General features: G+C 43.1%; 1 protein-coding gene across 5 annotated transcripts; it reads right to left on the bottom strand.

The window, feature by feature from the left end:
- Positions 1-25631: 25631 nt before the first annotated feature.
- LMAN1L (lectin, mannose binding 1 like) lies at positions 25632-120356 on the bottom strand. 5 transcript variants are annotated; one of them, XM_056569295.1, is made up of 14 exons: positions 120279-120356; positions 111524-111678; positions 108350-108457; positions 107242-107303; positions 93325-93424; positions 90011-90134; positions 88872-88927; positions 71609-71726; positions 61279-61466; positions 56904-56971; positions 51892-52024; positions 44327-44448; positions 28612-28678; positions 25632-26378 (listed from the first exon to the last, which is right to left on the bottom strand). In XM_056569295.1, the coding sequence occupies exons 2-13, from the start codon at positions 111614-111616 to the stop codon at positions 28621-28623; spliced, it is 1230 nt and encodes a 409-aa protein (XP_056425270.1). In that variant the 5' UTR covers positions 111617-111678; positions 120279-120356; the 3' UTR covers positions 25632-26378; positions 28612-28620. The 5 variants fall into 5 exon arrangements, with proteins under 5 accessions (XP_056425270.1, XP_056425271.1, XP_056425268.1 ...); XM_056569296.1 differs by lacking the exon at positions 120279-120356 and adding an exon at positions 114023-114086; XM_056569293.1 differs by lacking the exon at positions 120279-120356 and adding an exon at positions 113472-113997.
- Between the last annotated feature and the right edge of the window lie 8583 nt (positions 120357-128939).

Raw genomic sequence — 128939 nt, 5'->3', positions numbered from 1 at the left:
GGAAGCCTCATCCATGGAGGACGAGGAGGACATCATGAAGCAAGACCATTGAAGTAAGCCAAGCCAAGCTAAGAGGAAGGAGGCGGAGCCAGACCAGTCTGATGAAGGAGGAAGCCATCTTAGATGAACTTTCCATGATGGATCCAGCCCACACAACCCTCAGTTGGTGAGATTGTTCTGAGAACATGTCTATACTTCCTACTGTTATTATTGTAATACTTAAGCAAGAACTGTTATTTACATAAGATTTACTAGTTTGTTCTGTTTGCCATATTTGTCTATGAGCCTAAAATAAATGTATGATTGTTTACTTAATTTGACATAACCTGAGTAATTTATTCCTCTCCAATGGTGACTGTGTCAAATGAAATTTGACCAGTATAAGAATGTAACACAAACCAGGCACCTGACGAAACAGGGCCTGATGAAGTGCCAAGTGTGTGATATGGACCGTCCCCAAGACACTCCCCCTCCTCACCCCCTGCATGTTTGTACTTTTGATGCAATAAATAAATTTTTTGGAAGCTACAGACCGGGTGAGTGCTCCATTCTTCTCACTGTATTTGAAGTTAGGCATTATGTCTTTAATGTGAGCACCGTGAAGGCCGTATTGGAATTCATAGCCTCAGGAGCTGCAGAGGCTGTCCATGTGCTAGCGGTGCCAAGGTGCCCTCTTATATGTGGAAGTTTACATTATGTCTGCAACAATATACCATCTACAATGTATGTGAAAAGGAAAACAAATAGTTCACAAGGGCACAGTAAGGGGGTATTCTGCTCAAAGCAGCATCATATAAAGCTGAGGAGAACCACTTCTGAATGCTGTTCTCCTCACCGGTTATGTCCTAGGGCCGGTGTGTGTCAGGTTCTCTTTAAATTTGTAAAAGATGGGTTGTAGGAGAATTAGAATGTTGAAAACTTAGACTTGACTTGTGACCAAAAGGGAAAGATTGTCGGACAGGACCAAAATAGATAATGGGGGTGTCAGGCCCAAGGCCTGATTATGGAAACATACATGTGTTTTATAATTGCATCTATGTATAAACTAAGACCTGGGGGGTGAGGGGTCATTCAGATGGTGTATCCCTTGTTTTTGTGTATTGCAGTCAATTGGGGCCTGTCTGCTGTTTTGCTCTTTTTGAAGTCAGGAGTTTTCTTTGAAGTAGCAGGATGTAAGGGATCTCTATATGAGATAAGAGATGCCCCCCCCCCCCCCCCCCCTGGTGGGACCAGAGGGGAGGGGGGAATGGAGTCCCTCCAAAAAGGAGATATATAATATGTAACAATGCTAGAGTCAGGGTTAAGATCTGTGCCCCAAGCTGACAAGACCATCCTAAGAACAGCTGGAGACCCACTCTCATAGACTGCTATAATATTACGCTGTAAGAACTTAATTTTTGCTTTCTGAACTTGCTAAACTCTTTTATATATTTTTGTAACTGTATGTCATTTGTTTCTGTAATTTTATATAGTCAGCACTGTGATACCTTTTATCAGATTAATTAAACATTTAATCAGCTCTGGTCTTTGATCTCTAAATATATGAGCTCACCTTTCTGAAGGCAGCTCGGGTGAAACACGTTTATCTATGGGTTAATTTGGTGAATTGCTGGGACTAGTAGTGGATACCCAGAGGTCTGGCGGCTTTAACCCTTGCACCATCACACTCTCTCTAGCATCGTGGCTGGACCGATAGGGTGTGATCGTGACAGGGGGTCATTTACTAAAGTGACAGTTTTTTCTCAGTTTTTGCACCCAAATTGTGTTGCACTCTTCATGGGGCAGAATGTGACCAAAAAATCCAAGAAAACTGACTAAGGGTGCATTCACACCACGTTTTGTACATACGGGTGCCAGATCCGGTGGGGGGAGGGGCAAACCGGGCACTCCTGTACCCCGGCCGGATCAGCCGTACCCCGTACCCCGTCCAAAACCGCATACGAGTCAAAACTGAGCCGACCGCAGTCACCCTTTGACTCCGGTCGGATCATTAAAGTAAATGGAGTCACAGGCTGATCCGGCCGGGGTACGGGAGCGCCCAGTTTGCCCCTCCCCCTGCCGGATCCGGCACCCATATGTACAAAACGTGGTGTGAATGCACCCTTACTCTCTCTCTTTTTTACTTGGAGAACCCGAAAAGGAGGCGAGGCTGCTGTAAAAATGGGCATGTCCCTGACAATTTCAGAAAATCCATAAAACATATTTACTAAAGTTCCCACATAAAATGTGGTAGATTTAAGCTCTGGAAAACCCCACAGTTCTGAGCAGATGTAAAAAAAAAAAAAAAGTGGGTGAAAAAACGTAAGGAAACATTAGTAAATACTGTGTAAAAATAGCAGCAGTTGGCATTGTCTAGATTGACTCTATGAAGAAAAGTCAGGGGTGGTACCAAAACATATACCAATTTTCTTCCTGTAAGTGGAGTAAATGGAAGTTTATTTTTAAATTAATAAACCACATGAGAGGGTGAACATAGAAACTAATAAGAACCTATACCTTTAGCGCATGTTTCCCTGTTTTATGACTAACCTACAACTGTAACATGTCTATTAGGTATTGATATCTATTAGTTTTATTTCTATGGCAGATCATATTTTTGGACCCAAGTAAGGCAGTATGGCACACACCCTTTTCTGTATACTAGTGCATTTCTCAAATTAGCGAGAGAATATACACCATTTCAGCCTCATTTGATGACCTAATTTCCATTTTGCAACAAAATTGTCCCATGTTTTCAAAAATACTTTTCTGTGCCTTTTAAAGGGGTACTCCGCTGCTCAGTGTTTGGAACAAACTGTTCCGAACGCTGGAGTCGGCAGCTGGTGACATCATGCCCCCCCTCATGATGTCACACTCCGCCCCCTCAATGCAAGTCTTTGGAAGGGGGCGTGGCAACCGTTGTCACGCCCCTACTATAGACTTGCATTGAGGGGCGTGGTGTGACGTCATGAGGGGGCAGGGCTATGACGTCACCAGCTCCCGGCACCGGCTCCAGTGTTCGCTGCTCAGCGTTTGGAACAAACTGTTCTGGAGTACCCCTTTAACCAGCCCTTGTACAGTTGTCTCTCAACTATATGGCCCTATATATGTCTCCTGGTATAGAGAAACCACAAAGAGGCTTAGTTTAGTAAAAGTAATGTTTTAGTGAAATAATCAGAAAAAATAAATTGATATAAAAATGGTCATATTCCATGTTCAAAAGAAGGAACTATTACATATATAGGAGAGATAAAGAGATCATAAATATACTAATATAATTGTAATATATTGCCTCATTTGTTTGGTAATTAACCCTTTCCTCATGATCACACACACACACACACACACACACAAAATAAAAAGGGCTCTAAGTGAATAATTCATTGCTGGGCTTGTGTGTGAAGGCAGCTGTTGACATGTTTCATGATTTTCTTCACACCAGAAACTTGGCTGTAAGTATATGTTATGGTGAATATGCCATGTTACAGCATCAACTTATATCACACTATATCTCTCTAGGAAGAAAGTAAAGAGGTGTTGTTTACTGCGGCATAGATGAGTAACAGACAAGGAATGCCACATAAGATAAATGGCTTCTAATCTTATGGCCATTTTAATAATATTTGATTTACATAGACACACTTAATCCCATTTATCATATGGTAATTTAACCAAAACATTGTTACAAATTCAAATCTTAAAGTCTGTTATATTGTGAATACTTTCATGCCTTTGAATATATTACCTATATATTGAATCTATAGCATGCAAGGAGCATAAGGGAATACATATCCACATTAAATGGTGTGTACAGTATTTGCATCACACAAGGATGTGGGTATATGGAAGTGCAGTTCCCGGAGGGTTTCTCTAATTTGGCGTAGTGTCTGTCAGGACCAAGCTGCTATTTTCAGATTGTGTGCCGGGAGATCCCCATCTGCGTGAACTTGCCCACTGGAGCGTGACATTCAGTGTTCTGTCCTAAGCAGCCACACACACTGCAGAAAAACCGTGCAAAATGAACGTCACTAGATCGTCAGCTGTGTGTCCCAGAATGAGATGTAGATCTGCTTATTGTTAAATCCAATAGGCATTCAGTAATGCAGTAATCTCCACATAGAAGCATGCAAAAATGTTATGCAAGCATGGCACATACAGTAAGCATAGGTACTAATAACACTGATATTCTTCATGTACATCATTTTGTATTTGTTACTAACTTGCCAAACCCTTGTGCTGTGTAGCACATTACAAAAAATGGACTTGGTTGTTACTTTATGATAGAATTATGGAGCCTTAAAGAGGTATTCCAGAGAAAAACTATCTATATATATATATATATATATATATATATATATATATATATATATACACAGCACAGGAGAATTAGAGCAGCACGTCCCACAATGATGTGATAGCGGTGCAAGCAGCGAGTGGAGCCCCGGTCAAGGCAATTCAGACATCTAGGAAGGATGCCGCAGCACACGGAAGATTCAAAAGTGTAAACAGTGGTTTATTCCATGATAATACAAGTTAGCAACGTTTCTGCTGCCAGTGCAGCCTTTGTCAAGGCTTGACAAAGGCTGCACTGGCAGCAGAAACGTTGCTAACTTGTATTATCATGGAATAAACCACTGTTTACACTTTTGAATCTTCCGTGTGCTGCGGCAGCCTTCCTAGATATATATATAATATATATATATCTCTCTCTCTCTCAACTGGCTCCAGAAAGTTAAACAGATTTGTAGATTACTTCTATTAAAAAATCTTAATCCTTCCAATAATTATCAGCTGCTGAAGTTGACTTGCTCTTTTCTGTCTGGCAACAGTTCTCTCTGCTGACATCTCTGCTTATCTTGGGAACTGCACAATGTAGAAGAGGTTTGCTATGGGGATTTGCTTCTGGACAGTTCCCGAGACAGGTGTCATCAGAGAGCACTTAGACAGAAAAGAACAACTCAACTTCAGCAGCTCATAAGTACTGAAAGAATTAAGATTTCTTTAATAGAAGTAATTTACAAATCTGTTTAACTTTCTGGAGCCAGTTGCTATATAAAAATTTTTTTTTCCTGGATAACCCCTTTAACTTGTTGAGGACGGAGGGCGTATGGATTCGCCATCGCATTTAATCACTTAAGGACGGAGGTCGTACCTGTACGCCCTCCACATTTCCGATCACCGCAGCGTGCCGGGCGGTAATCGGAACGGGATGCCTGCTGATATCATTCAGCAGGCATCATGTGCAAATGCCTGGGGGGGTCCTGAGAACACCCCCCCCCCCCCCATGTCGGTGATCGCCGCAAATCGCCGGTGAATTCACACCACCGATTTGTGGCTTTTCCGAGACATACGGGTCTCCGGTGACCCGGAAAATAAGGGGGATCGGGGGTGTCCAAGACACCCACGGTCCCTCTGAAGGGATAGGAGTTAGGTAGCAGGGGTGCTACCCCTCCTATCCCTGCTATTGGTGGGTCAGATGTGACCAACCAATAGCAGATCGGGGGCAGGGGGGTTAACGTTCGATTCCCCCGTTCTGCCCACCCATGGTAATCCGGGCAGAGCAGGGGAACCGTAGGTGACCGGCGCCGGAGGTCACTTACCATCGGCAGCGGGCGGCGATGACATGCGGCTCCCTGGTGCAGACTACGGAAGCCGGTAAGTTGCCTAGAAACATCTGGAGGGCTACGGTTTGAGACCACTATACAGTGGTCTGTAAACTGTAGCCCTCCAGATGTTGAAAAACTAAAACTCCCAGCATAAGTTGTAGTTGCGTACCTCCAGCTGTTGCATAACTACATCTCACAACATGCCCTTCGGCGATCAGTACATGCTGGTAGTTGCAGTTTTGTAACAGCTGGAGGCACACTGGTTGGAAAATACTGAGTTAGATAACAGAACCTAACTGAAGGTTTTCCAACCAGTGTGCCTCCAGCTGTTGATGATCTGTCAGTGCATGATGGGAGTTGTAGTTTTGCAACAGCTGGAGGTATGCCCCCCTCCCCCATATGACTGTACAGGGTACATTCACACGGGCAGGTTTACAATGAGTCTCCTGCTTCAAGTTTGAGCTGCAGCGCAAACTCCTAGCGGGAAACTCACTGTAAACCGCCGCCAGTGCAAATGTACCCTAAAAACACTACACTACACTAACATGAAATAAAGGGTAAAACACTACATATACACCCCCTTACACTGCCCCCCAATAAAACTGAAAAATGTATCGTACGGCAGTGTTTCCAGAATGGAGCCAACAACAACTCCCAGCATTTCCGGACAGCCACTGACTGTCCAGGCTTGCTGGGATTTTAGCAACAACTGTAGGCACCCTGTTTGGGAATCACTGGCGTAGAATACCCCTATGTCCACCCCTATGCAATCCCTAATTTAGTTCTCAAATGCGCATGGCGCTCTCTCACTTCAGAGCCCTGTCGTATTTCAAGAAAACAGTTTAGGGCCACATATGGGGTATTTCCGTACTCGGGAGAAATTGCACTACAAATTTTAAGGGGCTTTTTCTCCTTTTACCCCTTATGAAAAGGAAAAGTTGGTGTCTACACCAGCCTGTTAGTGTAAAAAAATAAACATTTTTACATTAACATGCTGGTGTTGCCCCATACTTCTTATTTTCACAAGAGGTAAAAGGAAAAAAGACCCCCAAAATTTGTAATGCATTTTCTCCTAACCACGGAAATACCCCATATGTGTGCGTAAAATGCTCTGCGGGCGCACAACAAGGCTCAGGATTGAGAGCGCACCATGTACATTTAAGGCCTAAATTGGTGATTTGCAGCGGTTCTGACATAAACGCAAAAAAATAAATACCCATGTGTGACCCCATTTTGGAAACTACACGCCTCACGCAACATAACAAGGGGTATAGTGAGCCTTAACACCCCACAGGTGTTTGATGAATTTTCCTTTAAAGTTGGATGGGAAAATGAAGAAAAAAAATTTTTTTTTCACTAAAATGCTGGTGTTACCCAAAACTTTTCATTTTCACAAGGGAAAATAGGAAGAAAGAGCCCCCCAAAATTTGTAAGCCCATTACTTCTAAGTAATAACATACCCCATATGTGGATGTAAAGTGCTCTGCTGGCACACTACAATGCTCAGAAGAGAAGGAGCACCATTGGGATTTTGGAGAGAAAATTTTTCCGGAATTGAAGGCCACGTGTGTTTACAAAGCCCCCATAGTGCCAGAACAATGGACCCCCCACATGTGACTCCATTTTGGAAACTACACCCCTCACAGAATATAATAAGGGGTACAGTGAGCATTTATGCCCCACAGGTGTCTGACAGATTTGTGGAACAGTGGTCCGTGAAAATGAAACATTTAATTCTTCATTTGCACAGCCCACTGTTACAAACATCTGTCAAACGCCAGTGAGGTGTAAGTACTCACTGCACCCCTTATTAAATTCTGTGAGGGGTTTAGTTTCCAAAATGGGGTCACATGTGGGGGGGTCCACTGTTCTGGTACCACGACGGGCTTTGTAAACGCATATGGACCCTGACTTCCATTCCAAACAAATTCTGTCTCCAAAAGCTCAATGGCGCTCCTCCCCTTCTGAGCATTGTAGTGCGCCAGCAGAGCACTTGACGTCCACACATGGGGTATTTCCATACACAGAAAATGTCCCCCAAAATTTGTAACCCCATTTCTTCTCCTATTACCCCTTGTAAAAATTTAAAATTTGGGGAAAAACTAACATTTTAGTGAAATTTATTTTTTTCATTTACACATCCGACTTTAACAAAATGTCGTCAAACACCTGTGGGGTTTTAAGGCTCACTGTACCCCTTGTTATGTTCCTTGAGGGGTGTAGTTTCCAAAATAGTAGGCCATGTGTTTTTTTTTTTTTTTTTTTGCTGTTCTGGCACCATAGGGGCTTCATAAATGCAACATGCCCCCCAAAAACCATTTCAGCAAAATTTGCTTTCCAAAAGCCAAATGTGACTCCTTCTCTTCTGAGCATTGTAGGTCGTCTGCAGAGCATTTTACATCCTAACATGGGGTATTTCCATACTCAGAAGAGATGTGGTTACAAATTTTGGGGGGGCATTTTCTCCCATTACCCTTTGTAAAAATGGTACATTTGTGGAAAAAACTGCACTTTAGTGAAAAAAATATGTTTTTTCATTTACACATCAGACTTTAGCGAAAAGTCGTCAAACACCTGTGGGGTGTTAAGGCTCACTGGACCCCTTCTTACGTGCCTTGAGAGGTGTAGTGTCCAAAATAGTATGCCATGTGGGGAGTTTTTTTGCTGTTCTGGCACCATAGGGGCTTCCTAAATGTGACATGCCCTCTCCAGTGAGTAAGGTATTTCTTTACTCGAGAGAAATTGGGTTACAAATTTTAGGGGTCTTTTTCTCCTTCTACCCCTTGTAAAAATTAAAAAAACTGGGTTTACAAGAACATGAGAGTGTAAAAAATGAAGATTTTGAATTTTCTCCTTCACTTTGCTGCTATTCCTGTGGAACACCTAAAGGGTTAACAATCTTTCTGAATGTCATTTTGAATACTTTGAGGGGTGCAGTTTATATAATGGGGTAATTTATGGGGTATTTCTAATATGAAGGCCCTTCAAGTCCACTTCAAAACTGAACTGGTCCCTGAAAAATTGCTGCTGAACTTTGAAGCCCTCTTATGTCTTCCAAAAGCAAAAACTTGTCAATTTTATGATGCAAACATAAAGTAGACATATTGTATATGTAAATCAATATATCATTTATTTGGTATGTCTATTTTCCTTACAAGCAGAGAGCTTCAAAGTTAGAAAAATGCTAAATTTTCAATTTTTTTAATGACATTTTTGCATTTTTCACCAAGAAATGATGCAAGTATCGACGAAAATTTTCCACTAACAAAGTAGAATATGTCACGAAAAAACTATCTCTGAATCAAATGTATAAATAAAAGCATCCCAGAGTTATTAATGCATAAAGTGATAGTCAGATTTAAAAAAAAAAAATGTTCCGGTCCTTAGGGTCATAATGGGCTCCGTCCCCAAGGGGTTAATACAGTGAGGAGATAGAAATATAGCAAGAAAGCAACTTAGAGATACAGACTTTATTGTGAATGATACAGCAATGTATCTGCAATGGAAAATCACATTCAGGGGTAGGTTTACTACACAATGCAATAACAATACTTAGCCCTTCAACTTCTTTGTTCAACCAATATGAGGCCATGCCTGAGCATCTGTTTTTGCTGTAGGTAAAAGCTGGTCTTTCCCTGATGAGCCAAATAGAAAATCTCATCTACACCTTATCAAACCCATTATTCACAGTATTAAATAAAACATGTGGTCTTAGTAGACAGAGAAGAAGCTGAGGAGAGTCAAGCCCCTTATCAGGCTTTTCACATAACCATGGTGCTTATAATGCGCTAATACATAAATTGCACCAAAACAGCCTTTTTGTGCCAATCTTAGCCACAAATCAACAAAAAGAGCAAGAACTTTGGTGATATTATGGTCACATGACAGAGGTCCTGCATCAATATATTGTCGAGGAGGATGTAAATAGTGTGTTAATGTAGTGCGTTATCTAATGCTGTGTGTATGTGCAGTGTCATGTCTCTGTATTGTGTATATGTCTAGTACAGTGGTCCTCCAGTAGTCCCTATAGTAATGTTGTCTGGGGTCGAGTCAAATTTACAGATCTGGTCTGGAGCCGGAGTTAATTTATGGGTCTGGACTGATTAATGTTAGGGGCTTGTCCGGGTCTAATTTTAGCTGTCTGGTGTTTTACGGTATATGTAAAGACTGCAAGAAAAATTGTTTCTCACAATTGCTTAAGTGACAATGAATAGTTTATTTGGTATGCAAAGTAATATCAAAAATAAAAATGTGTAAGAAAACACAAAAGCGAGTGAATATTTTATTATTTATCATCCAAATCCTAGGGGAGCCCTGTTGTGTGCTCGAACTACAGGACATGCTGTGGCTAATATTGGTAGCCTGCTGCTATATACACCAGAATCCAGTGGAACTGGAACTGAGTAGGCTTGCAGAGTAACAGTTTGTCAATCTGGAATTAAAGGGGTGCTCCGGTGGAAAACGATATATATATATTTTTTTTATCAACTGGTGCCAGCAAGTTAAACAGATTTGTACATTACTTCTATTTAAAAATCTTAATCCTTATCAGCTGCTGCATAATACACAGGAAGTTTTTTTCTTTTTGAATTTCTTTTCTGCATGACCACAGTGCTCTCTGCTGACACCTCTGTCCATGTCAGGAACTGTCCAGAGCAGGAGCAAATCCCCATAGCAAACCTCTCCTGCTCTGGACAGTTCCTGACATGGACAGACCACTGTGGTCAGACAGAAAGGAAATTCAAAAAGGAAAGCACTTCCTATGTAGAAGTCATTTACAAATCTGTTTTAACTTTCTGGCACCAGTTGTTTAAAAAAAAAAAAAAATTATTAGCTTTAAAGCGGATTACCCCTTTAACAACTAGATGTTTGGACCTGTTTGCTGAGAGGGTGTGGTTATCTCCCTGCTCTGCTCCCTGCTGTATCTCAGTGCAGTGTATAATCCAGCTTTCACCAGTGTGAGCTGAACCTCTGTGAGATCCAAACAGTTCGCATCCTTTTCAAAAGAGGAACATCATTTTTTTTTTTAAACTGTAATTTTTATTAAAGAATTTTCATAGTTACAAAGTCAAACATAAAAACATGCCATTGACATCATATGGGCCGAAGCCCGGTAACAAGCGTATCAGGAAATGAAGAAAAGCAAATCAAATAAAAAGGTCAGGGTCTGCTAATACAGCTATGGAAAGTGTACCACCAGCCCCCGACCCCAAAATACAAGTCCACAGCTAAAGAAACAGTTGATAAGGAGATCAAAAGAAGTAGAAATCTACAAACCAAGAAATACACGTGAAAAGGCCATAAGGGCCAAAAAACAAGGTAGGGAAAGGGAATACAAATGGCGGGGAACACAAGGACAATCACAGCTCAACATAACCATACAGTGAGAAATAGAAAAGAAGGAGAAGAGGGGAAAAAGGTGGTTGCCTATCACAGAGACAATCCCTAGGGTTCCCAAACCGAGAGAAAGGAAGGGATAGTTATTCAAGGAGGCCGTTAAATATTCCAGTGAGCGTATCTCACGTATGCGGGACAACAGGTCAGATTCAGAGGGAGGAAGAGTCCTCCTCCAACATTTGGCAATAAGAGTTTTGGCAGCTAAGACAATGTGCATGAAAAGTTTAAATAGCTTCTTAGTTAGAGCAGGGTGAGAAAGTTGCATAAGGTAAACAAGAGGGTCTAGAGGGACCAACACGCCCAAAACATCAGACAGCAATCTCTTCACGGTCTCCCAGTATCCTGTTATAAGAGGGCAGGTCCAGAATATATGAAACAATGTACCCAAACCAACCCCACAACGCCAGCATTGGGGAGGGATGTCAGGATTCAATCTATTCAATAGCTCCAGAGTATGATACCACCCCATATTCAGTTTGTATTGGGTCTCCTCATAGGCAGTACAAATAGACACCTTAGAAGCCCTCTCCCAAATAACCTTCCACTGAGGAAGGGTAATGGTAATGTTAAGAGCATCATATACCGGTGTGATATTGGGACACCCTCAGGAGGCTGAAGAAGCAGGGAATAAATGTCAGAGAGAACGCCCCTCGCCTGAAGCCCACCACGGCATAATCTCTCAAATCCGGTAGGTAAGAGACCACCAAGGAGCCTATCGTAGAGGACGTAAAATGCTGCAGCTGCAAATAGTGAAAACGCTCAGACGAGGGGAGATCCCAACGAGACTGCAATTGATCGAAGGGTAGAAGGGTGCGCGAGAGAGGATCTACTACATCCGCCCAAAAAAAAGACCCCTGGCCCCCCCATTCCCGCACCATAGCAGAAGACAAACCTGAGGGAAAGTCGGGATGATAAAGGAAAGACTGGAGAGGGGAAGAAGGAGAAAACAGTTAAAATTTCACAGAACAGTATCCCCAAACATATTTAGAAAACTTCATGGGGCCAAGGAGAGGGGATAGAGAAGGGGAGGACGCCAGAGGGGACCAGAGAAGCGTATTAGGGTGGAAAGGGGCGAGCCAAAGTTTCTCCAACTCCATCCAGTGGCTGAAGGCATGATAGGAAGACCATGCCGCAAGATGGCATAGATGTGCAGCCCAATAATACGTCACTACATACGGGACTGCCAGACCCCCAAACGCCCTGCTGGCCATCATTACAGACATTGGGAGCCGAAGCCTCTTTCCATCCCAGATAAACCGAAAAATAGCTGTTTGAAAAGAGCGAAGGGCCGATACCGGTACACGGACCGGTAACGTTTAAAAAAAAGAGAGTAGTTTCGGAAGTATAGTCATTTTTACCGCCGCGATATGTCCAAAAAAAGAAATATACTGCGAACACCATTTCTCCAAAAGGGCAGGATGTTCCCGAAAGAGGGGGAGTTAGTTAGTAGAATAAAGTGAAGAGTAGTGGGAGGTAATCCAGACCCCTAGATATTTGATAACAGACGGAGACCCCCTAAAAGAGTAGTTGGAGCGTAGAAGAGTGGAGAGAGGCAAGGGAAGATTTAGAGGAAGCACCTCCGACTTGGAGAGGTTGACCTTATAGCCAGAAACCTCACCATAGGCATGAAGAGCTAGGGAGAGAAAGCAAAGGGCGAGAGAATATGAGAAGGTGCCACCGGAGGAGACAATGCGCCAGCACAGCAGGGATCCGCAAACCCTGAGGGGGAGCCCTCCGTCTCATTCACCGGCAGGTCCTGCGGCGCAGAAGCCAGGGGAGAATTCGCAGCAGTGGCTGCAGCAGACGGGAAGGAGTCAAAGCTCAGCGCAGCACTGCGCACAGACAGACGAGCCGGGGACCCAGGCACACACGGAGGAGCGGAGGTAAGTGACAGCGGGACTGAGGGCGGCCCTGAGGTCTCCAGTTGCAGCAGGCGGCAGGCAGGCAGGGGAGTTCTCAGTCTGTGAGGAGACACGGCTACCAGAGCGGGAGCGCAGTCCTAAAGCGGGCCCCGTAATTGCAGACTCCAAGGACAGGGAAGGAGCGGGAGAGATCTGGCAGTAATGTTGCAAGCCTCCGGAGGCAGGGAGAGTCAGCCTGGCAGATGCGGAGGGGTTCCTGGAGCGGAGGGAGAGCAGGGTCACCAAGGCTGTTGTAAAGCTGATAAACAGCCAGTGGAGCAGGAGTGTCCTCAACACGTGGCCATCTTAGTTGGCGCCAAGCCACGCCCCCCAAAAGAGGAACATTTCTATGCACACTGGCAAGCAATACAAAGTGCTAAAATTATTATTTATATGCAATATTATTGCTCTTCGGTCATTTTATGAACTTGTGTATTTGCAATAAATAAATTTCATATGGCTGCATTTGAGCTATATAAAAGCATGCAAAGCACAAAGCTTTGCAAATGTGAACATGTTTATTTGGCACAAAATGGAGGTTTATTTTTGTATTTGCATTACATAGATTTCACATGGCTGCATTAGGCTAGGTTTCCACACGTGGTGTTTTTTTTTTTGTTCTGCTTTTTTTTGAAAACTGGAAAAAAAATGGCATAGGAAATATAAATAAGAAAAGACCTATACTTCTCCTTCCTGCTGGATCCACTTATACAGGGTGGGCCATTTATATGGATACACCTTAATAAAATGGGAATGGTTGGTGATATTAACTTCCTGTTTGTGGCACATTAGTATATGTGAGGGGGGGAAACTTTTCTTTTTTTGGGTGGTGACCATGGCGGCCATTTTGAAGTCGGCCAATTTTAATCCAACTTTTGTTTTTTCAATAGGAAGAGGGTCATGTGACACATCAAACTTATTGGGAATTTCACAAGAAAAACAATGATGTGCTTGGTTTTAACGTAACTTTATTCTTTCATGAGTTACTTACAAGTTTCTGACCACTTATAAAATGTGTTCAACGTGCTGCCCATTGTGTTGGATTGTCAATGCAACCCTCTTCGCCAACTCTTCACACACTGATAGCAACACTGCAGGAGAAATGCTAGCACAGGCTTCCAGTATCCGTAGTTTCAGGTGCTGCAGAATGGGCAAAACAAAAATTGGAACAGGACCCTTAGTTTACGCAGAAGATTTTGTTCAGTGATGAGGCAAACTTTTATGTGAATGGTGAAGTTAACAAACAAAACCACCGCTATTGGTCTGACACTAACCCACATTGGATAGATCCCTCCAAGACTGTTGGAACACAAAAATTGATGGTATGGTGTGGTATATGGGGTACAAAGATAGGGGGGCCATTCTTCATCAATGGAAACCTCAAGGCCACTGTATATGCGAAATTGCTACATGATGATGTGTTTCCTTCTTTATGCACTGAATCTGGCATGTTCCCTGTGTTTTTCCAGCAAGATGGTGCACCACCACATTATGGGTGTCAGGTCCGAGCATTCCTAGATTAACAGTTTCCTGGAAAGTGGATTGGTCATCGTGGGCCGGTTGAATGCCCCCAAGGTCTCCTGATCTGACCCCCTTAGACTTTTATCTTTGGGGTCATCAGAAGGCAATTGTCTATGCTGTGAAGATACGAGATGTGCAGCACCTGAAACTACGGATACTGGAAGCCTGTGCTAGCATTTCTCCTGCGGTGTTGCTATCAGTGTGTGAAGAGTGGGAGAAGAGGGTTGCATTGACAATCCAACACAATGGGCAGCACATTGAACACATTTTATGAGTGGTCAGAAACTTGTAAATAACTCATGAAAGAATAAAGTTACGTTAAAACCAAGCACGTCATTGTTTTTCTTGTGAAATTCCCAATAAGTTTGATGTCACATGACCTCTTCCTATTGAAAAAACAAAAGTTGGATTCAAAATGGCCACCATGGTCATGACCCATCTTGAAAAGTTTCCCCCCTCACATATACTAATGTGCCACAAACAGGAAGATAATATCACCAACCATTCCCATTTTATTAAGGTGTATCCACCTTGTACTTCTCTTTGCAGTGGCAGTTTTCCAAAAAAGCCAGTTGAGTGTTATAAAACATGTACTTTGGGCACAAAGCTTTGGAAATGTAAAAATGTTTGTGCAGACCTCATGACAAGGGAGAGGAAATGAAACTTTGTCATGGTCCTAAAGAAATGCTTCCAGCCTCCAGATCATCTGCCAGAACAATAAGCACAGTAATACATAGATCAAACGGTATTTTACAAATAAAAACATGCATATTATTTATGCATACTGGTCTTAGGGCACATTACTACACTGACAAACATTTTGTTTTAATTATCTTACTAATGACAGTAACGCTTCAAGTTAAAATAAATGTATACTGACCTTTATTTTTCCATAATGCATTGGAGAACCACTTTTAATCATTACACCTGGACAGCAGTAGATGGGATTTCACCTAAATTAAATAAATGAATCAAAAAGCTCTGTTCTGGAGTGCATTGAGGGAATGATCAAGAATCTGAAATGCAAAATCCAAATGGATTTAAAAAAGAAACCAAGTCCTCACTTAAACAACAACAAAGACATGGTCTCAAATGGCAGGAGGTGCTCATCTCCAAATGCGGTTGTGCATATATACTGGGGGAGCAGATCCTACCCTTGTGGTCTGTTGCTAGGGGCGATCCCCAGCATAAAAATGCATACAATGGAGGATGCCTGCAACAGACTACAAGTGCCACAATGGCATCCTACACCAGATAAACGGTGTGGATGTGTAACAATTAGAATAATACAGGAATTTAGGTGCACTACTGTGGTAGATGTAAACAATGACATTGGCTATCCCTCAACACTGATGTTAAAATTGAGACATTTGCCAGTATATCCTTAGATGAACGACATACCAGAGCCCGCACACCAACGCCAAGGTTTCTCAAGTGGCAAGGGACCTAACACTAACCTACCTGTGCGTGATAAGCAAAAACCAGGGGCCAGTGGGCAATTACAGCAGCATTAGGTCCGACTAACAGCCTGCTCCCAGTTACCTCCAGTGTGACTGAGCACACATACAATGGGAGGAGGGAGGCAGACTATAAGCCCCACCTAAGTTGGCTGATATGTGTGCCGGCCTCACAGGTGAACCTTAATGCTGCCTCACTTACCCAGAATACCCAGAAGTCCTCACTTACCCAGAAATACTTTACAGAATATATCCATAACCTTCAGGAATATCACGAAATTTTAGGCCTCGCTAACATGCACTGTAGGCTGAACTTAACATACAGTATGTTATAAAAGATGGATGCCAAAATGTTAAAGCTGGTAAATAGAGAAAGAAAGCCAAACTGAGATACAAAATAAGAATTGCAAAGAACTATCAGGAAGAACCAGGATCAATATTACAACAATATTTGGACAGCTAAACATTATAAAGATTCAGATCACTGATGTAAAAGTGATTGATAGATACAGACTGCATCTGCTCCAACCACCTGCCTGTGCATAGAAAAAAACAGTGAAGGTGATTCAGTGCTGCACCAGCGTTGCATCCTCTTCTTCCTAAAAAGTAGTGGGGGCAGGCCCGGACATGGCTAGCGGGATACCGGGAATTTTCTGGTGGGCCGCTGGCCCTGGGGCCGCTTTGCAGGGATTAACGTACGGGCACCAGGCCCCTACATGAAAATAGGCCCAGCGGCCTGCACAGACGGCCCGCATAGGCCGCCCGGCACCCACAATTAGTGTTGAGCGGCATAGGCCATATTCGAATTCGCGAATATTCGCAAATATATGGACGAATATTCGTCATATATTCGCTAAATTCGCATATTCGTAATATTCTCGTTTTATTTTCGCATTTGCGAAAATTCGTATATGCGAAAATTTACATATTCAAAATTAACATAAGCGAAAATTCTCATATGCAAATTTTCGCATATGCGAAAATTCGCACGCCAGTCTCACACAGTAGTATTAGAGCCTTCTTTACACCACACAAGCTGGAAGCAGAGAGGGGTGATCACTGTGATGTGTACTGTGAAAATTACAAAAAAAAAAAAAACGAATATTCATAATTACGAATATATAGTGCTATATTCGCGAATATGCGATATTCGTGAATAAAATTTGCATTGCGAATATTTGTGAGCAACACTACCCACAATACATAGGTTAACAGAAGAAGAGGGCCGGCCCTGCTTCTTACTTACGGCCCTGGGTTGTCAGTGTGGCTGCCTGGGAGAGGCGCTTTGAACTCCGGCGTGGCGCGCTGCTGCGCTCAAACGTGAGGTCACGTCACCGTGGGGGTGACGTGACCTCACGTCTAAGCGCAGCAGCCCACCATGTCCGAGTTCACTGTGCCACCCCGCTTGTCCTCAGGTACAGAACCCTGCTTGTCGTCAGTGTACGGAGCCCTGCTTGTCGTCAGTGTATGGAGCCCTGCTTGTCCTCAGTGTACAGAGCCCTGCTTGTACTCCATGTAAAAAGCCCTGCTTGTCCTCCATGTAAAGAGCCCTGCTTGTCCTCTGTACACTGAGGACAAGCAGGGTTCTGTACACTGAGGACAAGCAGGGCTCTGTACACTGAGGACAGGCAGGGCTCTGTACACTGACAACAAGCAGGGCTCTTTACGTGGAGGACAAGCTGGGCTCTTTACATGGAGGACAAGCAGGGCTCTGTACACTGACAACAAGCAGGGCTCTTTAAATGGAGGACAAGCAGGGCTCTGTACCTGAGGACAAGCAGGGCTCTTTACATGGAGGACAAGCAGGGCTCTGTACCTGGGGACAAGCAGGGCTCTGTACACTGAGGACAAGCAGGGCTCCGTACACTGACAACAAGAAGGGTTCTGTACCTGAGGACAAACAGGGCTCTGTACACTGAGGACAAGCAGGGCTCTTTACATTGAGGACAAGCAGGGCTCCGTACACTGACAACAAGCAGGGCTCTGTACACTGAGGACAAGCAGGGTTCTGTACACTGAGCCCTGCTTGTCCTCAGGTACAGAACCCTGCTTGTTGTCAGTGTACGGAGCCCTGCTTGTTGTCAGTGTACAGAGCCCTGCTTGTCCTCAGTGTACAGAGCCCTGCTTGTCCTCAGTGTACAGAGCCCTGCTTGTCCTCAGTGTACGGAGCCGTGCTTGTCGTCAGTGTACAGAGCCCTGCTTGTCGTCAGTGTACAGAGTCCTGCTTGTTGTCAGTGTACGGAGCCGTGCTTGTTGTCAGTGTACGGAGCCGTGCTTGTTGTCAGTGTACGGAGCCCTGCTTGTCCTCAGTGTACAGAGCCCTGCCCTAATGTGGGGGAACTATACTACACCTAATGTGGGGAACTATACTGCACCTAGTGTGGGGGAACTATGCTGCACCTAGTGTGGGGCAACTATGCTGCACCTAATGTGGGGGAACTATACTACACTTAATGTGGGGGAACTATACTGCACCTAATGTGGGGGAACTATACTGCACCTAATGTGGGGAACTATACTGCACCTAGTGTGGGGGAACTATACTGCACCTAGTGTGGGGGAACTATGCTGCACCTAATGTGGGGGAACTGTGCTGCATCTAATGTGGGGGAACTGTGCTGCACCTAGTGTGGGGGAACTGTGCTGCACCTAGTGTGGGGGAACTATGCTGCACTTAGTGTGGGGGAACTATACTGCACCTAATGTGGGGGAACTATACTGTACCTAATGTGGGGAAACTATACTGCACCTAATGTGGGGAAACTATACTATTTTTGCTCTTTATATATGTCTTATCTATAAATAAGGCACTCTTCATATATGCTTTAAAATGCATGAGTTTACCTTTTATGAACAAGAAAATGGCGGCGCGCTGGTATAATGACGCAACACTATGGGGCTGGTATGTAATTTTTTCCAGGGCTGGTTTTCACGTCCAGTCCGGCCCTGAGTGGGGGTCTTAGTTTAGACCACAAATGAACTTAGGGAGATGCCACATCCTAGCAATATGCCATCCCTTGACTTCTGGATTACAACCATTTTTAAATGAGATTACAAGATGCCGAGCTGTTTTGGAACAAACATTTAGTTAAACTGCATAGTATTATATAATTATTATTATAGTTATAATAGTAGTATCAGGGTTTACTTCCATTTAAAATCAGTATTTATTTTATACAATTTTAATATGTAGATTATGTGTTTCCATTTACAAGGCTGTTTTATGTTTGTATCTTGGAAGGTCAGGGCATCATTATTATTCATGCTGGACAAACTTACTCTGTGGGGTAGGTCTTGCTCCTGGCATGTTTTGGTGGGCATGCCCTCAGCTGTAAATGTTTCATGATTTGTGGAATGCTAAATAGAAAAGAAGTGCCAAATTCATGTTAGTATCACCCCAAGTCAATATCAACAAATATGAATTCTGATATTACATTAGGCACATGAATTTGCATAAAGCTAGTGTCGTGTGCTCTATTTATGTGCTGAAATCTGTAGCTCACACAAAACACGTCCCATAGTAAGAAGGATATGCATGTGAAAGGGGCTTGTGATGCACCAAGAAATCGCAGCTGTTTTCTCGTAAGATCTAGGTGTTAGACATTTTCTATATCTTTCCTGCTAGTTAATGTAGATGTAGTCCAGAAGACATGCCGCTGAAAGATGATAATCTGCACTGAAATGAGTGGAATCTGATAAAGGCCAAAATAATCTTTTTTTTCCCCCTATAAAAATTATAATTTCCCTATAACAACTTTGAGATGTGAAGCATACATATGTCATTGGCAAACACCCAAGATCTTGCATAATAGCTATAGCTTTTCTAAGGAACAGTACAATGCAATTCACCACATAAATTGTGAAGTAACACAATTAAACTTTAATATATAGATATACATTTTACGTTTCGTCACCATGAATGGACTGAAAGTGAAGGGTCATCTTTTGAACACCATTTTACTCTTTATAAAAAGATGTATTCAGACGAGAGCTATACTCACAAACGCAACTAGAAACAGTCAACAAGTTATGTTGTCAGAAACTTTCCTGACCGCTTAACTGAGCGCTTATGATGCAGGTAAAGAAACAGGGTTTCCTACATCATCTGTAAATGGTATAGGATGTATATGTCTGTATTGAAGTACTGTATTGGGTCCAGTATCCATGATTAAGGCAGAATATTACCCAACTCCAGATAACATGGATAACTTGTAATTTTTTTTATATCTGGGTAGATTTTTTGGCTCTGTGCTGTAGAAAATACATGTAGACTAAACTGATATGCAGCTACAGAGAACTTTGATAATGCCCCTTTTAACATGAGATGGACATCCCTTTCGACCAGTTTTTAAGAGCCCTACCATTAGGTACAGCCGAGTTCATTAATAAAATTCAGCTAGCATTATTTTCTGCAGCTCCTTCGCACTTTAAGCAGAACTTTAAGAACTTATTGGAAGGGCCCAACATGTTAACCCATGGGCCGTCACATACTTTGATCCAGTCTTAGTCATTTTATAAAGAAGCTGACAGCCATTTAAAACCAATACATGAAAATGCTGCTGGAGCCCGTAAGATATAGGGACTGTTTAAAACTAAGCATGTTAATGTAGACCATATAAAAAAGGAACATTGCACACAGCCATAAAATTAGTTGTTGACATAACTGGAACTCTAAGTTTAGTTCTTTAAAATTAAGCTCCGCCTTCACTTTTTTAGGGCACATTCACTTTCCAGATCCACTGTCTATTTGAATTTGTACATTCTCAGTTGTAAAACCTTCAGTTGTGGATTTTACAAGGCAATCCCTTTGACACCTCAATCAAAAATAGAATTCCCTTCAAATCGGCAGCAGTGCATCCTAAAGGGGTATTCTCATCTATCCTAATGGCCCGTGATTTGTATGGGTGTGGTTTCCTACTTTTCACTGTGATTTAGATGAAAACTGCATTCATCTGATGTGCTGGATGGCCGCATGTTCTTGCTTTAATACACACTGGTCCGGGTGTGAATCCGTGAACAGGACCAAATGGAGGTGGGTTGGCTTTTCTCTGTTGTACTGAGCAGCACATTGTGCACCTTGTAGTCCATGATATAGTCGGCGGGAGGTCTGTGGTACATGATGATGCAGCCATTCACCTTTAAAATGGGATGTCCCTTTGAAATGTGCACAGTGGGTCTTTTAAAGCTGATGCAAAGAGTGGAAAGTCCCAGAACAATGCAATATAGCATAGATGGGTCACTATGGATTGTTTCAAACTTGAGCAGGGAATGAGTAACCTGTAAAAAGTGGGAGGTCAAACACCATATGGCTTGTAAAGGGTCCTATGTTTCTCAGTCTTAAAAGAACCTAATTGTTGACCAAAGGTAGGAAGATAAACCAAAAATTAGTGAGCAAACCTCCGTATATATAAAGCAAAGAAAGCAAGTTTTGCATTCTACATTTCAAGTTGCAGTTAGTTGAGTTAAGTTAAACTGTACCTAAACTATTTTTTGACATAAAGACATATCAGAAGTTGTGATCGGTGGAAGTCCGTCCGGATTTCAGGCTTGGAGCAATCAAACGCAGATTTAACAACCGGAAAGAAGGTAAGGCACCTCCCTCTGTCCTCTCAGCTGTTCGGGATGCCGCGACTTCACCATGGCAGTCCCGAACAGTTCCGCTGAGCAAGTCGGTATGTATTTCTCCCATTTTAGATGCCCTAATCAACTTTGATTCCGGCATCTAAAGGGTTAATACCGGGCATCAGCCTGATCGGCGATGTCCGGTATTAGCCGTGGGTCCTGGTTGCTGATAGCAACCGGGACCCTGCAGATACAAAGTGCGCTCAGAAGCTTCACAGATCGGGAGCCGCCCACGGACATAAATATAAGTCCGTGGTCGTTAAGGGGTTAAAGTTCTTTAAGACTGTCTCTCTCTTACATGGCAAAAGTTCTTTAAAAGAGGTACACTTTAAGGTGGTCGTTGTTAAGTTGACTTTGACCTGTGTGAAGAGAACACTGACAAATTTGAGCATTGTACTGTATTGCTGCTCTTACAAGTTGTGAAGAGAATTAAGTCAACTATTCTTAAAGTGTACCTGTCATTAGTAAAAACATTTTATATAATGTAGATAGTAACATTATATGTATATTTGTAATACATAGTTAAATATAGTTTTGTAACTGCAGCTATTAACTGTGTGTGTCTCTGTGAGGAGTCCAAATACAGGAAGTGAGGGTGGACAAGCAGGGCTCTGTGCACCAGGGACAAGCAGGGCTCTGTGCAGTGAGGCTCTATGACATGTTACGGGCTCACACAGCAGGATGATTGACAAGCCAGAAATCTGCACAGAGCCCTGCCTGCCCTACCCTCACTTCTTGTATTTTGTCTCCATTCATAGATACACAGGCAATAGCTGCAGGGACAGAATTTTTTCGCTCCTAAATTTATACACATTTTAACCAATGTATATCACAAATAAACATAAAATGGTATTATCTATTATATAATTATTATTATTTTTTACTAACGACAGGTAAATTTTAACATTAAATCCAGTAACCACTCCATATACATGTATAAATATCATGTGGGTGGAAATGCTCCTTAAAGTTATTTTAACAGTAGGAAGATCTATAGAATGATTAAATATGGTAAGAGCATTAATTTATACGGATGGATTATGAGAAGCAATAAAAAAAGAGATTTAAACCAGAGATTACTGCAAATGAAGCTGTAAGAGGATTTTAAAGATGGAGGTTATATAGATAGAAGATATATCCTACAAACTGAAAATATAACCCAGCTAAGAGAAATAACACCAGACATCATAGGTGAAGGGACAGGGGGCCGGCAAATATTGTCGCTGTGCAAAAGGGCTACTGGATTTGATGCAGCATAGCTCTCTCTTCTAGAGGCAGGGCAGTATGTAATGTGATTTAATACAGTTTAAATACATAATAGAAATTGTCATATATTGTTAGGGGTCTAATTCCAGATCTACAACCCTGCAAGAAATGCCATGATGCAGGGGCAGCAAGAGGAGTCATCTCATAATGTCTGGCAATACAGACTAATATCTCACTTAAGATATATACAATTTTCTTTACACTGATCAACCATAGCAGCATACCATTTACAGGTTAGGAATCACAATGATTATTGATTTACTGGGAAGTCACTTTTTTTGTCTCAACTCCCCCCCCCCCCCCCCCCCCTTTGCTTCCTTGGGTCCTTGTATCTCATATGGGACTCTCTTTCATGGTATCTTCTCCCAATCACCTTCTGTCATCAATGTAAAAATGTGTATATAAATTCTCTGCACAATAGCAGTATGGTCCCAGACAACTGGGAGTGGTGGTATCTCAGTCAAAGTCCTTGTGAGCACAAGGGTCCTGTCTCTATAAAAAGCAATTTAACTTTACAGCAGCAATAAAATACAACACAGTGCTAACCTTAAGTTCTTTGCAGGAATCAAAGTTATCTACGTACAGGTCATTGTTAACAAAGACCACCTTTATTGACTCAATTAAATGTATGGACCTATTTACACAGGCGACTGAACTGCAGATGATGAGCACCTCTCTCTGTGACCGGTGCTTGTTTGCTCATCAATCATGTGGTCCACTAAATTCAACACTGTTGGCTCCACATCACCTGTCGATATGGGGTCAATAGTGATAATTTAGCTTTGACCCCACTGACAATACAAGCATTTGTTCCATTCATCCACTGATCGCTGGCCCTTTCACACAGACCGGTTATTAGGAACAAACATGTTAATAGGCTTTAACTTGCAATGTAGCATGCAACACTTGCGTTCTTCGCATTTTACAGCAGGAGGGTTGTTTTATACATCTAGGCTTATCTTCTTCCTTTAAAGGGGTATTCCAGGCCAAAACTTTTTTCTATATATCAACTGGCTCCAGAAAGTTAAACAGATTTGTAAATGACTTCTATTAAAAAATCTTAATCCTTCCAATAGTTATTAGCTTCTGAAGTTGAGTTGTTGTTTTCTGTCTAACTGCTCTCTGATGACTCACGTCCCGGGAGCTGTGCAGTTCCTATGGGGATATTCTCCCATCATGCACAGCTCCTGGGACGTGACACCATCATTGAGCAGTTAGACAGAAAACTTCAGAAGCTAATAACTATTGGAAGGATTAAGATTTTTTAATAGAAGTAATTTACAAATCTGTTTAACTTTCCGGAGCCAGTTGATATATATATATATATATAAAAAAAAAAAAAAGTTTTTGCCTGGAATACCCCTTTAAGTCCAACAATCTCCTGCACTGTCTCTTCAGTCCACTGGTTGTATCGCTGGTTGAAAATGTATCCCTTTCATTTTTTTCTGAATAGAGACAGATACTGAATGTTCTTTTTTTATTTATGTTTTCTGATTGTAATCTTTTTACTTTTGTGCACTATTATGGGGGCAGTCATCTTGCCTAAGCTGCTTTTAATGGCTTTTAGACATATGCTTTTCAACAAGCCCCTTTGAGATAGGAACAAGAGAAATGAGGGGACCCTATTGACTTTTATAGGAGAGTTTTTTTTGGCATGCTCTGTGACTTGTGTGGAGGAGGATGAACTCTATCACCTATTGTGATAGGCGAATTTTGTGTTTAACCCATACATAGGTGTCACCTTATCATTGTAGTCCTACTTTTAGGGTGCGTTCCCACACGTCGTATACGCAGCCTATTTCACGCGCAAAATTTAGAGGCGGGGCCGTGTGACGGCATGACTGTGATGCGCGGCTCCTCCTCCAAAACTCACTGCACACATAGGGCTGCCGCCGGAAAGCCCTGTGTATATGGTGAGCAAGGAATACGCAGCATATTTTCCGCTGCTGCCATAAATTTTGCGCAGTGTGAAATACGCTGCGTATACGCCTTGTGGGAACGCACCCTTAAAGATAAGGAGACTAATAAAAAGTTTTCCATACTGAACAGGAATCATCAGAGTATTATTAGGCTTAATGGCCAGAAAGATGCCTGCAATATTAACGGAACATTAGAAAATCATCACTATAAATTCTTAAAATATGTTAAACATAAAAATGAGATTTAAACAATAGGTCATTTTCTGATCACATATTCCCATTTTAAAGGGGTCCTCCGCTGGAAATTATTATTTTTTTTTTATTAACTGGTGCCAGAAAGTTATAGATTTGTAAATTACTTCTATTAAAAATCTTAATCCTTCTAGTACTTATCAGCTGCTGTTTGCTCCAGAGGAAGTTCTTTTTTATTTTTGAATTTCCTTTCAGTCTGACCACAGTGCTGTCTGCTGAAATCACCATAGCAAACCTATCCTGCTCTGGACAGTTCCTAAAATGGACAGAGGTGTCAGCAGAGAGCACTGTGGTCAGACAGAAAGGAAATTAAAAAGAAAATAACTTCCTCTGGAGCATATAGCAGCTGATAAGTACTGGAAGGATTAAGATTTTTAAATAGAAGTAATTTACAAATCTGTTTAACTTTCTGGCACCAGTTGATTTAAAAAAAAAAGTTTTCCAGTTGAGTACCCCTTTAAGGCTGGGACAAGCAGACCCCTTTACAAGCCACAGAGCATCTGACCTCTCCCTTTTTACTGGTCAATCTGTGTTTACTTGGAAGCACCTTAAGAAACCAGTTATCTAAATGTCTCTGCTCCATAACCCACGAAGAGTAACTATTTGTGTACAACACTGTGGAATATGTTAATCCTATGGTGAGAAATAAGGAATAAAAAAGAACTTAAAATAGTTAAACTACATTCCAGATTTTATCCTCAGTAGGTGAAAGATGACCAGATCAGCAAATAATCTGTAACATTAACAACATATAAAGACTTGTGGAGACTACAATGAGCATGTGTAGCTATCTATTCTCCCAAAAGATAGATTAATTTAGCATATTATTAAGCACCCTGAATAGAAAACATTCACAATTTTAATATTGTTGGTTTTATACAAGGTTTCTGGATAAATGTATAATGGATATGAAGACCCATATTTATTGTACAGTCACTGGGCAATAGCCAATGTACAGTTCCCTTTTCAAAGAGCATTATATTTTACCAGTTCAAGAATGCAGTAAAGTCTAAGAAACAACAAGGTCCTCAATAGAGATGAGCGAAGTTACAGTGATTCGATTCGTCACGAACTTCTCGGCTTGGCGGTTGCTGACTTTAGTCTGCATAAATGAGTTCAGCTTTCAGGTGCTCCGGTGGGCTGGAGACTCTCTCCTAGGACTGTATCCACCGGAGCATCTGAAAGCTGAACTAATTTATGCCGGCTAAAGTCCGCAACCGCCAAGCCGAGAAGTCACTGAATCGAATGACTGTAACTTCGTTCATCTCTAGTCCTCAATATGGCAGGAGGACTTTCTCTACTGCTTGTAGCTCTATAATTCTTTTCCCATGTAGAAGTTTTGACAATGGTTGCATCGGTTGTGGTTGTTTCTTCCAGGAGGGACTGTCTCTCCTTTTCTCACTCTCTTTGCCTTCCATTCTTCAGTAAAATTTCTTAGGAGCTGATTTTGTTTGACTTCTAATGAAGACAAAAACATATTATTAAATTCTAAACTCTATCTCACAAAACAGATAGCTATAAACCTTAAAGCAAACATTTTGTCTATCTTATGTATTCTTTCATTTTTCCCTACTTACCTGTTGGATTTGTCGTGAAGAAGTTCACCCAGTTGGTGCATTTAGCTCCAACTCTTAAAGTTTATTTGTGAACAAACTTTATCAGGAATTACATTACAGTTCTGTACAGGATTAAAATCCCAGACCACAAGCCCAAGCCCATTGTAGAAAGGGCTACCAGCTCTCAAGTACTGCTCAACATTAACTTCTAGTAACAGTAACTTCACACAGTCTCTCTCCTACTCGCTGTCAGTACTGCTCAACATTAACTTCTAGTAACACTAGTAACAATAACTTCACACAGTCTCTCTCCTACTCGCTGTCAGTACTGCTCAACATTAACTTCTAGTAACACTAGTAACAGTAACTTCACACAGTCTCTCTCCTACTCGCTGTCAGTACTGCTCAACATTAACTTCTAGTAACACTAGTAACAATAACTTCACACAGTCTCTCTCCTACTCGCTGTCAGTACTGCTCAACATTAACTTCTAGTAACACTAGTAACAGTAACTTCACACAGTCTCTCTCCTACTCGCTGTCAGTACTGCTCAACATTAACTTCTAGTAACACTAGTAACAATAACTTCACACAGTCTCTCTCCTACTCGCTGTCAGTACTGCTCAACATTAACTTCTAGTAACACTAGTAACAGTAACTTCACACAGTCTCTCTCCTACTCACTGTCAGTACTGCTCAACATTAACTTCTAGTAACACTAGTAACAGTAACTTCACACAGTCTCTCTCCTACTCGCTGTCAGTACTGCTCAACATTAACTTCTAGTAACACTAGTAACAGTAACTTCACACAGTCTCTCTCCTACTCACTGTCAGTACTGCTCAACATTAACTTCTAGTAACACTAGTAACAATAACTTCACACAGTCTCTCTCCTACTCGCTGTCAGTACTGCTCAACATTAACTTCTAGTAACACTAGTAACAATAACTTCACACAGTCTCTCTCCTACTCGCTGTCAGTACTGCTCAACATTAACTTCTAGTAACACTAGTAACAGTAACTTCACACAGTCTCTCTCCTACTCACTGTCAGTACTGCTCAACATTAACTTCTAGTAACACTAGTAACAGTAACTTCACACAGTCTCTCTCCTACTCGCTGTCAGTACTGCTCAACATTAACTTCTAGTAACACTAGTAACAGTAACTTCACACAGTCTCTCTCCTACTCACTGTCAGTACTGCTCAACATTAACTTCTAGTAACACTAGTAACAGTAACTTCACACAGTCTCTCTCCTACTCGCTGTCAGTACTGCTCAACATTAACTTCTAGTAACACTAGTAACAGTAACTTCACACAGTCTCTCTCCTACTCACTGTCAGTACTGCTCAACATTAACTTCTAGTAACACTAGTAATAGTAATTTCACACAGTCTCTCTCCTACTCGCTGTCAGTACTGCTCAACATTAACTTCTAGTAACACTAGTAATAGTAACTTCACACAGTCTCTCTCCTACTCGCTGTCAGTACTGCTCAACATTAACTTCTAGTAACACTAGTAACAGTAACTTCACACAGTCTCTCTCCTACTCGCTGTCAGTTCACCGGTTTATCCTTAGAGACACTATTCAGATCTTGCGGTGCAGCACATCTCTTGTAGTATAGAGACACTGCTGCTTTCTTAATAAAAACTTGTCACCTGATTTTACCTTATATAACTAGTGGCAGCACATCAAATAGGGTAAAATAAGGTTTCTCACTATGTCCAGATATCCTCCTTCACATCTGCTGTAGTGTCCCTCATCGTAGGCTAATGAGCCTCAAATAGTCATCGGGGCATGCAGCATTGCAAAGTAGTCACGCGCCCTTGGCTGTAATCATGCCTAATCAGGCTTGAATGGCAGCCTGGACACAGCCAACATCACCCTCTGCTTTCTCTGCTCCCCAAAGTCTTGCGCTAGCCTAGAAGTCTCTTGATGTCCAGGGAAGAACATCCATTAAACCACTGACATCCAGAGGCGTAGCTTGTAGTTTTTGGGCCCCGATGCAAAATCTGCAACAGGGCCCCATATGCCACATATAATACTGGTCCCTTATGGGGCAGTTGTGATTTGGGGCCCCCTTAAGCACCAGGGACCCGATGCACTGCTACCTCTATGGCTATGCACCTGTTGACATCAGGGGTGCCCAAGTCTCATTGATGTGTTTGGGGGATGAAAGCTTTCCCATCTGGTCCTATTACAAAGAAAAGCTACTATAGTACAAATTGTAGTAAAAAAGTTAAAGGAGTACTCCGGTGCACATTTTTTTCATTTTATCCCGTCCGGGCTGCAAAATAAAAGAAAACACACTTTATCTTACCTGCCAACGAGCCCCCGGAGCTCCGGTACAGGTGTTCGGTCCCCGGGCTGTATTCTTCTTACTTCCTGTTAGCCCGGCACGTCACACGGAGCTTCAGCCTATCACCAGCCGAGGCGGGACATCGCTGCGGCCAGTGATATGCTGAAGCTCCGTGTGAAGTACCGGGCTAACAGGAAGTAAGAAGAATACAGCCCGGGGACCGAACACCTGTAACGGAGCTCCGGGGGCTCGTTGGCAGGTAAGAGAAAGTGTGTTTTCTTTTATTTTGCAGCCCGGACGGGATCAAATGAAAAAAGTGTGCACCGGAGTACTCCTTTAATGTTGGCTATGACAGAAAGAAAGGTGTCACAACACATAGGACATTGCATGACTCAGACTTCTATAAAAGAGTGTTTTGAGCTAGTTCTGTGACCTTTGCAGGGGGTCACTGGCACTGAGGAGTAAGTGATGGGCCTCCAGCTTTATATTAGAAGTGTTACCGTCAACTGCTTGCGATAATAAGATGACTGCTGAGAGGTGATCTCTACAGAATAGGAAGTGTTAGACTATTTTGTGGCTCAATGACCGGTGTTCCTGATGACAAGGAACATACAAACGATAAATTCTATTTAAAGCCTAACTTCACTTAAAAATCCTCTTTTCCCTATTGTCATAATAATAAAATACATTGCAACAAATGTATCAGCTATGTATATTGTAAATATATCATGAAAGCATCCCAGCTGTAAACAATGACATAGAAGCTACCGTATTTTTCGTCCTATAGGACGCACCGGCGTATAAGACGCACCCAATTTTTAGGGGCAAAATCTAAAAAAATAAAGATTTTGAACCCAATAGTGGTCTTCAACCTGCGGACCTCCAGATGTTGCAAAACTACAACTCCCAGCATGCCCGGACAGCCGTTGGCTGTCTGGGCATGCTGGGAGTTGTAGTTTTGCAACATCTGGAGGTCCGCAGATTGAAGACCACTGCAGGAGGAGGTAATACTCACGTGTCCCCGCCGCTCCGGACCCGTCACCGCTGCCCTGGATGTCGCTCCATCGCTCTCGCCGTGTCCCCGTCGCTCCGGAACAAATCTGCTGCCGGCTGGGTATCCTCGCTCTCCGTCGCCGTCGTTACGCACGCCGACGCACATACGCGACGACGTGATGACAAGGAAGGAGAGCGCCGGCATACAGGGGATCCCTGAACGGAGAAGACACCCAGGAGGCAGGTAAGGTCCCCCCCCGGTGTCCTGTAAGCACTAACCTGGCTATTCAGTCGGGCTGTTCAGGACCGCCGCGGTGAAATCGCGGCGGTCCCGAACAGCCCGACTGAACAGCCGGGTTAGTGTCACTTTCCCTTCAGACGCGGCGGTCAGCTTTGATCGCCGCATCTGAAGGGTTAATACAGGGCATTACCGCGATCGGTGATGTCCTGTATTAGCCGCGGGTCCCGGCCGTTGATGGCCGCAGGGACCGCCGCAATAGGGGTGTATTCACCGTATAAGACGCACCGACTTTTTCCCCCAGTTTTGGGGAAGAAAAAGTGCGTCTTATACGGTGAAAAATACGGTATACACGTGACAGATACAAATGCTGTTGTCACCAGAGGTTTAGGAGATCACTTCTAAGAAGACTACTCACGGAAATTGCAAAAGTAGCAAGGTGGCATTAAAAACACTTTTTTTTTTCTTTCTTTTTCTTTCTTCTACAATTTTTATAGATTTAGAGCTGGCATAGAGCATATAAACATTTGTTCATTTTTTGGCACTATAGGTACAGTCTCGGTGTAACTAATGTGGGTGCCTGAGGACTAGTTTACTCTTTCTTTCATTCCCACTACACTTCCTACTTCTTTTCTCCTAAGGTAAAGCGTTTGGTGCTCATAATGGCACAACATTGCGAGTTAGGGTTTACATAAGAAAATATTTTCTGTCCCTATGTATTATCAATTTATTCAGACATGCATAAAAGGAATTTCATCCCAGTCTCTGATCCTGTCCAGTACCCTTTAAAAACAAGACTGAATAAGCTTCACATTTATAATTGTAGTGGCTGGTATTACTCTATATACATTTTTTGTTTTTTTAAGTCTGCATATGCATAAGTCCTGCTCTTTATTCCATGAAATATGTGATATGGCTGAATCAATTCATGACTATCTTTGCTCCTAAATATCAAGTCACATCTGTGATTACATTTTTCCAACACTCAAGATGTCTTGATGTCTACTTAAATTGTTATTCCAAGACCAAGACCATCTGTCACATTGTGTCATATGCAGTCCCATGAATACAATTAGTTGTGTCAAGGAGTTTGTTTCCTCTAGTTATTAGTCTTTGAACAATCAGTAATGCTGAACATTTTAACAAATAAGGGGTTGTCTGGCGATATAAATATGGTTTAAAAAGGGTCATAATGGCTTTAAATAAAAAAGAAAACTGGTACTCATCGAACCCCCACCACAAGATCTACTTCCTTGGTCTGTCATGACACAATTGAAATACCTTATCACCAATAAATGGCCGCAAAGGTGACCTGCCCCAACCAGTGCTTGGCTAAGCAGGTATTTCTTTGTTTAAGATTTGACCAAAAATGTAAGACCAGTGAGGACTTGTTAAGTATTGGAATAGATTCTGTCAGATAGCTGCTAAGGACATAAAACAAATGGTACCTGTCTCTTAGCTGATGACTGTGTGCAAAGCTATAAAATCATGTTTCCTTTTAAGCTCAAGTGGCATAGAGGCAATGCTGAGCTGCAACATACTGAACTCCTCCATGATTTTATAACTTTACAAACAGCCATCAGCTAAGAGACATGTATCATTTGTTTTATCGTCCCATGTTTTATCAGCTATATGCCCATGTTTACAGCTCTGACCATGATACTGAGTTATCAGATCCCCTTTTAAGTCCCGTACAATTCAAATAACATGTTAAGGGAACCACACAGGGTAGTAGCTTCAGCTCTGTATTTTGGATTTCCCATTTCCAGCATGTGAAAGTTCCTTTTTTTTTATTTTGCACTTAGGCTATTACATGTTTTTTTCACACATAGAATTCTTAGCTCCTGCTAAGCTGAGATTTCTCACTAATCTATTTCATCCTGTATTTATCCCAACCTTAATCACCACCTTCAGTGATTAAATATAATGCTGCCAATATAAGCTACGCAACCCACAGGGGTGTGGATCCAGTTAACATACTGGCTGTGCCTTTTTTGTCTCAATAGTTGCACAATATTATAGCACAACCTTAAAATATCAGAAAATAACATCACAATAATGTTTTTTTTTTTCGAAAGGGATGCCTGTTGCTGGGGCTGTTCACAGCAGGCGTAGGCTGTATGCCAACCTTCTACGTCTAGATACTGCTAAAAAGGTATTTCCACATGTACTCTAGCTTGTTTATAGCAAAGTCATAGGGTTGAATGGATAAACTGTAGTCTTCTTTTGTCTTTTTAACTCTGGTGTATTTTGATTTGCAGGACACAAAAGCGCAGTCAGATGAAGGTTGCATAATATATACATTTACAGGTTTTATATCTGACACCTTTATAAATGTTTTATAGGTGGGTGGGCAGGGTGTCCTCATTTAGATGAATAGGATTATTTTTTTATACCCATTCCACTAGGTTAGGGCACAAGCAGCAGCCTAGTGTCAATTTTATATATTTTTGTTCATCTATCTGAGAATCTATTTGTGCTGTTTTGGAAGGTGTGCTCCACAAACATGAGTACGTGGCTAAGTTCATACTAGTATTTTATCTCTGAACAGACATATTAGAGATGGTTTCTCCTGCACAAAGGATCATACCAAGACACTAGTAAATAGAAGGGCTCCACTACAAGCCCAGCTGGCTCACCATTACGCCAAGGCCGATGCTGCATCGATGCAATGTATGGACATTATGGGACTTCTACTACTCCTCTGAGCAGTCTTTACATCGGACGGGTGAGGGATGCAGATCACCAGTGAAAAATTGCATATAGGCAGAAAAATTAATAACTGATATATTCTGTAAATTATTTAGGATTAATCCTCTTTTTAAAAAGTATGACTGCGGTAATAGGAACTCCATTATGTGTTTAAAGGACTGTGAGATTTTTGGATTCTAGGTTGTGAAAAATCACAATATAATTATTGCTTAAAGAGTAGCTCCCACCATCCTTTTTTTTTTTCTTCTGTCCCTGCCTATTGCCCATCTATCCCTAACCCCTTTACTGCCTTCCCCAGCAGGCGCGACGTCACTTATTCCTGCAGGGGGCCGACTTCCGCCCTTAGTTCACCTATACAATTTACCTCCAGCTGTTTCACCACTACAACTCCCAGCTTGCCCTGACATCTATTGGCTGTTAGGGCATGCTGGGAGTTGTAGTCGGGAAACAACTGGAGGCACACTGGTGAAAACAGTATCTGTGTTATGGCGATGGCCGCAGGGCAGTCCTAGCTGCTTAGCAGCAGCGGCGCATGAAATTCCACCTCACACCAGGACCCGGGGCCAGTGTGCGAGGCCAGGGAGCCTGCACGCACCCTATTTGTTCAAAGCGCTCGCTCCCGCCTGTCTGACAGGCAGGGAGCGAGCGCAGCCTGGCCGGGATCGGTCCGAATTCATCTGTGACATCACAGCAGGCTGCAGCCGTCCACAAGGAGGGAAGTGGCCTAGTGGCCGGATTTCAAAATTGTTTTAATTACAAAAAAACATAAAGTATATTAGAAATATGATGTAGTACATCAGTACTACAACATATAAAAAAAATAAAAAAAAGTTAATGACAGTGCCCATTTAATTTATTGCTACTTTTTTTACAACTGTGTTGCCACCTTAACTACTAAGACATCGTAACACTATAGGGGGAGATTTATCAAAACTTGTCCAGAAGCAACTTTCCCACTGGACAGGTTGTGATAAATCTCCCCCTTTATCTATTACTGGATGTACTGTTTTTTGCAACATTATATCAGAGCTTCTTTTAAGGTTCTTTTACTTGGTAAATTATTGGACTGACCTTGAAGAATTGTAATGTAACAGCACATCTTTTAAAATAATTACTTCCTATATTATTAGCTATAAAGGTGTTTTATTAGTCATTTGTTATTTGTTAATTTGTTCAAAATATTAGTGAAATATTTGTGTACTGACCACAAGAGCCCTGTGGGCTAATAGTCACGTTACATTTTTGCAAAATCATGCAATAAATACCAACTCCTTTTTTACCGTATAACTTCCAGGACTGTGGTTATGTAGTTATTGTAGATCTAGTGAGCTACACCCTACTGCTGTAATTTATATTAGCCTAGTATCCATCTGCAGGCTAAACAGGATGTGTGTCAGTGCTCTACGTTCCACGAGAGTTATGCACCCTGTTCCAAATTATTATGCAAATTCCATTTAAGTGTCAAAGATTAAATATTTTGTTTTTCAGTTTAACTCATGGGTGGCATTGTGTCTCAGGGCTCCTTTGATCACTGAAAACAATCTCAGACACCTGTGATAATTAGATTGCCAGGTGAGCCCAATTTAAGGAAAAACTACTAAAGGTGGGTGTTCCACATTATTAAAGGGGAACTCCGCTCCCCAGCACCTGCAAAATTCCACCTCACACCAGAACATTGAGTTCCTGAACACTGTGTGCGGGCTTCCATGTTCAGGCCCGCCCCCTTGTGACGTCACGGCCAGTCCCATCAATGAAAGTCTATGGGAAGGGGGCGCGACGGCTGTCCCACCCCCTCCAATAGACTTGCATTGAGGGGGCGGGACGTGACATCACATGAAGTAACGAGGGGACGGGCGTGAACACGGAAGCCCGCACACAGCGTTCAGGAATTCAATGTTCCAGATGCTGGGGAGCGGAGTAACGTGCTGGGGAGTGGAGTACCCCTTTAAGCAGAGTACCATTTTCAAGCAATATGAGGAAGAAAAAGGATTTCTCTGCTGCCGAAAAGAGTGAAATAGTTCAATGCCTTGGACGAGATATGAAAACATTAGATATTTCATGAAAACTTAAGCGTGATCATCGCACTATTAAGAGATTTGTGGCTGATTCAGAGCACAGATGGGTTCAAGCATGCCAGATCCATGCATCAGATCAAGAGAGCAGCTGCTAAAATTCCATTAAATAGCAGCAAATAGATATTTGAAGCTGCTGGTGCCTCTGGAGTCCCACAGACATCGAGGTGTACAGTCCTCCAGAGTCTATCAACTGTGCATAACCCTTCTATTCGGCCACCACTAACCAATGCTCACAAGCAGAAACAGGCTGCATTGGGCAGAAAAATACATAAAGACTAATTTTCAAACGTCCTGTTCACTGATGAGTGCCGTGCAACCCTGGATGGTTCACATGGATGGAGTAGTGGAGTAGTTGGACGCACATCCTATTCCAACAAGGCTGCAACGTCAGCAAGGCGGTGGTGGAGTCATGTTTGGGGCCGGAATCATGGGAAGAGAGCTGGTCGACCCCTTTAGGGTCCCCGAAGGTGTAAAGATGACCTCTGCAAAGTATGTGGAGTTTCTGACTGACCACTTTCTTCCCTGGTACAGAAGGAAGAACTATGCTTTCCGTAATAAAATCAACTTCATGCATGACAATGCACCATCTCATGCTGCAAAGATTACCTCTGCATCAATGGCTGCTATGGGGATAAAAGGAGAGAAATTCATGGTGTGGCCTCCATCCTCCCCTGACCGCAATCCTATTGAGAACCTTTGGAGCATCCTCAAGCAAAAGATCTATGAGGGTGGGAGGCAGTTTACGTTCAAACAGCAGCTCTGGGAGGCTATTCTAACTTCTTGCAAACAAATTCAAGCAGAAACTCTCCAAAAACTCACAAGTTCAAAGGATGCAAGACTTGTGAAGCTGCTATCAAATAAGGGTCCTATTTTAAAGTGTAATGTGACCTGTTAAAATGTTTAAAAAGTTAAAATGTTGTTAAAAGTTTGATTGAAATAGCTTTTGATTTCAGTAAATATGCTGCAAACAAAACAAATGACAACTTTCAGTTCTTTACAACCTATAGTGTTTTGAAACTTAATGGGGGAGGATTTATCAAAACCTGTGCCCATAGCTATCAATCAGATCGCTTCTTTCATTTTGCAGTGGCCTTGTTAAAAATGAAAGAAGTGATCTGATTGTTTGCTATGGACAACTTTTCCTCTGGAAAAGGTTTTGATAAGTCTCTCCCACTGTGCTTAATAATTTGGAACAATACATTGTAAGTTTGTTTAAAAAAAATACTGTTATCATTAGGAGGTTTGTTCAATAAAACTTGAATTGTTCTCTTAATAGTTGATATCATGAAAATTATACTGATTGTTATTTACATTAAAGCGTACCCGTCAGATCCAACAAATCCTGACCATGTGCATGTAGCACCTTTATTTTTTTTATTACACTTTTAATGTAGCTCACTAGTCTGAATTCCTCCCAAAGGGAGAGGGCGTGGCCTCACTGTGCAGGTCTCCACCCCCTCCCTCAGTATGCTGTCTGCTCACATCTCCCCTAGCATTAGAAAAACTACAACTCCCAGCTTGTCCTCCCTGACAGTAGCGGGACACAAGCTGACAGTGGGAGGATTTTTCCTCTAGCTGTGAGCCCTGCACTCACAGCTGTCGATCAAGGAAGTGTGTCCATGACATAGGTGATCACGCATGGACACAGCAGGACTAGTATGTGTCCAAGCAGGCAGGGGGGGCAGTTGTTTGACTGGCTTTTTCAGTATGAAATACTGAAAATTTTCTAATGAAAGCAATTGCAAAATCTATTGGTCTTGCATGCTTTACAACATATCAAAAGTTTTTCTATCAGACAGTGCCCATTTAAGTATTTATGTAAATGAGAAAAATATAATTTGCATTATAATTTGGAACAGGGTGTAGAAAGAGCCTATCAAGTTTCTTTGACTATAGGAGGGAGATTTATCAAGGGATTTATAGGGTTTTTTTGCTTACAAAAGTCACAAAAAAGTCGCACGTACACCTAAGCAAATTTTGTTGCGACTTTTGTGGGTAAGCAAAAAATACCAATCAACCCTACCTAAGCAATTTTTTAGCTTTAACTTTGCAGTGGTTGGGAATTTATCAAATGTGAAAGTCGCACGTAAGCAAAAAATAAATAAAAAATAAATCGCAAATCCCCTTCAAAAAGTCGCAAGTGTAAGCTAGGACTTGGATTACAAACTTGCCTTTGACAACAATTTTTAAAAGTTGCACAAAAAGTCGCAACTGTGACTTTTGTGCAACTTTTTGCACAGCTCCGCTGCCCAGCCACTCGCCCGCATCTATCACCCGCTCGCTGGGTATTGCAGAACTACAATTTCTTGCATGCCCTTACAGTGAGGACATGCTGGAAGTTATAGTTACAACAGCTAGCGGGCGAGTGGTAGATACAGGTGGGTGGCCGGGAAGTGGAGCCGGTCAACAGGAATATGAAATTACAGCACTGTAATTTCATATTTTCTGGACAGACCTGTGATTGGTCCAGACCTCCTGGCCAATCACAGCTGCCAGTAGGAAATATGAAGTTACAGTGCTGTAACTTCATTTTCCCCGCTGGGAAGCCTGGGAGAAGAGCACAATTCCACCCACTACCCTGCCTTCCTTGTCACCGCCCCCGCTGCACAACTACAACGCCCGTGCCACAGTAAGGATATGCTGGGAGTTCTAGTCATGTGGCATAGGTGGGCAAAAGATGTGCGGGCGGGTAACAAGCTTTTCACCTGCCCGTGAAGCACGACTACAACTCCCAGCATGCCTTTACAGTAAGGGCATGCTGGGAGTTGTGGTCGTGCGTCGGGGGCGGGTGACAAGCTTATCACCCACTCGCGCATCTCCCGCCTGCACCGCACGGCTACAACTCCCAGCATGCCTATGCTGTGACCCGGCTACCCGTTACCGGACATCCAGACGCAACAGTCTCAGCTCTGTGGTGAGTGCACTTCTTTGCTTGGTTTTTCTTTGGTTGTTGTAATTTACAAATCTGTTTAACTTTCTGGCACCAGTTGATTAAAAAAAAATTTAAAAAATAAAGTTTTCGACCGGAGTACCCCGTTAAACATGTTCAATGTTCAGTACTCTAGACTTGTGCTTTGGCTGGGATGTGCATCTGGAATATGGAGCGTGTGAATGTGTCCTTAAAGGGGAACACGCCCCTTGACATCTTATCCCCCATCCAAAGGATAAGGGATAAAATGTCTGATTGTGAGGTTCTGGCCACTGGGACCCTCCGCGATCACTGTGCACACACCTGGCGTTCTAAACATTATGTTCAGTGCAGCGCCATTTTATGCTAGGGATGTTAGGGCCCACTAGGTACAGGTGGCCTTGCAGCCTTGCACTTCATGATCATAGTTTAATAGATTTGGCTGAGAAGCCTTAAATCACTGTGCATGTTGTAGATGTGTGACCATGTCTGTTTTTTTTCTCTATTTGAATTCCCATTATTTAGTATATTTTCAAGGTGGAGCTTCGTTTTACTTATTGTTGTGTAAAAGGGAAGTAGTTAACACAGACTCTCACATTAAATTAGGATGGATGAAAGGGAGGGAGCAGGAAATTTCTCTCTCCAGATGGAACCCCTAAATAAAACACCATCTGTGACCAGAATATATTAATGACAGCTCTGGCAGGTGTCTATGCTAAACAGTCGCTTACTTCTCACTTTGTACAGATTGTTTCAGGGATACAACAAGATGGGTGTTATTGACAGGACTATACCAAAATCTTTCTGGCCGACCGACAGTGTAACATTTCCTGTGCCGCACCCCAGAATAGTATAAAATGGAACAGTCTGTCATGAGGAGAAAAACACGAGCATGTGGTATAATAAAGAAACATAGCTTTGATCTTCATGGCTTATGCTGCATGGTGACCTATAGCAGATGGGTGCAGAACCGACTAGAGGCTTGATCTCTAGAGTTTCTCCTAAAACTTGTCTTGAAATAGAAAACCATAGTACAGCGGATAAGTCATGTCACATAGTATAATACATATAACTCACTAGAAATTGCCTACATGGCAGAGTATCTGTCACACAGCGGTAGCATATTGACCACCTACACTAGCATCTTGTAATGCACTGTTTCAGTACAGCAGTACCACTTAACAACTTTTCCACATACAGTGGTAGCCATCTGTCATTTCAGCTTTATATATTTATCACAAGAGTAAGGAACCATGTTTTCTGCCAAGGGTCATTTAGATCATTCTTGGGCCAGACACTGCCTACTGTTTCAGTTATGGTGCGTGGAGCAACAAGTCAATATAGAAGCATTTCCTAAAAAATTAAAGTATATTCTCGGAAATGGGCCAAACATAGTCAGTAGTAGACTACATTTGGCTTATTAAAATGAATGGCCATGGCACAGGTAGAATGCAGTATGGCCTGTAACCTACCCCAAATTTTAAGGGGCAACAAAACCACCATTTGTAAAGCCCAACATAATCAGTTTACAGTGTACCTGTCAGCTGCCACAAAATAAATATATTACTTAGTACCTAATCCTGACCATGTACATCTAATTTTTACGCCTTCATCAACTATATTTATTATAAAAATCCCTCTTTTCATTAGCAATCCTCTCGGGGGAAGGGGGCGTGTCCTTCCCTTGTGGTGGTGGAAGATAATTGGTGTGTCTGCTCATGCAGCCTTGTCCATGAGACATCTCCTGTCCATGACTCATGGACAAGTCTGATGCTGCTGCAGGACTGGTTAGTCTTCCAGTAGGTATGGGGACCTCTAGTGGTGGGATTTTCAGGGATCGTTTTCTTTTATTAAATATATAAAAAACCAACCGTATTACAAAAGGTCTTTAATTTTCATCAGTAACAGCATATTAAAAGTTTTTGGATCTGACAGTGCTCATTTAAGGCTTAATGCATGGAGCTTATATGGTGGAAAAAGAAAAGACTTAGGCTAGGTTCAGACTACGGAATCTCCGGTCAGAAAATTTCTGCCCGGAGATTCCAAGTGCGGCCAGCTCGGCGCTAGGACCGCGCGGACACTGCAGTCTCCAATAGACTGCAATGTGTTCCGTGGATATTTCCGCCTGAAGAAAGAGCAACCCAATTCTTCAGGCGGAAATTTCCAAGTGGATTTTCCGTTCACAAATTCCGCTTCACAAATTCCGAAGTGTGAATTTGTGAACGGAAACCCATTCACTACACTATGAAATTGCAGGCGGAAATTCCGCTTGCTAAAATGTAAAGCGGAATTGCAGGCGGAAATTCCATGGTCTGAACCTAGCCTTATAGTTCCATCATACCAAATGCTCTCCCCTAAAAGTCACTGCTAATAGGGAAGAACATTTCTGCTTGAATATGCCATGACTTGTGAGATGAATTATGGAACTCATGCCAAAAAACTTTAATTTGGAGGCACAGAAATAACCTATAGATTTCTATGGCTTTCATCTACAGCAGTGATTCCCAACCGCGGTGCCGCAGCACATGTGTGCCCGTGGCCCAGCGGGATTTTGCTGTGATTTTTTTTTTTTTTTTTTTTAAATGTCCCGCCCCGGCCTTATGACTGACGGTGCATGGGGGAAGGGAAGCCTGCGCACACAGCATCCCCTGCGTCCCCCTCTCCCTTGCGGCGCAGTGAGACGAAAATGGTGCCCTGGAGCAGAATTAGCTACATCTGCACCGGACTCCCGTGCCTGCGGTGGAACTGCAAGCTTTATGGGCCGGCTTGCTTAAGGTACCGTAGCCTTTCCACCCCTCTGTTACCCCTTCTCAACCCTGTCCAACCCCCCCCCCACCACCACCGTCACTCAGGTCCACCCTCTACCCCCCTGTCATCCATGTCCGCCTTGTCCACCCCCCCCGTCACCCATGTTGTCACCCCTGTCCACCCCCGTCACCCATGTTGCCACCCCCCGTCACCCCTGTCCACCCCCCCGTCACCCCTGTCCACCCCCCCGTCACCCCTGTCCACCCCCCCGTCACCCCTGTCCACCCCCCCATCACCCCTGTCCACCCCCCCTTCACCCATGTTCAGCCACCTGTCACCCATGTTCACCCTCCTGTCACCCATGTCCACCCCCAGTCACTCATGTCCACCCCCTCTCACACATGTCCACCCTCCTATCATCCCCGTCACCCATGTCCATCCCCCCTCTCACCCATGTCTACCCTCCTGTCATCCATGTCCACCTTGTCCACTCCCCTGTCCATCCCTGTCACTTATGTTAACCCTCCTGTTCACCCATCTGTCCCTTTGTCACCCCAGCCCACCCCTCTCGGTCACTCCTGTCCCTCTTTTACCCCCTTGTCACCCTTGTCCACCCCTCTTGTCCACCTCTGCATGTCTACCCCCCCATCCAACCCTCTGTCACCCATGTTCACCCTCCATTGTCCACCCTTCTGACTACATCCTTGTCACCCATGTCTACCCCCATTCACTCCACTGTCACCCCTTATGCCCCTGTCACCCATGTTCACTCTTCTACACCCATCTGTCACCCTTGTAGACCTCCCTACACCCCTCTACACCCCTCTGTCACCCATGTACACTCTTCTACACTCCTCTACACCCCTCTGTCACCCATGTACACTCTTCTACACCCCTCTGTCACCCATGTAAAAAAAAGTGCGGAGCCTAATCGGTTTGTTTTGCAGGTTTAACGGTAAAGAATTGTGTGTGGAAGAAATCTTGATGATGGCTGGGCCAGATGGTGAAGAGAAGGCAACGATGCAAATTAGAGAAGACATCATTGGTGAGTTTCTGTATAAAGCAGCACTTTAAACTACATACCCACTGATAAATAGATATAGTGCATTGTGTTTTTTTACAGTTTTTTCTTTTTCTTTTTGCTCATCAACCTCAGTAGGTGTGCCCCATGGGAAAAAAAATTCCGAGGTGTACCCCGACCGGAAAAAGGTTGGGAAACATTGATCTACAGCATATAACATAAATCTCAAATATGGCTTATCAAATACAATGGTCATACAGGTTTATGTCTAAAATGTTTTGCTACTAAACTGATAAATATATAGTTCCTCTATAACTACAACTTATTTAATGAAATGTGTGGTTCTTGTCACAGCCTGATATGACATGGAGTGATGCTGCCAATTTGCTTTTACTCTCATCTGCTCTCAGACGGATATGCTGATTGGAATTGTACGGTTTTCTAGGAATGCCTTGCTTAACAACATTCAATAACGCTGCCTGAAATAATGCATTTAAATGCTTACAAAAGCGGGAGAAATATTTTGGTGTTATTAGAATGTAAGCAATAGTTTTGGATGAACTTGTTCTGTAGAAGAGTCTCAATAAATCACCGTGTCCACATTACAGACATATGGTCTAAGCTGGTAATGCTGTTATTTTAGGGTGTGATAAAAATTATAGTAAATACAGGTTATCGTATGTAATTCTTATAGGATGTTAAGAGAACATACAGATGTTTCCATTGGTTGGAATCCTACAGTGCTACAAGGCAACACTAACACCGAGTCAATGTGGTTTCAATGAAAGGTAAAATCTCCTTTTGACATTCTAGAAGTCTTTTAGAAACAAAAATATTTTTGATTCTGGTTCACGTTGTAAATGTTGACTGTGGTGAATCCATAGCAATTTGAAGATTTTGGAGAAAAACAAGAAAAAATATATATTATTTTTTGCATCAGCATTCAGATTTCTGCAACAGATTTTCTGAAATATCCACACTGGATTTGACTATGGCAAATTTGTGGAAACACAGCCCTGGGCATCTACAAAGCTATTAATAGCTCTGTATTGCAAAGAGTAAAACCAAATAATATTAACTATTTATCTAATTTTACTGCATACACTCATTCACGACTCACTCACGACTAGGCAAAGGTTTCCAGCCTCTGGATGTAAATAATAACAGATCTTGAAATGACGAGGAACTAAAGCACAAATGGAAAACTGCATAACTTTTTATTTTGTACTATTTAACTTTTCCCTCTTATTTCCAAAAAATGTTGACAAGTCACAAAAACATGTGAAACGTTTTGACTGCTTGATCAGTAGAATGAAAGGGGAGAAGCTTCACTCCATGCCTCTCAGTGATCTACATCCCGCTTCACTGGACGGCTGATAGACTTATAATGTACATGCAGGATAGGGATCGCTGAGTGTCTCTGCTGAGACCTGGGCTCAAATCCTGCAGGAATGCATGGGAACAGAGTTCCTGCACTTTTCCCACAGAAGGAACACTGTTTCCATTAGCAGTAATCCTGCAGGACCAGCCCTAAAGTGGAACTCTTGGGTGAGTTCCCAGGCTTCGTTTCTCAGGACTTGACCCCTGAGTGAGACCTATACCAAACAAAACTTTTAAATTAAGTTAAGGGACACTTTAAGCTTTGTTTGCATTAAACCAGAAAACCCTTTTAAACCATATTATTTAGGTTATTTGTTTCCAATTTATGAAAAACAGATACAAGTACTTACGTATGTATGTCTGAATGCACACCAGATGATGCCACCATAACATAGTAGAATGTTGTCAGTTGTCGTCCTTGATAGAGCCACATAGCAGCGAAACATGTCGGGTGTGACAGTATCACCTTTTAACCTGCAACCCCATAGTGTCCTTCATGTAATTCATGGACAAAAGGAAGTGTGACTGCGGTGCACAGCATGCGAATGGCATGACAATCTATAGCCCATATGAGAGTACTATGGCGAATGAATGACAATTAATGTCACATGTATCTAAAATAACAATGGTGTATACATAAACACCTCAATATAATAGGTACTCTCAGACTATACCGAGGCCACCAGTGGTTGTTCTAAAACCTTTGGAATTTAGAAAGACACATAGGGGGTTGTGTTTTTAAATGTGTGTTTTTCACCATTTATATTATTTACATACAATCATTAAAAGTAACGTTTTATTTTAGACACATTCTAAAAAGAGGTCTTGTTAACCCCGCAGGGGTTAAATTGTTGTGTTGTTCCGATACCTCTATATGTGTTCTAAGGCCATAACATAGTAGATTGCAGTTGCAACTGGGCACCAAAGACGATGGGACCCGCAGGCCTCCCTCTACCACTACACTAAATGCTGCCTCCTCCTTGCTGCAGTTGCCAGAGGCTATATTCATGGGCATAGGAACTGGGGGGGGGGGGGGGGGGGCGCAACAGAAATGCTCTCTACCCTTCCCTCACCCTGAAGATCTATGGAAAGAAGATGTAACCAGATCCTTCTGGAGCCAATAATCTGTCTTTCTCTGTCTCTCTAAAATTAATTTTACCACTGAATTGAGAGTGACTGATCAGTGTAGAAGGCATAGAAGAGAACAGCAGAAGTCAGCATTTTTTCTGGAAGAAGAATTATTACAAATTTTGTTGACATTCTTTGTACAATGTAAAGTATAGGAAAAACACAAACTGAGATTACATAAAATATGCAGGTGATATGATGGTCTAAGGCCATATGGATCTTCTTAGGGATCTCTCTGTACTTATATCCTGACTGAGATGGTCCAGATAAAATAACTAGGAACTAGAGAAGTAAAATGTCTATATAAAAAAAATGAAGTATTTAAAAGTTAGTAACTTACCTGCAGAACATGAAAGCCACTGTGCACACACTCTGAAGCAAGAGAAATGTAAGGAAAACTCCACTAGACAAACAGGAAGAGTGAGTATTGCTTGAGGAACATGGCGATGTAGGTGAGCTCGCCTAGAAGAAAGAAAGTTGTTGGTCTCCACAAAATCAGACTACTATACATTGCTCATTGTTTGTAGTTACGTAAACAGAGTAACCTGCAGGATTACCCAAATTGTGTTACTTTCCCACTTTGCTTTCAGCTTCTCCGACCAAAAACTCAATGGACGAGACAGGACAACCCTTGTCATCAAGATCATGTTGCCCCCACAATGGATTAAAGGACAGCTAAACCAATTCTACTGAACTATGCGGCACTTTAAAGAGAATGACCCTGATTTACTAAGAGTGGAGTGTAGGTTTTGTTGTGTTTTTTGCTGTTCAGACCTTTTTTTTTCCATGGTATTAACTAATTTACTCCGCTTTCGAAAACTTTATACATAGTTTAAAGTGGAGTGGTTTTCAGAAAAGACAAAGGATTTTGGATGAAATGTAGGGAACACTCCTCTTTTCACGAAATCACGCCCATTTTGTAGTTTTTTTTCCCACTCTGAGTGTTTCTGATCCTGTCGGGTTTTCTCTATCGCACATTCAGAATTTACACAGAATTTAGGCGCACAACCCGGCCAAAAGACGGAATGCTGTTAGTAAATGAGGGCCAATGTGTCATAAATAAATAACCTATTGTTTAAGTCATGCTTTTACTTTAAGGCATATTTTTTTATTTTTTTTAAGCATTTTTGGTGATTTTTTTCCCATTTTGCTATAACCCCCACCCATAATAATGTACAAAATAAAGTCAGAAAATAGATTAGTACAATAAGAATCAGTATCTGGATGTAATCCGTAAAAGAAACATCTAGGTGATCCATAGCTGTGGTTGGTATGAGACCTGTCAATCGTGCTCAACTGGTGGGAGAAGCCAGTAGGGAGCCATGCAGTGTGTACCCTCCTCCTTACAGCATATAGGACTGACTGCAAGTTAGTATTAAAGCTATGTTTTCTCTACAGTGCTTTCCGATAAAACAGTCATAGTTCAATAGAATCAGGACACCTGTCAGCAAGATCCCATAGCCCTTACTGTGGCAGCATAATTTAATGACTGTCTCTTTAATCACAAGAAAGGAGATTTTTTTGTTCTTGCCGTAAAATCCTTTTCTCAGAGGATCCATTGGGGTGACACAGACCTTGGGTATATGCTGTTGTTGCTAGGAGACTTGACACTATGGAAGCCAAAAAGGTCGGCTCATCCCAGCAGGATATACCCGCCTACAGAGCCTGAGGTAATCAGTTTAGTTCCAGAGCAATAGGAGAGGACCAAAAGGCAGAAAACCAAGACCAGTCCGAGGTAACCACAGAACAAAAAATAACTGAACACACCCTCGGACAGGTAACCAAACCAGGAACACCAAAAGAAAGGGCAAGAGCTGTGTCCCCCAATGGATCCTGAAAAGGATTTTACAGTAAGAACAAAAAAAAATCGGCTCCATTGGGGGACACAGATCTTGGGACGTACCAAAGCCGTCCCTAGGGTGGGCAAAGAAACCAGTCAGGGGGCAGGCTGGACAACCGCCTCCTGCAAAACCTTACGGCCCAGACTAGCATCAGCGGATGCAAAGATATGAACCTGGTGGAATTTTGTAAAAGTGTGCAAGGACGACCAGGTAGCAGCCTTACAGACTTGTGAGGCCGAAGCCCTGCTACGGAGAGGCCAGGAAGCTCCGACAGAGCGCGTGGAATGAGCTGAAACCTTAAAGGGAGGAGTCTTCCCTTTACAACGGTAAGCTTCCGAAATGGCAGACCGGATCCACCGTGAAATGGTGTCCTTTGAAGCAGGTTGTCCCTTACGGCGACCATCTGTAAGAACAAAAAAGGAGTCACACTGGCGAAAGGAAGAAGTGATAGAGAGGTAGGCTCGTACAGCCTGCACCACATCCAGTTTATGGAGCAAATTCTTCTTGGCATGAGATGGAGCGGGGCAAAAGGACGGAAGGACGATGTCCTCATTGAGGTGGAAAGCACCATAGGTAAAAAAAAGATGCAACTGGACGAAAAACAACCTTGTCCTGGTGGATGATCAGGAAGGGAGAGCGGCAGGATAGAGCCGTCTAATAGAGGTAAATGCAATAAGGACCACCACCTTCCAGGAAAGGAGTCGAAGGGAAACCTCCCTGATAAGTTCAAAGGGAGCACCCTGCAGGGCACCAAGGACCATGTTCAGATCCCAAGGAGGTGTAGGGGACCTGTAGGGGGGGGGGGCGCATGGGCCACTCCCTGAAGAAAAGAGCAAACATGAGAATCGGACGCTAGAGGGCATTGGAAGAGAATGGAAAGGGCCGAAACCTTACCCTTAAGGGAGCTGAGAGCCAACCGTTGTTCCAGCCCCGACTGCAAAAAGGAATGGAGTCGGGGAGGGAGAACACAACTGGAGAAAAAGACTGCGATTCACACCAATGAAAAGAAGACCGCCATGTACGGTGGTAAATCTTTGCAGGGAGGGCTTGTGCGCCCTGAGCATGGTGCGAATCACCTGGGGAGAGAAACCTCAGGCCCTTTGAACCGCGGTCTCAACCGCCACGCCATCAAATGCAGCAACAGTAAATTGGGGTGGCACAGGGGACCCTGAGAGAGAAGGTCTGGATGAAGCAGAAGGCGCAGCGGCACGTTGTCCAGAAGCCAGATCACATCGGCGTACCACGCCCTCCGGGGCCAGTCCGGAGCCACGAGAATGGTGGGAACGCCTTCTGCTTTGAGCTTCCTCAGGACCCTAGGAAGGAGAGGAAGAGGAGGGAACAGATAGGGTAGAGCCAACACCAAAACTGAACACCTTACTACTGCTAGTAAGTGGGTGTGCACTTCTAGAATTATACCACCGAAAATTTGTATAAACTGGTGCACAAGGATCAAAACAAGAAAATGATAATAAAACATGATTGTACTTTATTGAATATCAAATTAAAAACATGTACATAGAACATAATGACTTAAATGATTACACAGACATCACTAAAAGACACTGGAATACTATAGATAGATACAATACAGAAATTCAGGTGCACTACTGTGATAGATGTATACAATGACATTGGCTATCCCTCAACACTGATGTTAACATTGAGACATTTGCCAGTGTATCCTTATATGAAGGACACACCGGAGCCCGCACACCAACGCCAAGGTTTCTCAAATGGCATGGGACCTAACGCTAACCTACCTGTGCGTAATAAGCAAAAACCAGGGACCAGTGGGCAATTACAGTAGCACTAGGCCGACATGCAGCCTGCTCCCAGTTCCCTCCGGTGTGACTGAGCACACATACAATGGGAGGAGGGAGAGACAGGCTACAAGCCCCACCCAAGTTGGCTGATATAGGTGCATGGCCTCAGAGGTGCAACCTTAATGCTGCCTGGAAATTGCTCAAGGTGCATTAACATATGGAGTTTACACACCTCCAAGTATACATTTTTAAAAATGTATACTTGGAGGTGTGTAAACTCCATATGTTAATGCACCTTGAACAATAATGATCTTGTGTGCAACAATTTATTTCTATGTAGTGCAGAAAGTTATATTCAATGCTTACTGTGCATATCAACATAAATATGTAAAAAATTCATTATATAAAGAACAATAGAAAAATAAAAAAGTCTGGCATCACTTAATATGGCAATACTAGGTAATAAAATACATACGCATAGGTACATACCAAACTAAAAAACAGTACGTAATCATAAAGTGCAAAGGCATAGATTAATGGTAAGTAGTAACCTACATATAGGTACATGAATGAGTCTAGACTCAAAAAGATGGAAGGAACAGGAACAAGATCACACATGTTGGGTGGCTGATTATGATAACAAATGACAGGAAATGTGGCGATAGGGTAGAGCGAAGCCCGACCAAGGGAGCCCGACCAAGGAATCACCAGAGCATCCACGGCTAGAGCCCGGGGGTCCCGGGACTTCGTCACAAAGAGGGGAACCTTCTGGTTGTGGCGGGACGCAAAGAGGTCCACGTCTGGAGTGCCCCAGAGGGTGCAGATTCCCACAAATACCTTCGGATGAAGGAACCACTCGCCGGGGTTGGCTGAGAAAGTCCGCTTCCCAGTTGTTTACTCCCGGGATGTGAATCGCCGAGATTGCTGGAACTCTGAGTTCCGGCCAAGAGGAGAATTTTGGATACTTCTGCCATCACCGAGGAGCTGCGAGTGCCGCCCTGGCGATTGATGTACACTACAGCAGTGTAGTTGTCCGACTGGACACGAACCGGGCGGCCCTGAAGAAGGATCTCCCAATGTAACAGGCAGAGATAGATTGCCCTCAGCTCCAATACGTTGATTGGGAGAAGGGCTTCTCAGGGGGACCAAAGGCCCTGGACTGTCCGGTCCCGGAACCCCCCCCCCCAACCCGAAAGGCTGGCATCCATCATAATGACCTGCCAGTGGAGGGGCAGAAAGGAGCGCCCCTGAAGAAGCAGGGGGGAGCTAAGCCACCACAGAAGGGACCGGCAGGACCTCCGAGGAAGGACAATCCTGCGATCAAGAGACAAGGGAGACCTGTCCCACCGGGATAGAATCGCCAGTTGAAGGGGTTGGAAATGAAACTGAGCGAATGGACCGGCCTCCATGGCTGCCACCATCCGACCCAGGACTTCCATGCAAAAGCGGATGGAAACCGGGGCGGGGTTTCGAAGTGTCTGAACCCCCGACAGCAGAGTCAGCCGCTTGTCCAGCAGAAGCCGAATCCGGGCAGATGTCATGTCGAACGGGAGTCCCAAAAATATCAGGGACTTGGTGGGAGAGAGGTTGGACTTGTCCTGATTGACCATCCAGCCGAAGCGAGACAAGGCCTGAAGGTAAGGGAGAGACTCTCTAGATTGTGGGCTCTGGTCGGTGCCTTGATCAGGAGATCGTCCAAGTAAGGAATCACTGAGACACCTCTGGTCCGTGGGGGTCAGGGGGTGCAGTCGGAACAAGTGGGTTCAGCAGAACCAGACATTTTAGTGTTGCAGCCCTTGCAGGTATAATAGGTGACCAGGGTCCCAGTTAACTGCTTAGAGGGAGGAACAGTTCTGGGCTCGGACATAGTAAAAAATGAAACAGTCTCACCAGCATCTGTGTCCCTAACAGGGCAGCTGCTGTCAGGAGAACTTTAATCAGCTGCTGAGAGAGAGGCAGGGGCAAGCAGGACCAATGAGAAGAGAGGGGCCGGATTAGATTAGGGTGCCTCTGATTGGTCCTAGAGCCCCTCTGCGCGCGCACTGCGCTAATTGGCAGAAGTAATTAGTGCGCCTGTACCTCATAGGGCGCGATCCTTGCCGGACGCGTGTGGATGGAGCTAAAGTCCGCAAACGCCCGCACAACAAAATAACATGGCCGGTGATAATGGCGCCCGCTCTCAACCCCCATTGCATATGCGAGCGAAAGGGGAAGGGAGCGGGTAAACATGCAGCCGGCAGCTTACAGCTGCCGACGGGAGGAGAAACTGTGCTCCGGACGCATTTACACATGATGTGGCTGGAGCCGAAGCCGGCGCATATGTGAGAGCAGGGAAGGGAGATGTCGGCAGCTGCGGCTGCTGAGGAAAAAGAACTGCAAGTGTTTAAGTGCCGGCACCTGAACAGACAGGTGCCGAGACAGTCCTACACCACTGACAGATACCCCTTAGCCCCAGACTAGTTCCTGTGGTAGAGAGACCGCAGGACAGTAAGAAAAAAGAAAGGTGGGCTAACAGACCCACCTCATTGAAAAAGGTCCCCACATCCTTAGGCAATAATAAAGAGTAGTGGGCCCATAACAGGGGGTCTCCAGGGGTTGAAAGTCCCTAAAACTTGTAAGAAAAGGGGGGAAAATACTCACCTCATTCAGAAGAGCTTACCTAATGAAGTCTTCAGTCAGCTTTTAGTCACCTGCATCATGCCGGGCTGTAACAGCGAGACGAGCAGGGAGGTGGGGGGACCCAGACCCATGAGGTACAACCCCAGGCGCTGACAGTTGACGAGGGGGTGTATAGTACATCCACGATGCCTGTGCCCCCTCAATCGCAAATGGGGAAACAGTGAATGCTATGTTCCTGAGTCCCCACCTAAAAACAGGAAAAGAAAAGGGAATAAGAAACTAAACATCCCTAATCTGGAAAATAAAAAATGTTTGACCAGGTCTGGGAAACAGAGTGTCTCCTGGAGACACTAAGCTAAAACTGATTACCTCAGGCTCTGTAAGCAGGTATATCCTGCTGGGAGGAGTCGACCTTTTTGGTTTTCATAGTGTCAAGTCTCCTAGCAACAACAGCATATACCCAAGGTCTGTGTCCCCCAATGGAGCCGATAGAGAAATAATATTTTCTCCTTTTCCAAAAAAAAAAATTACTCTGAATTATATTCAAGAACTACAAGTCTAAGCTTTCAAAAGCTGTTTAAAGCTAAGTAAATAAGTCATTTAATTGTTGGCCATCTGCTACATTTTATATGACAACAAAGACCATAAAATTAAGATAAGAAGCTACTAGAACCAAGAAGAGTTAAGTAGGATCTCACTGCAAATTTAGTGCAGATACTGCTGCTATATAACATTCAGTGCTGTCATTTTCAAGGGTCTTTCGTGAGGGCCCTGTTTATCAGCCAAAAAAGGCTGATATATCCTTTTGTCGGGCAGCTGACTAATGAGCAAATGCTTGTTCATCAGCCGAACACATTGTTTTGCTCTGCTAAAAAACTCATTGTTAATTGGTCACACATCTCTCCCGTAATCAGCGATGTGCGGCTGACAATTGATGGCAGCAGAGGGCCGTTAAGTGATCCAGCAATCGTTTGCATAGCACTCCTGGCCTTGTAATAGGCTTAGCAAACGGACGCTAATTTGAAACAGTGGTGCTCCTTTACAGCGTGTGCTGGGCCATCTAATATGGCCCTAATAGTAAGTATAACAATGTAGATAATGGTGGTTATGGGAAGAGAGAGCAGAGACAGAGCAGAAGAATTCTGAAAACAGCCAAACTACAACCCTCCCATCTTGCATTTTGTTATGTTGCAGTTAATTAAAGTTTGTATTACAACATTCCATCCTACTTTTTGGTTGTGCAAATGGTAACAGTAGGCAATCCATAGCTGGTACATGTCCAGATGTGGGGAATGGTATGGCTGGTTTTAACCTTGGTAGCTGGTTATACTGGCCCATAGATGAAAATGACAACCAAGGGATTAGCAATGTGTAGGCAGTGCCTAACTGGTTTATGTAGATGGTCAGACATGTCCCAATAGTTGGGAGAAAGTGTCATGATAGGGTAAGCTCCCTGTTATGGGTTGCATTTGATTTTTAAAATGTTGGCTTCTACTTCTAAGTGCCAAAAAGAAGGACTTCATATATTATTGGTGGCTATATTTAGGTTGGTGTGTGTTGCACAATTTACATATGTTAGGATAAAAGAACAAGGTGTATAACCTGGAACAGCTCTTCATGTTTACTCATGTAAAGTACCAGCATTACCTGCAATGAAATAAATAAAGAAAAATACTTCTTACTGGACTTTTTACAAGGCTCTGTAGGCTTTTCCTTATCTTGTCGAAGTTATCCTTCAATTCACTTGGACTTTTAGTAGTGCTGACTTGCTGCTTCGATGAAGACAGGTCTTTGGCCATTTGTTTAATATCTTTTCTGTCAACAGATGGTATTAGTTGTAGTATCTATATAGCTTTGAAATTATATACACTGCTCAAAAAAATAAAGGGTACACTATGAGAACACATCCTAGATCTCAATGAACTAATTGTATGAAATACTTTCCTCTTTACATAGTTAAATGTCATAGTCAAATTTATCAACTGATGGAGGTCTGGATATGGGGTCACACTCAAAATCAAAGTGGAACACACTATACAGGCTGACCCAACTTTGATGTAATGTCCTTAAAACAAGTCATAATGAGGCTCAGTAGTGTGTGTGGCCTCCACGTGTCCGTTTGACCTCCTACAACACCTGGGCATGCTCCTGATGAGGTGGCGGATGGTCTCCTGAGGGATGTCCTCCCAGAACTGGACTAAAGCATCCGCCAACTCCTGGACAGTCTGTGGTGCAATGTGGCGTTGGTGGATGGAGTGAGACAGATGTTCCAGATGTGCTCAATCGGATTCAGGTCTGGGGAACAGGCGGGCCAGTCCATAGCATCAATGCCTTCCTCTTGCAGGAACTGCTGACTCACTCCAGCCACATAAGGCCTAGCATTAGGAGGAACCCAGGGCCAACCGCACCAGCATATGGTCTCACAAGGGGTCTGAGGATCTCATCTCGCTACCTATAGGCAGTCAGGCTACCTCTGGCAAGCACATGGAGGGCTGTGCAGCCCCCCCCCCCAAAGAAATGCCACCCCACACCATTACTGACTCACCGCCATGCTGGAGGATGTTGCAGGCAGCAGAACGTTCTCCACTGCATCTCCAGACTCTGTGATGTCTTTCACATGTGCTCAGTGTGAACCTGCTTTAATCTGTGAAGAGCACAGAGCTCCAGTGGCGAATTTGCCAATCTTGGCGTTCTCTGGCGAATGCCAAACGTCCTGCATGGTGTTGGGCTGGCAGCACAACCCCCACCTGTGGACGTTGGGCCCTCATACCACCCTCAAGGAGTCTGTTTATGACCGTTTGAGTGGACACATGCACATTTGTGGCCTGCTGGAGGTCATTTTGCAGGGCTCTGGCAGTGCTCCTCCTTGCACAAAGTGGAGGTAGCGGTCCTGCTGCTGGCTTGTTGCCCTCCTACGGCCTCCTCCACGTCTCCTGATGTACTGGCCTCTCTCCTGGTAGCGCCTCCATGCTCTGAACACTAGGCTTACAGATACAGGAAACCTTCTTGCCACAGCCTGCATTAATGTGCCATCCTGGGAGAGCTGCACTACCTGAGACACTTGTGTGGGTTGTACACTCCGTCTCATGCTACCACTAGAGTGAAAGCACCGCCAGCATTCAAAAGTCACCAAATCATCAGCCAGGAACCATAGGAACGGAGACGTGGTCTGTGGTCACCACCTGCAGAACCACTCCTTTATTGGGGGTGTCTTGCTAATTGCCTATAATTTCCACCTGTTGTCTGTTCCATTTGCACAACAGCTGTGAAATTGATTATCAATCAGTGTTGCTTCCTGAGTGGACAGTGTGATTTCACAGAAGTGTGATTGACTTGGAGTTACATTGTATTGTTTAAGTGTTCCCTTTATTTTTTTTGAGCAGTATAGAATAGAGAAAATGCTTCTTGTCTGCAGCCTAGAATGAAACTACTGATAACAGGAAAACTGCTAGTGAGCCTGTGGCTTACTGAAACTCTCTCTCGCATATTACAGGATTTGGTTTAATCTGCCACAGTAACAATAACAGATGAAGAATTTCCTACACAAGACCATATTAAAAGTATGTAAGGTGAAACAGCTCCAAGACCACCTCTTTGAGTTGAGAAGACCACACTCTTATACACACCAGATTTTCAGTTCACCATACAGAATACATAATGGATATTTTCTTTGAGAAAAGAGGTCTTCTCAAATAGGTTTCACTGTACAGTATATGGCTATGAGATGGATAGAAGACCAGTAGAGATGAGCGAACTTACAGTAAATTTGATTCGTCACAAACTTCTCGGCTCGGCAGTTGATTACTTATCCTGCATAAATTAGTTCAGCTTTCAGGTGCTCCGGTGGGCTGGAAAAGGTGGATACAGTCCTAGGAAAGAGTCTCCAGACCGGAGCACCTGAAAGCTGAACTAATTTATGCAGGATAAGTCATCAACTGCCGAGCCGAGAAGTTCGTGACGAATCAAATTTAATGTAAGTTCGCTCATCTCTTAAGACCAGCCATATCATTCTCTAGGGAGGTAAGAAATGCAAAAGTGTTAGAAACGAACTTTAAAATAATCATTTACTATATATGAGGATGATAGGAAATCATGTCTTGTGGATAAACTGAACTATATTTCCTGCCAGTTACAGCTTAGGGTAGGTCAGCTGCAATTTCCTGTTATTAAGAGAGATATTATTGTATATAAGTCTATAGTGACTAAGATTACAAGGAAGCATTAAATGCAAAAATGTCATAACTCCGCAAGGTCAGCACTGAAAGTCATGAATCCAATAAACTGTGATTCTCCCTCAAGCCCCGATGTGTAGATTCATTAGTAAGAATTGCATCTACAAAACGTCATAGATCTGATTGCACACATCAAGGAGTCACAGAGGCCTGTGGGTCAACTAATGCCCAGATACTTGGAAAGGGCAATAGAATGTATGCCAAGACGATGCTGGGGGAAAAGTCAGTGACCCAAACACTACTATGTCAAAACACATTACACAGATTTTGCCACCAAAGCAGTAACAATGTTTTTCTTAGGGCTTACTGAACCTATTCAGATTACATTTTCATAAATAATTGGGCCTCTACATTTATACATATTGTGCTGTTCTCTAAATGAACCATAGAATACTGCGCTGCCAGCAAATCCCAGCCAGAAGACAAACATATAATAATTCTGCACTCTAAATAACTACAGTAAATACTAATACATGCAGCACATAGGCCCAGCATACAGAACAACCTATATGATGATAATATGTATTTACTAACAGAAACATTTCACTAATGGCCCTAGAGTCAAAGGTTATAATAGTTTTACCACAAAAATGTGGTATTACAATACAAAAGAATGCTATATGTTTCCTCCTGTGTATGAAGCGGCGTCATTTGTTATCTTGACGATACCCCTGCAGCTGTGATTCTCCTAGACCTATAAGAAGGTGGTACAATAGTGTTCGGTCCTGGCATCCATGCCTCTCTAGGCTGGCCATTTATACCCCAGTGTTCCTTGCCTGGAATATGGGATCCTTTCTCCTTACTGCCTTTGTAATTGTATCTCCTGGTTTACCTTAATTTATTTTTGGCTTGTTCTGACAACTTCTTTTGCTTACTGTTTCTGTACTGCACCTCTATCTCTGTTACCTACATTGCTCATACATTTAGATAGTGGTTCTTGTATTTGTCCTGTTTCCTGCTCAGTTTGTCATTAACCCATTGTGTCCTGACCTGATCCCTGACTTTTGTACTCTGTTTGTATTTCATTATTTTTACATTACTATGCCTTGCACTCATTCAGGATAGGGACAATCATCCATTTAGGAGTCTGTTGTTTAGGCAGATCGTCAAGTAGGCAGCTGCACAAATCCCTGCTCAACATGACTACTAGTGTACTACTAATCGTTAACATTTTTAACTCCAAGATGGTCCTATTATAGCCACTCCATAGGGGCATAAAATGTTTTTCCTATTTAAAAGATATAGATAGTTCATCACCAGGTGATGATATATGCCTGCTAACCTAATAGCCCTTCATTGCATTAATATGAATAGGCCTATTGTTTACCCCAAGGTGTATACCATAAATTGCATACATGCATAAACACAGATTCTATGATTATTAGAAATCTTTGCCAATTTATTGGAAAAAAAATTACATCGACATAAGTATTCAGACCATTTACTCAGTACTTGTATTTCATTGTATATTTTAGAGAGAGGGTTTTGTCTGTCCACTTTGCCATAAAGCCCAAATTGTGGAGTGCTACAGTTATGGTTATCCCATCTGCACAGAGGATATGTGCTGTCAGGATCTTTCACCAGCATTATTTTTTCCCTTTTCCCAGATTTGGCGTTTGCTCTGACATGCATGGTTAGCTTTGAGACCTTATAGAGAGAGAGTTTTTTCTTTCAAAATCCTGTCCAATCAATTGAATTTACCACAGGCTATATCAAGTTTCATAGCAAAGGCTCTGAATATTTATGTCCATTCAAAATTTCAATACATTTGCAAAAAAAAAACAATGTTAAAAGTGTAACTGTCATTAGCAAAAGCTTTTTATATAATTTAGAGAAAAAAATTTAAAAAAAAAGGAAAAAATCACCACATCAATTAAGTCGACCTTCCTCAGTCTGAAAGCATACTTTAAGGAAGTGTTTCTAAAGCGCAGTCCTCAAGTACCCCCAACAGGTCATGTTTTCTGGATTCCCTTAGTCTTTCACAGGTGATATTATTATGGTCAGTGAATCCGGCATCACCATAGTTCACCAATTATATCACCTGTGAAAGACTAAGGAAATCAAGAAAACATGACCTGTTGGGGGTAGTTGAGGACCATGCTTAAGAAACACTGGTCTAAGGGTATGTTCACACTACGGAATCTCTGCTCGGAAATATTACAGGTCGGAGATTCCATTTGACTGGCTGCCCCTGAAATACTTGAGCATTAGGACCGTTGGACCTGTGCCATCTTCCGTTGATGGCAATGCAGTTTGTCCATCATTTTACACCACTGAAGTTCCATAGTGTAAATGGGTCAACAGAAGACCTATTCACGCCAATGCCAGATTTGTGCAGCAAAAACTCCAAGTGGAATTTCGTGCAAACATTGTACTGAGAACATACCCTTACACAGAGACAGGTTCCAAAAATGGGCTAATCTGCATGTGCATCCACAGTCAGTCAGTGTGAAATGACTCACTTGAGGTCCTTTATCATGGTCAGAAGATCTGGCATTCCATTCATGACAGTATCAAGACTACTGTGTGCCTGTAAAACATGAGGAGAAATCTTGCATTATAAGACACAGGATGCACATTTATTTCTTTATATAAATGGATTCCTGTTTATAGAATATATTTTACATGCTACCTCAGTGTCTTTTGTCACTATAAATCTGCCAAGAGATGGCCTGGGCACTGAAAAGCATGAATAGTTGTTCTGCAACCAATGGCAATTCTAAATCATACAGTGGGAGTGGACTGGTGGGGAATAAGAGGACAACTTCAAAAGTAAACATCTAAGAATTGAAGTCAAATGCTCTACAGTTAACCTTTTTATTCTACAAATTTCAGGCATCCTGAGTTAAATGTTATTGTGGTGGACCAGTACGGGATGGTGTTTCCACGTACCTTTCCTGCCCTGTCAGGTAGAGTCCCTCAGTGTCCCCAGGGCCTCCTGCAGTTGTTTCCCCCATGTAAATATGTTGTGTATTATATTATGTGTTATACGAACAGAAGATGTCCAGCGCGGATGTCAAGCAATGCAAAATTCTTTATTCAGCCATAACGCTAAGTGATGACAGGTGACGCGTTTCGGCCGCAATCAACGGCCTTAGTCTTACAAACATAAAGTGCAAATGGATATCTTTTATGGAGGGGAATAATGGGGATCCGCCCATGGGAAACCATCCCAGGGTTTAACCCACTGTTCTCCTGCACACAACATACATTATAAAAACGCATGAAAATGTGAATAGTGACAAAAATGTTGTTACATTTTAACGCGTCACCTGTCATCACTTAGCGTTATGGCTGAATAAAGAATTTTTTGCATTGCTTGACATCGGCGCTGGACATCTTCTGTTCGTATAATTCTTATTTGAACCAAGGTCCGGTTCTGTCCGAGACGTGGGAGGGCCGACCGAGTGAGCTGTGCCGCACCTGCTATATGTGTTATATTATGTGTTGTATCTTTAATAAATGTACCATGTGATTGCTACCCTGGAGGTACTAGTGACCAGCTGACCCCAAAGGTGACCTATGGGCTCCCTGCTAGTCTCCCATATATAAACCCTGGGTGGAGCTAGTTTCTCTCTCTTGTTCCTGAGGTCCAGTGCAGTCAAGTCGTCTTAGTGTGTGTGTCCAGAACATTGGAAGCCTCAAGTCAAGTCCTGCAGCCACAAGTCAAGTGCAAAGTAAGCTAAAGTCACTGTCCTGTCAGTCAAGTCTCCTGTCTATCCAGCATGGCCTGCACTACCTTCTCCTGTCTACCTTAGTTGAGACAGATGTATGGAAGGTGGAGAATTAATCCAATTGACTATAAGGTTACCCTTAAAAAAAACTTTTCTTTCCCATACACCCTAGTTAAAAGTGCAATCTTTATTGATATTTTCACACAAAATACTAAGTTAAAAGATTCATTCGTTCCATCCTGATCTGATTACAATGATTTGACCATCCGGTCTCGTATGGTGAATTCATAGGATCATGCAAGGTGCCTGCAGTAACACCTGCACTGAATGAGAAGCTCAGGACAGGGCGTATGTGTTAAAACTTAAATAGCCCCCCTCAACATGTTTCGCTACCTCAGTAACGTTGTCAAGAGGCAGACGGGCACTGAGTAAAAATTGCCTTGGCGGGGGTTCCTATCACCTCCCTTTCTGAGGTCACAGGAAGCTGTATTGGGGAATAAGCCAATGAAACAAGACTCAACCTGATTGATGCATTTATTCATCAATAGAAACATACGAACAAACAGCCTATCAAAGCCAGGGTTGCATTCTCCCAATCTGAGGTATTGTTCTATGATTGGCAACCATATAAGACCAATCACATCAAAGGTCCTGATTGATGGAACTCCGTGACTTCTGCTGGGTGTCACATCCGGTCGTGACGTGCTGCGCTAATAGTTTGTAGAAATTTGCCGAACCCGTAGATCTTCACAGTGCGCCTGTGCGATCCATACCGAGCTCTCTCATACTTCCGGCTGCGCACGGAGCTGTGCGCCGGGACTAAGTTGAAAACATAGATACGCCGGGACTTAGGTGAAAACATAGATGCACAGTATAGATGCGCAAGAACTTAGTCATGGCAGGTAAGTATTGTAGCTCGGTCACACATTAATAAAATATTTACTGGGAACTTTTTGGTATCAGTTTTGTTTTTGTGAAGATGTTTATTCATAAGGTGAGTCCTGTGTCTTGAATAGTAATTGCTTGTAATACAGTTATTCCTGGAAGCTCTTTAGTTATGATTTCATTCTTCTAAGAATGATGAGTTCATGAGCCTAATGAATAGGATGGCAAATCAGCCCCATTTATGCTACATCTACTTTATCCCTAATTCTAAGGGCCTGGATCTTATCATTATTGTTGACATATTGGTAGGAATGGTTAGTGCAATGGACCAGATAGATATTGATTAACGATATTATGTATTATATATTAAACGCTCCAAGGAATTATTTTAGGCTGGGCTAATTTTTTCTCTCAAATGTCCACTATGTAAAAGTGTTGTGTGATATGCGTACTTATACTCATCAAGTTAAGGTATTAGAGCGGAGAGCTTTCAGTTCTCCACATTCTAGTACTTGATGCCCTAATTGGCCTGCAATGTGGCAATATGGATTGAAGAGATTCAATCCTTATTAGGGAGCTACAGTTGAGTCAGGCAGATTCCCCTTGTATTTACTCTGGCCTCAGAAGGCAAAGGTGCGAAATAATCTGAAATTAATTGATTTGAAAAAATGCATCTTGTTATGACAAGTGAAAAAATTCATTGCATAAAAGGGGATGAGTGTGAACCCCTCATTTAGATAAAAGGGGTAAATGTGAGCCCCTCATTTAGACCCAGGGGAGACATGGCTCTGAGTCTATAGATCCACTTGGCCTCTTCACAGAGAAATTTCTTATCTAGATTGCCCTGTCTTGGGCCTAACTGTTCTTTCGTCAATCCAAAAAATTGGAGGGTCGACCAATGCCATTTTCTACTCCAGCACAGAGGGTATTGGTGGTGGAAGAGAGTAGCTTTAAAGAGGCCCATAGCAGCATGATAGGATGGGCTAAGAGTTGTCACTGTGGCACAATCTGACTTCAGCAGACTGTCGAAGTCCCCGACTATGGTTTATGGATCGCTCAGAGAGGTCATACCACTGTTAAAAAAAAACATCTTGTTGAATGGCAAGGTGGCCCATGGCAATTCAGCTATTCTGCCCCCCAGGACTGGGCGTCGAGGGCGACTTCATTTAAGTGTGGCAGTTTGTGATGTCCCAGTACGGGATGTGGCTCCATACTGTCCTTCTGCCCTGTCAGGCAGAGTCCCTGCATGTCCTCAGGGTACTCCTGCAGAGGTGTCCCCCCATATATATATAAGTTGTAAGTTATATGTGTAGTATTGCTTTAAGTGTTTGTACCACATGATTGTTGCCAAGAGGGCTCCAGTGACCAGGTGACCCCCCCCCCCCCCCCCCAAGTGACCTATGGGCTCCTTGCACAGCCCCCCCTACATAACAATTCTGCTGTATGATGAGGTCCAGTGCAGTCATCTCAGTGTCTGTGTCCAGAGCATTGGAGGCCTCAAGCCTAAAGTCCTGCAGCCATCAATAAGTCAAGTCATCTTATTGTCAGTCACCATCTCTGTCAAGTCCATCTGTAGTCACCGTGGCTTACACTAAAGTCAATCTAACTAGTGCAAGTCCCAGCAAGCCTGCCAGGTCGCCCCTGTGTCACTGGTCACCTCCCTGGGATATTTGGCTGTACTGCAAAGACTATATCACCTGTCTATAATCAGTAAAGCTGCCGTTATCCTTAATCTGGCGTTGGTGTCTTCATTGCCCCTGCCTAACCCAGCATCAGCGGTATTACCTTCGAGTGGTTAAGGCTAAACCACGCCCTGGCGTCACAACAAGAAGGGGTTAATACCATCTGCCCCATGGGCCATAACATCTACCCTGCATCTACCCTGCACCTCACACCCTGACACCACACATGTTTTAGGATTAATTACATGTCTCACAACACAAGCAGCACATACATGACAGTGGTTACACTTATCTTGCTGGAAAAAAAAAATGGAAACAAATACAGAAAACCCTTTCTCTAAGCCCTTAATCCATGAAGTCATAAGCGGTTTAAGACCACAGCATCTAAGTAATGAATGAATGAGTAAGTGAATGGGAGGGGGCACCTCATAATCCCAACACAGTTGCAAAGAGTTTCCCTTTACAGGCAGTCTGTTGTTCTGTGTTTACCTGACAAGCTCTATACAGGTTATATATACATATATAAAACTACAGTAGGAACCAGATGTAGAAATTATTATAGGAATACATAATACTGTAAATTCTGTCATACTCACATGCTCCAGGCTTACAGTGGTGGTCTCATTGGCTTTAGAGTGACTTAAAATATCTCTGTGTCTAATCTGTTCCTCTACAGTCATGTTCATTCTGGTTTTCAGTACTCGCACCTCCTCCAGCAACCGAGACTGTCCAAGAAGTATCATCTCTAGTTCCCGTTGACTGTCAGATTCAAAGCGATCCTCATCTGACCATGAAGAACAACAAAAGGTAGAAGTAAGGTTATGGAGAAGGAAGGTCAGACAGTATTCTAGTGCCTCACATGCAAGGATACAGTTAGGTTGTATAGAATACTGCAGGCCACACAGCGCTCCTTATGGAGGAGTACCAAACCGCGATCTTGATTCGTTTCGTGCGCATGAGTGCACTTTGTCAAGCACAAAACACGTCAAGATCAAGGTTATCTTGGCACAGTAATGTGGTGGTTGCCATTTTTTTTCTTTTCTTTTTTTTTTACAAATATGACTAAAGTAACTACTTTTAATGAAAAGTGCTGGATTGAATACTTCTCCACTCCAGTTAACATGTCTCTCCGGTTAACATGTCTAAAGGCACAAATTATCATTCCCATGTGGTGATGGACATATGCACCGTGCCATAAGTGTCATATAGTCACAGAATGGCTCCAGGAGTTCTTCTTGATTTCCTGACCTTCACGGCCCTCAGATCTTAGTCTTATAGATCATCCTTGGCACGGGGTAAAGAAGGCTGTACAGAACAAGTCAGCATGATCCATTTAATATGTGGCAACTGCAAGAAGCTATCCTGTCCACGTGGACCAAAAGGCCACAATAAAACAATACAGTTTTGAAGGGCAAAGGGAATCCAACATGCTACTAGATGTGTGTCTATAATAAAGAGGCCTTTCAGTGTATCTATATATCTTAATATGTGCCGCTCAAAAGTTCTAAAACATAATCCCACTGCAACCATTTACAGCTCTGCTTTCATGTTTTAAGGAGCACTGAGAAAATGACAGCTGAGTTGTGATTGGTTGCTATAGGCAAATCACTGCAGTTTTTGTTCCAGATTGGCAATTCTGTGATTTCTATGGTACTTGGTAGCGTCATGCCTTTGCAAGCTGCATGCACACTCCATTCTGGTGGTTACCTGCCGGTATATGGATAGGTAACCCTGACTGCAGGGACCAAAGGGTTAAGGAGCCCAATGTTAGTTTCCCCCTCTTCCCCTTTCCCTCTTGGGGGGTAGGCGGGGATATGTGGGATACGCCCTGGGGTATATCTGGTTCATCCCTCCCCCTGGTGCTTCCTTTTGGGACTCACCAGCGCTGGGAGAAGGTAATTGTCCCGCCCGCCCTCCCCTTGTTTGTTTTTTGTTATTTATTTTTGGCCTCGCTCCTGGTTGTAGGGCGCGTTGGTCTTTGTTACCCCTTTAAAAAAAAAAAAATAATAATAATAATAATTTTTAAAAGTGTTACAAAAACAAAATAAAAAAAAACATTAATTTTATAGTGGACGGAGTGGTTTTGCAAAAAAAAAAAATTGTTGTCTTTGTTAACGCTCTCTGGTGTTGATTGGCTTGCATGCTGTCGATTTAGCTTTTTCTCTTTGTACTTGTCTGTTTCTTGAAGGAGTTATCCAGTAAAAAAAAATTTTTTTAATATCAACTGGCTCCAGAAAGTTAAACAGATTTGTAAATGACTTCTATTAAAAAATCTTAATCCTTTCAGTACTTATGAGTTTCTGAAGTTAAGGTTGTTCTTTTCTGTCTATGTGCTCTCTGATGACACGTGTCTCGGGAACCGCCCAGTTTAGAAGAGGTTTGCTATGGGGATTTGCTTCTAAACTGGGCGTTTCCTGAGACACGTGTCATCAGAGAGCACTTAGACAGAAAAGAACAATCTTAATCCTTTCAGTACTTATGAGCTTCTGAAGTTAAGATTTTTTTAATAGAAGCAATTTACAAATCTGTTTAACTTTCTGGAGCCAGTTGATATATAAAAAAAAGTTTTTTCCTGGATAACCCCTTTAAGTCACAGCTGGCCTGGTGAGAGAGGGGTTGGAGGAAAAGGGGCCGATGGCGCACATGCCCGCCGGGAGTCCGGCGGCCGGCATACCGATTCGGTAAAAGCTATACGAATACTTAGGTTAAACTGATGTTAAAGTTAACTGCAATGCAGTTTTATATGGTTAATATATTGTTATTATTACAATAAAATTTGAGCTGTGACCACCACCCAGCCCAGTTAAAATGGAAAATGGGGTCTGTCTTTACTGGGGAAAAGGGGGGAGAGGGCTCTAGGTTATAGAAGGGGAAGTGTGTTCTATGCAGTTATGTAATCTCAGAGCAGGGTTCTGAAGAGTAAGGCTTCACAAAGGTACTTACAGTACATGAGGATCTAAAAGCACATCATTTTTCCAAGAAGGCCAGAACATACAAGCCCAGATTTACCAATCAAGATGTCTCAGACGGATTTATGAATCTGGTAACTCTGAAGTATGTCAAAGGTAATTTTACACCTACAATTTTTTGCTTAACCCCTTTAAAGGCATACTCCGGTGGAAAACTTTTTTTTTTTTTTTTTTTTTTTTTTTATCAACTGGTGCCAGAAAGTTAAACAGATTTGTAAATTACTTTTATAAAAAAAAAATCTTAATCCTTCCAGTACTTATTAGCTGCTGAATACTACAGAAGAAATTATTTTCTTTTTGGAACACAGTTCTCTCTGATGACATCTGTCCATTTTAGGAACTGTCCAGAGCAGCATATGTTTGCTATGGGGATTTTCTCCTACTCTGGACAGTTCTTAAAATGGACAGAGATGTCAGCAGAGAGCACTGTGGTCATGATGTCAGCAGAGAGCTCTGTGTTCCAAAAAGAAAATTATTTCCTCTGTAGTATTCAGCAGCTAATAAGTACTGGAAGGATTAAGATTTTTTTAATATAAGTAAGTTACAAATCTGTTTAGCTTTCTGGCACCAGTTGATAAAAAAAAAAAAGTTTTCCATCAGAGTACCCCTTTAACCCCTTAAGGACCCAGCCCATTTTCACCTTAAAGGGGTACTCCGGCGGTAAATTTTTTTGACTATATGGCATCTTCTTTGTAAGTTTTGTTTTTTTGCAATATACATGTGTTATATGTTTTGGCAGCATGTGTGTGTTTTTCTTACCTGTTTGTTGGGCAGGAAGTTCTGTAGTTCAGAGGGTTTTCTTTTACTGTTGTCCACAGTTCTTAGTCTGTTGTGGACAAGATGTTGCAGCTTTTTTTTTTTTGTCTGCATGAGAGAAATAAGCCACGCCCCCTCATCTCATCCAGCTGAGTACACAGCTCCTCACCTCCCCTCCCCCCTGCTCTGTATTCTAAGGACGTAGGTCTGCACAGGAGAAGGACCTCACAGAGAAGATAAGTGTTATCTGAAGGGGAGGATGAGAAGGTGCACAGGCTGGGGATGTTTGGACTGCAGGGGAATTAACCTCATACTGGGAATGATCTCTATGTGTGAAGGGGGAGGGGGGACTCCTGAATGACACATGCTGGCAGTTGTAGTCCCTGTCGTGTGTGTGTATGCTAGTGTTTACAAACCAGTGTGCCTCCAGCTGTTGAAAACTACAACTACCAGCATGCCCTGACAGACTTTGGGCATGCTGGGAGTTATAGATTTGCAACAGCTGGAGGCACACTGGTTGGGAAACACTGTTCTAGCCTATTCAGCATACACATCACGTTACACCAGTGTTTCCCAACCAGTGTGCCTCCAGCTGTTGCAAAACTACAACTCCTAGCATGCCCAAAGGCTGTCAGGGCATGCTGGGAGTTGTAGTTTTGCAACACCAGGAGGCACCCTGGTTGGGTAACACTGGTGTATGCCCTATAGATGTGTGGTGAATTACAACCCCCCAGGAGACTACAGAGGCAGCATGCTGGTGTTATGCCACAGACTGAAGACTCCTGAATGACACATGCTGGGAATTGTAGTCCCTTTTGTGTGTGTATGCCAGTGTATCCCAACCAAGGCTGATTTATATTAGTGTGCTGTATATAAGGGGGCCGACCCAGGAAAATAGTAGGATGGGTAAAGGGCGGAACAAAAAAAAAAAAAAAAAGGAGCTGCCCCAAACCAGCAAGGCATGTGGCATGCCGGGATTTGTAGTTTTCAGCACAGCAAGAAACAGGAAATAGAAGGAAAGATAGGAAAACAAAGTGGGGATAAAAAGACAACTAAGAATGGAAATAGAGTAGGCTAAACAACAAGAATAGAAATGAAACAAAACATAGGGTAAGTCACAAACGGAAAAACACGTTGACCACCGGAGTACCCCTTTTAAGGACACGGCCATTTTTTGAACATCTGACCACTGTCACTTTAAACATTAATAACTCTGGCATGCTTTTACTTTTCATTCTGATTCAGAGAATGTTTTTTATTGATATATTCTACTTTATGTTAGTCGTAACATTTTGTCGATACTTGCATCATTTCTTGGTGAAAAATTCCAAAATTTGATGAAAAAATTTTACATTTTGCATTTTTTTTTACGTTAAAGCTATCTGCTTATAAGGAAAATGGATATTCCAAATAAATTATATATTGATTCACATATACAATATGTCTACTTTACGTTTGCATCATAAAGTTGACATGTTTTTACTTTTGGAAGACATCAGAGAGCTTCAAAGTTCAGCAGCAATTTTACAATAAAATTTCAAAATCAGAATTTTTCAGGGACCAGTTCAGTTTTGAAGTGGATTTGAAGGGCCTTCATATTAGAAATACCCCACAAATGACCCCATTATAAAAACTGCACCCCTCAAAGTATCCAAAATTACATTCAGTATGTGTGTTAACCCTTTAGGTGTTTCACAGGAATAGCAGCAAAGTGAAGGAGAAAATTCAAAATCTTAATTTTTTACACTCGCATGTTCTTGTAGACCCAGTTTTTGAATTTTTACAAGTGGAAATAGGAAAAAAAGCCCCCCAAAATTTGTAACCCAATTTCTCTCGAGTAAGGAGATACCTCATATGTGTATGTCAAGTGTTCGGAGGGCGCAGTAGAGGGCTCAGATGGGAAGGAGCAACAATGGGATTTTGGAGAGGGAATTTAGCTGAAATAGTTTTTGGGGGGCATGTCACATTTAGGAAGCCCCTATGGTGCCAGAACAGCAGAAAACTCCACATGGCATACCATTTTGGAAACTAAACCACTCAAGGCACGTAAAAAGGGGTCCAGTTAGTCTTAACACCGCACAGGTATTTGATGACTTTTCATTAAAATCGGATGTGTAAATGAAAAAAAACATTTTCACTAAAGTGCAGTTTTTTCCCCAAATTCACAATTTTTACAAAAGGTAATGGGAGAAAATGCCCCCCAAAATTTGTAACCCCATCTCTTCTGAGTATGGAAATACCCCATGTGTGGATGTCAAGTGCTCTACTGGCGCACTACAATGCTCAGAAGAGGAGGAGCGCCATTGAGCTTTTGGAAAGAGAATTTGTTTGGAATGGAAGTCAGGGGCCATGGGCATTTACAAAGCCCCCGTGGAGCGAGAACAGTGGACCCCCACACGTGACCCCATTTTGGAAACTACACCCCTCACAGAATTTAATAAGGGGTGCAGTGAGTATTTACACCCCACTGGCGTTTGACAGATCTTTGGAACAGTGGGCTGTGGAAATGAAAAATTACATTTTTCATTTTCATGGACCACTGTTCCAAAAATCTGTCAGACACCTGTGGGGCATAAATGCTCACTGTACCCCTTATTACATTACATGTAGTTTCCAAAATGGGGTGTAGTTTCCAAAATGGGGTCACATGTGGGAGGTCCATTGTTCTGGCACTATGGGGGATTTGTAAACAAACGTGGCCTTCAATTCTTGACAAATTTTCTCTTCCAAATCCCAATGGCGCTCCTTCTCTTCTGAGCATTGTAGTTTGCCCGCAGAGCACTTTACATCCACATATGGGGTATTTTCTTAATTAGAAGAAATGGGGTTACAAATTTTGGGGGCATTTTTCCTATTTTCCCTTGTCATTTTCCCATCCAACTTTAATGAAAATTCGGCAAACACCTGAGGGGTGTTAAGGGTATTCCAGGCAGAAACTTTTTTATATATATCAACTGGCTCCAGAAAGTTTTGTAAATTACTTCTATTAAAATCTTAATCCTTTCAGTACTTATGAGCTTCTGAAGTTAAAGTTGTTCTTTTCTGTCTAAGTCCTCTCTGATGACACCTGTCTCGGGAAACGCCCAGTTTAGAAGCAAATCCCCATAGCAAACCTCTTCTAAACTGGGCGTTTCCCGAGACAGATGTCATCAGAGAGCACTTAGACAGAAAAGAACAACCTTAACTTCAAAAGCTTATAAGTACTGAAAGGATTAAGATTTTTTTTATAGAAGTAATTTACAAATCGGTTTAACTTTCTGGAGCCAGTTGATATATATAAAAAAGTTTCTGCCTGGAATACCCCTTTAAGGCTCACTATACCCCTTGTTACATTCCGTGAGGGGTGTAGTTTCCAAAATGGGGTCACATGTGGGTATTTATTTGCGTTTATGTCAGAACCGCTGTCAAATCAGCCACCCATGTGCAAATCACCAATTTAAGCCTCAAATGTACATGGTTCGCTCTCACTCCTGAGCCTTGTTGCGCGCCCACAGAGCATTTTGCGCCCACATATGGGGTATTACCGTACTCAGGATAAATTGTGTTACAAATTTTGGGGGTCTTTTTTTCCTTTTACCGCTTGTGAAAATAAAAAGTATGGGGCAACACCAGCATGTTAGTGTAACATTTTTTATTTTTCTTACACTAACAGGCTGGTGTAGCCCCAACTTTTCCTTTTCATCAGGGGTAAAAGGAGAAAAAGCCCCACAAAATTTGTAGCGCACTTTCTCCCGAGTACGGAAATACCCCATATGTAGCCCTAAACTGTTTCCTTGAAATACGACAGGGCTCCGAAGTGAGAGAGCGCCATGCGCATTTGAGGACTACATTAGGGATTGCATAGGGGTGGACATAGGGGTATTCTACACCAGTGATTCCCAAACAGGGTGCCTCCAGCTGTTGCTAAACTCCCAGCATGCCTGGACAGTCAGTGGGTATCCAGAAATACTGGGAGTTGTTGTTTTGCAACAGCTGGAGGCTCCGTTTTGGAAACACTGCCGTACAATAAGTTTTTTATTTTTATTGGGGGGGACAGTGTAAGGGGGTGTATATGTAGTGTTTTACCCTTTATTAAGTGTTAGTGTAGTGTATTGTATTGTTTTTAGGGTACATTCGCACTGTCGTGTTACGGTGAGTTTCTCGCTAGGAGTTTGCGCTGCCCAAACTTGAAGCAGGAAACTCACTGTAAACCTGCCTGTGTGAATGTACCCTGTCCGTTCACATGGGGGGGGGGCGCACATTCAGCTGTTTCAAAACTACAACTCCCAGCATTACTGACAGGCCGTGCATGCTAGGAGTTGTACTTTTGCAACAGCTGAAGGCACACTGGTTGGAAAACCTTCAGTTTGGAAAATACTGAGTTAGGTAACAAAACCTAACTGAAGGTTTTCCAACCAGTATGCATCCATCGCTGAAGGGCATGCTGGGAGATGTAGTTATGCAACAGCTGGAGGTACGCAACTACAACTCCCAGCATGCCGAGACAGCTGTTTGGGCATGCTGGGATTTGCAGTTTTGTAACATCTGGAGGGCTTTTTTGTAAAAAGAGGGAATTTTCATTTTTGTTTGAGGGAGGGGCTTAGTCACATAAAAAAAATATTTTTTTATTTTATTTTACTAACTTATGATTTTTTTAAATATACCCATAGGGGACTAATTATAGCAATCACTAGATTGCTATTACTGTTCAGTGCAATGTATAGGCATAGCACTCATGAGTAATATCCACAATCTACTTCTCTGGTCTGCTGGAAGGCAAATCAGAGAAGATCATGAAGCTCATCTCTGGAGTCGTCCAAGAGCTGGTAAGCAGAGCTCCAGCAGCCATGTTGACTCATCGGACCCCAGCAGTTAGGCAGATGAGTCCCCCAGAGCCCCGATAATGCTGCAGATGCTGTGATAAATATTGACAGGTTTGTTTTTTTGTTTTCAAATATACTTTTCAAATATAAAAATACTATTTTTTCACCCCACAGAAGTCTATTAGTAACGTATTGTGTGGTATATGTTTTTTGTTCTTTTTGCTAGTTTTTACATACAGGGAGTACACCGGGTGACACCCTGACTCGCCTGCCTGGCACTAAATAGCTGCACTCCAACTGTCCCGCAACAACCCACCCACCTTCCTCAGAAATAATAAAATATTAAAAATATACCATGAATATCCACACCATGAATATCCGTACTCCTGGAGGCTTTTTTGTTTCATTTTGAGCCTGCATTTTGTGACATTGGTGGGCGGAGTCTTGCGTCGCTGCGCTGAGGTTTACGTCAGGATGGAAGACAGCGCAGTACCAACAGGCACAAACAATAGTGAAGCCAAAAAAACTTCTCGGTACGTTACCCACCCCAAAATGTGCATGATGCTGTATTACTATGAATGTTTTGAACCCCTTAAGGACTGAGGGTTTTACCGTTTTTGCACTTTGGTTTTCTCCTTCTTACCTTTAAAAAAATAAAAATAATTCTTTCAATTTTGCACCTAAAAATCCACATGATAGCTTATTTTTTGTGCCACCAATTCTACTTTGTAATGACATCATTCATTTTACCCAAAAATCTACGGTAAAACAGGAAAAAAAAATCGGTGCAACAAAATTGAAGAAAAAAACACCATTTTGTAATTTTTGGGGGCTTCCGTTTCTATGAAGTAAATTTTGGGGTAAAAATGACACCTTTTCTTTATTCTGTAGATTCATACGATTAAAATGATACCCTATTTATATAGGTTTGATTTTGTCATACTTCTGCAAAATGGGCTAATTTTTTGCGATGTGATCTGAAGTTTTTAGCAGTACCATTTTTGTACTGATTGGACAATTTGATAGCTTATTATTCATTCTTTCATGATATAAAAAGTGACTAAAAATACACTATTTTGAACTTTGGAATTTTTCTGTGCATACGCCAATGGCCGTGAGGTTTAATTAACAATATATTTTTATAATTATAATTTTAAACATTTCCGCATGCGGCGATACCCCATATGTTTATTTTTTACAGTTTTTTTGTTTTGTTTTTTATGGGAAAAGGGAGGGGGGGGGCGGGTGATTCAAACTTTTATTAGGGAAGTGGTTAAATGATCTTTATTAAAAAATAAAATTTCACTTTTTTTTTGCAGTGTTATAGCCCCCTCTTGTGGCTATAATACTGCACTAACTGATCTTTTACATCGATCTTTGTTATCTCTTGGGATAACATTGATCAATGATTCTGCCACGTGACTGCTTACGCCTGGTTCTCAGGCACTGAGCAGTTATTCGTCGATCTGCGATGCAGGAGAAAGGTAGGGACCCTCCTTGTGTCTGCCAGCTGTTCAGGATGCCGCGATTTTGCTGCGGGAGCAGTTTACTTTCACTCTAGATGTGGCGATCAACTTTGAATTCTGCGTCTAAAGGGTTAATGGCGCACGGCACCGCAGTCAGTGTCGCACGCTATTAGCCACGGGTCCCGGCCATTGTTAGAGGCCCTGCGTTATAGAATGGGAGCGGACTCAGGGCGTACAGGTAAGCCCTGCGTCCTTAAGGAGAAATTTTTGTGCCATATCTGGGTTATTTATGTCGTCAGTAAAAATTCTTACACAATTATTTTGTGCATTATTCTATTTTAACACAACATTAATTTTAAAATTTAGTGGGTACACCAGCATGTTCGTGTCCAAAAATTAACAAGGTGTGCAGCTGTGTCAGCCTTAAAATTAAGAGTTAATAGTTATATATTATTTTTTTCTATAATGAACATTAACATTAATGTAGCTTTGTTTCATGATGCAGAACAAGAACAGTTGTTAAAGTGGGCGTTCATGTCCTTTTCGGCAACTTATGCACTTTCTGTAAGCCAGGTTGGACCTGGAATACATATGCAACTTTTTTTTCTTCATAAATAGCAACTATCACATTTGATAAATACATAACCACTACAAAGTAAAAAAAAAAAAAATTACTACGTGAGCAGATTTCAGAAATGTGCTTTGGAATAAGCAAAAATAAAAAAAATTTAAACGCAAAAAAAAATTATCTACAACGGAGCTTGATAAATCTCCTCCACAGTCTTCACTCTCTAGTCTAAGTCAGATCATACAGTATATGAAATGTCTGGCAACTTGTTAGAGACTTACTGTAAATTTCACATTTGATACATGATCCTTACTTTATATATCAGCTAAGAAAATATGGCATAGCAAGAAATATCAAGATTAAACCTTGTACAGGATTTTTCTTCTGGAAGTCTTCCATGTTCTTTTCCAGTTCCTTTTGAAATTCCTCATATTCTTTCTCAAACCTTTTCCTCTCCTCCTCTGGGATCTGACTTCCTGGAGACTTGGGTGAAACACAATTAAATTTATATTGACTAAGAACATAAAACAGTAGGTCACCCAAAAATTCAAACCACATTGCCAGTTCAAAGTAAATGGATATTAGCATTATATTCAGTGACATGTTGAATGTTTACATAGTTTTTACTACAGCCATATCAAGTGATTAAGAGGCCCAGATATTAAGAAGGGCCCATTCAGGTAATGTAACAAATTACCTCTATGTAACAACCACAGAGTTAAACGTACAAGCATAGATCACAGCACACATGGAGGCCCGAAGTAGTGTTCAATCTGTGTTTTATTTATTGCATTTACCATAATAGGCAATGTTTCGGCAGCAACGTTTCTTTTTCCAACCATGGAGTCATGTTATAAAACACATTTAGCTGTATAAATTTGTATGCAGTAAGCTCATCCCCTTATCCTAGTGGTGCCTGCAGAATCTGGGGTGTACCTACTTGTTTGGCAAACCCAGCCCCCTTTGCGGGAGCACAACTGGCCAAGCCACTATATCTATCCAGCCCGCACAGTTGGGAAAGTGGAAGATTTCGGTTAGAGGGTGGACAGTCCTAGATCGTTGGAGTTAATGGCCTGCACCAGCACCGATCTAGGACTGTTCTTCTCCTATGAGACACAAGAGAGGGAACTCACATTTCTGGATATAAAGATCTTTACTGATGTTGATAATAGACTTCAGAATACCATCTTCTTAAAAAAAAAAAAAAACACTTCTACTAACAGTCTCCTGAGGTGCGAGAGCCACCACCCAGGTCCCTCAAAAGGGGGATCCCGAAAAGGCAGTTCCTCCGCCCAGGAGAAACTGTTCCCGCCTGGGGAGGCTCATGTCATGACACAGAGATTCCAGGAGAGGGGTTATCCCCAATTCATTCTCACTCAGGCGTTTAGAGAGACATCCAGTAGATCACGGAATGAACTTCTTGTCCCTAAATCTGATATGAACAATCTAGGGAATCTACAACCTGCCAGATTTATAGGTACATTTGATAAACTTTCCATACCTATACGCAATATCATCTCACAATGTTGGGATATACTAAGGATGGATCCCGACTTGCAGGATATCACAGGCAGCTGCCCGCTAATCACGTACAGGCGTGGTAAGAGTCTTGGAGACATGTTGGTTAACAGTTATCTACCCGTGACAGACTCCGGCCCTCGGACCTGGCTTGGTCGGCTGGCACCAGTCAAGGGATGCCACAAATGCGACCACTGTCGTGCCTGGTAGTAGCGGTCCTGCAGCTGAGTTGTTGCTCTCCTACGGCCTCCTCCACGGCTCCTGATGTCCATGCTCTGGACAGTACGCTGACAGACACAGCAAATCTTCTTGCCACAGCTTGCATTGATGTGCCATCCTGAATGAGCTGCACTTCCTGAGTCACTTGTGTGGGTTGTAGACTCCGTCTCATGCTACCACTAGAGTGAAAGCACCAGCCTTCAGATATCCACTGTATAGTTTACCTTGGATTTCTTACCTGTCATACATAACCTTGTATTTACACACCTGTTGCTGCGTATCAAAGTACTACCAAAGTACTTCACTAGTATTCTGCTCACTCCCTCCGGCAGCGTCACGCAAGGAGCTCGGCCTTTCACTTTAAAACTCCACTTGTCTGAACTGAAGTGACGTCAGACTCTCACTGCACACAGCGAGTGAGCCGGACAACTCCGGCTCCCTGCATATTGCAGGTTCTTCTTCCTGGCTTAGAAAACCAGTTTAACCGTGAGCAGCATAGAACTGTCATTGTACAGCTCTATGGATTTTTCTCCACAGACCCAAGTATTCAATGGGTTTCCTCTGTTTTTTCTTTTACAGGTGGATCTATGTGACCTGATCCAATTTGGCTAAGAAACCTATATGCAGTGACCTTTAGGGACAGTCTCTCTCCTTATGCTGTTTAAGCTCAAAACTGAGCTATATTTCTTTTGCAGGTGGTTGAGGGATAGACTTTTTTTATTTTTATTTTTATTTTTTTTACAGGTCCCACTGGTCACTATTTGCTATATGTAATTTTCTTTATAACAATATTGATGTAATCGGTCTTACTGCTACATTGCTATACCTCCCTGATGACGCCACTATAAACCTGGTGGTAGAAACGCATTGGCTGTATTTAATTGTATATTTGTTCTTACACCCGGAGTGGTTGTTGTTATACATACCCCCAGAGTGTGGCACCCCTGGGCTGGCTGGGCCCTGCAGAAGCCAGTGAGTGCCTTGTTTGTCAGTGATGTGAGACCGTAATTTGACTCTTCTAGTCTAACTTGGACACCCTTTCATCATTTATTTTTATTTGCAAATAGTAAAAGTTATGTTTTGGCACATCCCGAGCACTGTATTCTCTAAATATTGTCTATAGCTTATGCTGGATGCTAACTGATCTAATTGTGGGTTTACGTAGGACCTTTACTCATTCACTACGGTATTTGTTATGTGGCACAGTGGGCAAGTGGTACACTACTGTTCAGATATCTGCAGTGTCTCCCCTCATGGTTGGCATCGCTGCTGCATGATGCGCTTCCAGGGTCCCTGCACGGATATGAGTCCGGACCCAGCTTGGCATGGCTCCCTGTGGGATCACTGTGTGCCCCATGCTGCATTTCATGTACACCCCACTGCAGCCATACAGCACACAGGCCCGAATAGAGAAAAAAGGGGCAAACATGAGGGGTATACAGAGGAAAGGACCATACATGAGCAGCATACAGAGGAGAGGATCAAACAAAAGCAGTTGGTAATGGGTTGTTGAGGAAAAGTTCCCCATATCCACCAATCAGATCACTTCTTTCATTTTGCAGAGACCTTGTTAAAATGAAAGAAGCACACTGATTGGTTGCTATGGGCAACTTTTCCTCTTGCAAGGAAAGGCAAGAACCAGCACTGTAGAATCTTCAGATTTATTGGAGGTTAAAACACATAGCAGGATAAGAACACATACCGGCACGCAGAAAAAGCAGTGACGCGTTTCCCTTCGTCAGACTGCCTTTTCTGCGTGCCAGTATGTGTTCTTATCCTGCTCTGTGTTTTAACCTCCAGTAAATCTGAAGATTCTACAGCGCTGGTTCCTGCCTTTCCTTGCTTGTCATTTGTGGAGATTGCCGTGCGTGCGCTTGGATTAGGAGAAGCTGACCTTTCCTTCTGTTGTCAACTATTCCTCTTGACAGGTTTTGATGAATCTCCCTTTCTTTACAGACAACAGCAAGGTGTCAGCGTCTAAATCAAAAGTATTTCTCATTTTTATAGTTACTTAAAGAGTACCTGCCATGAACTTGTTAAATTTTATAGTCCTCCCAGTTCACTGCCCCCATCATGATAAACCACCCCTACCATAATTTTTATAAAAAATTTTTCGTTTTCTACCTTGATATTGCTCTGTATTTCCTGCTCAGTCTCAGTCAAATTCACAGGCAGGGAAGGGGCATTCCCCAGCAGGCGTGACATCGTCTGAAGCCATACAGGGGAGAACTTCCTCCCTCCCTCTGCTACACACAGCCCAGACCAGTTCAGTGTGCAGCGTTGGATGAGTCAACCAGCCAGAGAATTCCAGTGGAAGGAAGGCGAGGAGGAAAAGCATTGAGATGTGGGCAGAAAGAGGGCCCAAGGAATCCAGCGCTACCTTCTGTTCCCGCATGACGGCACGCATATGAGTGGTGTGGTAAGGAGCTAAGGTTTGCCAGAGAAGACCTGCGCGGGACTCAGAGTCTGGCAAACTCTGCGTCCAAGAGGAATAAGCCAGAGCTGAGGATAAAAATCACAGCCCTGAAGGCTGATATAGTAAAGCTGGAGGAGAGGAGAGCCGAGATCCTGGAGGGGAGCAGTCTTTTCCGGGAAAAGCTGGTGAATAAAGACCGGTTTGCCGCCATGAAATCCCCAGGTAAGGTGGAGGTGGATGATGGGGAGAGTAGTGGCGGTGAAGAAAGTGAGGATGGTGGTGATGAAAAGGAGGAGGAGAGGGTGGAGGAACATGCTGTGCCTGTGGCTGCTCCCTGTGACATCCAGACCACCCAGGACAGCTACATTGAACCAGCCCAGGTGGCACTTCCTTCCAGTGAGAGCGAGGTTGATGATGTGGAGAGTGAGGCTGGGGCTTATTGAGGACTATAGTCATGCAGGAGTCCCCAGCCCACCTCCAGAATTTTACATTTGGTGATGATTTATGTGATGATGTGGCAGTGAAGAGGAAAGCTAAGAAGCAAAAGACCCAAGAATCTGTACAGTATATATTTGTTCCTTTCCAGCAGTCTGGGTCAGCTGCAAAGCTGGTTCAGGCTGCTGGGCCCCCCAGACTGCCAGACCCCGTTTCCGTGGTGGAACTGAGCCAGCATGGGGGGTACAGCATGGCATCAGAAATGGCTGGGGACGCAATAAATGTAAAGCCACCCATCCTGCCGGTAGGGATTGGCAGGATGGGCTCATGGTGGGCAGCCCTGGCACTACAGGACTGCCCCAGGGTGGCGGGGAGCATGTCCAAGTGACAGAGGTGAGTTTTGCCACCATGTGCTCGGGGGGGGGGTTCCCCAAGTACCGTGGGCATTACAGACGCTGCGGGGCACTCCCCTGTGAGGAGGGGGGGGGGGGGGGGGGGAGTGTCTGGTGGCAGAGAGTGGTAGGTCTGTGTGCTCGGGGGGGGGGGCGATCCTTCGAGTGCTGTGTATTCTGTGAGCGCTGCGGGGCACTACTCTGTGAGGGAGGGGAGTGTCCGGGCATTGGCATCATCCACAGAGCCCGTGCGGTCTGGCAGAGCAGGTGCTGGCACTGTGGAAGGAGCTGGTGTGCGCCCGGTGGGGCAGCCCCAGACTCAAGGAGTAACATCAGCCATGGAGAAGAAGCCATCAGCATCGACCCCAGAAGCAGCTAAGCCAGCAAAAAAGTCTTTACTTAACCCCTTAAGGACCGAGGGATTTTCGGTTTTTGCATTTTCGTTTTTTGCTCCTTGCCTTTAAAAAATCATAACTCTTTCAATTTTGCACCTAAAAATCCATATGATTGCTTATTTTTTGCGCCACCAATTCTACTTTGTAATGACATCAGTCATTTTGCCCAAAAATCTACGGTGAAACGGAAAAAAAATCATTGTGCGACAAAATTGAAAAAAAAAATGCCATTTTGTTACTTTTGGGGGCTTCCGTTTCTACGTAGTACATTTTTCAGTAAAAATGACACATTATCTTTATTCTGTAGGTCCATACGATTAAAATGATACCCTACTTATATAGGTTTGATTTGACTTTTTTATTTTTCCGTGTATGGGACGGTATGAGGGCTCATTTTTTGCGCCGTGATCTGAAGTTTTTAACGGTACCCTTTTTGCATTGATAGGACTTATTGATCTTTTTATAAATTTTTAAATGTTATAAAAAGTGAACAAAAATGCACTATTTTGGACTTTGGAATTTGTTTGCACGCACGCCATTGACCGAGCGGTTTAGTTAAAGATATATTTTTATAATTCAGACATTTCCGCACGTGGTGATACCATATATGTTTATTTTTATTTTTATTTACACTGTGATTCAAACTTTTAATAGGGGAGGGGTTAAATGATATTCATTCACTTTTTTTTTTGCAGTGTTATAGCCCCCATAGGGACCTATAACATTGCACACACTGATCTTTATCATTGATCACTGGTTTCTCATAGGAAACCAGTGATCGATGATTCTGCCGCATGACTGCTCATGCCTGGATCTCAGGCACTGAGCAGTCATTCGGCGATCGGACAGCGAGGAGGCAGGTAGGGGCCCTCCCGCTGTCCTGTAAGCTGTTCGGGATGCCGCGATTTCGCCGCGGCTATCCCGAACAGCCCACTGAGTTAACCGGCAGCTTTTACTTTCGCTTTTAGCCCCGCGGCTCAGCTCTGAGCGCGCGGCTAAAGGGTTAATAGTGATCGGCGCTGTGCGCTATTAGCGGCGGGTCCCGGCTTCACTATGATGCCGGGCCCGCCGTGATATGATGCGGGGTTACCGTGTAACCCCGCGTTATATCACGGGAGCAGGACCAAGGACGTACCAGTACGTCCTTGGTTCTTAAGGGGTTAAAGGGGTATTCCAGGCCAAAACTTTTTTTGATATATCAACTGGCTCCGGAAAGTTAAACAGATTTGTAAATTACTTCTATTAAAAAATCTTAATCCTTCTAATAGTTATTAGCTTCTGAAGTTGAGTTGTTGTTTTCTGTCTAACTGCTCTCTGATGACTCACGTCCCGGGAGCTGTGCAGTTCCTATGGGGATATTCTCCCATCCTGCACAGCTCCTGGGACGTGACATCATCATTGAGCAGTTAGACAGAAAACTTCAGAAGCTAATAACTATTGGAAGGATTAAAAAATTTTTATGGAAGTAATTTACAAATCTGTTTAACTTTCTGGAGCCAGTTGATATATATAAAAAAAGGTTTTGCCTGGAATACCCCTTTAAGCCAGCTGTACTACAAGCCCCAGCCAGCCGGGAATCTATTAGTGAGAAAAAGAATGCAGGATGTGAGATTGATGGGTGTAGTAGTGTTGTGGATGAGAGCAGTGTATGTGGGAGTGTCCCTGGAGTGAATGTTGGTGGGAGTGGTAGTGGTGTGAATGGGAAGTCTAGTATGGATGGAAATAAAGCAGATGAGAGTAGTGGTGTGAATGGTGGTATAGGTGGTTCTGGGTCTGGTCTGGTCTGGCTGCTGCCCCCCCCCCGGTAGTAACTGCTCCTAGGAGCTATGCCAATGTTGCTGCCGGGGGTTCAGGTGGGTCCCCATCTCCGTCCGGCTCTGGAGGCCATTTGCAACAGCGCCTCCTGGAGGCTCTGAGTAGGGGCGACAGGTCGATCCAGGTAGAGGGGAGGGGTGAGGTCTACCTGTCTTTCTGGATAGAGAGGCATGGTATGGGGGCTTTCCGAGAGTGGAAAGGGGTGGTGGTCTGGTCCCTCCCGACCACCGGGCAGGACAATAACCGTAGGAATGTGGTCCGTCTGATTAGGAGGGGAGAGGAGGCGTGCCCACCTCGCGCAAAAGTGGTTGAGCTCCTCCTTCAGATGGAATTCAGGGCGAGTGACATCTTTTCCCTGATTCACCCCTACGGTTCGTCCAAGTTTGATGTAAGTTTCGTTCGACCGGAGAGGCTCGAACTCTTCTGGTCGAACTACGAAGTGGCGAAGAATGAGCCCGGCTGGCAGGATTTCCCATCAGAACTCTGTCAAGAAGGTGACCGTTTTGACCCGTAACAAGTCACTTTCTTGTTATGACATCATGACCTGGCTCGGACGGTATGGGGATGTGATGGACATGCCCAAGAAAAACTTGGATGAGCATGGGATCTGGTCCGGGGCCTGGACGTTTTCTGTCAAACTCAAGCGTTCAGGGAGTACGGTTGCCCACATTCCGTCAGCTGCCTTCCTTGGACGTGATAGGATCCAGGTCTTCTACCAGGGGCAGCCTAAGGTCTGTCACAGGTGTGGCAGCCCCACCCACTTCAGCGCAGCTTGTACTGTACAGGTCTGCGCTTTGTGTGGTGGGGTGGGTCATCTGGCCGCATCCTGTAGGCAGATCTGGTGCCACCTGTGTGGTGTCCTCGGGCACCCTTTTAGCCGTTCTCCTAGTGCCTTTGCAGCAGCCGCTCTGGCTGAGGAGAGCTGTGAAGTTAGCTCAGCTGGGGAAGGTATGGGCAGGGATGGGGGCGCAACAGGGCTAGTGAGGATGGAAAAGGGCCCTGCCAAACTAAGGTGGGAGGAAAATCGGAGGAGAAGTAGGGAGCTGGAGATTGCCCAGGTGACGGGGGTAGCTCCGGCCCCTTCTCCTGAAGCTGGCCCTGTAGCCGCTGAAGCCCTTGAGGAGAACGTGCTGGATGAGGAGATCAGGAGGCTTCACAGAGAGGAAGGCAATATGGCCGACCCTTCCGATTCCTCCCACTGTGAAAGTGTGGATGAGGAGAGTGGGGTGAGCCCCAAAAAGAAAGATAAGGGCAAATGGAAAGGTAGAAAGAAGAGGTCAGAGCCCTCTGAAGCTCCTGGTCCTATGGGCCAGGTCCAAAACGGAAGCCTGACTGATTGACCTGTCAAACCGGTACCTCGTCCTCGATACCATCTCCTTCCCCTCCTTGGAGGGGGAAGGTGAGGGCGAGGTGCCTAGGGAGAAGGAGCCTCTGGGGGGAACTGGGCCCTGTCCTGTTGAGGCACCTTCCTCAGAGGGCAGGGCTAGACCGGGGCCAGACGGAGACAGGGATAACATGGAGTGGTCCTGCCCTCTCGTCTTCTTCGGGGGATGAGGGGGCAAAAAAGAAGGGAAAACAAAAGTAAAGGGTATGGCCGTCTAATTTAATCACCCTGTATGGCGGCACTCACCCCATTGACGCTGGCATCAATTAATTGTGCCAGCATAAAGTCTGATAAGGCCAGATTTACAGCCTTTGATTTTTTCGGCCGCTTTGAAGCCAACATTTTCTTTTTACAGGAGACAAGGTTGTCAGATCTAGCCTCTCTGGTTAAAGCCAGAAGAGAGTGGAGGCGTCGGCCCTCCCACTGGTCTCTTGCGGCTGAGCCGTATAATGGGGTGGCGGTCCTTTTTACCGCTCCTTCTGAATGCCGACGGGTAATTGAATTCGAAATGGGGAGGTGCCTGATCTTAGATGTCTTCATGAATGGACAAGAGCTCCGGCTCATTAACATCTATGCCCCACAAACCAGGTGGGGCCGTAAAGATCTCTTTATGAAGATTAAGTCCTTTCTTTTTACGAGTCGGCAAGTGATTTTTGGAGGGGACTTCAATAATGTCACGAGGACCCAGGATAGGAGAGGTTCCAATAATACGCTGACTTATGACTGTGTTGCCCTTAATAATATAGTTAGGGAAGCTCTCCTAGAGGATGCCCACATCTGGAGCCCCTCAGGCCACGCAGGCTTCACCTTTCATCGAGTGAGCTGCAGGTCTAGGTTAGACAGGTTTTATTTAAAGGAGGAAGCTGTCTCTTCTGCAGTGTCCGTGGTTGAGGTGGAGTTCTCCTATCACTGTATGATTTTGTTTTCCTTGAATGTTTCAGAGATCCCCCCAGATGCCAGATGGGTAAAGGTTATTGGAAGCTGAATTTGTCCCTCCTGGAGGAAGCGGAGGTAAGGTAGTCCTTTGAGGATTTTCTTCAGAGTCAGGTACCTTTACTGGACCTATGTAGTAGTAAGTCAGAGTGGTGGGAGATATTAAAGAAGCAGGTTGCGGGGTTCTTCAGCCAGCTCTCGAGCCTCAGGTCCCTGAACAGGTATCGCCTGTATCAGGGTCTGAGGAGGAAACTCAAACTTCTCATCTCGACTGGAGGTAGCCGAGAGGATATCTCCAGAGTGAAGTCCTTGCTGATGAGGTGTCAGTACAATAGGCAAGCATCTTTGGTTTTTGAGAGGGATTACGGGAGGTAGCGCTCGCCCAACCCTTACAGAAACTGCAAGATGTCAGTGAATAGTAAAGTCATTTCAGGACTGATTGATAGTACGGGATCTCTGAATCGGTCCAGATCAGGGATCTTGGAGGTCGTCAGATCCTTCTACTCGCACCTCTTGGGAAGGAAGGATCTGGATCGGGATGTGATGTCGGGTTTCCTGGCTGAAGCCATTCCTGAGCCAGGGGTAGACACCTCTTGTGGAGTTTTGGCAGAAGAGATCAGGGAAGTGGAAGTGAGACTGGCGATCGAGGGGATTGCCCCTTAGAAGTCGCCAGGTCCGGATGGCTTAACATCAGAGTGGTACAGGACCTTTAAGGAGTCTTTAGCTCCCCTCTTGACTGAGGTATTCAATGAGTGTCTCTCCTCGGGCACTCTGCCGAAGTCAATGAGGAGGTCAGCACTGATAATTCTCTCAAAGGGTAAAGATCCCAGCCGTATTGAGAATTGGAGGCCCATAGCTCTTCTCAATACAGACAGGAAGCTTCTGGCTAAGATACTGTTTAATTGGTTGGTGAAGTTTGCAACCCCAGCTCCTTTCGGAGGCCCAGCACTGCACTGTTCCAGGCTGAAGCACCTTAAGTGCTGTCCTTAGTGTCAGGGAGGCAGTGGAGCGGAGTAGTGCGGGTCTCTGGAAGGGGTACTTGCTGTCCTTGGATCAGGCCAAAGCATTTGATTGGGTGAACCACGAGTACCTCTGGTCCGTCCTCCTGAGATATGGATTACCAAGTACTTTTGTTAATTGGCTTAAGATCTTGTATGCAGGGGCAGAGAGTTTCCCTCTTGTGAACGGTTGGTCTGGCCTCTCTTTTGAGGTGGGGTCCCGAGTCTGTCAGGCTTGTCCTTTGAGCCCACTCTTATATGTGTTTGCGATCGATCCTTTCCTTAGGAGGGTGAGTAGTGGACCATTGGCGGGAGTCGGGATGAGTCTGGCGGAGCCGGGTGTCGCCCAGAGTGTGGTGGCGTACGCTGACGATGTCCCTATTTTCGAGAGAGAGGAGGTCGATGTGGTAATGTCGGAGGTGGACAGCTACTTGAAGGCATCTGGGTCTAAGAACAACAGGGATAAGTGTGAGAGTCTCTGGCTGGGTGGGGGAGACCCATGTTTGATCTCCTAGACACCCTTCCAGGGCCCCAAGAATCAGCAAAAGTTTTAGGCATCACATTCGGCCAGGATGATTATCCCACCAAAAACTGGGATGGTAAGCTCCAGGATGCCATTAGGCCAGGATGATTATCCCACCAAAAACTGGGATGGTAAGCTCCAGGATGATCCAGTGGAAGGGTTGGAAAGGGTACACCTGATCAAATTGTACCTGCTCCCCTTGTTTATCTATCTGGGCAGTGTATGTATCTTGCCAGAGGCTTACTACAGGGTGGGCCATTTATATGGATACACCTTAATAAAATGGGAATGGTTGGTGATATTAACTTCCTGTTTGTGGCACATTAGTATATGTGAGGGGGGAAACTTTTTAAGATGGGTGGTGTCCATGGTGGCAATTTTGAAGTCGGCCATTTTGAATCCAACTTTAGTTTTTTCAATAGGAAGAGGGTCATGTAACATCAAACTTATTGGGAATTTCACAAGAAAAACAATGATGTGCTTGGTTTTAACGTAACTTTATTCTTTCATGAGTTATTTACAAGTTTCTGACCACTTATAAAATGTGTTCAATGTGCTGCCCATTGTGTTGGATTGTCAATGCAACCCTCTTCTCCAACTCTTCACAAACTGATAGCAACACCGCAGGAGAAATGCTAGCACAGGCTTCCAGTATCCGTAGTTTCAGGTGCTGCACATCTCTTATCTTCACAGCATAGACAATTGCCTTCAGATGACCCCAAAGATAAAAGTCTAAGGGGGTCATATCGGGAGACCTTGGGGGCCATTCAACTGGCCCACGACAACCAATCCTCTTTCCAGGAAACTGTTCATCTAGGAATGCTCGGACCTGACACCCATAATGTGGTGGTGCACCATCTTGCTGGAAAAACTCAGGGAACATGCCAGCTTCAGTCCATAAAGAGGGAAATTTTGCATATCCAGTGGCCTTGAGGTTTCCATTGATGAAGAATGGCCCCACTATCTTTGTACCCCATATACCACACCATACCATCAATTTTTGTGTTCCAACAGTCTTGGAGGGATTTATCCAATGAGGGTTAGTGTCAGACCAATAGCGGTGGTTTTGTTTGTTAACTTCACCATTCACATAAAAGTTTACCTCATCACTGAACAAAATCTTCTGCATAAACTGAGAGTCCTGTTGCAATTTTTGTTTTGCCCATTCTGCAAATTCAATGCGCCGATCAGTGCGCCAATCTGGTTCATCCTCATTGAGATGCTGCAGTAGCTGGAGTTTGTAAGGGTGCCATTTGTGAGTAGCTAATATCTGCCGAAGGGATGTTCGACTAATGCCACTCTCCAGTGACATGCGACGAGTGCTACGCTGTGGGCTCTTGCTGAATGAAGCTAGGACAGCCACTGATGTTTCTTCATTAGTGACAGATTTCATGCGTCCACATTTTGGCAAATCCAACACTGAACCAGTTTCACGAAACTTAGCAAGCAGTTTGCTAACTGTAGCATGGGAGATGGGTGGTCTCTTAGGGTGTCTTGCATTGAAATCTGCTGCAATGACCCTGTTACTGAGTTCACCAGACATCAACACAATTTCTATCTGCTTCTCACGTGTTAACCTCGACGACATATCAATGGCTGTAAGCAAAGAGAAACTTGTAAATAACTCACGAAAGAATAAAGTTATGTTAAAACCAAGCACACCAGTAAATTCCCAATAAGTTTGATGTGTCACATGACCCTCTTCCTATTGAAAAAACAAAAGTTGGATTCAAAATGGCCAACTTCAAAACGGCCGCCATGGTCACCACCCATCTTGAAAAGTTCCCCCCTCATATATACTAATGTGCCACAAACAGGAAGTTAATATCACCAACCACCCCATTTTATTAAGGTGTATCTATATAAATGGCCCATCCTGTATACTAGGATCTACAGCCTGTTTTTCCTACTGTTATGGGGGAACAGGATGAACCTAGTCAAGAGGAAGGTTACGTACCGCACGAGAAGACTAGAGGGTTTATCTATGGTAAACCCGGTGGTGTCCTTTACGAACACATTCTTGAAAGCTAACATTGCAAACCTTTGGAAAGAGAGGACTCCTCCGTGGGTAATCTCCTGCAGGGAATGGTTTCGGCCTTTCTTCCAGGAATGGGAGAGAGGAGGGCGAGTGAAGGACCTCCGTACGCCCCACGGATATCTTCCGGCTTATGCTACCCCGACTCTGAAGGCGATACGTCGGTGGGGTCTGGGAGTGTGGGAGATCAGGACCCAGTCAAGGCAGTTCCTTGACAAACGGGTTCTGTTGACCCACTTCCAGAAGCCTCTGGCCCTCAGGGACTGCCCAGGTCGGGATCTGAGGGTGGGGTTGTACCTTTTAAACATGAAAAGGATCCCCCAGAAGTTTTGGGACTTGGCCTGGAGCTGCTTTCAGGGGAAGCTATATGTAAGAGACAACCTGAAGTACAGGAACTCTGATGACCGGGGATGTCCCCGAGAAGAGTGCGGGGACACGCTGGAAAGTATGGACCACTTCCTGCTTCATTGTTCCTTTAATATAGGGGTTTACAACATGGTGGGTGTTTCCATCGGCTGGAATCACCTATCCGGAGTGGGCTTATAGGGCATTCAGGACCCTGGGTGGCCGAGACCGGGGCACTTTATTCTTAGTTTAGTGGTTAGGTACTACACATGGAATGCACGGTGTTTAGTGTCGACCCAACAGAAAATCCTCTCTGAGGTGGAGGTCTGTAGGAATATCATCGGTGACCTCGAGAAGATAAGGTCTTTGGAGTATGGCAGTTTTGTAACCAGTAGGGCTTCTCTCCCATGGAGAGGTTTTTCTTTTGATGTGCCCTTAAGGTACAGTACCTTCATTTTGGTTAGGGATAGTGTATATATGTTTGAATATAGGGTCAGTTTCATTTCATGAAGGGATAGCAATAGGGTTAGAGGTTGATAGGGAAAGGAATTTAAATGTACTTTTATCAGGATTACCATCCTTCTTCCTGGTGGGGGGCTATGCATGTCACCTTAGCCTTTTGTTTTGTTTTCTGTAGATAGACTTCAAAGGGCTTGCAGGCAACCAAACGTGGGCTTTGTGGGATTGTGTACTGTATTGTTGATATTGTTATGTTTGGTATGTGTGTATATATTGTTCTGTATTATTCTGTATATATTCTTCTGTTTGATTAGGTAGAGGTGTATTTTAGGTTGGGTGGGGGTTTTGGCGGGTGGTGGTGGTCTGGCATGGGTCAGTTATGGACAAAATGTGGACAAACAATGTTCTATGGACTCTGACCCATGTCCAGAGGGGATGGTGGGTGATGGCATAGATTAGTATAGGTTGTAATTCTGTTTTTTTTTTTTATTTGTTCTTTTTTTTGCTTCTACATTATATGTATATGTATTAAGTTATATTTATGGATAAGTATTTATGTATAGGTGTTTTTGTATAAATATTCATGAGTATTTTGCACATTGTTATGGTTATTTTAGGAGAGGAAGGCAGTCGTACACATTTTTCAGTTTGATAGTTCCATGGTATTATTATTTTCAGTTTGATAGTTCTATGGTGGTATTATTTTATTAAATTTTTTTTTATTAATGTCCTAGTGTAGACTGTTTTTTTTTCTGCAAGTTGGAATTATTTTAAATTAAGGCAGTCAGCCATATTTTACTTTTGTTTGTAAAAGAGAATAGGGAAAAGAAAAAAAAAATTGTTTTCCAAGTTGAATTTTTTGTTAAGGCAGTTAGCCATGATTTTCTTTTGTTATCTTAGAGGGGAAGAGGAAAAAAAAAAACATTTTTTTTTTTTTTTTTTTTTTTTTTTGTTATGGCGAGGTAAGCCTTATTTATGTTTATAAGAAGTATGTGTGTGTGTTTTGGACTTTTTAGGTAGGTCATTATTTGTTAGAATACCTGGGCTGGCCTGTTTGAGTTAGTTTGTATTTACCTTAAAGAGTACCTGTCATCAACAAAAACTTTTAATATGTTGTTCATAATCATTAATGAAGACATATTGTAATATAAAAAATATTAATATTTATACCAGTTTTTACATTTTATACTTTTGGCCACTAGGGGTCTCTCTTCTATGCCTGGTCTGCAGGCAGCTTCCTATGCTTTTCATAGTAAGTGTACAGCTTTTAGGACTAATGCTGAAAGGGCACTGGTTCTTCCACAGGAAGTGCAGTACTCTCAGCTCAGGACTCGCTCCCAGCCTGGAGCAGCACTTTCAGCTACAAGCCTGCACATGCCTCTCATATAACAGAGGCCAGTCACCTCCCCCTCCCCCCTGCTCTGTGTTCTCCCTGCCCCTCACCACACGTTATCTTATACATTGTATTATCTCACTGCACTCCCTGCTCTGTGCGCCCCCCCCCCACCCGACATTCATCTTAATTACTGCCTCTGTAATTGCTCCCACCGCCCCTGGTTCCCAGCATTGACTTTTTAGTGCAGAGAGAAGAGAGACACAGGAGAGACAGAGGCTGCCATCCCTCCCCTGTACTTAGTCTGTATGCACACTGCAGAGCAGTGTTTCCCAACCAGGGTGCCTCCAGCTGTTGCAAAACTACAACTCCCAGCATGCCCGGACAGCTGTTGGCTGTCTGGTCATTCTGGGAGTTGTAGTTTTGCAACAGCTGGAGGTACCCTGGTTGGGAAACACTGCTGCAGAGGGAGAGCAGCATACAGGAAGACTGGCAGAAGCAGAGTCCCGGCCAGGCTTCATGTGACATCATGCCTGCCAGGACCTGCCTCCTTCCACCCCTCAGAAAGACAGTGCTCCTGAGCTAATGAAGAGGGATAAAAAAAAAAAAAAAGGTATTCCCACAGCGTTTTAAACCTCAATAAATAGGCATAGATAGAGTAAGGGACAGATGTGGAGGGGGATCAGGGAAAGTTTAGTCTGACAGGTACTCTAAGTTTTGCTAATTTTTGTTACAGTCAATTGGACTTGTTTTGTGTTCTGCAAGGTTTTTTAATTTTATAATAAAAAGTTTCTGTGTGTTAGATGAGCTATGATTGGCTAAGGCTGCACAAAAAAAAAGCATTATTTACCCTCTTCTGAATTGGTTTCAAGCATTTAAAGGGGTACTCCGGTGCTTAGACATCTTATCCCCTATCCAAAGGATAGGGGATAAGATGCCTGATCAAGGGAGTCCCGCCACTGGGGACCCCCGTGATCTTGCAAGCCTACGGGAGGGGGCGTGATAGCTGATAGCTCCCGTAGGCTTGCATTGAGGGGCGGAGCGTGACATCACACGTCCTGTAGTCGCCGGTAATCAGTCCCGGAGCGAACACGCTCCGGGGATTGATTACAAACGGGGTGCCGCATGCAAGATCATGGGGGTCCCCCAGTGGCGGGACTCCCTCGATCAGGCATCTTATCCCCTATCCTTTGTATAGGGGATAAGATGTCTAAATACCGGAGAACCCCTTTAAGGCAGCTGCAAGTTATCTGCAGACCTCATGTTATGGCACCCCTGTGAAATCAGTACATAAGCTGGGATCTTACAAGGAAACCACAAGTCCATTTCTTCTATGATGCCTTAGAAGGATGCACCCCACTTCCAATGTTGCCCAGTACCCACCCCTCTCTTTCCAGTTGCAGCCAACAGGGTACCAGCTTTCAATTTCTAGGGTTAACCCCTCTTTTGATGTTGATTACCTTTCAGGAGCCATAGAGGGAATGTCATGCAAGGTCAGTGGCATTATTTTTACATCAGTGAAATAATTTCCCCTATGGCATTAAATGGGTACTTCACCCCTAAACATCTTATCCCCTATCCAAAGGGAAAACCGCCGCTGGGAAACCCCCTTGATCTCTCCTGCAGCACCCCTATCATCTGGTGCATGGAGCAAGCTCCGCTAAGTGCCTGATGACTGGCGATGCAGGGGACAGAGGATCTCGATGTCATGGCCCTGCCCCCTCAATGCAAGTCTATGGAAGGGGGCGTGATGGCCAGCATGCCCCTCCCATAGACTTGCATTAAGAGGACTGGGTGTGACATCACAAGGGGCGGGGCAGTGACATCAAGATCCTCCGGCCCCTGCACCGCCAGTCATCAGGCATCCTTCGCCCCCCCCCCCTGGATCAGACATCTTATCCCCTATCCTTTAAGATTTCTAGGGGCGGAGTACCCCTTTAACAGCTCTGCAATATCAAAGCATCCATTGGTGCCCATCAAAGGACCCAGCAGGCCATGTCTCTAAAACTGCCCCTGTTGTGACATCATGAAGTCAGCGACACCGGTCCCATGACTGTAGGTGTCATTATCCCATAGGACTTACATTGTGGGAAAACATTAGATAATGTCACTAACATTGCCCATCATGCCTTCATAATCCTTAAACAATACTGCCAAGTCAGGTCTCTAAGGCAGTGATTCTGTCTCCCCTAGGGAAGCACTACAGTATTGTTGTCATCTCTAGTGTTGACATGCTTCTTTAATATTTCATGCTGTTTTCCAAAGATGGCTGATCTACATACCAACACAATTTTATACAGGGGCCTGCATACAGTTCTTCACAGCTGCCCTCTGCACCAATAGAAAAGTCCCCAAACATTGCTTTTAACGTAAAACAAATAAGATTAAATAATATAAGAGTACTGTACGGAAAAAAAAGTGAGGATACCTCTTCCCAAGTTGTGCTTAAACTGTACGCCATAAAAGAGAGAACATCATGGTCATCTACAAGATATAAGGACGCATCATACAATGTTAACACAGTTGCCTGTGTACTTAAATATGAAGAATAACACAATGCAGGATAAAATCCCCCTTGAAGAAACTAACCTGATCCCCAAAGTGCTGCATATTGTACTAATAAGGTAACAATACATTCATATTACCTATCAATATAAGGATACGTTTAGAGACCCCTTTTTTGGGTGTGAAGTAACAGCGCCATCTAGTGTCACACAGATGAAGCTACTGAATAAGTTCCTGTGATGTCTTTTTCATTTATTTTTTGGGATTAAAAACAAAAAAAAAAAAAAACAGCTAATGTCGTCTTCTAAATCATATAGTTCAATTCAGTGGTATAGTAAATGGTATATCAATATTGTTGATTTTCATGATGAAATATCCTAACAACTATGTCAGCTTATTATAATGTGACAGTAATACTGACCAACCCCCCCCCCCCCCAACTCCACACACACACTCTTAAAGGGGTTAGCCAGGAAAAAAAAACTTATTTTTATATATGAACTGGCTCCATAAAGTTAAACAGATTTGTAAATTACTTCTATTAAAAAAAATCTTAATCCTTTCAGTACTTATGAGCTTCTGAAGTTATGGTTGTTCTTTTCTGTCTAAGTGCTCTCTGATGACACGTGTCTCGGGAACCGTCCAGTTTAGAAGAGGTTTGCTATGGGGATTTGCTTCTAAACTGGGCGGTTAAAAAAGTTTTTTCCTGGATAACCGCTTTAATGTGCATTTCTGTCAAATTGCACACCCTCAGGAGTGCACAAGTACTATAGTAACTATGGTGTTAATACTACAACTATTGGCTGTAACAAGTATTGTAACTGTAGTGTTGGTACTGTACCTAGTACCTGTAACAAGTACTGTATCTATTGACTCTATAAAGTGGGACAGGTTAACTGTCAAGACAGGGACAACCACCATGATGTCACAACACCGTCTTACCAGCTCATACCTGTTGACATCTATAGTTTTCATATGTATTCTTCTATTATAATAAACCTTTAGTATGTTATGCTTATTTTTGTTATATGCTTAAAATAGTTCAGCGTACGTAGACATTACCTGCTAGTGCTGATGTAGCTGCAGAGACTCCAAAGTATCCAGTGGATGGGACCACCATGTTTGCCACCTCAGCACACAGCTCATAGGCACTGTCACTGGGAGAAAACCCAGTCTGTACAAAGACCTAGATAAATAAAAACACATACAAGCTGATGCAGTGTATTAACAGGTATCAGTCATAGTGTGCGCTGTAACTGCTAGTTCATTTAAAGGAGATGCAAGTAACTGATAGTGTTTTCCAAACAGTGTTCCAGCTGTTGCAAAACTACAACTCCCATCATGCACGGACAGCCAAAGACTGTCACATAAGACATAGCTTACAATAACAAGCAATTTTTTTAGGATATTCACATAGCCACAAGGCAAATATGCAATATAGTTTTAAAGTGTACCTCTCATGAAACAAACGTTTTACATATTAAAGATAAAGCCCTACTGAACAACTTTTTAATTGCTTTTATTTAAAAAATGTCCCTCCTTTCAGGTTTTTTTTTACTTTAAAAACTTCTCCACTAGGGTTCTCCCTAGCAATCCTGTCAGCAAGCATTTCGGACTCAGTGAGCGAGTCTGAAATCAGCTCAGTGCAGCTACCCGCCTGTCAGTCAGACAGGCAGGAGGGAGTGAGCACTGAGCTCTTACACAAGCAGGGAGCGAACAGAGAGAAGGCTGTGGAGCTGTGTGCTTGGGCTGTATGTGCATTCCCTCTTCTCTTTTTCTCCCTTCCTCTCCCCTCTCTCCACTTTCCACATGGCTAATTATAGATAGACTGCTTATCTGCTCTCTCCAGGACTTGCCATTGCTATGAGAACCTCCTGCGCCTTGAATTAAGCTACTGAAGAGCATAGAAAAAAAGGTCTTTTTAGGGTTTTTTAAAGCAAAATAAATGCAGGGATAGACTTAGAGTCAGGAACAGATGGGGAGGGGGATTAGGAAAAGTTTAGATGGTGATAGGTACTCTTTAATACAGTATTCTTATACAGTGGATAAAACATAATTTAACCAAGCACAGGTGCACTCTTGTCTACGTGCACTAGCCTGAAATAAAGCCCTGATTTGAAGCATCCTTGAGCTGGTTTTTCTCTTTTTTTCTGCATCGCATTGGTGTGCCGTCCAGCACATGCATCCGTGCTCCGGCAATTATGTTGGGGTGAGCTGGTGTAGCTCACTTTTTCCATAATTTAACCAAGTTACCACTAGGGGGCAGGATATACAAGTAATAACTGCATCATAATCAACAATGGAGCCAAGCAATATGGTTTGCGTTAAGCAAACAACAAATACATTGATATAACTCATCTAAGTCATCTAACAGAACACTGCTGCATCCTTGACACCAACAATAAAAAAAATTAACATTTTTAAAGCTATGACTCTAAATATTCAAGACAACCAAAAGTTGACGGACCCACATGGTAACAATAATTTGCAATGCAGATAGACGAAACTGTAGTCTCTGTAACAATAGAAAGCTGGATATTTATGTTTAAATAAGAGAAGTTTAAACTCCTCAAATGGGGCATTAACATTTGCAATAAAAGCGAACTTTGTACTTGGATCTGATGATTTGGACTAGCAGATTCTAAGGATAATGACAATTGACTTTTCCAAATGTTATTTAATTGCAGGATTTGCTTCTTTTTACCTTATATATCAGTATAATAAAAAAAAATTATGTAGTTGCTTCAAGCTAAAAAATTCCAAACATTATTTGATGCTCTTAATTTTGGTAGCTCTTGAAACTAATGTTAAAGTGGTACTCCAGGGAACTAAACTCATAGCCCATCCTTTCCCTCTTACTAACCTATTTATTTGTTTAAATATCCAGTTGTCACTTACATGAAGGAAGTGAGTAAAAAAAAACCTCATCCAGCTTTCCACTGTCTATGTCCAGGTCCCTCGCTGAAAGCAGCCCCCACACTCCTAAGAAACACTGTCCTGCACTGATGAATCATGCTCCCTTTACCTGGGAGGTGCGTGCAGTCTTAGCCAATCAGACACTGAATCTCCCTCTTCACAGAGCAAGAGTGTGGGGGCTGCTCTCAGAGAGGGAGCTGGAGGACAGTGAGAACAGAGCTGCAATGGCTGCTGGAAATATAATATTCATGCTAAACAGGAGGAAAGGATGGCAAAGAATATAAAGTAGCCAGAAAAGACAACAGGGGCCACAGAAGCCATGCATAGCAGGATCATTTACAGGGAACACTTCCAGGTAGTGTGGTGGTTTTGGAACTTTTTGTTCTTATATGTACATCCCCGGAGCACCCCTTTTAAAGATCACTGGGGTTTCTATATTATTGGGGACTAGATTGATGGAGTTTTACTACAGTTTTACACTTTCAAATAATCTGTAAGTGTCTATAGACGGGCAGCCATGGAGATTATTTTTAAATTGTTTTCTTGACTTGTTCTGAGAATTGTATAATGTTATAGTCATTTATGGGTTCAAATAGATCATGGTGGGATATGGTATACTATCTCAAACAGAGGGAATATTACTCTATTAGCATTTGATTTGATTAAAAATGTAGATTTACACAGAACAAACATCGACAGGCAATGAGCCCCATTTACTAAGAGTGGAGTGTAGTTTTCCTTTTGAGTTTTTTTTTCGGACAGGTATTTTCCCATGGTATTTTCTACTGTATTTTATATTTGAATATTGTATTCTTTACATTTTGCTCTTTTTACACATGCTCTGAGCTATCAGGTTTTCCTGAGGTCAAATCCATCACATTTTATGTGGAAACATTAGTAAGTTTGTAGGTTTCTTTAGAAAAACTTTTTTTTTTTGGAGACACGTCCCTTTTCCCTGATGCCCACACTCTTTTGCAGGGTTTTCTGAGTTAAGAGTTAGTAGGTTTTTTTTTTTTATTGGATATTTTGTTGGAAATTTTGGAGCGGACACAAAAAATTTACAAAATCTACTTGGAAGACTTTGAAAATTAGGCCCAATGTGTTAAAGGGGATAGGGGATAGGGGATAAGACGTCTGATCGCAGGGGGCCCACTGCTGGGACCCCCCGCGATCTCCCTGCAGCACCTGCATTCTATGCAGGGCTGCGTCTCCAGTTTCGGAAACCTCAACGCCCCCTCCCATAGACATGAATGGAGGGGTGTGGCATGAACCCGGAGGTTTCCAAAACTGGAGACGCAGCCCTGCATAGAATGCAGGTGCTGCAGGGAGATCACGGGGGGGCCCAGCAGTGAGCCCCCCGCGATCAGACATCTTATCCCCTATCCTTTGGATAGGGAGGGGATAAGATGTTTTTGCCCGGAAATATACATAAATATACTTGAAGTGGATGGGATACTTACGCGTAAAGTCCTTTTGTAATATGTTATTTTTACCCTGAATGGGCGGATTGTGTTCCTGAAATTTTTCACACAAGTGCCTAGTGCCTGAGTCGAGCCGTCCCTTAAAACATGACAATAAAACTTTAAGGCCTTCGTCATTATTAACATTTACATATTCTATACCAAAGAAAATAGTTGTGAAATATTGCTTGAAAAAAAAAAAACACAAATATAAATAATAAAATAACAATGAGTAAGGAAATACAATTTCCAAGTATAAATTGGATACTAATGGTACATTTACATCAAGTTTCCTGCTACCAGACTCCATTGAAGTCAATATAATCTTCTGATGATTTTCCGTGGTGGAAAGCACTCCGCAGCTTAAACTCTCAGCGGGAAACATGCTGTAAACCTGCCTGTGTGAATGTAACCTAAGGCTAGGGTATACTACAACATCAGTTATGTAATTGTTGCAACAGAAACATTCTGACTTCATTTGACATATGTCAAACAAATAAAAGTCAGTTCTTTTTTTATTAATGGAATGTGTTTTGAACTGGAGGAAAAATATAATTTCTCCACTCAATGTTGAGGAATAAATTCGAGTCATCATTAACATTAAAATGCCAGTAAATACTTTACTTTTCCTCTTTGAACCTTTATGAGGGCCTACATTTTTTGAGGCATGGGGCTTCACTAATGATAAACAGTATTCTACATTAAGCTTGTAATACATTTTCAAACACATTGAGATCCAGACTATTTGCTGGCATATGATTTAAGTTCATATGCCTTTTCTAAAGAAGGAAGATGCATTATTATCCCCAAAACTGACATCCCCAAACCTGTTTCAGTCTGTGCCCCTGTGGAAACCAATGGGGTTAAACGTACTTCGGGGATTAATGCGATCTGTTTATATTAAAGGGGTACTCCGCTGCTCAACGTTTGGAACAAACTGTTCCAAATAATGGAGCCAGTGCTGGTGACGTCATAGTCCCGACCCCTCATGACGTCACACCCTGCCCCCTCAATGCAAGTCTAAGGGAGAGAGTGTTACCCCCCCCCCCCTTAGGCTTGCATTGAGGGGGAGGGGCATGACATTATGAGGGGTCGGGGCTATGATGTCACGAGCTCCCAGCGCCGGCTCCAGCGCTCGGAACAATTTGTTCCAAATGCTGAGCAGCAGAGTACTCCTTTAATCTCTCTTCTATCTCTCTCTCCTCTTTTATTTTCAATATGGTCTCATGTACGTACAAGTAGTGCATTAAATGGTCCCCAGAATTTGTTATAAAAATACCTTACAACATAATTACACTATAATAGTAGAAGCTAAAGTAAATTAGTCACACTCACCCGAGCATTCTTTGAATCCCAATAAAATCTTTATTCCAAGAATGTGCAGCAACAAAAAGGAAAGTATATTCCAATGCGGGAAGTGAGAGCAGCCACTCTCAGACGTGGGGCACACCACTGAAGGCAAATCAAAAATAGAGAAACAGAAACACAGCTGCACATCCACCATTTGTATTTTGATCAATTTACTTCTCAGCATAATTTAAAAAACTAACAGGTTGTTAGTATACATTTTGATCAAAAAGTACAAGGCCACTCACCACGTCAAGGCCACCTAGTCAGAGTGGGCCCCTAAACTAACTCTGGCGTAGCGCAGAGAGGCGACCACTGCCTCCACTACATCAAGCCCACAGGAGGAATCACCACGCTAGTGTTAGGTTAGGGACCCACTCAGACTAGGTGGCCTTGATGTACCGAATGGGCTTGTACTTTCTGATCAAAATGTAAACTAACAACCTGTTAGTTTTTGAAATTATGCTGAGAAGCAAGTAGATCAAAATACAAACTGTGGATGTGTGGCTATGTTTCTGTTTCTCTATTTTTGTTTTACACCACTCAAGGCAACTAGTTTCACGTCACCTGCGGACGCTTCTTCCAGCCAATGGTACACATTGGCCAGAAGAAGCGTCCACAGGCGGCTGCTCTCACTCCCCGCATTGGAATATACTTTCCTTTTGTTGCTGTCCATTGTTGGAATAAAGATTTCATTGGGATTCAAAGAATGCTCGGTGAGTGCGACTGATTTACTTCAGCTTCTACTATTACATGGTACTGATTACCTTCATGGTCTGCACCCAGTGAGTGGATCCTTGTCAGAAATACCAGTGTGACGAAAGATATATTGGTGGTTAATGATAGTGAAGCAGTGCCTGATTGCTTTCTGTTATCTCTATACTTGTCTGTTTAAGATAGTTATACCATAAAGGCTGGTTTCACACAGGGGCGGACATATCGCCTGTGCAGCAGGTTCAGCTGCACAGGGGCCCAGCGTGTGAGGGGGCCCGCCCTCACACGCTGGGCCGGTCCTACCATCGGACCCAGTGCACAGGGCCACCATCAGGGGGTAAACCCATACACTTGTATGGGGCCCGGAGCTTCAGGGAGGCCCGGACGTCCCTGTACTTTTTTTTTCCGGCTAGTCAGTAGTGTTGAGCGGCATAGGCCATATTCGAATTCGCGAATATTCGCGAATATATGGACGAATATTCGTCATATATTCGCGAATATTCGCATATTCGTTATATTCTTGTTTTATTTTCGCATATGCAAAATTTCGCGTATGCGAAAATTAACATATGTGAATATTCGCATATGCAAAAATTAACATATGCGAAAATTCGCATACGTTAATTTTCGTATATGCGAATTTTTGCACGCCAGTCTCACACAGTAGTATTAGAGCCTTCTTTACACCACACAAGCTGGAAGCAGAGAGGGGTGATCACTGTGATGTGTACTGTGAAAAAAAAAAACAAAAAAAAAAAAACAAAAAAAAAAACGAATATTCGTAATTACGAATATATAGCGCTATATTCGCAAAATTCGCGAATTCGCGAATATGCGATATTCGCGAATAATATTCGAATTGCGAATATTCGTGAGCAACACTACTAGTCAGTGAGTGACTGCGACTGTCACTCACTGACTCCTGGCTGGGTACCTGTCAGAACTATGACCGGGCCTCATAGTCTGGGGGGCCCGCAGGACTATGAGGCCCGCTCTTTCTAGGGCGCAGGCCCCTTAAGAAGTACGGCAGGGCCGGGGCTGATGGGAGTCGACGTGCCCCGCGCAGGCACGCAAGTCTACTCCAGTCACCTGACCTGTCCCGGCGCGATCTCCAGTCCAGCAGCCTCCCGACGGATCCTCCCCGTGCAGTGGAACACTGTGACAGGAGCAGCAGCTGCACCGAACCCCGGCAGGGTAAGTGAACGGGGGGGGGGGGGGGGGGGTTGGATGGGGCTATGTTGTTTGCAGACTACAATGGTGATGAGAGGTGCAGGGGAACAGGTGCTTGGGGTGTTATAGGGGTGATGAGAGGGGGGTTATGGGGGGTAATGAGAGGTGCAGGGGGGTGTTATGGGGGTGATGAGAGGGGGGGTTATGGGGGGTAATGAGAGGTGCAGGGGGGTGTTATGGGGGTGATGAGAGGGGGGGTTATGGGGGGTAATGAGAGGTGCAGGGGGGTGTTATAGGGGTGATGAGAGGGGGGTTATGGGGGTGATGAGAGGTGCAGGGGGGTGTTATAGGGGTGATGAGAGGGGGGGTTATGGGGGTGATGAGAGATGCAGGGGGGTTATGGGGGTGATGAGAGATGCAGGGGGGTTATGGGGGTGATGAGAGATGCAGGGGGGTTATGGGGGTGATGAGAGATGCAGGGGGGTTATGGGGGTGATGAGAGATGCAGGGGGGGTTATGGGGGTGATGAGAGATGCAGGGGGGTTATGGGGGTGATGAGAGGGGGGTTATGGGGGTGATGAGAGATGCAGGGGGGGTTATGGGAGTGATGAGAGATGCAGGGGGGTTATGGGGGTGATGAGAGATGCAGGGGGGTTATGGGAGTGATGAGAGATGCAGGGGGTGTTATGGGGGTGATGAGAGGTGCAGGGGGTGTTATGGGGGTGATGAGAGATGCAGGGGGTGTTATGGGAGTGATGAGAGATGCAGGGGGGTTATAGGGGTGATGAGAGATGCAGGGGGGTTATGGGAGTGATGAGAGGTGCAGGGGGTGTTATGGGGGTGATGAGAGGTGCAGGGGGTGTTATGGGGGTGATGAGAGGGGGGTGTTATGGGGTGATGAGAGGTGCAGGGGGGGTTATGGGGGTGATAAGAGGTGCAGGAGGGTGTTATGGGGGTGAAGAGAGGTGCAGGGGGGTGTTATGGGGGTGGTGAGAGATGCAGGGGGGGTTATAGTAGTGATGAGGAGAGGTGCAGGGGGATTATAGTAGTGATGAGGAGAGGTGTGGGGGGGTTATAGTAGTGATGAGGAGAGGTGTGGGGGGTTATAGTAGTGATGAGGAGAGGTGCGGGGGGTTATAGTAGTGATGAGGAGAGGTGCGGGGGTTATAGTAGTGATGAGGAGAGGTGCGGGGGTTATAGTAGTGATAAGGAGAGGTGCGGGGGGTTATAGTAGTGATGAGGAGAGGTGCGGGGGTTATAGTAGTGATGAGGAGAGGTGCGGGGGGTTATAGTAGTGATGAGGAGAGGTGCGGGGGTTATAGTAGTGATAAGGAGAGGTGCGGGGGGGTTATAGTAGTGATGAGGAGAGGTGTGGGGGGTTATAGTAGTGATGAGGAGAGGTGCAGGGGGTTATAGTAGCGATGAGGAGAGGTCCCGGGGTGGTTATAGTAGTGTTGAGGAGAGGTTTGGCAGGGGTTATGGGGGTGATGAGGAATGATGAGGACACAGAGGATAAGAGGTATTATATTTAGTGGGTATAGTGTGTGGCAGGATTATATTTAGTGGGTACAGTGTATAGCAGTATTATATTCAGGGTACAGTGTGTGGCAGAATTATATTTAGTGAGTACAGTGTATAGCAGTATTATATTCAGGGTACAGTGTATAGCAGTATTATATTCAGAGTACGGTGTGTGGCAGGATTATATTTAGTGGGCACAGTGTATAGCAGTATTATATTCAGGGTACAGTGTATAGCAGTATTATATTCAGGGTACGGTGTGTGGCAGGATTATATTTAGTGGGCACAGTGTATAGCAGTATTATATTCAGGGTACAGTGTATAGCATTATTATATTCAGGGTACAGTGTATAGCAGTATTATATTCAGGGTACAGTTTGTGGCAGTATTATATTCAGGTTACAGTGTGTGGCAGGATTATATTTAGTGGATACAGTGTATAGCAGTATTATATTTAGTGGGTACAGTGTACAGCAGTATTATATTCAGGTTACAGTGTCTGGCAGTATTATATTTAGGGTACAGTGAGGGGCAGTATTAAATTTAGTAGGTACAGTGAATAGCAGTATTATATTTAGTGGGTACAGTGTATGGCAGTATTCTATTCATGGTACAGTGTGTGGCAGTATTATATTCAGGGTACAGTGTGTGGCAGTATTATATTCAGGGTACAGTGTGTGGCAGGATTATATTCAGGGTACAGTGTGTGGCAGGATTATATTCAGGGTACAGTGTGGGGCAGTATTTTATTTAGGGTACACTTTCTGGCAAGGTTATAATGATTATTGTCTTCATGCAGAGGATGAGGATCTGCTGACAAAGTGAGGAGCCAATGATGTCCGGATGTCAGACTCTGCAGAGAAGATGGAGCTGGAGGAAGACCAGGTCTCTGGACGAGATGAAGAAGAAAAGATTACAGAGAAGATATCACTTAAGTCAGAAGATGTCACTCAGGTCACTGACATCATTGTGTGTTCTTATGACTGTCCCATCAGAGCTGTAGTCACTTGTAAGTTCTGCAGTGATGATGGGTAAAACTGTGTCCAATCTGTGTCTCTTCAGCTGTTACAAAACTACAACTCCCATTGCCAGAGGCTCTTCAGACATGATGGGAGTTTTAGCTTTCCAACAGCTGGAGAACCACTTCAACCAAGGTGATCGGTGGGGGTCTCAGGCCTTGAGTTGTGTAAGGGGCCCCGAAATTTCTGATGGCAGCCCTGCCAGTGCACATATGACAGGGAAACCAGTCTTGCCCAGTCACTAAACTGCTACTTACATCTGCCCATGGGGACTTCCTGGCTGAGGTGCGTGCGGTGAGTGACGTCATCGCAAGCACCTGGACGCTGACGTCCAGCGCAGAGCGTTCGATAACGTCACTTATAGCGCGCACCTCTGCCAGGAAGTCCTCTCAGGCAGATGTAAGTAGTGCAGGCAAGGTAAGAGTGTGTGGGTGAGTGAGAGTGTGTGTGTTTGTTTGTTTGTTGGGGTTATCCTACACTACCTTATGTGGGGAATCTATGCTACCTAATGTGGGGAATATATGCTATGCTACCTAATGTGGGGAATATATGCTACGCTACCTAATGTGGGGAAATTATGCAATGCTACCTAATGTGGGGAATATATGCTACATAATGTGAGGAAACTATGCTACCTAATGTGGGGGAACTGCTGCCTACCTAATGCAGATTAATGTGAGTTGCAGTGCAATTTTATGGCATATTACTTTTTTTTGGGGGGGGGGGGGGGGCCCAGGCACATTCTTTGCACAGGGGCCCTCTGTTGTCTGTGTCTGCCCCTGGTTTCACACATGATAGAATCAAATGAAATGTGTGCACTGATGGCCACTTCTTCATAGACTTTCCTAGAGCATATTATTAGATGAAAGTGGTTTTTATACCTATTTTACAATTATAATTTTTTTTTTTACAATGTCACCCAGCCGAAGAGTAGCTTTGCAGAAAAGAGAAGTCTGGCACTCAGTTTTGCAGATAAACAAAAGCTTGTTTATTCACATGTTATGGAAATTCACAAGAAGCACTAGACGCAGCCTTGCAGCACCTCCCTATCAAGCTGTTAAAAAAGGCTAGAAAGGCTTGGAAGGAGCCCCAACGCTGAGCATCCAGCGCTGCTAGTGAATTTACTTAACATGTGAATAAATAAGCTTTGATTTATCTGCAAAAGTGAGTGCCAGACTTCTGTTTCCTATGAGACTGTTGATTTTTGTCTGGGCACCATGACTCTACACGTGGAGCGCCGATCAAACTAATATTGTAAGTGTCGCTTTAGGCTGCTTTCACACTATGAGCATTCATCCGTTATTAAATGTCCGTTTTCTGTGTAAAAACGGATGTTTAATAACGGATGAAATAAAGGGTGCTAACAGCTGAATAAATATCCATCCGTTACCCTTATCCCTCATGTATGGCCAAACAACTCTGCCTACAGACTCTCACAGCCAGGACTACTACTGCTCCCATCATGGAACAGACTTGTTTCCATGATGGGAGTAGAAATTCCCTGGCTGCAGAAGTCTGCAGACAGCTGGGGAGGCTACATTAGTGCTTGTACTACTACCCCCATCATGGAACAGACTCTGTTCCATGATGGGGGTTGTAGTACAGGGGCTGAGGGATTGATCACACCGGGTTTCACTTCTGAGACTCGATGCGATCAAAAGTTATTAAAGCAGGGGAGCGGGCGGCATGCTCCGCAACCCTGCGATGTATCAGTGTGTTTTAACTTTCATTTTTGAACCCCTGTGGGAAGCCCTGAATGGCCGATCAGGGCTCTCAGCAAGAGATTGAAAAATGAACTTTGAGAGTAGCAGGGGCCAAAGAGCACTGTGGGGGGCAAGATATATAGCGCTGCAGAGGGGGGGGCAGACATATAGCCTATATATCTAGCCCCCCAGCAGCGCATTAGATATGACCCCCGCCTGCGCATTAAATATTTACCCGCTGGCCCATTAAATATATACCCCCGCCAGCGCATTAAATATATACCCCCGCAGCGCATGTATATGTGCCCTCGCAGCTCTTCTATATACATATGCCCCTACCGCCGTATGAATGAAAAGTATTTCTATTAGCAGCGCATAGAGACGGCTCCCGGCACTATGCGCTGCTAATAGAAATACCTTTCATTCATATGGCAGCAGGGGTATATGTATGTAGAAGCACAGGGGGGGCAGATAACGCTATATGTCTGCCCCCCACAGCTCTTCTATATACACATGCCCCTACCGCCGTATGAATGAAAAGTATTTCTATTAGCAGCGCATAGTGCCGGGAGCAGACTCTATGCGCTGCTAATAGAAATACTTTTCATTAATACGGTGGCAGGGGCATGTGTATATAGAAGAGCTGTGGGGGGCAGACATATAGGGTTATCTGCCCCCCCTGTGCTTCTACATACATATACCCCTGCTGCCATATGAATGAAAGGTATTTCTATTAGCAGCGCATAGTGTCGGGAGCCGTCTCTATGCGCTGCTAATAGAAATACTTTTCATTCATACGGTGGTAGGGGCATATGTATATAGAAGAGCTGCGAGGGCACATATACATGCGCTGCGGGGGTATATATTTAATGCGCCGGCGGGGGGGTATATATTTAATGCGCCGGCGGGGGGTATATATTTAATGCGCCAGCAGGTATATATTTAATGTGCTGGCAGGGGTCATACCTAATGCACAGGCTGCGGGGGGGGGCTAGATATATAGGCTATATGTCTGCCCCCCCCCCCTGCGCTATATATCTTGCCCCCCACAGTGCTCTTTGGCCCCTGCTACTCTCAAAGTTCATTTTTCAATGATCGGCCATTCAGGGCTCCTCGCGGGGGGATTCAAAAATGAAAGTTAAAACACACTGATACATCGCAGGGTTGCGAAGCATGCCGCCCGCTCCCCTGCTTAATAACTTTTGATCGCATCGGGTCTCAGAAGTGAAACCCGGTGCGATCAATCCCTCAGCCCCTGTACTACAACCCCCATCATGGAACAGACTCTGTTCCATGATGGGGGTTGTTGTACAAACACTAATCTAGCCTCCCCAGCTGTCTGCAGACTCCCGCAGCCGGGCAATTACTACTCCCATCATGGAAACAAGTCTGTTCCATGATGGGAGTAGTAGTCCACCCTCAGCACTGCAGGAGTCTGCTGATGTCCCCTCTTCTGAGCATGCTCAGAAGTTATAACGGATATACTAAACTTTGTGCAAACGGATGACATAAAGGCTCATCCGTCAGCCATAGACTTCAATGTTAAAAATAACGGCCGTTAATTTACCCGTTTCTTGTGACGCAAGAAAAATTAGTGCATGTGCCGTTATTTCTTCCGTCACAACTAACGGCCGTTATTCATGACGGACTATAACGGGTCATAAAGGATTATCAAAAAATCCCATAGACTTTAATGGGATTCTTTAATGGCCATTTACCAGGGCTTTTCTAACGGACGTTTGTAACGAATGAATTTTTATAGTGTGAAAGCAGCCTTAGAGAAAGCTGCTCCTAATGTGCAATGTGTTTGTGATGTTAACTATATTGATCGGGTTCAGGATGTGGTATTGCACAGCGCAAATCTATCTGCATCAACAGATCCCAGCTCTCAACACCAAAGCGTCCCAGAAATAGTTTTCAGATGCTGGCAAATGAATTTGGAACTGCAAACACAATATGTCCTCTCTAGCTACATCGCATATGGTACACTGGGGAAAGTCTGAAGACAAAGGCCATAATAACCAGGGGTCAGTGATTTATCATGTAACAATAAAGAAACTCCTACAAGAGAAACTTCATGGATAGTTTATATGTATCCATTTGTTTTATCAGTACAGTGATGTTGTACAGTAAAGGGTTAACAGATGTTCTTAATTCCAGGCAAGGAAGACGCTGTGTACAGTGACTTCTGCACATATGTGCGTGGGGACATTATAACTTGGAGGGAACAGCCATATGGTGTGTGTTCCTCTCTCTAAGGAGGGGGCAATAAGCTGCACCTACTAAATATGAACAAATTGATAGAATCAAAGTGGAGGAAATATTGCGGAAATGCTTTGATAACTTCTATTCTCATCATCCCTGCTTTTATTTTTATACAATATGTGATAATGCAGTTTAATCTATTTTTATGACTAATAAACGGATGCACAAGAGAATGTATTTAGAATGCTGCTTATGCCATTTGTAAGCGGTTTTGGGGAAAAAAAATTATAGAAATGCGATCTACAAATGCAGCCATGTAGCAAAATGACAAGAAAACCTGAGCTATTTTGCACTGTATAGGGAAACTACCATGAAAACTCAATCCCTACGTGACTTTTTATCTGAAGTGATGCATCTGAACTCTGTATATACTCTAGTTTTCTGTATCTAGGGCAGTGTTTCCCAACCCAGTCCTCAAGGCACACCAACAGTCCAGGATTTTAATTTTTCCCTGTTCTATTCCAATGGAGTAACTGAAAAACCCGGAATGTTGGTGTGCCTTGAGGACTGGGTTGGGAAACCCTGATCTAGGGAATATGTCCACAACAGTCTATGCATGCATCTGATGACAATGGTAGAATTCCATGCACTTCCCGTCCTCTGATAGATTATGTATAACAGAAGTCTTCTAACTATGGACTTCCAGATCTTTTTTCTTTTTTGCAACAACATCCCTCCTAAGGATCAGTAGTGCACACTACTCCTAAGAGTCAGTAGACCCGACAACAACTGAGCACGCTCTTGAGGAGATAGTGGATGGTGCCCTGGGGGTCTCCTCCCTAACCTGGATCAGGGCACAAGTGAGCATATGGACAGTTTGTGACCCTATGTGGATGCATTAAAACATAACATCTCAGAGGTTTTCAATTAGATACAGGTCTGGAGACTCAATATCAATGCTCTCACCTTTGTAGAACACAGGGTGCCAATGGTAGACCTGCCAATTCTGGGGTTCTATGGTGAAGGCCAATTGAGCTACATGGTGCTGGGCTGTGAGCACAGGCACTACTAGAGGGTGATGGGACCTTATGCCACCCTCATGGAGACTGTTACTGATACTTTGGTCATAAACATGCACAACAGCAACATGCTGGAGGCCATTTTGTGGGGCCTTGGCAGTTCTGTTTCTCCTCGAACAAAGGAGCAGATACAGGTCCATGCTCTTGAGAATGTACGGGGGGACACTGCAAGCTTATGCTTCCAGTAGTGACAAGGACATAAACAAAATGAATAAAGAAGAATTATAAAGAATAAGGAAAGAGTAATTGTCTGTGGTCACCACCTGCAAAACCATTTCTTTTTTAAGGTTTGTCTTGCTGTTGCCACTTTCATTTACACTAAAGCAGGTGAAATGGATTCACAAAATACATAAAGGGAATCAACACGGTAAAGGAGGAGAGCATATTTAAAAGATGAAAAACTACCACAAGAGCACAAAGTTAAATATTAGAGGGGCAAAGGTTTATGCAGTAATATCAGGAAGTATTACTTTACTCAGAGTAGTGGGCCTTCCTGCAGAAGTGGTCGCTGCAAATACAGTGAAGGTGTTTTAAAGGGGTACTCTGGTGGAAAACTTTTTTTTTTTTTTTTTTTTTTTTTTTTTAAATCAACTGGTGCCAGAAAGTAAAACAAATTTGTAAATTACTTCTATTAAAAAAATCTTAATCCTTCCAGTACTTATTAACTGCTGAATACTAAAGAGGAAATTATTTTCTTTTTGGAACACAGAGCTCTTTGCTGATTTACAAGCACAGTGCTCTCTGCTGACATCTCTGTCCATTTTAACCCCTTAAGGACCAGGCCCATTTTGGCCTTAAGGACCAGACCAATTTTATTTTTGCATTTTCGTTTTTTCCTCCTCGCCTTCTAAAAATCATAACTCTCTTATATTTCCATCCACAGACCCATATGAGGGCTTGTTTTTTGCGTCACCAATTGTACTTTGTAATTACATCACTTTTACCATAAAATGTACGGCCCAACCAAACAAATATTATTTATGTGGGAAAATTGAAAAGAAAAAACGCAATTTAGCAAGTTTTGGAAGGTTTTGTTTTCACGCTGTACACTTTCCGGTAAAAATGACAAGTTTTCTTTATTCTGTGGGTCAAAACGATTAAAATGATACCCATGATTATATTCTTTTCAATAATTGTACCGCTTAAAAAAATCTCAAACCATTTTAACAAAATTAGTATGTTTGAAATTGCCCTAATTTGACTACCTATAACTTTCTCATTTTTCCGTATATGGGGCGATATGAGGGCTCATTTTTTGCGCCATGATCTGTTTTTATCAGTATAATTTTTGCTTAGGTTTTACTTTTTATTAATATTTTAAAAATTCTTTTTCAGAATAAAATGTGACAAAAAAGCAGCAATTTTGGACTTTTTTTTTTTTACGTTTACGCCGTTCATCGTATGGGATGATTAACAATATATTTTAATAGTTCAGACTTTTACGCACGTGGCGATACCAAATATGTGTATTAATTATTTTTTTACGCTTTTTTGGGGGTAAAATGGGAAAAATGGACGTTTTACTTTTTTATTGGGGGAGGGGATTTTTCAAATTTTTGTACTTTTTTATTTTACATTTTTTAACATTTTTTTTTTTTACCCTTTTTATGTCCCCATAGGGGACTATTCATTGCAATCAGTTGATTGCTAATACTGTGCAGTGCTATGCATAGGACACAGCACTGCTCAGTATTATCGGTGATCTTCTGCTCTGGTCTGCTTGATCTCAGACCAGAGCAGAAGACCCCGGGAGACTGCCGGAGCAAGGTGAGGGGACCTACGGCCGCCATGCTGGATGATCGGATCCCCGCGGCAGCGCCGCGGGCGATCCAATCATCCGTTCAAAGTACCGCATTGCCGCAGATGCCGTGATCTGTATTGATCACGGCATCGGAGGGGTTAATGGCGGACATCCGCGTGATCGCGGATGTGCGCCATTGCCGGCGGGTCCCTGGCTGCTGATAGCAGCCGGGACCTGCCAGGCATGACGCGAGCACCGCTCCGGTGCTCGCGATCATGGTGCGTTAAGTACCACGTACATTTACGTCCATTGTCGTTAAGGGGTTAAGAACTGCCCAGAGTAGGAGAAAATCCCTATAGCAAACATATGCTGCTCTGGACAGTTCCTAAAATGGACAGAGATGTCAGCAGAGAGCACTGTGCTCGTGATGTCCGCAGAAAATAATTTCCTCTGTAGAATTCAGCAGCTAATAAGTACTGGAAGGATTAAGATTTTTTAATAGAAGTAATTTACAAATCTGTTTAACTTTCTGGCACTAGTTGATTTAAATAGAAAAAAAAAAAAAAAAAAAAGGTTTCCACCGGAGTACCCCTTTAAGCATGCATGGGATAGGTAGAAACCTATCCTTCTAATAAGAAGGACAAGGACTATTCATAGTTTTCAAAATATTCGGTAGACTAGATGGGCCAAATGGTTCTTATCTGCCAATACATTTTATGTTTCACAATCACTTTTGCTTCCTATCTGGATAGATTGACAACATTGACTTATTGCTATACTATGGTATTTAAAGAAGGGCAGTTGTTTTAACAAAATCTGCATAGATCAATAGTACAGACAAATATAAGAAAAGTTGTAATATATCTTTTATATAAATAGGCTTATTTTCCCTGTAAGGCTAGGTAAGACGTTTGCATCTGACCCATTCAGGGTCCAATCGGCTTTTTTTCTTGGGCCGAACTTAAGATGCACACAGCTAATGCCAGGTCTCGACAGACCCAATTCACTTGCATGGGGTCTGGAAATTTTACAGGAGTTTAGTAGAGAAAGAAAAATAGAGCTTGCATTATTTTTTTTCTCTGCTAAACTTAACAGAACTGCTGAAGTTGCTCCACATAACGGAGCCCTTAGCTCTGGAGAACAGAAAATTAGACATGAAGCCTGTAGAGCAGAAGTCTACTCAAAAATGCCATATACAAGTTGCCATAAAGTGTGCTGCTTCTCATGTACACACACTGGGAAGCTAATCCTGAAAGGACAGGTATGTTTTAAGCCTTCCCTTTGTTTTTTGAGCAGCGTTTATTTCATTTCTGCCATTTTTTTATTTACAACAAAAAAGTTCAATTTATTGTTTGTAATAAACTTATCTATTGATGGAAATCAGCAAAATAAATACATTCGTATATATCAGCACTTACCACAAATGGTCGTATTGAAGCTTGCCATTATTGCCCACAATGACTATAGCTGGATTATTTCCCTGGAAGAAGGAAAATGTCAAATGACCATTCAAGCAACAGATCTATGATATACATATATAAAGCTAATGTTATGTACTGGCTCAAATAGCAATGAAGTGAAGGGGACTGTATAATTCTAGATACTCATAAACAGGGTGGAGTGGTGGTTCAGTGGTATAACCCATGGCACTGAAGTCCTGTGGTCCTAAATGAGAAATGCGGTGCAAAACTTTTCCCTTCCCTTGTGACTAACTTTAACTCCCCTTCCTACGTTCCTAGTGTCCCATTCCTACGGCGCCGCTCGGCTCCCTGCTTCTTAGGCTCGGAGCGTCACACTGCAGTCAGTATATTACCGGCTGTAGCGATGTCCTCAGTGATAGGCTGGGCGCACTGTAATGTAAGGAGCCTGGGCAGCAGGAAGAAGGCGGGACCCAAGCTCCTTACAAGCAGGGAGCCGAGCAGTGCCGGAGGACCTTCAGGGGAACGTAGGAAGGGGAGTTAAAGTTAGTCTTTTTTTGTTTTTGCAGCCCGGGCACAAGGGAAGGTAAAAGTTTTGCGCCACATTTCTCTAAAGTAAATCTGCATATACTTGGTTAATAAATGTATTGACAAAAATTTGATGTAGATATAGAGGGACATAAGATGCCTAGTCAGTTATATGCCAGGTTCAAACAAAGATAAGAGCAGACAAAAGCAAAACAAGGTAAAAAAGCAAGATAACAGTTATACACCACTAAAACTGGCAACTGTACAGTAACTAAATAGAATTCTATAGGACACTCTTTAGTGAGTTTGTCAAGTGGCTTACTGCACTGTGCATACTCTTTCTAGCATCCCAGCTGGTGAAGGAGATGGTGACTGCCACTGAAAGAGGTCACTGAAGCATAGTAAAGGAAGTTTAATACAGAAACCAAAATATTGACAGCAGCCATAACAATGCCAGCGGCATCGTTCATTTCAGATATTGTTTATATTAAACATATTCAATATAGCATTAGTATGCATTAAACCATATTGACATAGGACATGCTGTATGTGTACATGTAGCTGTAATAATTGAACTTACCTTAAAATCATGGTCAAATGTGTCAAAAATGATGGCCAATCCATCCCAAAGATCTGTTGAGCCGTATACTGTACCCAGCCCTCCTTTTTCCCTGGTATACCAAAAAGCCTAAAAGAAATGTTTTATCACTACATTAATCATTATACCAAAATGACACTTCTTCTTCTTCTTTAGCTGTAGTTAAGAAACAGAAGAGACAACCTTCTGTTAAGTAAAGGGCCACAGAAATTACTTACTTTCGAAGAGGGAATGATATTAAAATTATTCTAAAAGAGGCACTCCAGGTTTGTTTGTTTTGCCTATATATTGCATATTCACTAGTCCTACAGCACCATCTGTTTCATCCCAGGACAGCTGTAACTGGGTTATGTGAACACCAGTCTGACCCAGAGAAAATCAGTGTTTAATGTGTCAGGGGACGTAGTTAGTACCGGGCCAGCTGACTTCTTGTGAACTACAAGACATCATCACCTACCAGATCCCTTCTGGCTGCTCACAAACTCCTCCCCACCCAGCTCCATCTGTATACTACTGCTGCCATTTATATGAGATCAGGGTATATAGTAGTTATATACATCCCCTGAGGCTGTGTTCACACGTTGAGGTTTTGCTGCGATTGTCCAGAAAATAGCTAAAACAGATCAGCACAGGGCATACACAAGAACCTCTGCATTATTCTCTAACAATAGCCTATGCCGCACTACATAAGCAAAAAAAATCCTGGTGTTCTTTAACTAATATAAACTGAAAACTACTCCTACTACTCTTCTTAGCTATATACCTAGCAAACCCAACATTTACATAGTGTAAAGCAAGTCTACAAACAATTTAATGTTCATAGGTATAACCTCTGGCTACAATAAGTAAAGCTAACATTGTGATCTGAAATGTGCATCTATCTGAAAGTCTGACTCTCTTTAATGATTCTGAAACAAACATTTACCCCATGTGAGTTAATGAAAAACTGGAATACTAGGTAACTGCCACACATAACCTAATGGGAATGAGCTTTAGGGGTACTCTGGTGGATTACTATCTGTGTCAAGAACTGTCCAGAGGGGGAGCAAATCCCCATAGCAAACCTCTCCTGCTCCGGACAGTTCCTGACATGGACAGAGGTGTCAGCAGAGAGCACTGTGGTCAGACAGAAAAGAACTGTTTAACTCCCTCTGGAACATACAGCAGCTGAGAAGTACTAGAAGGATTAGGATTTTTAAATAGAAGTATATTACACTGCTCAAAAAAGGGGAACACTAAAATAACACATCCTAGATCTGAATGAACTAATCGTATGAAATACTTTAGTCTTTACATTATTGAATGTGCTGACAACAAAATCACACAAAAATTTATCAATGGAACAAATTTATCAACCCATGGAGGTCTGGATATGAAGTCACATTCAAAATCAAAGTGGAAAACCACACTACAGGCTGATCCAACTTTGATGTAATGTCCTTAAAACAAGTCAAAATGAGGCTCAGTAGTGTGTGTGGCCTTCACGTGCCCGTATGACCTCCCTACAATGCCTGGGCCAACTCCTAGACAGTCTGTGGTGCAACGTGGCGTTGGTGGATGGAGCGAGACATGATGTCCCAGATGTGCTCAATCGGATTCAGGTCTGGGGAACGGGTGGGCCAGTCCATAGCATCAATGTCTTCCTATTGCAGGAACTGCTGACACACTCCAGCCACATGAGGTCTAGCATTGTCTTGCATTAGGAGGAACCCAGAGCCAACAGCACCAGAATATGGTCTCACAAGGGGTCTGAGGATCTCATCTCGGTACCTAATGGCAGTCAGGCTACCTCTGGCAAACACATGGAGGGCTGTGTGGCCCCCCAAAGACATGCCACCCCACACAATTACTGACTCACCGCCAAACCAGTCATGCTGGAGGATGTTCCAGGCAGAACGTTCTCCACAACGTCACCAAACTCTGTCACATGTGCTCAGTGGGAACCTGCTTTCATCTGTGAGGAGCACAGGGCGCCAGTGGCAAATTTGCCATTCTTGGTGTTCTCTGGCAAATGCCAAAATGTCCTGCACGGTTTTGGGCAGTAATCACAATCCCCACCTGTGGAAAACGGGCCCTCATACCACCCTCATGGAGTCTTTTTCTGACCGTTTGAGTGGACACATGCACATTTGTGGCCTGCTGGAGTTCATTTTGCAGGGCTCTGGCAGTGCTCCTCCTTGCACAAAGGAGGAAGTAGTGGTCCTGCTGCTGGGTTGTTGCCCTCCTACGGCCTCCTCCACCTCTCCTGATGTACTGGCCTGTCTCCTGGTAGCACCTCCATGCTCTGGTCACTACACTGACAGACACAGCAAACCTTCTTGCCACAGCTCGCATTGATGTGCCATCCTGGATGAGCTGCACTACCTGAGCTACTTGTGTGGGTTGTAGACTCCATCTCATTCTACCACTAGAGTGAAAGCACCGCCAGCATTCAAAAGTGACCAAAACATCAGCCGGGAAGCATAGGAACTGAGAAGTGGTCTGTGGTCACCACCTGCAGAACCACTCCTTTATTGGGGGTGTCTTGCTAATTGCCTAGTATTCCCACCTGTTTCTGTTCCATTTACACAACAGCATGTGAAATTGATGGTCAATCAGTGTTTCTTCCTGAGTGGACAGTGAAATATCACAAAACTGTGATTGACTTGGAGTTACAATGTGTTGTTTACGTGTCCCTTTATTTTTTTTGAGCAGTGTACAAATGTCTAACATTCTGGCACCAGTGGATTTGAAAAAAATAAAAATAAATAAATAGTTTTCCACCGGAGTACCCCTTTAAGGAAAACCTGGAGAGTCCCTCTAAGGTTGGGTTTGCACACAGTATTTCAATCAGTATTTTTAACAAAACTACAAGTGAAACAAAGAGAACAACTATAAATGAATATGGTTTTGGCTTAAAATATTGATCGAAATACTGGGGGAGATTTATCAAAACCAGTATAGGTAGGGTGGTGCAGTTAGCAATAGCAAGCAACCAGATTGCTTCTTCAGAGGCCTTTTCAAAAATGAAAGAGGCAATCTGATTGGTTGCTACGGGCAACTGCTCCACTTATCTTCTAGATTGGTTTTGATAAAATCCAGCCTAAACCTTCACTTTACCGGCCTTGTATTCTTTAGTTCTATGCATAGAAAATGTAAACTTATTCTATTCAGTACCAGTCCCTCGGCTCCTTCATGTCCATGACCCGAGATCCTTATAGACATCTTCACCTCCCAGTGTGGAAATGAAGAATTATTCTTCGTCCACATTGAGCCCTTGTGATTTTTCAGTGATGAAACAAGGCGAACTTCATCAGGACCAGCAATTGCATCTACAGAAATACAAACAAAAAGGAGACATTTTCCTAAAACAGCCAAAATTACAAGGCCAATTCAAGCATCTACAGTAAATAAGAGAGAGCTAAACTTTTAAAGAGGGCAGAATCTCCTGTATCTGTACATGTACTGAACATATTCAGCACCTGTGTAAAATCTGAGGCACATAAAGCAAGTACATAAGTAAATCATATGACCTCCGCCATTCTTTATCCTATGGATGTACAGATAGACTGGATGTCTATACACAATGGACAGCAGCTATCTGTGGACATCAGGGGGCTTTGAAATAAACGGCATAAGGGTTTTTAAAGTTTTCTGTGACAAAATACAACAGCTTATTTTAGAGATTTAACTAATAAGAAACCAACTTATTTACACACATGCTCTGATCTGTAGGTTTTTCCTCAGCTCAAATCCACTACATTTTCTGTGGAAACCTTAGTATATATGTTGGGTTTTTGTGAAAATATCAGGAACATGCCCCTTTTTGGTGACACCCCCCCCCCCCTTTTCCAGATGACCACGCCCCTTTTTGGGTTTTCTGAGTAAAATGGAGAGTTAGTCAGGTTTTTCTCAATTCTGGTGCAGAAAGAATTTCTGGCGCACAACTCGACAAAACATGTCAGGTTTGCAATATTAAATGAGGGCCATTTATGTTAATAAACTAATTATTTATTAAAATAGTCTCCATCATGTGGGTCTTCATTCAATCAGAAGTCATTTTGCAGACAGGACAACATCACATCAACAGACATATTTTAATATTGGATCTGTGACAGCTTTACTTTGCTGTCATTTTGATGTTAATTTGAAGGGGTACTCCACCCCTAGACATCGTATCCCCTATCCAAAGTATAGGGGATAAGATGTCTGATCGCGGGGGTCCTGCCGCTGGGGACCCCCGTAATATGGCATGCGGCACCCACCTGTTTGGTGTCCGGAAGCGCTAGAGGGTCTGGGTCCCGACCACGGGAACGGAAGTTCATGATGTCACAACTCCGCCCCCGTGTGACGTCACGCTCCTTCCCCTCAATGCAAGTCTATGGGAGGGGGAGTCACGGCCAAACTTCGGGACCCAGACCCTCCAGCGCTTCCAGACCAGAAACAGGTGGGCACCGCATGTTATATTGCGGGTGTCCCCAGCGGCGGGACCCCTGTGATCAGACATTTGGATAGGGGATAAGATGCCTAGGGGTGGAGCACCCCTTTAATGACACCAGACGTTTGTTAAATTTGTCACAAACCATATTACTGAAAATGTGGGGCTTCTGTTAAAGTAATTTTTTTCCTCACAAAAATATAACACAACACAGTAGTCACCATTATTTATAGTAAAAATGCACCAAAAAAAAAAAAAAAAAACAGCAAATGGGAACTTGAAAATGTGGGCCAGAAAAAGAAACCGTAAAGAAAGAGAGGGAAGGAAGTTTACTGCCACAATGTCTCATTACCACAGTTAGGTTAACTCTTCAGTTGCACCCTTTATGGTAGGGGGTCACACATAGCATATACGCTTGCATATTTCTGTGCCAGCAAAGTCTATGGGAGTAATAAACTACCATAAACTTTGCCAGCAGTTAAATACACAGCATCAGTCAAATAGGGAGCCTCAAATACGCTGCATGTAAACTATGTGTAACCCTACACTTAAAATTTGCATTAGAACATACGTAATACTCATTAAAAGCAGATATAGTTGTAGAACTTTTGTTTTCATAGACAAAAATAACTATATTTAATATATATACACTTGTATTTTCAATTACTGTAAACTGAATTACGGTACCTCCATATGTCTCCCAGAAAGGTATGGATCCATCAGGAAGGGTGATGTGAGGCCCCTTGAAACTGTACTTGTACTCAAGCCTGCGATGAGCCGGCACATCCTGTGCTAAGAAGCAAGGGGCAAGAAGGGACAGAAGCAAAATCCATTCAGGGAAACCCATCTGTAAGTCAACTGGGACAGCCAGAGGGCAATAACCAGAGGAGAGAGACACTAGGCAGGGAGCACAAGTAGGAGGGTTAGAACAGAAGCAAACCCGGCATTTGCTGATTGGGTAAAGGACACTTTGAAAGAAATGTAACAGATGGATATTCCCACACATGGAAAGGTGTATTAGTCAACTATCAATTTTACTGAAACTTTGCAACAGTGTTTCCTAACCAGTGTGCCTACAGCTGTTGCAAAATTACAACTCCCAAACAGAGATGTACATTTTCCAGAAATTTTGAAACCATGAACAAAAAACTAAAAACATGTCTGAAAAATTGAAAAAATGCAGAGTGAAGTAGTTTTTATAAATGTAAAATCATTTCACTGCTGGAGGTTGGTCTCACCATTTTACTGACAGGGAAACAATAGCTAAACAATAGCTGTAATAATGGAAAATATCAATAGGAATCAGATAGATTAAGGCAGATCTTAACCTCCCTGGCGGTATGATTCTGTCTGGAAATGTGTACCAAAAGCGGTACAATTTTTTTAAACTGAATTTCACATCTCCCCCGTCACATTCCCCTCTCCCTTGTCACATCCCCCGTCACATTCTCCCCCCTCCTTGTCACATTCTCCCCCCTCCTTGTCACATTCCCCTCCCCCTTGTCACATCCCCCCTTCATGTCACATTCCCCTCCCCCCCTGTCACATCCCCCCTTCATGTCACATTCCCCTCCCCCCCTGTCACATCCCCCCTTCATGTCACATTCCCCTCCCCCCTGTCACATCCCCCCTTCATGTCACATTCCCCCCCCCCCTTGTCACATCCCCCCCTCCTGTCACATCCCCCCCTTTGTCACATTCATCCCCCCCCCCCCCCCCCCCTTTGTCACCTTGTCCTGCAGCAAATACACTAGGTTTGCCGGCAGATTTCAAACCTAGTGTATTTGCTGCAGAACAAGCCCTTTCCCCTTCAGCCAATCACAGGCTTTACACCACTGCGGCCTGTGATTGGCTGAAAAGTGAAAGGTCCTAGAAGATGAATAGTGAAGAGAGGACACCCCGGACCGCACGGAGGGGAACGGCATCTGCAGGGACCGGGATTAGGTGAGCAAAAGTTTTTTTTATTTTACACTACTTCTTCCTTTTACACTTAGCTCAGTGTTTTTCTACCAGGGGGCCTCCAGCTGTTGTGAAACTACTACTCCCAGCATGCCCGGACAGCCTTTGGCTGTTCGGGCATGCTGAGAGTTGTAGTTTTGCAACAGCTGGAGGCCCCCTGGTAGGGAAACACTGACTCTTAGTATTTTTCTTTACCTGCTCTGGCCGGCCCCCGCAACGGGAGCCGACCAGAGAAGATAATCGCATGTTTTCCCGGGGGCCGCATCGCTATATCGCATTGCTTTTGCGATATATCGTGCAGCTCGGCCGGGAACTCTGCAATTCTACCCCGAGCGTGACTCGGGGTTACCGATCCTGGCAGGGAAAATTAACCCCGAGTCACGCTCGGGATTACCGCTCAGGAGGTTAATGGACAGGAACATTAGCTACTGTAATATCACCCCTAGAGACAGCAATCCATATTGCTCCTTAGACAGAGGCTGTCAAGAGGAAAAGTTTCTGAGTTGCCCATAGCAACCAGATTGCTTCTTTCATTTTTGAAAAGGCCTTTTCAAAAATGTAAGCAATCTGATTGGTTGCTATGGGCAACTCAGAAACTTTTCCCCTGGACAAGTGTTGATAAATCTCCCCCTACTGTATTTTATTGGCATTTTGAGTGTCATATCTTTCTAGATGTTCGTTCCAAGTTATTGGGGAAGAAGTAAACAACACATAAGTTCCAAAGTATTTTCAGATTCCCCCTGATAAAAATCAAACCACATTTTAGAGTTAAAAGTATGTCTGAACTTAAACTCCATGGTACCTGGCCAGTATTAATTAGACCAGGGAAATGGTTAGAAGTTAATAAAAATAACAGGACAAAAATCACATAAGGATGATTTATTTTAGGGCAAAGATGCTGGTGATAAAGTGCATGCTCAAGCAATAGCTTTTTCCCTAGTATAATAAGAGTTCATTTCACTGTAAAAATATTCAAATAACTCCCCTCTGGAGATACGTGTCTTAACTTGCCGTAGAAGCTGATCTAAAGTTCTGCATTGTACATGTTTGCAAACAAAGCTTGGCCTTATTCACATGGGCCCAAATGTATCAATCTACCTGAAACCCTAATTGTCTGTTTTTTCCCCACAGCAGCCAATCACAGTTCAGCTTTCATATCTTAACAAGCTCTTGTAAAGTGAAAGTTGAGCTGTGATTGGTTGTTATATAAAAAAAAAAACAGACAATTAGGGTTTCAGAATGATTGATAATTTGTGGGCCATGGTCCTTCTAAACATAACAAATCAGTTAAATCCCACAAAGCAGAACAATTAAAAAATGTGCAACACAAAAAGAGAGAAACACAGCCGGAAAAAGAGAGAAACACAGCTGGAAAATGCAGTCCAATGTACATCCTGTTCAATGTATGCAATCCTTGAACAACAGTTTGAGGGTGCATATTGTTGTGCGAGATGTGTGCTAGTTGTCCGTTTGGAAGCCCAGATCCTGCGTCTAGAGGGGCGACTGGCAACAATGAGAAGCATTAACAACATGGAGAGGAGTCTCCTGCTCACTGAGCAGGCACTCTCGGGAGTAGAGGTGGGGGAGGACAGTGGGACGGAGTTGCAGGACAGTCAGGCAGTTAGCTGGGTTACAGTTAGAAAGAGGGGTAGGGGAAAAAGTGTCAGGGAGGCTAGTCCTGAACTGGCACACGCCAACAAGTTTGCCCGCTTGGCAGATGAGGGGGATGCCATTACAGAGCTAGTAGAACTGCAGCAGGATACTGCCTCTGACCGCCAGGGGGGTGTCTGCTCCAGTATGGAGGGAGGGAGGAGTACAGGGCAGGCCAGACAGGTAGTAGTGGTGGGGGACTCAACTATTAGGGGGACAGACAGGGCGATCTGTCACAAAGACCGGGATCGCAGAACAGTGTGTTGTCTGCCTGGCGCACGAGTTAGGCACATCGCGGATCGGGTTGACAGGTTGCTGGGCGGGGCTGGAGAGGACCCAGCAGTCATGGTACATATTGGCACCAATGACAAAGTAAGAGGTAGGTGGAGTGTCCTTAAAAATGATTTCAGGGACTTAGGCCGCAAGCTTAAGGCAAGGACCTCCAAGGTAGTATTTTCTGAAATACTACCAGTACCACGAGCCGCACCAGAGAGGCAGCGGGAGATCAGGGAGGTAAACAAGTGGCTCAGAAGCTGGTGTAGGAAGGAAGGGTTTGGGTTCATGGAGAACTGGGCTGACTTCGCTGTCGGTTACCGTCTCTACCGTAGGGACGGGCTGCACCTCAATGGGGAGGGTGCAGCTGTGCTTGGGGAGAAGATGGCTAGAAGGGTGGAGGAGTGTTTAAATTAGGGACTTGGGGGGAGGGAACCTACAGCAAAGAAGGGGAAGATAGTGTAGATAGAGAGGTGGGAATTATAAATGTACCTGGGGGTGGAGCGGAGGGAGGGGTTAGAATAGTTAATAGGAATAGGCTTCATAGGAAAATAAAACTTACACCCTTGAATCCCATTAACCCCAATAACATAAATGATGGAAATGTAAAGTGTATGTTCACAAATGCCAGAAGCCTAGCAAATAAAATGGGGGAGCTTGAGGCCTTGATACTGGAGGAAAATATTGATATAGTTGGGGTCACTGAGACATGGCTGGAGTCCTCGCATGACTGGGCTGTCAATCTGCAGGGGTTTACATTGTTTCGCAAAGATAGAATGAACAGAAAAGGTGGTGGAGTCTGTATGTATGTTAGAAGTGGTATGAAAGTCAGTGTGAACGATGCCATAGTGTGTGATGATTCTGAGGATGTGGAATCATTGTGGGTAGAATTACAAAAGGAGGAAAATACTGAAAAAATAATACTTGGTGTAATCTACAGACCCCCTAATATCACTGAAGAGATAGAAGGTCGGCTGCATAAACAAATAGAGAGGGCCGCCCGGGCAGGTACAGTGGTAATAATGGGAGATTTTAACTATCCTGATATAGATTGGGGTCCGGGGTTGGCTAAAACTTCAAAGGGGCAACAATTCCTAAATTTATTGCAGGATAATTTTATTGGCCAGTTTGTGGAGGACCCAACAAGAAGTGATGCCTTGTTGGATCTGATCATTTCCAACAACGCAGAGCTGGTTGGTAATATAACTGTGAGGGAAAACCTTGGTAATAGCGACCACAATATAGTTACTTTTGACTTAAAATGTAGAAAACAAAGACAGGCGGGGAAGGCAAAAACATATAACTTTAAAAAGGCAAACTTCCATGGGCTGAGAGCTGCACTACAGGACATAGACTGGGGGGAGGTGTTGTCAAATACTGATACATAAGGTAAATGGGACATCTTTAAATCAACTCTAAATAACTATACAGCTAAATATATACCAAAGGGGAACAAATATAAACGATTAAAACTAAATCCTACATGACTGACAAATGATGTTAAAAGAGCAATAAACAACAAAAAAATAGCCTTAAAAAAATTCAAATCTGATAGGTCAGCGATAACATTTAAACAGTACAAGGAGCTTAATAAAATCTGTAAAAATGTAATAAAAACAGCAAAAATTCTAAATGAGAGACAGGTGGCCAAAGAAAGCAAAACTAATCCTAAATATTTTTTTAGATATATAAATGCAAAAAAACCAAGGACAGAGCATGTAGGACCCCTTAATAATGATAATGGGGAGGTTGTCACAGGCGATCAAGAGAAAGCGGAGCTACTGAATGGGTTCTTTAGTTCTGTATATACAAGGGAAGAAGGAGGAGCTGACATTGGCCTGGTCAGTGCTGGTAACACATCATGTAATGTACTGAACTGGCTTAATGTAGAGATGGTACAAGGTAAGCTAAGTAATTTAAATGTAAGCAAATCTCCAGGGCCAGATGGATTGCACCCAAGAGTTCTTAAAGAGGTAAGTTCAGTAATATCTGTACCCCTGTTCATGATATTTAGAGATTCTCTGGTGTCTGGTATTGTGCCAAGGGACTGGCGCAAGGCGGATTTGGTACCAATCTTCAAGAAGGGCACTAGGTCTTCCCCAGGAAACTATAGACCGGTAAGTTTAACGTGCATTGTGGGTAAATTGTTTGAAGGACTTATAAGGGATTACATACAGGAATACATAGGGGATAATAGTATTATAAGTGATAGCCAGCATGGGTTTACTAAGGATAGAAGTTGTCAAACCAATCTAATTTGCTTTTATGAAGAGGTGAGTAGAAGCCTTGACAGAGGAATGGCTGTGGATATAGTGTTTCTGGATTTTGCTAAAGCGTTTGATACTGTCCCTCATAGACATCTGACAGGTAAGTTAAGGTCTTTGGGTTTGGAAATTTTAGTTTAACTGGATTGAACACTGGCTCATGGATCGTACCCAGAGAGTGGTGGTCAATGATTCGTACTCTGATTAGTCCCCGGTTATTAGTGGTGTACCCCAAGGTTCAGTACTGGGCCCGATGTTGTTTAATTTATTTATCAATGATATAGAGGATGGTATTAACAGCTCTGTTTCTATCTTTGCAGATGACACCAAGCTTTGTAGCACAGTACAGTCTCTAGAGGATGTGCATAAGTTACAAGATGACTTGGATAGACTAAGTGTCTGGGCATCCACTTGGCAAATGAGGTTCAATGTGGATAAATGTAAAGTTATGCATCTGGGTACAAATAACCTGCATGCATCGTATGTCTTAGGGGGGATTAGACTGGCAGAGTCACTGGTAGAGAAGGATCTGGGTGTACTTGTAGATCACAGACTACAGAATAGCATGCAATGTCAGGCTGCGGCTTCCAAAGCCGGCAGGATATTGTCATGTATAAAAAGAGGCATGGACTCGAGGGACAGGGACATAATACTCCCCCTTTATAAAGCATTGGTACGGCCTCACCTGGAATATGCTGTTCAGTTTTGGTCGCCTGTTCATAAAAGGGACACTGTGGAGCTGGAAAGGGTGCAGAGACGCGCGACTAAACTAATATGGGGCATGGAGCATCTTAGCTATGAGGAGCGATTAAAGGAGTTACAATTGTTTAGTCTTGAGAAGAGACGTTTAAGGGGGGATATGATAAACGTATATAAGTATATTAATGGCCCATACAAAAAATATGGAGAAAAACTGTTCCAGGTTAAACCCCCCCAAAGGACGAGGGGGCACTCCCTCCGTCTGGAGAAGAAAAAGTTTAGTCTAAAGGGGCGGCACGCCTTCTTTACCGTGAGGACTGTGAATTTATGGAACGGTCTACCTCAGGAACTGGTCACAGCAGGAACAATTAACAGCTTTAAAACAGGATTAGATACATTCCTGGAACAAAATAACATTAATGCTTATGAAGAAATATAAAATCCCATCCCTTCCCCAATGTCGCGCCGCGCCCCTACCCTTCAATTCCCTGGTTGAACTCATTGGACATATGTCTTTTTTCGACCGTACTAACTATGTAACTATGTAGCATCCACCATTTGTAATTTGATCTACTTGCTTCTCAGCCTAATTTCAAAAACTAACAGGTTGTTAGTATACATTTTGATCAAAAAATACAAGCCCACTCACCATGTCAAGGCCACCTCGTTAGAGTGGGTCCCTAACCTGACACTGGCGTAGCCCCCGGCGGCGACCACTGCCTCCGAGACCCCATGCCCAACAGGGGAGCAACCCAGTGGCCAGGCAGCCCCACTACTGCCCGACCAAGCCCCTGGGCCACTCCACCCCACAGACAAAGCATCACAGAAACAATGGCCACCACAGAGAACAACACCAGTATGAAACCTACCATGTGCTCACTGCCAGAGGGCTGGGAGAATGGTAGGAGGAAACCCTTATGCAGTTTCCTGCGAATTAAAAACGCCTGGGCCAAATGGGTGGAGTGGAGTGCTGGCTCTGGAAGAAGGGAGAGGCTACAAATGTGTAACACAAAAAGAGAGAAACACAGCCGCGCATCCACCATTTGTAATTTGATCTACTTGCTTCTCAGCATAATTTCAAAAACTAACAGGTTGTTAGTATACATTTTGATCAAAAAATACAAGCCCACTTGCTACGTCAATGCCACCTCGTTAGAGTGGGTCCCTATTTAAAAAAAAAATAAAAAATGTGATCTACAATAAAAATACATGCAACCACTGGAATCCTCTAGTGTTCTCTTGTTTCCATCTCATGAGCTTGTAAAATTGTTGATGACATACAAAAGCATTTAAAATAAAGTTAAATTTGATTGTTCATTTGCACATTTCTAGACAGTGGACACATTTCCTCTTTTTAAAGCACCCCTCAAAATTGTTTGGCTTATCTCTTCCAGACACACAAGTTGGTGTTCCATTCATTACAAATGTGACACAAATTATCCCCTAAACATCTGCTTGGTTCTCTCAACGTTTTGCTAATGTTGGCATTTTTGCAACTCCACGATTGGATGAATTACCCCTTTAGCCAAACAAATTTATTAAGTCACATACCAAAAGGCTTTATTTCCCTATTCTAAAACAACTGTTTGACTTGCACATATTTGAATGCTATGCAGTTGGAACAACAATATGACCTTGATTCTAGGGGTAATTGTGTAATTGAGAATTTTCCTATCCTTGGTAACGGAAAATGTAGATTTTAATAAAAACAAGACGCGAGTATTATGCTATTTAATTTCTTTACTGAACCTCAGCAGCAAATAGATCTGGTAAGTATAAAGAAATTTTTTATACATGAAAACCGTAGATAAACATATAAACTATGGTGCAGCCTAGTATGCTGTCCATGTCAGCAACCAATCAGACAGAATAACAGATGATATTAGCAACTGCCACATATGTAACTTCCTTCTTCTTTGCGAAGTAGAATTGGATAAACCGGATCAAATGTTGAACGTGAAGATAACGTAGAGTCGGAGGAAAATGTAACATCTCAATGAGTAATGAAGGTCATGAAGGTTGGAGAGGAATCGATCACTGTTGAGCTGAAAAGAGAAGAAAATAATTAAAGGGATGGGTTCTGGGAGGGATAATACTCGCGTATTGTTTTTATTAAAATCAAAATTTTCCGTTAACAAGGATAGGAAAATTCTCAATTTTAAGGCAAAACAAGATGCTTTGTATTATGCTAGTTCAAAGCTAGGCATAAAAAGAATATTATACATATTTAACAATGTAAATAGATAGAATAAAAGATATTTATAATAATAACATAGATACATGAGATTCTGGTCTAAAATAAAAGGTTTTAAAAGTAGAATCAGAAGACCAATTGGCAGCTTTTAGTAAATCAGAGAGAGAAGCTCCGGATTGGAAAAGTTTAGTGGAGACAGCACTTCTAGTAGAATGGACTGTAAACTTTGAAGTATCAATACCTGCTAAATGCATAGATTGTTTAACCCATCTGGCCAGAGTGGGAGAAGAAACAGGTGCATGAGGTTTACAGAATGAAATCAATAATTGAGAAGAGGAAGAAGATCTGAGAGATTTGGTTTTAAATTCATAAGATCGAAGACAACAGACAACACAGAGTTTCTCATGGTGAGGAAAAGAAGGATAAAAGACTAATTGAAGATTTCTTTTAGTACGTCGATAAATAGAGAATATAACTCCTTCAGGTGTGTATTGTCTACGAGATTTTAGGTCAGAAACTCATTTGACAGAAATGAGACATAAAAGAGTGGTAAGTTTGAAAGAGAGGAATTTAAGAGATAATGAATCATTATCTTCCCATGAAGTGAACATATCTAAGACAGTGTTAACATTCCAAGTAGAAGTGTATTTAGGTAGAGGAGGTCTACGAAAGCGAATACCTTTTAATAATTTGCAAACTAAAGGATGTCTACCAATAGGAATGGAATCTATAGGAGGATGTCTTGACAAGACCACTGAACGATAAAGATTAATTGTTCTGTATGCTTTACAGTCGTCGAAAGTGCCCGATAAAAAGTTTAGGATGTGACAAATAGATGCTTGTAAGGGATCCAAATGTCTTTGATCGCACCAATGAGACCAAAGTTTCCAGGATGATCTGTAAGCAGATTTGGTACCTGGGGCCCAAGCATCTGAGAGGATGTCCTGAGTAGATTTTGAAAATTGGAGGTCAGATCTTGACAACCTGAAATTAACCAGGCAACTAGAGGTAGTTGGTTGGAAAGAACCAGAGGATGACAATTCCCTTGAGGATCCAGAAGGAGATTCTGAAAAGAAGGGAGGAGATAAGGAAAATCTATGAGGAGATTTAAAAGTTGAGAGAACCAAGGTAGAGTTGGCCAAAGAGGGGTAATGAGAACCAGTGTGGACTTCTGAATCGAGGTCTGAAAGAGAACTCGAGGAATGAGATTGAAAGGAGGAAAGGTGAATAGTTTTCTGAGGCCAAAATTGAAGAAAGGCACCTATGCCTAGAGCTTCCGGATCCGGGCGCCAACTAAAAAACAGAGGTAGTTGGGTGTTGAGATGGGAAGCAAAGAGATCCGAATGTAGTGGACCCCATAAAGAATTGATCGATTGGAAAGTTTGATGATGAAGCTTCCAGTCGCTGGAATCTGTTAGATATCGAGAATACCAATCTGCCATTGAATTGGAGATTCCTGGCAGGTATTCCGCTTTCAGGATGATATTCCTGTCCAGACAAAAATGCCAAAAGTCTTTGACAAAATCTGCAAGAATCTTTGAAGTCGTACCTCCCAAATGATTGATGTATTGGACAGCGGATATGTTGTCCGTACGAAGAAGTATACAACAATGGGAGGAATTTTTTGCAAAGCTTTTTAAGGCAAAAAAATCCCGCTATTTCTAGACAGTTTATGTGAAGGAGGGATTCTGATGGAGACCATTTCCCTCCTGTTGAGAGGGGACCGCAATGAGCGCCCCAACCTGAAAGGCTCGCGTCCGACTCCATAATGATGTCTGGATTCAGATTGAAAATTGCTTTCCCGTTCCACAATTCTATGTGATTGAGCCACCAAAGAAGTTCTTCTTTGGCTTCCAAAGAGAGGGGAATTTCGTCAGAATAGCCTAATTCTTCTCTCAGGTGACGAATCTTCAAATGTTGAAGAGCTCTGTAATGGAGAGGAGCTGGAAAAATGGCTTGAATGGAGGCTGAAAGGAGACCCACATTTCGAGCTATAGTCCTCAGAGATATTCTATCTCTGCGGATTTGACGGATTTCCTTCCGAATAGTTTTCAATCTTCTCGGGGGAAGGCTTAGAGTGGTTACTTGAGTATTGATCATGAAGCCTTAGAATTCCAGTTCTTGAGATGGGATTAGAACGGATTTCTTCAAGTTTATGAGGAATCCGAGATGTTGTAAAAGGGATAATGTCCAATTCATGTGAATCAAAAGTAACTCTTTTGATTGAGCCATGAGAAGGATATCGTCGAGGTACATGATAAGGCGAACCCCGCGACTCCTGAGGGAAGCCACCACTGGCTTCAGTAGCTTTGTAAAACACCAAGGGCTAATGAAAGACCGAAAGGAAGGCAAGTGAACTGCCATTTTTGATCCTTCCAAAGGAATTGAAGGAAAGGTTGAGATGATTGATGGATTGGTATTGTCAGATATGCATCTTTCAGGTCTATTTTTACTAACCAATCTTGTTTTAGTAATAAATCTCTTCGTAGGAGATGTATGCCCCCCATTTTGAAGTGGCGATAGATGACAAGATTGTTCAATATTTTTAAATTGATCACTGGTCTGTGACCTCAGTCTTTCTTTTTGACGAGAAATAGATTGCTTAGAAAGCCTGGGGAATTGGAGGGAACAGGGATTATTGCCTGTTTGGAAGCATGTTCCTTGACTTCCTGATCTATCAGAATTTTGCCCGAGAGGGAAAATTTAATCGCATGAGGAAGGTAATATTGGACCGGTTGGGCGACAAATTATATTTGGTAACCCATGACAGTTTTTAGTATCCAAGAGTCTGTTGTAATTGTAGTCCAATTTTGAGAAAAATAAAAGGAGTCTGCCCCCTAATGGGATGTGTTGGAAAGAAGACAGAGGTAGACTTACCTGTTGGAGGTCTGGAACGAGGGTATCCTCTCTGTCTACGTGGACGCCAGGGTCTGCCCCTTTATGGAAAGAAAGGGGGGGGCATTGGAGGGTCCTCCATATTGTGCAGATGGTTGGGGAAAGGAACCTCTGTAATATCTTGATCGAGAGAAGCGGTCGGAAGAGCGGCTCCGTCTTCTTTCGGCCTTCCCAAAAATTATTTGGGAGAATACCTTTTTCATAGACACTTGTGCCTTATTCAAGGATGAAAAAAGGCCTACATTTTTATTAAGCTCTCTAATAAAATCCTCACCAAAGAGCATTCCTTTGGTGGGGGTAGGGGTTTCCATGGTAGCTAAATTTGTCAATTGAAGATCTATCTCCATAAGGATAGATCGTCTCCTTTCTGTAGAAAGGGAAGACTTGGCGTTGCCAAATATGCAAATGGCTCGTTGAGCCCAGCCTTTTGATGTCTCGGTGTCCACTGAAGTATTGGAAGTTGAGGCTTCCTCGGCCAAGTTTAAAATTTTGTTCAATGGACCAAGTAAATCCATCAATTTATCTTGGCATGATTTAAAGCTTTGGTCCACTCCTTTTTTCGGGTTCTTTCCAGTTTTGAAAAAAAATTTGGACAGGAGTGGGTCCAACTCAGGAGTGCAGGAAGCGTTATGGGGTAAAAGTGGGACGAGGGCACTCGGCCTTAAGCTTACTACGAGATGGGCGGTCTAAGGATTTGTGAGGCCATGTGGAAAGAGATTGTGCCACTTTCGTATTCGGAAGCCATTCCTCCGATCTTGGGTGGCATATGAGAGAGGGATCGAAATAGGATTCCCCTGTTTCAGTCACTGGAGTGTCTTCCTGAGTAGCAGGGTCCTCATGATTGGAATCACTTTCCTCATTGGAAACATAAAATATCTCTTCCACATCTTGTATATCGGAATCTTCAGATTCCTCAGAGGAAGAAATCTTAAAGGAGTTTGGTTTCGCTCTGAAAGCGGATTTCAGTGCCCTAATGGGTTGTGCCTCCTCATGGGCTGAGGGTGAACTAAGTGACTTTTGTGCGTCACCAGTAACAGGACCATGTTTAGGGCCCGAGGGTTGAAGTAAATTGGAGTCAAATTGAACTCCAGACGTTTTAGGGTGTTTTGAGGGGTATGGGCCCTCATATGAGGCATGGCGAGATTTGCTTTTAGCCTTACCAGGACCCTTGAAACCTTTAGCTAAATGGGATACAGACTCTTGTGGAGACCAATATATGTCGGATGGAGACAAAGGAGGTAATGCTCCTGAGGGGACAGTGTTAGAGCGGGCGAGGACCATAGAGAATGACTTCTCAATGGAAGTTTGCAGTGCAGAGACTGCTGATTGCACCGCTGTGTGGATTGATTTTGAGACAGAAGCATCAACTATAGATTGAATGCTTTCATGAGAGGCATTTTCTGCCATGTTAGCTCTATTTTCCTCAGACATTGTATTATGAAATAATATGTGGGGATAGAGGAAATAAATAAATGTGAGCTGTAAAAATTAATTAAGGATAACGGTAAAATAATTGAAATATATAAATATTTGTATATAATAGGGGAAATAAAATTAATTTAAAATAATAATTAAATGTGTAAATAGATGAATTATAAATAAACAATGACGAATTATTAAATAAAGAATTAATGTATACAGTTGATTCATATAAGGGTATATGAATGAATATTAAATTAATGAATTTTTATTTAAATATAAACATGGTGGTCACTGGGTGGCAGCATAGGATAAACAGAGGGGAATTATTTGGGTTTTAACCAAAAAGGATACAACACAGTATATAGCAGTGAGGTGTATACAGTGTAGATATTAACAGAAGGCGTCCGCAGGCTTTGAAGTCTCTGAGGAGAATGACAGAGCCCGCAAACATTTGACAGGAGAGGACCTCGCTGAGAAACGGCAGTGGGAGAGAAAGCGCTCGAGACAGACAATGGCGGTGGTGACGCAATTATGAAAATAAGGTAAGAGAAACGCAAGAAAAGTGTAATAAGATAAATTGAATGAAAGGGGAACAAAAGAGGTTTGAAAACCGGAAAATTGATGAAGATGGGATGGAAAAGGGGAAAATGAAAATGGATAAGCGCTGTCTATGGGGAAAAATAATAAGGAAATTATATATATATATATATATATATATATAATGGGTGGTGATGACACAATAGGGAAATAATACTGAGAAGGTCAGAAATTAGGGTATAATATGATATAAAAGGATATATATATATATATATATATATATATATATATATATATGGGATAAATCAATAAACAAATATATAAGGAAAATAAGGAAAAAAAGGTTGATAAAATATTGAAGAAATAAAAATAAATATTAATTAATTTAATTTAAAATATACAAAATTAATACAATAACATGAGAGAAAAATAACGTATACTTGTCTGACTGCTGAGCAGCAAAGAAGAAGGAAGTTACATAAGTGACAGTTGCTAATATCCGTTATGCTGTCTGATTGGTTGCTGACACGGACAGCATACTAGGCTGCACCATAGTTTATATGTTTATCTACGGTTTTCATGTATAAAAAATTTCTTTATACTTACCATATCTATTTGCTGCTGAGGTTCAGTAAAGAAGTTAAATAGCATAATACGAAGAGTCTTGTTTTGCCTTAAAATCAGTTATATGCAGGGCTCAAGTCCTGCAGAAATGCGTGGGAACCGAGTTCCTGCATTTTTTCACAGCAAGAACCCCGTTCCTGCAGGACCTGCCCTTAAGTGGAAATCTTGGGTGAGTGCATTTTTTTCCCCCAGGACTTGACTGCTGGTTATATGGTTTAAACCAACCAACCAGACGGTTCTGCTAAGGTGATGTGTGGTTTGTTACTCAAAACCTTCCTAATATTTGGGTACTCACACAGGATCCTCCAAAAAACAGCTTTTGCATCTAAACATTGCCTCTCACAAAATGATTGCTTATGTTGAAATGGTTGCCATAAGCCATCTGCTTCTCCAATGTAAAATCTCTTTGGCAGTATCTCCTGGGTAGAGATAATCTTAATGTGGATTTTTTTTTTTAAAGGGGTCCCAGATAGTGGCTTTCCCACTGCAGGAGTGTGCCGATAAAAATGGGTATTCAGTAACTCAAATTTCTCAACATCCCACAGGTCATTTTCATTCGAAAGTCTATAAAAAGGGTTTTGTTTTACTGGAGTCACATAGCAAATGTAATTCAAAGGTGATTTTTTTCTTGAACCTTAACACAAGAGATCATTTCACATATATTTAGCAGAAGTGGTAACATGCGTTCCAAAGGAAAGCTTTTCATACTTCTTATAAGCCAAGATTTACTTTAAAGGGGTACTCCGCCCCTAGACATCTTATAAGATGTCAGGTCGCCGTGGTACCGCTGCTGGGAAGCCCCGGGATCCCCGCTGCGGCACTGCGCTATCATTACAGCACAGAGCGAGTTCGCTCTGCACGTAATGACGCGCAATACAGGGGCCGGAGCATAGTTAAGTCACGGCTCCGCCCCCCATGGCATCACAGCCCACCCCTTTCAATACAAGTCTATGGGAGGGGGCGTGGCGGCAGTCACGCCCCCTGCCATAGACTTGCATCAAGGGGACAGGCCATGACGTCACGCGGCTCCGTCCCCTGTATCGCCCGTCATTACGCACAGAGCGAACTCCCGGGGCTCCCCAGCTGCGGCACCGCAGCGATCTGACATCTTATCCCCTATCCTTTGGATAGGGGATAAGATGTCTAGGGCGGAGTACCCCTTTAAGAAATATATGGAAGTAACACTAATCTTTACATGTGACATTCATCGGAAAACTGGTGTGATATCACATTCATATTTGTGTCTTTCTGGCAGGAAAAATGCAGTAGAATAGCCTGTGGCTTATCCAACATGGGACGGTCTCATGAACTAGACCCAAAATTACTACACAGTGTTTTAAGCAAATCCATTAAATTCAGTGAATGATCCTGGATCCAGGAACGCTCCTAAAACTGATGAGCCCATCCTTTATACTTTTCCCAGGGATGTCATGAAGGGTAGAAAAAGTTATATGATAAGAGAATGCTTTGACTTTAGTTCTCTTTGAAAGGCCATTTGACAATGTATTGTAGTAGCTGGAAGAGCTGTAGGTTCAAGGATTCCTTCTCTTGTACTGGGAAGAGGTTGAGGTAAAGAATGGATAAAACTGAGGCCTTCATAGAGTAATTCTGAAATCCTTTCCCCCTGCTTCTTGCATA

This window comes from Hyla sarda, chromosome 4 (genome assembly GCF_029499605.1).
Source record: "Hyla sarda isolate aHylSar1 chromosome 4, aHylSar1.hap1, whole genome shotgun sequence".
NCBI classification, from domain to species: domain Eukaryota; kingdom Metazoa; phylum Chordata; class Amphibia; order Anura; family Hylidae; genus Hyla; species Hyla sarda.
Note: the sequence above shows the minus strand (reverse complement) of the source record. Positions and strands in the feature narration are given on the sequence as shown.

Bases quoted from the DNA above. Each gene is read 5' to 3' on its own strand.
- LMAN1L (XM_056569293.1), bottom strand. From the start codon at position 113,790: ATGTGTGGGAATATCCATCTGTTACATTTCTTTCAAAGTGTCCTTTAC. The intron at 107,304-108,349 runs GTAAGTTCAATT...TCCTTCTTCCAG, and splicing joins CATTTGACCATGATTTTAAG to GGAAATAATCCAGCTATAGT. The intron at 71,727-88,871 runs GTATCCTCACTT...GTTTCACCCAAG, and splicing joins TAAGCACAACTTGGGAAGAG to TCTCCAGGAAGTCAGATCCC.